The sequence below is a fragment of the Zalophus californianus genome, chromosome 13 (assembly GCF_009762305.2).
Source record: "Zalophus californianus isolate mZalCal1 chromosome 13, mZalCal1.pri.v2, whole genome shotgun sequence".
NCBI lineage: Eukaryota > Metazoa > Chordata > Mammalia > Carnivora > Otariidae > Zalophus > Zalophus californianus.
Genome location: NC_045607.1, coordinates 8037280 through 8159175, shown reverse-complemented (window position 1 = coordinate 8159175; position 121896 = coordinate 8037280). Strand labels below are relative to the sequence as shown.

At 53.7% G+C, this 121896-nt stretch overlaps 4 protein-coding genes and 1 non-coding gene across 13 annotated transcripts; 2 read left to right on the top strand and 3 right to left on the bottom strand.

Moving 5' to 3' along the window:
• The first annotated feature begins 1379 nt into the window (after positions 1-1379).
• ZNF79 (zinc finger protein 79) lies at positions 1380-16189 on the top strand. 3 transcript variants are annotated; one of them, XM_027614318.2, is made up of 6 exons: positions 1380-1776; positions 5723-5811; positions 8113-8245; positions 8766-8864; positions 13410-14339; positions 14727-16189. In XM_027614318.2, the coding sequence occupies exons 1-6, from the start codon at positions 1761-1763 to the stop codon at positions 14861-14863; spliced, it is 1404 nt and encodes a 467-aa protein (XP_027470119.1). In that variant the 5' UTR covers positions 1380-1760; the 3' UTR covers positions 14864-16189. The 3 variants fall into 3 exon arrangements, with proteins under 3 accessions (XP_027470119.1, XP_027470118.1, XP_027470120.1); XM_027614317.2 differs by having other exon boundaries at positions 1383-1776; positions 13410-14854; XM_027614319.2 differs by lacking the exon at positions 8113-8245 and having other exon boundaries at positions 1384-1776; positions 13410-14854.
• Positions 16190-16338: 149 nt separating this feature from the next.
• On the bottom strand, positions 16339-20132 carry RPL12 (ribosomal protein L12; the record flags this gene model as incomplete). The annotated part of the gene is made up of 7 exons (XM_027614325.2): positions 16339-16391; positions 16554-16666; positions 17031-17117; positions 17697-17778; positions 18140-18238; positions 19279-19352; positions 19907-20132. Coding segments are annotated over 7 exons (687 nt in total), but the record flags the coding sequence as incomplete, so codon positions are not given.
• LOC113935199 lies at positions 17205-17333 on the bottom strand. Its single transcript, XR_003523951.1, has one exon. It is a non-coding gene; the product is annotated as a small nucleolar RNA SNORA65 (small nucleolar RNA).
• LRSAM1 (leucine rich repeat and sterile alpha motif containing 1) lies at positions 20025-59153 on the top strand. 7 transcript variants are annotated; one of them, XM_027614306.1, is made up of 27 exons: positions 20026-20173; positions 20553-20709; positions 20996-21107; positions 22723-22828; positions 23248-23304; positions 23864-23908; positions 24953-25030; positions 26162-26230; positions 28081-28165; positions 29205-29326; positions 32745-32835; positions 35849-35979; positions 39123-39152; positions 39582-39704; positions 39971-40110; positions 41028-41072; positions 42967-43037; positions 45447-45546; positions 47022-47109; positions 47770-47844; positions 49215-49295; positions 50776-50871; positions 52700-52798; positions 53511-53642; positions 54728-54809; positions 57021-57169; positions 58381-59153. In XM_027614306.1, exons 4-27 carry the CDS (start codon positions 22757-22759, stop codon positions 58504-58506), a joined length of 2187 nt encoding a protein of 728 aa, XP_027470107.1. In that variant the 5' UTR covers positions 20026-20173; positions 20553-20709; positions 20996-21107; positions 22723-22756; the 3' UTR covers positions 58507-59153. The 7 variants fall into 7 exon arrangements, with proteins under 7 accessions (XP_027470109.1, XP_027470107.1, XP_027470105.1 ...); XM_027614304.1 differs by lacking the exon at positions 20996-21107; XM_027614305.1 differs by lacking the exon at positions 20996-21107 and having other exon boundaries at positions 20066-20173; positions 20477-20709.
• Positions 59154-60818: 1665 nt separating this feature from the next.
• NIBAN2 (niban apoptosis regulator 2) lies at positions 60819-112187 on the bottom strand. The gene is made up of 14 exons (XM_035723775.1): positions 111946-112187; positions 80691-80821; positions 75201-75329; positions 73506-73611; positions 72048-72215; positions 67349-67464; positions 66716-66820; positions 66468-66630; positions 65356-65543; positions 64345-64500; positions 63769-63885; positions 63507-63614; positions 63278-63389; positions 60819-62861 (listed from the first exon to the last, which is right to left on the bottom strand). Exons 1-14 carry the CDS (start codon positions 111998-112000, stop codon positions 62278-62280), a joined length of 2238 nt encoding a protein of 745 aa, XP_035579668.1. The 5' UTR covers positions 112001-112187; the 3' UTR covers positions 60819-62277.
• Between the last annotated feature and the right edge of the window lie 9709 nt (positions 112188-121896).

The window sequence follows — 121896 nt, the reverse complement described above, 5'->3', positions numbered from 1 at the left end:
CGCCCCCCAGTGGCCATAGGCGGAATTGCACCTGTTGAGGAGTGAAGCACTCTGCTACCTCCCAGTGGCCCTGGTTGGGATCCCAAGAGGAAGGAATACCGCTACTGCCGACTGGCCGTTATGGGGTTAGCGTCTGCTGCGCCTTGTGGCCATGGGCAGAACAGCACCAACCGTAGGGGGTTAGGAGCCAAGGAAGGCAGGCAGCCTGTGCAAGCTGGAAAAGGCAAGGAAAGCGATCCTCCCCTAGAGCCTCCAAAAGAAACATAGCCCTCCCCACACCTTGATTTTAGCCCAAGGAGATCCATCTCAGACGTCTGGCCTCCAAAGTTGTAAGCCCAAAATTGCAGCAGCCCAAGGTAGAGAAGATCTTATCTCAAAGAGATCTGTGGGTTGGCTTGTCTAATGGAGTGAATCCCAACAAGATTCACAGAAGACCCACGAACTTAAGATAATTCTACTGGCAACGCTACCAGCTGCGGCTGAAAGGGACAGACAGTACAAAATGAAATGAGGCCTTAGGACCCCCAAACTCTTTTCTGCTTCCCAGGTAACGCATTCCCATCTTCTTAACGTCAAAATGCCTCAAAACTGAGTTAGTGATCAGAAAATTGCCGGAGTAGTGAATAATTTTCAACAGGGAAGAGGGGAAAATGTCATCAGTGCTCTAAGGAAGCCCATTGTAATACCCTCTGGCACAGCACGGAAGCCTCCAAGGGGTAGAATACTTACGAATCTCCTCCCGCAATAGTGCTTATGGAACACTATTAACACAATTCAGGGCTTCTACCCCTGAAATTACTGAAGAAGTTCCCTCCCGCTGACAGGTTTTTATATTCTGAGAGTTCCAGGGCACCAACCCGTGGCTGCCTTGCTCACACTGAGGGGCCCTCCCTCCTTTCCTTTCCTCTTCCCAAACTTTTGAAAGGCTGGAGGACCCTGAAGGTGGTTAGAGTTAGGCCCTGAGCTGAAGGTCGCGTTACGAGAGGACCCCCGCGACCCAGTATCCCGGAACGCCGAAGCACGGACGAGAATTAAGCAGAATGGAAGCCCCCAACGCCAGCGTAGGTCTGCGCCTGCGCTAGAACCGCAGCTCCCAGGATCCTTCGCGACCAAGTTGCTTTCCGCCTCAGAGGCCCCCGCGGTGGGATTCCGGTGGACCTGAATGGCATGTGGACAAAGCATGATAAATAAGAGATTCCGGGAGCAAGAACAGGCGGAGCCTCTCTGTGAAGTACGGTCCACAAGCGTGTATAGGCCACAAACCTGGCACAGAGAAACAGGTTTTGGCCAGGAGCTGAGCTCGGAGACTTCTGGGAAATGGAGTCCGGTGGGGCGGGGAGATCTGTACGCATGACCGGAAGTGGTGCTATTGGAGCGCGTCCTCTTTGGCTGGCGCGGGAGCTGGGCCTGGTGTTTGGTAGTGTCCGCGGCGGCGGTTTCTCAACTCGAGCTGGCAGCCTGTAGCGTTCTGGAGTAGCCGGCAGGGGGTTTTTCCATGCGGCGTTCTGCTTGAGACCGGGCTGCTGGTTGCTCCACGGACTCCTGAGCCGCGAGGCCTGGCTGCCTCTGGGCAGACTGCAGAGACCTGGCTGGACGGGCCCGACCCGAGCTCCCAGGGCCCAGCATCGCAGGCTCAGACCCGGCCTCTAGGGGAGAGGCCGGAGAGAAGAGTCCAAGCCGGGAGCAGTCAGAGCAGGCCTGCAGAGCGCGGCTGGGGCTCAGAGAACTGCTGGGAGGTGGTGGCACGAGGTGGGACCCAAATGCCGGAGGAAGGAGGTGAGAAGGAGTGGTAGAGGGAGGGGTTTGCAGGAGATCCGGCGTCTTGTTCCAGCCTGCCCACGGATAGAGCTGTGTGACGGGGACCAGAACTCTGCGGTTATCCTTTCCACAAGTGGTTGGGGATAATCCTTTTTTGAGTGAAGAATTCTAGGGTCCAGAAAGTTCGAGAAGCTCAGGCCTGAATAATCTCTTGAGTTTCCTACTTCTTACCCCGATCTGCTTGATGCACCGATGGCATTTGTGAGTCGAGAGAAATGGGCCCTGGGAAGGAAAAATGGGACGATCCAGGGTCTCCTGTTGTTTCTGATGTGCCAGCCGTTCTTGAAGCAGCCAGGGCTTCTCGGAACAGGAGCCTTTGGCTCCACGTGAGATTGAGGGCCGGTTCAACGCAGTTGGACTGTGAAGTCGAAGAGGATACTGGGGCATTGGAATCAGGCTAGGATTCCTGTTTAAGCTGTGGGGTACCGGTTTAGGTCTTTTAACCCGTGTTTCTTCGTGGAGGAAAGGGTAAAATAACGTTAACTACCTCGCTTACCTCTACGAACTGTAAGCATCAAATAAAATAACGTTTTTGAAAGCATCTTGAACAGAACAAACGTGTATGTAATCTTAACCACCGAGATCTGTGCCATCCTCCCCTAGATCAAGGGGTCCCTTTATTGGTCTGTAACTCTTCAAGTCCCAATTTCACATCCAGCATTTTATGTTGTCTTCCCCCAGAGACCTGGGAACAGCAAGCGGGATGGTTATCATCCTCCTGGTACTACCAAAGAGGACATGAAGGGACAGTGGAGTTAGAGACAACTTAGTAACATGAGGTCTGTGCTAAGACCAATATTCAGACCTAGTAGTACTTTTTCTGAGGGCTGTACCACCTCTTCTGTTATTTTTTATTGAGATATAACTCACATGCTATAACATTCATTTTTAAAGTCTACAATAAAGTGGCTTTGAGTATAGTCACAAAGTTGTGCAACCATCAACCACTATTTAATTCCAGAACGTTTCCATCACCCCCAAATGAAGCCCATACCCATTTCATCAGATCAAACTGGGAGTGAGGCCTGGAGCCGGCTGTCGGCTTGGGATTCTCTCCTTCCCCCTCCCTCTGCCCCTCCTCCCACCCCCACCCCCACCCCCACCCGCACACATATGTGCTCTCTCTTTAAAAAAAAAAAAGCCCATACCCATTAACCATCATCACTCCTCATTTCCTCTTCCCCTCGTCTATGGATTTTTACTTTCTGTTCTTACGGATTTGCCTATTCTGGACATTTCATAAAAACAGAATCACAGAATATATGTGTCTGGCTTATTTCACTTAGAATAATGTTTCAAATTTCATCTGTGTTGTAACATGAATGAATGTACTTCATTCCTTTTTGTGGCTGAATAATATTTCGTTGTATGAATATACCACATTTTGTTCCTTAGTTGTGGACATTTGGGTGGCCTCCAGTATTGGCTATTGTGAATAATGCTGCTGTGAACGTGTGTGCACAAGTTTTTGTGTGGATGTGTTTTCATTTCTCTTATTTGTGTGCCTAGGAGAAGAACTGCTGGGTCATATGGTACCTCTGTTTAACTTTCTGAGGGTCTGTCACACTGTTTTCCTCAGTGACCACACCACTTCACAATCCCAGTAGCAATGTAGGAGGGTTCTAGTTTTTCCACATCCTCATCAACATTTGTTGTTTTCCTTTTTTTTTTTTAAGATTTTATTTATTTGCAAGAGAGAGTGTGCACAAGCAGGGAGAGGGGCAGAGGGAGAGGGAGAAGCAGGCTGCCCACTGAGCAGGGAGCCTGATGCGGGGCTCAGTCCCAGGACCCTGGGATCACGACCTGAGCCAAAGGCAGACACCTAACCGACTGAGCCACCCAGGCACCCCATGTACAAGGTTTTGATAGTGTGAATGTGAGTTCTTCCACTTCCTTTTCCAGTTTGTTTGGCTCTTCTGGGTCACTTGCATTTCTAGATGAATTTTAGTATCAGCTTAATCAGTTTCCATTAAAAAGTCTGCTGGGATTTTGTTCGGGATTACATTGATTCTGTAGATAATTTGGTGAGCATTGCCATCCCAACTTTATCTTCCAGTCCATGAATCCATGAGATGTCTTTCCATTTATTTATATCTTCTGTAATTTCAACAGTGTTTGGTAGCTTTCAGTGTACATGTCTTGCATTTCCTTTGTTAAATTTATTTCTAAGTGTTTTATTCTTCTAATGCTCTTGCAAATGGAATTTTTTTTTTTTATTTCACTTTTGGATTGCTCATTGCTACTGTATAGAAATATGGTTGGAGAAATGTCTATTCAAATCCTTTGCCCAATTTTAATTGGGTTGTCTTTTTATTATATATCCGTCTTGTATCTTGCAACTTTGCTGGACTTAGCTGTGATAGGGCTTTTTTTTTGTGGATTCCTTAGGATTTTCTTTTCTTCTTCTTTTTATTTATTTATTTTTTTATAGCAGGGTTATTTTATTTTATTGTATTTTTTAAGATTTTATTTCTTTGAGGGCGCCTGGGTGGCTCAGTTGGTTAAGCGACTGCCTTCGGCTCAGGTCATGATCCTGGAGTCCCGGGATCGAGTCCCGTATCGGGCTCCCTGCTCAGCGGGGAGTCTGCTTCTCCCTCTGACCCTCTTCCCTCTCGTACTCTCTGTCTCTCATTCTCTCTCTCTCAAAGAAATAAAATCTTTTTTAAAGATTTTATTTATTTATATCTCAAAGAAATAAAATCTTTTTTTTTAAAGATTTTATTTCTTTGAGAGAGAGAGAATGAGAGACAGAGAGTACGAGAGGGAAGAGGGTCAGAGGGAGAAGCAGACTCCCCGCTGAGCAGGGAGCCCGATACGGGACTCGATCCCGGGACTCCAGGATCATGACCTGAGCCGAAGGCAGTCGCTTAACCAACTGAGCCACCCAGGTGCCCCTATTTTATTGTATTTTTTAAGTAGACTCCACACCCAATGTGAGGCTGGAACTCATGACCCTGAGATCAAGAATCACATGCTCTACCAACTGAGCCAGCCAGGTGCCCCTCCTTAGGATTTTCCGTATACAAAATCATATCTACAAATATTGATAATTGTACTTCTTCCTTTCCAATCTGAATGACTTCCCCGCCCCCAGCTTCCTAATTTCCCTGGCTAGAACCTCCAGTATAATACTTAACAGAAGTGAGAGCAGATAGCCTTGTCTTGTTCCTGATCTTTGGGGAAAGTATCGGTCTTCCACTATTAAGTATGATGTAAACCTGGGTTTTCCATAGTTGTTTTTTATCAGGTTGAGGATATTCTCTTCTCGTCCCAGTTTATTGAATGTATCAGGAAAGGGTGACAGATTTTACAGAATGGTCTTTTTGGTGTTTATTGAAATGATCCACGTGGAGTCTTCTCCTTTTTATTACATTGGTATATTATGCAGATTGATTTTCATATGATGAACTAATCTTGCCTTCCTTCGATGAATCCTCCTTGGTCATTATCTTTCTTGAGTTGGCACATATCTTAAATCTGCAGAGCTACTTGCTCCCAACAAACTCAGCAGTAGATAATGTTTGTAAGCTGTGTGCTTACATGCAAGGCGTTGTGCCAGCTACTTTGCGTTTTTCTTTCATCTTCCCAGCAACTTTACAAGAGATTATCATCCCCATTTACAGATGAGAGAAATGTGACCTAGAAAGGTTGTATGATTTGCACACTGCTGGTAGGTGGGGGACCTATGCTCCTTGAGAGTCTGTTACTCTAATGACTCCCTGCGTCTGAGTGAACTGATGGTATTTCTGAGGTAGGAAGGGGAATGGAGAAATCGGTCTGCAGATGCAGCCCGAGTCCCCTGCAACCTGCCATGTCCCGGGAACCCCCTTCTTCACAGTGAGAATGTGACACTCTAGGTTGGTGAGCTGTAACTTCTAAGCCTCATTGGTTTCTCTCCTTCCAGAGCTGCCTTCTGCAGACACTGCCCTTCCCCGAGACGAAAGCACAGGAGATGAAAGAATGGCAGCTGGTCTCCTCACAGTTGGGGCCCACGTAAGTTGGAAATGTACTCTGAGAGGCAGCCTCTTTTTTTTTTTTTTAATATTAAAGGGTTTTTTTGTTCCTGTTTTTTAATTATAAGAGGACTTCGTGTTTACTGTAGAAAACCTGAAAAACACAGAAAACATACCCAAAAACTCACCCTTATTAACCACAGAGATGAAACACTTTTATCATTTTCATTTGTGTCTTTTCAGTCCTCTTCCTTTTCTTTTCTTTTTCTTTTTCGTTTTTGTTTTTTTTTTAAGATTTTATTTTTAAGTCATCTCTACACCCAGTGTGGGGCTTGAACTCACAACCCTGAGATCAAGAATCACACGCTTCCCTGGCTGAGCCAGCCAGGTGCCCCCATAGTCTTCCTTTTCTACTTTCCCAAAATGGGTTTGTCCTGCTTTTAATCTTCTTTTTATTTCCACTTTACAGAATGTGATTAATGTTTCTCCCTCCCATTAAGAGTATGCTACAGAATCATTTCTAGCGTATTCTTTTGCATAGTCCTTCTACTAGGATAGGAACTGTCTTCTCCCCTTTTTTCCTGACTAGACTAGGTATTGACCTGTTTCTTTTTCTTCTTAGAAAGTCTGCTCTTGGATTGTTCTCATTGGTTCTCTTAGTAATAGATTTTTTTCTTAGTTTTTTGCTTTCACTTTTGTCAGATTTATTTTAAAATTTGATCTTTTAACCTCTTGAGTTGAATTTCTCATTTATATTCTTCCTTTCTTGTTTTTTTTTTTTTTAAAGATTTATTTATTTATTTGAGAGAGCGAGAAGGAGAGAGAGAGAGGGTACATGAGACGGGGGAGGGTCAGAGGGAGAAGCAGGCTCCTCGCTGAGCAAGGAGCCCGATGTGGGACTCGATCCCGGGACTCCGGGACCATGACCTGAGCCGAAGGCAGTCGCTTAATCAACTGAGCCACCCAGGCGCCCCCTTTCTTGTTTATGTTGAAAATGTTTGGCTGTGGGTCTTATTTTCTTAGATATTCCCAAATTGTCACTTTGGTTTCTCTGTCTGCCCATTCAGCTGGTCTGTGCTCCACGGGGACAGAGTGTCTTTTGTCAACCCAGAACAGCCAGATGTAGTGTAATTGCAGAACACAGGGTTCGATGGCTCTCTTAGCTCAACCTTAGTAATTAAATTGCTCAGTTCTTCCATACCTTTATTTTGTTGTTTATTTTGTATTAACCCTGCTAATGACTGAGTTATTTTAACACCTCACAGCTGTAATATTTTAAATTTCTTCTTGTACTTCCTACAGTGTTTTCTTTATTAGTTACGTAGTTCGTTACATAGTTCGTGACGCTTAAATCTTTATGGTGGATTTTACTCTCTTGACTGTTATAAAATGACCCAAATGTTTTAAATATTTCATGGTTTAAAAAAAAAAAAAAGACCCTCTTTGTCCCGTTGTACAGCATTTCTTAGTATGAGGGATGGGTCGGAAGACCAAGTAAATTAGAGGTCATAATTTGGAAAATTATGCTGGCTTCAAATAAGGCAGTGACAGGGCCATGGAAAGAAATGTGTGAAATCTAGTGATACTGTGAAGGAAGGTGAAGATGCAGTAATTTGTGATGAGCTGCAGGAAAGGGGAAGATAACACCCAGGTTTCTGGTGTCGCCCACGAGATAGGTGGAGGTACCATCACTTGCACTGAAAACAGACATGAGGCCTTTCTCACCTCCATGCCTTTGCTCGTGGAGTATCCTCTGCCTTGGATAACCTTCCCTTTCTCCATTGACAGCCTTTCTCCTTCAAGGCCAGCTCAGCAGTCACCTCCTCTCTGTGGTCTTCCTCTGTCCTCCATGCAGGATTCCTTCTCTGTTATCCTGGCAGCTGGTCAGCCCGTCTCTCTGACATGTTACTACAGGCAGTCACATACACGTCTGGCTCTCCTTTTGTACTGTGTGATATCCAAGTTCATGGGAACATTTAATAAACACTCTGAAAAATTGAGCATTCACATTTCTTTCTGATTTTTCATTGCATAAATTTATACATCCTAATTTTGTTTTGTCTACACTGGCTATTTTAGTTCTGGAGCACCTGTTCGTTTCTGCCCATTTCCTTCTTTTATATATGAATATAGCTGTTTATGTATTCTCTCCATTTATATATAAAGTCTGTCAGAGTTGTAAACACGCAAAGAGACTGTATTTGATTTATTTTTGTGCGTCAGTATCCAGTATAGTGTTAGGCACATAGAAAGTGATCAATAAATGCTTTTCTTGAGCTGCCTAGAGCTGCCTCATAATCCTGAGACCAGTAGGCAAGAAGGAATGTGCTTGTCATTTCAGGGGTCCATGCCCTTCAGCAATGTGACTGTAGCTTTTACCCAGGATGGGTGGAGGCACTTGATCCCTGCTCCGAGGGGGACTCCAAGGTTCAAGGAGGGGATACCAGAAAATGCCAGGAATCTGGTCCTGCTGGGTAAGGAAGCCATTTGAAATGTAGACTCTACTCAGTTCTGAATATCTGTGGCACTTTCCAGTGTTGAGGGATCCCGAGTTGCTCTGACACATCGGATAGTGTTTATTCCTCCTGGTTCCCTAGTGAAAGGTCTCTGCATTCCGGCTTGAGAAATAGGCAGTTTCATTTGCTCCCCCTGAGACTGCAGCTCCCTGTTTTCTTATTTCCCAGGAGGGGTAGGGTGACCTTCAGGCCAGTTCCTCCATATTCAGTAAGTTCCTGTTGTTCTAAATAACTTGCTTTGGGGGCTTAATTCCCTGACTTGACTTGACCCCTCCTTGGTACCTTATCTGTCTTATTTACTGCTGCATCCCCCAGTGCCTGGGACTCAGTTATGTGCTCAATAAATATTTGTTGAATGAATGAAATAAATGACCTAACTGTTTCCTAACTGAAACCTAAGTGTTTCCACTTCCCTGAGTTCTGGGTGGCTGTTTATACTTAATCTAAATCTCTAAAGCCCGTTTTTCCCCTTGAACAGGACTTCCAGTTTCCCAGCCCAGCATGAACTCCCAGTTGGAACAAAGGGAAGAAGGCCCATGGATGCTGGAGGGAGGAGGCCTAAGGAGTACCTGTCCTGGTAAGTGAGCAGGCACTGAAGCCAGTGAGTCTTGAGAGCAAAAGCCCTTTTGAAATACACATTAGTGCATTTGATAACCCCGTGAGGTAGATATTATAACCCCCATTGTACAGATGAGGAAATTAAAGCTGAAAGAGGCCGACTTGCTGGTTCAGAGCCTCACGGCTAGAAAGTGGTGTGGCAGGCCTTCGAAGCAAGGTCTGTCTGATTCCAAAGCCCACTATTCCACACGTCTTCCTGGCAGAGTTCCCCTGGGCTGGGAGATATTTGGGACCAGAGGTGGTATTGCTGGCCTCGGGGGGAATGAATAGTCATCTTTGCTGGCCTAGCACGTTCTCTGCTTGGGGTTCACCTCACTTAGGCTCTCAGGTGCCCACCTTTACCCATACCTCCAGCTGTGATACCTACTGCTACTCCCCTCTCTGGCCCTTAATTGGATGTGTTCTCTCCCTCTGTGTGACCCTGCTAGAATTGCCTAAAGGGCTTATACCGAGGACCTCAGGAAGAAAACAAAAGGGAAGCCGTAGTTGCTGTGTTTATCTCTTGCTCCTCATCCAAGGCTGCCCACCCCACCCCCACCTTCATGCTTCAGCCCTGTGGATGTGTGACCTCTGGACGGGCCTCACGAGCTTCTCCCTGAGGTTCCAGCCACTTCTGATATTTTAAAAGTTAAAGCCTCAGAAGTACAAATGAATTTTAAGGTGACAAAGCTTACAATTTGTTTGAAAGTGTAGCCTAATGCTTTATATCTTCCTTTCTGATTATTGTTGTTGCAAGGCAGTAAAAACAAAGTCTCTGGCAGATTTTCTGCACAATCAGAACTCTCCTGCTTCCCATCTTACTGTCTACTTTCTAAACACCCTGTCACACATTACCTCAGCCCTGTTGTTACCCAGGAACCACTCAAGCTTGCTGAAATCCTTCCTTTACAAGAGCCTCGGTGGTCCCTCTGCTGCCCGGCACCATGCCCGCCATGCGGGGCCTTGTATCCCAGGCGGTGCACCCTGTGTAGAATTTCAGAAACTGAATGTGGGGTTATGTGGCTAGGGCAATGGCTGAGTTTTTCTGGAAAAAGGTTTCATCACAGCCTCAGAGAGTTTCAAGATCCTAAGAAGGTCAGATCAGCACGTTATTAGAAACAACTTGGGAAGGGGTGTTATCATCAAATCTGATTTTACAAACTAATATACATGAAAAAAAGTTATCAACTATGGAGTGCTGTATTAGCTGTATGATCGTGAAGTAGTTTGAGAAAAGTTTCAAGTCTGGCTATTGGAGTAACTAATACCCTGCTTCCGTGGTGTTGCACCTCTGCTCTGAGATTCACAGCAACCTGGGCATTGCTCGGCCGTTCTGGGCTGCTTTCAGAGCCCTCCGGTACCCCATCCTACCCCCGCCACGATGGCAGACCCAGGTCTTTAAATACCTTCACCTCACTGCTTGCTTTAGGAACTTATGTTGTGGATGTTAGCATTTTCCCAGGCCCAGCTGGTCAGTTTGCCTTTTTCACATTGAATTTGTTACTCAGTCAGCAAATACTCATTAAGCACATTTGGTAAATGCCTGGAATGCTTTAGCTACTGAAGGTAAAACAGAGAACGAGACATAGCCCCTGCTTATATCCTGTGATGTGAGGAACATAAATAAAATGAATAAACAAAATTACTGATATAATGTCAGATAGTGAGGCATACTCTGAAGGAAAGCAGGATAAGGGAATAGTGATGGGGAGTAATGAAGGTGAGAATGGGAATACAGATGGAAGTTGGGAGCTGTTGTAAGTCAGGTGACTAGGAAAGACCGCTTGGAGGAGGTGACGTCAGGGCTGAGGTCTGAAGGAAGAGAATAAGCCAGCCATGTGAGTGTCCAGGAGAGGAACACTCTGGGATATGGCATGTGTTGAAGCTCTGAGGTGGGGATGAGCTTGACTTGTATTAGGATCAGAAGACCCAAGGACTCAGTAAGCCGGGGGAGAGTAGTAGTCAGGGAACAGATCATTCAGGGCTTTGGAGGCCATGGTAAGGCATTCAGGTTTTATTCACATAGTAAGATAAGCCCTGGAGGGTTTTGAGCAGGAAGGGGACCATACTTGATTTGTGTTTAAAAATTGCATATGGAGAATAAGACTTCCAGGGTTCAGGAGTAGGAACAGGGAGATCAGTTAGGAGTCTGTTGCAGACATTCCAGGGAGAGAGGATGGTGGCTGGTAGGAAGGATTCAGGACATTTTAGGTGTGAAAGCCAATAGGACTTGCCAGTGAATTGGTTGTGAGGGGGTTGTAGGGGCATTAAGGACGACCCTGGCCTGAGCAGAACCATGAACAAGAAGACAGACGAAGACACAGGCTGGAAAGGGAAAACCAGTTGTTCGGTTTGGGGCACATTTGGTGTGGACGTCCTTAGTCTCCTACAGGAACCAGGTGGAGAGGTAAGGTGGGCGGAGATAGGATGATGCATGAGCATCATGCAGTTTCCTGAATTGTTCCTTTCCCCTCCTGCGGCTTTTCTTGGCACTTTTCCTCTTCTTTCCATCTTTTCTGATAGATGGTCAAGTTTTCAGAGCTGTCAAAGTCACATATGATCAACTACTGAATTACATGGAGAAGATGCCCCGGGACTGCTGTGCTCATGGTAGACTGGGCATTAGTACGCACATGCTCTCTGGAGGGAAACCATTTCAGAAGGTTTATAAGGAAAAAGCCTAAGATGATAACAAGCACTCATATGACATTTAACTGTCCCTCAGGGTTCCTTATGTGTTTTAACTCATTTAATCCTCACAGTAATTCTGTGAGAGAGCTACATTTATAGATAATGCATCCAAGAAGTAGATTTGCCCACAATCACATAGCTACTAAGAGGTGGAGCCAAGATTTAAACCCAAGCTATCTGTGTCAAGATTCCACATAGAAATACAAATAAAGGTCACCCAGAACTAACCTTGCTATTCTCTCCTCTGAGAAATAAGTAGAAACCGAACGAATCTTCAGGAAAATTGACGCTCATGAAAAGAAACTCCATAGCCTCCCTGAAACTCCACCTCCTTACTCTCAAGCCCCAGTGTCGGAGACAGAGGTGCATGGGGCCTTACGCTTCACAGTTTCCCAGTAGTATACAGTACTCACGTTATAAAGTTTTCTCTTAAAATGAGGGAGATCCCAGAAAGGGTTAAGAATCATTAACTCTTCTTTTAAAAAGTACCTATTTTCCGATTATAAAAGCAATGTTATTCTATTTAAAATGACTTTTTATCTAGTAAAATAGGTTAATTTTAGATTTGGAACAGGATAAAAAAAATCAAGTTCCCCTATCATCCCACCACACAGAGGTCCCTTCCATCTTCTTCATATAACAAATGCAGTGATATATTTTTGTTTTCTAAGGTTGTTTTTTTTTTTTTAAGTAATCTCTACCAACCCCCACTTGAGGCTCAAACTCATGACCCCAAGATCAAGAGTCACAATCTCTAGCGATTGAGCCAGCCAGGTGCCCCCTAATGGGGAGGCTCAGACCAGAGCTTGTACATTTTTCTAAAGTAGAAATAACAGTGTAAGTTTACATGCTCCTTTTTTCATGTAACGGTAGGTTTCTTTTTATCACTGCATGTTCTCTGAAAGGTTTTTATCTTTTTTATAATACTGACATTGGAGAACATTAAAAAATACAGATAAGCATTGAAGAAAATAAAAATTACCCGATGCCACAACCCAAAGACAACACTGCTTACACTCACACTGTGTATCTTGGCAGTGTTTCCTCAGCAAATACTTTTCTGCAGAAGGAACAATAGTGTACCCATTTCAGACATGGCCTCTATAGGGGTTCCTCTGTTGGCTATACTATGGACATTCCTTTATTAAACATTTATTTAGGTGTTTGCCTTTCTTTGGCAAGTAATGCTGTGAGCGCTTTTGTCAACACAGCTTTGTGTAATTTCTCATTCGTTCCTTAGGACAGATTCTTACAGCTGCAGTTCTCATGCCAGCATTTTAGACTCTTGACACATGCAACCAGATTGCTCTCCAGAAAGGTGGTCACACCAGTGTGTAAGATCGCATGATGCTGCACCCCTAGCGACATTGTAGAATTTTGAAACCTAGCTGATTTGATAGGTGAAAGAATTCATCTTGCTGGCACTGATCATCAGCTTTGTAAAGTGAATTATTTAAACCTGGTAAACAGATTGCCCAAAACCACACCAAGAATTGTGAGACTAAGAAGACAAGTGGAGACTGTCCAGTAGTTGCCAAAGCAGAGGAAAGGGTCAGAAATACGGGAGCATTGCATCTGAGGGAGATTAGGGTAAACTTCTGTATCCCTTGGCAGTTTAGGAAAGGGAGTAAGGTGTGCTGATGTCTCTGAAGAGCCATCTTGGTCAATATTTACAGTTGAGAACAGAAATGTGAGGCAGCTGTTCTGGTGAAAGGGGTGGAGCATCAGACCTGCCTGCATGGGAGCTCGGCCAAACTCCATCAGCGTTTTGTATTTCAGTAGTACCTTTTCTTCCACCGAAGGGGGGAAAAATGCTTTTCTAAATGTTTTTCAGACTGGAAGATTATGTCTGAATCACCACCCGAGCATGACATTTCTGAAGATCCATTCCAAGACACAAGTATAGAGCTGCCCCCTGGGGAGTCTGCTCACGGGAACACTGAACTGGGGAAGAGCTTCAACCTGAGACCAGTCCTTTCTCCACAGCAGGGAGTTCCTACAGAAGTGAGACCCCGGAAATGGGAAACACACACACAGAGCTTCAGGAAGGATTCCCCTATTATGAAGCCCCACAGAGCAAGACCCTATACATGTGGCGAGTGTGGCAAGGGCTTCAGTTACTGTTCTTCCCTTTCTCAGCACCAGAAGACTCACACCGGGGAGAAGCCCTACGAGTGCAGTGAGTGTGCGAAGGCTTTCAGCCAGAGCTCGTCTCTTATTCAGCACCAGAGGATTCACACCGGAGAGAAACCCTACAAATGCAGCGAATGTGGAAGAGCCTTCAGCCAGAACGCAAACCTCACAAAGCACCAGCGAACTCACACCGGAGAAAAGCCCTACAAATGTAGCGAGTGTGAGAAAGCCTTCAGTGACTGTTCAGCTCTTGTTCAGCATCAGAGGATTCACACCGGGGAGAAGCCCTATGAATGCAGCGACTGTGGGAAGGCCTTCCGTCACAGTGCGAATCTCACAAACCACCAGAGGACCCACACAGGGGAGAAGCCGTACAAGTGCAGCGAGTGTGGGAAGGCCTTCAGTTACTGTGCCGCCTTTATTCAGCATCAGAGAATCCACACCGGGGAGAAACCCTATAAGTGTGCTGCATGTGGAAAGGCCTTCAGCCAGAGCGCAAACCTCACAAACCATCAGAGGACTCACACGGGAGAGAAACCCTACAAGTGCAGCGAGTGTGGAAAGGCCTTCAGCCAAAGTACAAATCTCATAATCCACCAGAAGACCCACACTGGGGAGAAGCCATATAAATGTAATGAATGTGGGAAATTTTTCAGTGAGAGCTCAGCCCTTATTCGACATCATATAATTCACACAGGAGAAAAACCCTATGAGTGCAATGAGTGTGGGAAGGCGTTTAACCAGAGCTCATCCCTTAGTCAGCATCAGAGGATTCACAGTGGTGTGAAGCCCTATGAATGTAGGGAGTGTGGGAAGGCCTTCCGGTGTAGCTCCGCTTTCATCAGACACCAGAGACTCCATGCTGGAGAGTAACCAGAGATAGGACCAAAGTGGGTGGGGACCTGGCAGGAAATGCAGGTAGTTTGAAAACATCTGGAGACGTCGGGAGTTTTAGTCTGTAGCTCAGAGCCACACCAAAAGCACCTTTAATAAATAGCCCCGATTTTACATGTTGCAGGTGGAAAAGTCTCAGGAGCGCTCTTCTTACTCAACTCTTCAAGCATCAAGAACCCAACTCAAATCATACTGGAGATTTACCTCCATTTAGTGAGCCAAACTGCATTTTGGAAACCATTAGGAATAAGTGATCAATGAGTGAAGAACTTCATTCTTTCTTAAAGGCCAGGTATTTCAGGGATGGTTCTTGAATGAGGGCTATTAAAAGAACCAACACTGGACAGGAATGAACAGTTTCTCCATAATAGGGAGTAATTCAAGTTGAGGAAAGGTTCTTCATGTTGTAATCTCATCAGGGGTGGGGGAGGGATATCCACTCTTTAAAGCTCTATATAGGAAAATCTAGACATTGCCAGGCCCAATCTCTACTTGAGATCTTCAAGTGTTTGCTGCTGCTGTAAAGAAAACACCCAGAAGGTAAGAACAGGCTGAGGGTTATCTAGAGGAAGCCAGTGAAATGCCTCAGCGTGGTATACCCCTCTGTGGAGCCACTAGGACAAAAACCTGAGACCTACCATCTTTCCCTGGCTCATGGGCCAGTGGGGCCTTCATTTCCCTTCCTGGAGAAGTTTCCTTTACAGCAAGATTTTCATTATTGGCCCCCTTTCTCCCTTGCCGCGTCCTGGGTCTTGCCTTTTGATATGCCATCCTCATACCCAGCCTGCATGACTTCATCTCCGGAATAACCCCATGTGGTTTGGGTTTAGGGTTTGGGTAGCCATTTGACTTGAGTCATATTCCGCTATCATCACCCAAGGCGTCTAGCTCTGGTTTCCTGGTCACTTGGCACAGGTCCTGGAAGGCTTATCCTTCCTTTATTGATCTGAATTCTCAGGTAATCCTTCCCACTACAGTTCTCCAACCCTGCTTATGGGGGAGGGGAGAAAATTAAAACCCACCTACTTTAAAGGCCTATTGACAAGTTTAAGACAAGAATACAATTAATGCTAAGAACATTAAGTTCTTGGTTAAATTACTCCTAAGCCCTTCCTTTTAGGCTGGTACCCAGAAGCCCCTCTAAGCTACTCAGGTATAGCTCACCCCAGTACCCAGGTATTTTGGTTCATCCTTCTATTTACCACACACTTAAAAGTAGGAGTCATGAGCTCGAGTCAAAAGGAACATAACTAATGAAAAAGAGCAAGACTCGGAAAGACAAAAACATGCCATTAGAAAATGGCCCTCAGGGACTCAAGACAAAGGTCAGGTTCCCTTTTTTCACATCAGTGCCCCCTGAAGCCTGGCTGTACACTGGAACTGATAGTGAGGGCTTGCTTGCATTAAGGGCTATGGGCCCTTAACCCAACTCAAGATTGAAACTGATATGGGATAGATTCCTTGCCATGATGAATCATGCTGAGGTACGAGTTTTCTTTTTGGCAAAGAATTTTATTCTTACAAAGAGTTCCACATATATGCAGCCTACAGAAGGCCAAGAACTTCCTTTCTAGGTGTCTTCTCTGAGCTAGTCCCATACAGGGCATCAATCTGTCACCCAGAAGGAAGTTGCTACCCAAATAGCTACTTCACAGCTTCTGCCACCCTGGCCCCACTGGCCCACCATCTGACCACAAAGGAGCTAGCTCCCCCAAGGAAGAGGCCACATCAAAAGGTCCACTGGTTGTCAAATGATCCTTTATTGAAACATTTTCGTTTGTAGTTAACTCTGTGGGAAAGAAAAAAGCAGTATGTCAGTAGGACAAAAAAATCTTATAGTCCAAACCCACTACTGACCATTTCTAGAACTGTTCCAGCCTATCTCCATGAATACATTAGCCTTCCTCCAGCTATCACCCTGCTTCAGGCAAGTGAAACAGAAGTCACTTACAGCCGGGCATTCCAGCGCACCACTGTTGATGTCATCTATGATGTCATGAGGGTGGCGGCCATCTACATTGCAGCCCACAGACTGGGCAGTCCCCAGGATCTCTTTAATGGTTCCTAGAATTAAGAAAAGTAGCATCAGAGGAGCTTCAGTCCCTCACGATCCTCAGATACCCATGGGGAAATACTTGAGAGTTTCACAGCAGGCAAGGAGGAATCAATCCTGTTTTATGGAATGACATTCCCACTCCTCTAATCCAAGATTCAGACTCCATTTAGTTACGTAAGCTCTTAATACAAAATCTCCACCGGTCCCTTGATATGCAGACTTAAAACACATCCAGCCCCCGATATTCACCGATACCAAGCCATTCTACCACCCAAATTGTGGATCTTACAGTAACGTCCCTTCAAATTGGGAAATGCTACCACACGGCGAATACACCCCATGTAACAAGGCAGTTCCATGTTGTCCACTTACCAGAGAGTTCTCTCGCTAAAGATCGGTGTCTCATCTGTCGGGCAATATTGACAATCTCATCAAAAGTGATATTTCCACTGTGCTTAACTGCAGAAAAGAAAAACAGCGTTTAAGCCTGGTCACAACCCAAGGCCAGAGCAGACCACATCATGCACTTCCTCGTCTTCATTTCCAGGCTGTTCCCATGCTTTCGGCACAGAGTCATCCACATGAAGAACAACCCTGTTTCCTAAGCTGGGGTTTGCTATCAGCTCACCACTGGATTGCACCAGCCAACAGAAACTGATCGGGTGCAGTGGCGGGTGGCTGGGGCAAAAAACAAGTCTTTGCTAATCTTATACAAATGAGACTATTTTAAACATGAAAAAAGACAAGTTTTGGTTACTGGGGTTAAGCTGTTCAGAGCATCATCCAGCTCAGAAGTGGTCTGCTAACTGGTTATCATTATCACTTCACCCTACTGCTGTTCCCCTCAGCAAGCACTGATTAGGGCCAGCCTCACGTTAGGGACTGGGGAGCCACATGACACTTCCTGGTGGTGCCTGGCTAACAGCTTATCAAATCCCTCTACACCTCCCCCTAGGTTTCATTAAAGGGAAAACATGCTAAGTTATCACAATGGGGAGATGACACCACTCTCAAATTACCAGGGAAAAGGCCACTCACTGTTTTTCTGCTTCTTTCTGTCTCTTGGTGGTTCCTTGAGGGCTTTGATAATCAGGGCAGAGGCAGAAGGTACCACTTCAATCTGCAGAAGAGATTCTCCATGTGAATAAGCCCCATTCCACCCTCTAAAGAAGACCATCAATACTGCAACCTGGCTCTCAAAACACATGGGCCAGACTGGGTTTGCTGTACATTCTCGAGTTATTTTCACAATCGAAACAGGTCCTAGCCTAAGAAACACAGTGAGTTGCCCAATGTCACACAGGTGACAAGAGTCAGTATTAGGCCCACATCTTTGCTTTCTTGATCCATGCTCTCAAAAAAAGCCTTCCCCACATTTAAACTTGTCCTCAGCAGCTCACCACTGGTGGCAGGTGGCAAAAACCTTACCCCCAAGAATCCCAGAGGGTTGCTACTTCTGCCCTCCCCCTCAAACCAAGTACCTGGGCCTGTCTGTTCTGAATGGTCAGTTTCACCGTAATCCTTAGACCCTTCCAATCACCGGTTGCCTTGGCGATGTCATCACCAACCTTTTTTGGAGACTAGAGAAAGAAAGGTGTATCATCACACTGTGCTCTAAGTTGACGTACAGTCTGCAAACCCATCCCTCTCACTTGGCTAACACCCTGGCCAGCACACAGAGCACTGTTTGAAGCACATAACTGCACCTACCAAATCAAGGCATGGCTATCACAGTTGCAGACATCGGGGAGATGGGGCTAGAGGTGAAGTTTGTTTGGGGATGTAGGCCCAGGGTCATAAGATGGCAAAGTCCCTTACCTACCTACCCTCCCATAAGGACCCATGTGGTAACGTAGGAATTTCCAACACTGGTTACATTCAAATCACCTGGAGAGTTCTAAAGACACCAGGTTTCCGCAAGGATGGGATCTGGGCATTTACTAAAGACTTCCTAACGACCACTAGCCTAAACAGGAAAGATGTTCAGCGGGTGCCAACTAAATGGAGAGCGAAGGAAAAGTGTTAACACATTGGTTAAGCAAGACCACGTGGGAACAATGTTTGGTTCAGGAGACCAATGTCCAAGAAATAAAGGCCTAATACTATTCAGAGAAATGCAAGCTCAGTAAAAGCACAAAATGGAGAAGTGGGTAAATAGGGAGGGGGTCATCAGTGAAGCTGGTCATATTAATGAGTAAGTTATACAAGCTTCTATGTTAAGTTCACCAGGATTTTAAACCCACATCCCATTTAATCCTCTCTACCGATATTTAACCCCATCAGTGATACGCCCATTACCCTGACTAGAAAACAGGCTAAGCAGGCTGCCCAGTGTCACTAAGCTACTCTTCTAAACCTTCACGCAAGACCTCTGGCCCACACCTCAGGTACGCTGAAGGCCGCAGTTAAGATCTTGACTCTGGAGAGTGAAAGTCACAGCTTCAAAGTGGCACCTTCCAATCTCGTATAAGACCTTGTTATGAGAGCACTTCCAGTTCAGAGGCTCGGAGGTGCAGCAGGGGTTGCCAATCCGTCAACGTGGAAGGCACCTCGGATCCAGTCTCGTTTGCACAAGCCAATGCAAGCTAAGAAACCACCCTCCTCCACGAGGATGACTTACCAGACCCAGCGGGCCTATCTTCGGGGCCAGGGCAGATGTGGCACCGACTTCGCCACCGGTGCACCTCAGGTACACTGGGAGAAAGAAAAGATCAGTGTCCCTGTAGAGGGAGCCCGGCGGCACAGCCCTCTCTCCGAATCCTTCTGGGGCTGACCACACCACTTGTCAATTCTCGGAACAGCACCAAGAGCCTCAGCTGCGAGCGAAGAAAGCCACCCAACCGCAGCGGGCGAGCCACCTCCCCCATGACGTGGACCGCTCAAAGCGCCACGTGGGACAGCGGCCTTCGGCTCAGCTACGGCTACCGAGGCCTGCACCGGGCCGGCGTAGAGACAGCCCAGCCGCCGGCCAACCCAGTGGAGGGGGGACGCGCCCGGCCACAAACCTTACCCTAAGGCGTGCGGTCCTCCCTCCCCATTTACACGTGGGGAAGCTGAGGCCCAGAATGAGTCAGACTCGGCCAGGACCTCACAGCGCCCTGACTGCTGCACTGCAAAGGCCTCTAGCAGGCAGCAACTTAAAAAAGCCCGGCCTGGGAAAGGCAACGGCGGCTGGGCCGGAGGCCCGACGGGCTGCGGGGAAGAGGGATGCTCCATCTCGCAGCCCCAGCCATATCTAAAGCACGCACCGACTTTGATCTCGTTGGGGTCGAACTTAGGCGGCATGGCGGAGGCGGCTGGTGTCGGATGAACCCGGATTCGGGACGACCGAAGAAAGTTGCACCTTTGCCTCCTCGAGCCGAAAGCCAAAAGACCGGAAAGCCTTCTGACTCCGCCGGATATAGGCAGGAAAGGGCGATTCTCGCGAGAACCGTCGGCTCCGCCCAGCCTCCCAGCGACGCCCTTGCCGCCATGTTACTTGTGGGCAGGTGCCTGAGGCTGACGCCTGCTCCGCGGTGAGTTGTAACTGGGGCTTCGGAAGGGGGGGTTCGGGGAGGTTCGCCTGAGGTGGGGCAAACAAGAGAGGCTGCCCCAGGGCCCCGCTGTTCTCTATTCTTCGTTATCGTGAGGGTCACCTTTTGGTCCCTGTAGCCTAATCGCAAAGCCCCGCCCCTCCCCTAAGGGGTCTGCACCCCCATTCCGAGACCCTAGGGCCATGGCGACCCCCGGTCCCCTTTTAGCTCCTTCGTGATGTGTGCATTTTGGTTATCGAAACAATTTCATTCGGGTCTAAATTTGGTCCAACTCTTAATTCCAAGATTCTACGGTTCTGAGTCTTAGACTTCGTCATCCTGGTCTGCATGACTTTCTGAGATTCTGAGTTTCGGTCCCCAGCCTCTGCGTTTGGAGGAGACCAGACTCCGGCTCCGCCCGGGCTCGTGCCCGGTGGTCTGCAACCCTGTGTCCATGACCAAGCCCTACGAGTGATCTGCCTGCCTTCAGGTCCACCCGTGGGAAGGAGCATCGGTGACCTGTCCACCAACAAAGCCAGGTGGGGCTCTCCCCACTCCAGCCTGGGGAGAATGGGTGTGGTTCTTCCCAATGGGCTAGACGTTGGGGGAAGGAATGGATGAGGAGTGGACATCGGGGAGCAGGTTGGGAAGAGCTGATCTATGGGAGGGATGGAGAAGGGATGAGCACTGTGGGGGAGGTGGTGGGAGGGCTGGACTTTGGGGAGGGGATGAGAGAGGGTTAGTCCTTGGGGAGCAGAAGAGCTTGTCATCTGGGAGGGATGGGGGAGGGCTGTTTTTAGACTATTCCCCATTCCCTGCTGGCAGGTGGGGTGACAAGAGGAGCCTGAGCCAGCTCTGCAGGTTGGCAGGCTCCCCAGACTGCCCAGGCCCCTATGGAAGGAAACCTGTGATCTCTGCCCCTCCCCTTGAGGACTGGGTGTGTATCTTTTTCAACTGCATCTTCCCCCTAGCTGTAGTGGGCCCTGAATAAATATTTGTCAGCTGTATAGTGCTATGTGGCTGACATTGATTGAGCAGTGATTATGTGCCAGGTAATGTGCTATGAGTTTTACATATATGAAATCACTGGATCCTCCCAGAACCAGGTATTGGTAAGATTATTATACAGATGAGGAAACTGAGACTCAGAGAGATTGAACAAAGGTGACATGGTTGGTGGATGGCAGATCTGGGATTTAAACCCACTTAGTTACATTCTTTTTTATTTCAATTTTTTATTTCAATTCTAGTTAGTTAACATATAATGTAATACTGGCTTCAGGAATAGAATTTAGCGATTCATTAATTACATATAACACCCAGTGCTCATCATAACAAGGGCTGTCCTTAATACCCATCACCCATTCAGCCCATCCCCCACCCACCTCCCTCTATCAATCCTCAGTTTGTTTTTTATCGTTAAGAGCCTCTTATGGTTTGCCTACCTCTTTCTTTTTTTATGCCTTCCCATATGTTCATCTGTTTTTTTCTTAATTTCCACATATGAGTGAGATCATATAGTATTAGTCTTTTTCTGCCTAACTTATTTCATTTAGCATAGTAACACTCTAGCTATATCATTGCAAATGGCAAGATTTCATTTTTGATGTCTGAGTGATATTCCATTGTGTGTGTGTGTGTATATCTGTATACACACATACACACACACACAACATTTTCTTTATTCATTCATCAATCAATGGACATTTGGGCTTTTTCCATAGTTTGGCTGTTATTGATAATGCTGCTATAAACATTGGGCCGCAGGTGCCCCTTCTGATCACTACCTTTGTGTCTTTGGGGTAAATACCTCGTAGTACAATTGCTGGGTCATAGGGTATTTCTGTTTTTAATTTTTTGAGGAACCGCCATAAACTCAGTTACATTTCATCCCAAAGCCTGTGCTGTTAACCATAAGCTTTCCTGGATGATTGCTTCCTGGGCCCATTGTTATCCCTTATCAAGTGCTGATACTTGCAGGTACTGGGCAGGCAGTAAGCAACTGGCTTCTGAGTTCAGGACACTGTAATTAGTGTGTGCTAAGTTATTCAAGCATGAAGGAGTTGGGCAAACCCCACAGTATCAGGACTCGAGAGAACAGAGCTCCAGACTGGTTTTGCTACAATCCAGGCCATATAACCAGATCACTGAGCTCATGTGCCCCTTTCATCACTTTAAACAGGGCTGTGGTGAGAATCAGATGGAACAGTAGCTGTGAGGGTGGTAAGGTGTCTGAGGATTGCCTTGGAATTTTTATTCAATTAAGAGATCTCTTTGCTTATGATGTAGCTGGTGCAGTGTTTGGTTTGCCGATGCCACTCTGACAGCGTTTCAGGAACTAGAAGTGATTCATCGGTCCCATCTGTTACACATTTTCAAAGAGCATCCTTAGAAAGACCTGCTGTGCTGGGCTCATGGCACAGATGGATGGCTGAGATGGATGCAGACACTGCCATCAAGGGTCATACAGTCCGGCAGATCAGCTATGTGTTCTGTGGTAGTGTGCTGCCTGTCCTGGGTCCCCAGGCCCTGATTTCTCTCCTGTGCCCTAGAGTCCTGAAGATTACTCCAGGGAGAGAAAAAAGAATGCCGCTCTTCTTCCGGAAGCGTAAACCCAGTGAAGAGGCTCGGAAACGCCTGGAGTATCAGATGTGTCTGGTGAGGGAAAATGGGTTTCCTGAGTCCATCTCCGCCTCTGCCCTCATGGAATGGGGCTCCACGCTGCCCCCAAACAAGCCGTGTGCTCCCTCCCTCCCATCTGCCTCCCTGACCCCCAGAGGAGATCTCTGACTCAAAGCAGACCAGTGAGGCCTCCTGTCTGGTACTCGGGAGTGCCTCCCACTTCCCTCCCGAGGGTACTGATGACAGTTGTCATTACTTGTTCGTTTGCTCTTCCGTGCTGGACCTCAAGCCCCACTGAAGCAGGGATCATTGGTGCACCTGCAAAATGGATTAGTTGAACCAGATGGTGTCTGTGGTCTCTTACAGTTCCTTGATCCTGTGTTTCTTTGGCTGGTTTGTCCGCTCTGCAAGGTGTTTTGTTTGAACGCATTTTTTATTATTCTTTTTACTCTCAGGCAAAAGAAGCTGGGGCCGACGACATTCTTGACATCTCTAAATGTGAGCTCTCAGAGGTAAATCGGGGCTGGTGTTCTGGCTGTGAAGTTGATCTGTCCTTTTTTCTTGGATCACATGTTCCTGAGAAAGACAGATGTGGACTAGGGCTTTTAGAACACCAGAAGCATCAGTCAAGTGAAGTGTTCTTGGATTTTGTTCTTATTCAAAAGAATTAAGATGATCGGTGGCCTCAACACAGTCTACGAGAATCAAGGAGTCTAGAAAATGTACCCACAGATTTCTAGGGAACTGGAAGAGTCTGGGTTTCTCCAGCCTCTGCATAGCACCAGAGATCTTTCTTTTGCCCCGATAGAGCTATTGTTGGGGATGGTGTGCGGGCTGGGGATGGTGTGCGGGCTGGGGCCGGGCAGGGCGGTCTACCGCCAGCTGGTTGCAGGGGAGGGCTGACCACATCCCAGCAGCATTCCTCACCAGCCTCCCCCATCACACTCCCGGCTGCTCTGCACATGAGGATTTTGCACTTGATCACCTCCTGCCCCATCTCTCCCTCACATGTGTGCCGCTCAGAAAACAAAAACCGGCAGGAGGGGAGGCGCTGACTGTTTTTTCTCTTAGGTTCCATTTGGAGCTTTTGCAACATGCAAAGTTCTACAGAAGAAGGTGAGGTGGATCTTCATTTTCATAAACTTGTTTATTGCATGTTTGCTTGTTTGAAATCAGGTGGGACTTTTCGGCACTGTCTTCTTGGCGTAGACATCTCCCTTCTCCCTGATTTTCACCCTTTCAGCTTGAAGTAGGTGTTTGCACAGTTGGAAGAGTTGAGTTTGGTGTCAGCTGGGCCTGGGTCACATCCTGGCCTTGGCCCTCGTGAGTTGGGCAACTTCCACCAACTCTCACATCCTTTTTTTTCATCTGTGCAATGAAGACATTCTTCTTTCTAGTTCTACTCTCACAGAGGTAGCATGAGAATTCAAAGAGTGACGCGTAGGGAGGTAGGTAGATGGAGACTGGAATGCACCGGGTATGACGCCTGTCGCAGTAAACACAGGGTGACCTTGTTCATAATAATGAAAGCTGTACTTAGTTCTGGTCACCCAGCAGAGAGGGTAAGAATGGAGTGAAGGGGTTTTCAGAAAGGCGTCGCGGCTTTGCATGTGGGCAGCTAGGAGCATTCTAAACAAATTGTCTAATGAAGGGAGGTGAGAAGTGTTCCATAGAAACAGCCTGGTGAGCTCCTTGACACTAGAAGTTTCTGTGTGGGGGTCGATGCTATAAAAACAGCAACAGATGACACGGATTGAGCACTGGACCCCAAGCCAGCCCTGGGCTCAGTCCTTTTTGTCTGTTATTTTGTTAATCATACAGGCAGCCCTCGGAGGCAAGTACTTTGTTATTCTCTGTTCCCCACGTGACGATGCTGACACTGGGAGAGGTTAAGATCAGGGCAGCTGCACAGGGACCCTTCTCAGGATGGAAGGGAGCATTAGGCCTCAAAGGTCCCTTCCACCCTTGAAATTACAGACTTTCAGGTCATCTGATTCCCCATTTGGAGGTTCCACAATTCTGAGCCACGTCCCCCATTGCAGTGTCCGGGAGAGCAGGGAAGAGCGGGCATGCGGGGTCTGCAGTGCATCCTACACCAGGCTGGCTGCCGTGCTTGCCGCTCTCCCTCCGGCTGACACGCCACACATCTTTCCCACACAGGTGTTGGTTGTCCACACGAATCACCTCACTTCCCTGCTCCCTAAATCCTGCAGCCTCCTGAGTCTCATAACCATCAAGGTACTGGGGTCCTTCTCCCAGGGCTCAGGGACTCTGCCTGGTGTACCACGTGACGGCCAAGCTCCCTTTGTTAAAGTTTATGCCACACAGGCCTAACTTAATAGTCAGGCTGGGGTTGGATTGGCACAGTTTATGGGGCACCTGAGTGCTGTGCATGGGGTGGGGTTGCAGAGATAACCAGCCACAGGCCCTGCCTTCAGGGGAACTTGCCCAACAGGTAGAAAGGCGAAGCATAAAACTCAGAGCACGTGAACTCACAGAGAGTGTGAAGACTGACCAGCCCAAACAAGAAGGCCCTGGAGGGACGCGGGGCCTCATGCAGTCGGTGTGAAAGCCCCGTGATGGGAGCTGACTTCCTCCTGACTGTCAGCCTCTCCGGGACAGGGACTGGGACATATTCACAGTACATGTGGCCTGTGGCCTCGGGATTATTCCACGTGAACATGAGCTGACCGTGGGCTCACTCCATAGAAAAGGATGGCAGCATCAGGCGTCAGAGTGGTTTTTGTGGTTAACTCTGGTTTGTAGGAGTTGGGGTGGTTTTTACTTCTCTTTATTATTCTAGCCCAACACTCGTTTTTTTGTAGTAAAACAAATAACATTTTATACATTTTTTAAATATTTATTTTGTACTTGTGTATATTTCTACTTCATATATATGTAAATGAAACATACTTATGTACTCATATATATGACCTATGCCTTTTTTGCTCATTTGTATTGCTAAAAGAACTAGCAAATACAATTAAGCAAAGGAGGAAAAATGTCATCTCACACTCGAGAACCACCGTCAGTATGTTATTGCATACTTGATAGTCTTTTTCTACATAAATACGTACTTATACTCTGAGGGTTTTCCTTTTTAACATAAATACTTAGGCATACCGTTTCATAGCATACTGTTTTCACTCAACAGCTAAAAATAAGTATTTGATAAAGAAAAAGGAAGAAATGGTTTTGAAAAAGGAGCTGAGATGGAATGATCACGTAGTTGGGAGAGGGAGGGGCTGGTGTTGTTTCAACACCAGAGGCAGGAAGGGGCCCCAGTATCTTCTCGCCTCCCCGGAGCCAGAGGTCTACGGGCTTTCTCCGTTGGTGACTATGACCCCTTAGCTTGTCTTCCTCCTGCAGGTTCTGGATCTTCACGATAATCAGCTGTCAGCTCTTCCTGACGACATAGGGCAGCTGACTGCCCTCCAGGTATGGCTGCAGGACACACAACACCTGCCTCTGACGGCAAGTGAGAAGCTGCACGAGGCTGGAGAGTTCTGGTGGGGCTCTGGCCACGGCCGCCCTGGGTGCCGGCGCCCTCTGCCCCTTTCCCGCCAGGAAGCTCGGTGACACCCTGGACATGGCAGTCTGAGCTGTGGGAATCTCAATGCCATATTTTTGGCTTGTGCTTTTGGGATTTCATTGTGAGCTTCCACAAGGAGGAAGCAGGAAATGATGAATTTAGCACTCTGACTCATCCTCCCAGTTTGGATCAGTCATGGGCCCCCCGCATGCCCACGAGGAGCTGAGCGTTTCCCTCCTATTATCTACCGATTCCCTGCAGCCTCCTTGTCAGGCAGGTGCTAGCATTATCCCCCCTTTACAGAGGAAGAAGCGGCTTTCCTTCACACTTAGAGTAAAACCCACTCTCTTCACTGTGCCCCTTCAGACCCTGTACGATGGGCCCACCTGCTGCCCCGCCTCCTCTCCCGTCCCCTTCAGCTCCCTCTGGCCTTCCTGCCCTACTGCGGCAGGGCCTCCCTGTTTGGACCTCAGCTCTCCCTTCTGCCTGAGCAGCTCATCCTCTGTCAGCCCAAATGTCCCTGAGAACCCTCCCAACCTCCCTGTCAAAGTAGATCCACCTTCTGGGTCTCTGTCTCAGCCCCACCTTGTTTCCTTGGGAGCATTAATGGCCGTGCATAGTTCCTAATGAAGGGTTTACTGATTTGACGGAGACGTAGTCCTCGGAGGGCTGCACCCCAACCCTGCACGCTGCCTCCAACGTGGAGGAGACCAAGAAATGATGGGAATGAACAACCCTACAATGTGGCTGATGTTGCATTTTACAGGTGAGAAAGTTGAGGTCCAGAGGGATGCCTGTCACGTGCCCAAAGGCACACACAACATATGTCACCCCTTAGGAAGCCACAGTGAATACTTGGGTGTAGGATCTTTGGGGACTTTTTTTTTTAAAGATTTTATTTTTTATTTGAGAGGGAGAGAATGAGAGATAGAGAGCACGAGAGGGAAGAGGGTCAGAGGGAGAAGCAGACTCCCCGCCGAGCAGGGAGCCCGATGCGGGACTCGATCCCGGGACTCCAGGATCATGACCTGAGCTGAAGGCAGTCGCCTAACCAACTGAGCCACCCAGGCGCCCCTCTTTGGGGACTTTTTTTAACGCATGTATTTTTATAGAATTGTTGTATTCATTGATTTGTAACTTTTGGATACCTGACAGTAACTCCTAACCATCTTTTGCTTCATCAAATATTTATCTGCCACATTATTTTTAATGACTCCTTAGCTTTCCGTCACATCAATGTTTAATGAGTACTTAGTGTGCCATCGCATTGGCCTTGCTCCCCTCACAGTGCCGCATCCAGGAGAGAGCGCGGTCTGCGGGATCCAGCAGACCTGCGATCCTGTCTGGGCACCACCAGCTGCCAGCTTTGAGATCTTGGGCATATCCTGCTGCTTTTATGCAGCTCGGCTTCCTTCCCCCCAGCACTGGGATTCCTAGAGCCCTGTCATAGGCTGACTCCCCCAGGTCCCTGAACCTACTCGTCCCCTTCTTCCTCCTTACTTGATTGTGGGACCATCATGGGGCATTCTGTGGTCTCCATAAATGGTGGAATCTCAGCAAGAACCGGCTCCAGGTCTGGCTTTGCTCTCTCGGGCACGTGACTTCACCATTCTGAGCCTGTGGGATCATAACCATCGGTGCCTTCCTCGCAGGGCTGTCAAGGGGAGTTAAAGTGTGTGCGGCACCCTGGCTTGAAGCAGGGCTAGACCCTGTTCTCTGTGTCTGGGTTCTCGTGTCATTTTCCCCTCTCTCTTAGGTATTGAATGTGGAAAGGAATCAACTGACGTATCTCCCACGTTCCATTGGGAACCTGATCCAGCTCCAGACCCTCAATGTGAAAGGTAGGGGCCAGAACGCCTTGTCCATGTGACTTTCAGTCAGCTCTGGGCTGTCTTGGCCAGCATCCACAGAGTGCTCCTCCTGGGGAACCACTGAGCAGGAGGGCCGCCAGTCCTGGAGCATCCCTATAAACTGGACTGACCCCCTTCTGGGGAGGGGAGGGTGTCTGTCTCCCTGGTAACGAGAGACAGGGTGTCTGGAGAGTTCCTGTGACTCTTCAGGGCCTTACAGAGAGGAGGCCAGCCAGTTCTGACAGTCAGGCTCCCGGACTCGGGCCCCCATATCTGTAGTAACAAGGCGCGGTCGGAGTGGCGGCCTGGCTGGGAGAGAGCCATCCAGGAGCCACAGTACAGGTTCTGACAGCGAGCGCTTCACCCTCAGGGAGGAGCGCTTCCACAGTTGGTGATGCAGCGAGTCCGTGGGGTAGGGACAGGGAGGGGTGCCCCCCACTTGACAGGGGAAGAAAAGAGGCTGGGAGCAGTGACTTGCTCAAAACCACCCAGTATGATAGTTACAGAGCCCAGAGTCACATGCACGGTGCTTGCCTTCTACATACCCCCAGCTCCCTCGTGTCCTCTGGTTGTCCTTAAGCACTTTCTGCACAAAATGCCTCAGTTTACTCATTGGTAACATCTAAATGATAAAAATAATGATACCGTGTTTATCGATCACTTACGGTGTGACAGGCACTGTGCTGAAGGCTAAGGGCTTCATATGCATAGTTTCATTGAATTCTTTGATGTTCCTATGTGCCCAAATAGTATCATTATCCCCATTTTACATGAGAAAACTGGCCCAAAGAGGTAAAGTCCATTTTCCAAAGTCACCCAGCTAGTAGTAAGTGGTAGAGTAAGAACTTGAACCCAGACCACTAAAACTGGACCCCTCTGCTCTTCCTCACGGAGCCTCAGGTCTCAGGACCTGATGCACACCCCGGGATCAAAGTGAGGCACCCACGTGCCCCCAGGTCCTGGCGGCGTCAGGCAGGAAGCTGGTGGAGGGGCTTTGGGAAGGTGAGCTGTGCCATTGGGATCTCTCCAGATAACAAGCTGAAGGAGCTTCCAGACACCTTGGGAGAACTTCGAAGCTTACGTACTCTCGACATCAGCGACAACGAGATTCAGAGGTTGCCACAGCTACTGGCGCATGTTCGAACCCTGGAAGTAAGTGCGGCCCACCCACCCCCCCCTTCCCATGTTCCTGAATGCCTGCCCTTGTCATGGGGTGCTGGGCTCGGTCGTTAGGGGCTCACAGAGAGAGTGATGTCAAGCAGTTGTCATTATGTGACTTTTGCTGCCATGACGGTGGCAGAAATACACACTCCTAGAGTGAAGACAGAACACTGAATCCTGGTGGGGTCGACACTCTGTGAAAGATGTGTTTGAGCTGGACCTTGAGAGAGGACCTCGTTTTGGAGAAGTAGACATGGGTAACGGAGCATTCAGGTGCAGGGGACAGTACGGAGAATGCAGGAGGTGCACAGCACAGGAGGTGTTAAGGGAGGAATGGGGGATCTGGTGTGGTTGGCAGTTGCTGTGTCTGGAGGATCCACATCGTGAAGAGCCCAGAGCTCCGTGACAGGGAGAGCAGCCTTACTTGGAGGCGTAGAAACTGAGCATCAGAGCAGGGAGGGAGGACAAGCCCTTCCTGGGTCACTGTATTGGTTTGCCAGGGTGGCCGTAACAGAGTACCACAGGACAGGTGGCTTAAACAAGAGATTTATTTTCTCACGGCTCTGGAGGCTAGAAGTCCAAGATAAGGGTTGGTTGCTTCTGAGGCCTCTCTCCTGGGCTTGTAGATGGCTCTCTTCTCCCTGTGTCCTCACATCTTCCTCCTCTATGGGCCTGTATCCAAAACTCCTCTTCTGCTAAGAACACCAGACATAATGGATTAGGGACCAGCCTGGTGACTTCATTTTGAACTTGTTTACTTCTTTAAAGACCTTATATCCAAATGCAGTGGCATCTGAGGTACAGGGGATTAGGACTTCATATATGTGTTTTTGGGGGACACACAGTTCAGGCCTTAACAGACACACTGACACAAGGCCGCTTGCTCAGGGAAGGTGGGGGCCCTTACAGTTGTGATGACAAGACAGCCCACATTTATCTGGTATTTACAAGGTTAGGTGCTTAATCTGCATCAGTTCCCTGAATCCTCAGGAATATCCTGCAAGCCAGATACCGCTGTGCCCCTTTGCAGGTGAAGCGGCTAGGCCATGGACAGTTTAAGGAGCTTGCCCAGGGGCCGCACAGCTAGTGATAGCAGAGATGGCGTTGAAAACCAGGCAGTGTGAATTGAGGGCCTGTGCTCTTCACCTCTGTGCAACTCAGCCAACATCCCAGAACACTCTGATGAGCCATCAGTGAATTACCTGTCAGTCCAGACTGCTGAACATCAGCATCTTTATCAGAAGTAGGTGGGTGAGCATGTAGACAGCAAAGGAAGGGGGCTGACCCTAGGGGCTGGTCCCTCCCACTGTGGCAGCCAGCCTGAGAATGGACAGGATGGTCAGCCCCTCTCCCTAGGCAGGCTGGAGAGACAGTGCTGTCCAACAGAACTTTCTGCAGTGATGGAAATGTCCAGTGATTGTGCTGTCCCAAGTCGATAGCCACTAGCCACGTGTGGCCCTCGAGCACTGGAAGTGTGACTAGTATGACCAAGGAAGTACATGTTTACTTATACATTTTTTTTTTAAGATTTATTTATTTACTGGGGAGAGAGAGAGCACACGCACACAAGCAAGAGGAGGGACAGAAGGAGACTCCCCGCCAAGCGCAGAGCCCCACGTAGGGCTCGATCTCACGACCCTGAGATCATGACCGGAGCTGAAATCGAGAGACACTTAACCGACTGAGCCACCCAGGCCCCATGTGCTTAGTGGCCACCGTACCTGAGCGCACAGCTCACAGCAACACTGATTCTGAAGCCCTCATACGTCAGCTAGTGGGAGCTCTGAGAGTGATGTACTTTACATCCATTCTTTAAAAAAAAACCTTTTGAGCTTCTTGGTGGCACCTTGGACAAACCCTTTTTCAGGATGAGACCATAAGTGACCATTCTCGGTTAAGGCCAAGGTCTTTCTCACGTTTTATCTATTACCCATCAAACAGCCCTGCCGCTGGGTGATATCGTGCCCGTTGAACAGAGGGAGCCAAGCCTCAGGGAAGTCAGCTGCCCTGTTCAAGGGCACACAGCTGGGACAGGATGAGCTGGGGTCTGACACCAGGGCCAAGTGGCTGCATGCATCGCTGTCCAGTTGCTGCTCCCGCCGATAACGGGGACACCCGCATCTGTGTGTCCCATGCAGTAGCCGCGGCCACCTGTGGCTGTTGCACACTTGAAACGTGGCTGGTGCCACTGAGGGACTGAGCTTTAAATTCGCTTTCATTTTAGTCAGTTGAAATGTAAACTGACATGGCCAGGCGTGGCTCATGGCCACCAAACTAGGTGGTGCAGCCCCAGCACCCACCACACTGTTGGTGACCAGTATTACCCATGTGGGTGAATTTTCTTTAGGTTCGGCCTCCCGGGATGGGGTTTTCTGCTCTCGGGCCCCCCAACCTCAGGCAGTTGGTTCCTGTGCTCTAGGGCAGGCTCCTTCTGCAGTGCGTGTCCCCGGGTGGAAGGGCTGTGCTCACCAGGCTTGGGGGGCCTCTGAGCTGCTTTCCCCACTTAGCCACTTCCAGCCTGGTCCCTCAGGCCTTCTGGGGCGGGCCTGTCTGTCCCAGGCAGAGAGGATATGGGCTCCTGAAAGGGGCTTTAGATAACTTGTGCCAAGTCCAGGAGGCCTCTGGGAAAAAGTAAGAGGATAGCAGGAGGGCTTGATTCAACAAACAAAAACAACGGAAAACCTCACGGCAGGGCTGTGGACAGCTTTGTGGGCATTTGTGTGAACCAGGCCCCTGCTTCCTGGGCCTCATAAACCCATAAGCAGGTGCCTGCGTGCCCGTATAAACATCGGGTTTTTTCTTACTTAAAAAATCACATTGTTAAAAAATTCCAATTTCATGTAGAAAGTACCCCAGAATCTCCCCTTTAGAGGAAACCATTTTGATTTTGATATATATTCCTCCACGCTTTTTTTTAATAAATACACTAATGTGAGAGAATAGGAGTATTTCTGGGCGCCTGGGTGGCTCAGTTGTTAAGCGTCTGCCTTCGGCTCAGGTCGTGATCCCAGGGTCCTGGGATCGAGCCCCACATCGGGCTCCCTGCTCAGCAGGAAGCCTGCTTCTCCCTCTCCCACTCCCCCTGCTTGTGTTCCTGCTCTCGCTATTTCTCTCTCTGTCAAATAAATAAAATCTTTAAAAAAAAAAAAAGTATTTCTTTTAACAAACATGGAATCTTATTCTGTATGTTGTCCTACAATTTCCTTTTTTCCCCACTTATTTAAGTTTTTATCCAAAACCATGAATCACGTGCTGGCTGCACACCAGACACTATTTTAGGTGCTGGGAGCAAGACAGGTAAGCTGCCCCTGCTCAGCGGAGGAGACAGTAAACACAGCTTCGTAACTAAACCAGGTGCTTGGGAATTGTATTGATAACATGTATAAAGAGGTTCCCCTTGTGTCTGCAGACTCTGAGCCTCGACGCCTCGTCCATGGTTTACCCCCCCAAGGAGGTGTGCAGTGCCGGCACCCAGGCCATTCAGCAGTTACTCTGCAAAGGTAAAGCCAGGCAGCCTGCCTCCTTCGCTCAGTGAGCAAGCATGGTCCCAGCAACTGCCCTGTGTCAGCCCAGACTTGGGGGACAGCAGAGACCAAGGAGACCACAGTTCCCGCCTGCTTGGAGCTCTCCAGATCTGGCAGGAGACACAAGCAAAGCAGATGGTCACAGGAAATCGAGTTACTGCTTAGGTTGGGGCATCAGGGAAGGTCTGAGAAAGTGGCTTGGCTGAAACCTGAGGGCGTTTAGGACTTAGGAAGGAGAGGAGGCCATTGCTGGTGGGAGGAGAAGCATGTTGAAGGGCCTAGAAGTGTAGGGCAGTGGGAAGCGTGCGGCAGAGGGGGCTGGGGAGGCCACTGGGGCCTAGTGTCCCACAGGAGAGGGCTCACTCCACCTGCAGGGAGAAGGTCCTGGAGAAAGCTAGTGTGGAGGCCAGGGACCAGTTAGGAGGTCATTGGGGTCATCCAGGACCGAGGCCACGGTGGACTGGACTTGGAGGAGTGACAGTGAAGCTAAGGTGACAGGAGGGCCACCATTGGTCCAGGTGCCCAGAGGGGAGGGCAGAGTACCTAGCCACCTCCCGTCTGGCAGATGGTCTTAATTAGGGGCTCCTGTCACCTGGGGAACTTGTAGAACACGGCCAAGACTCATACAGCTGTGGGTGACAGATGTCATGGCAAAGCAACAAGAAAGGAAAGCAAAGTCTTTCGTACATGATTCCGGATCAATTGGATATTCATGTAGGGAAAAAGAACCTTAATTTCTTCCTTCAACAGCACCAACCATAGAATGTTGATAAATTACATTTCACTAACATCAGAAAGACACCATTTAGGGAAAGAGGGCAAGCCATGAAGTTGGAAAAGATCTGTCCATATGAATATATGTCGAAAGCCAAGTACAGAAATACTCATGGCAGCACTGTTCATAATAGCCCAAACCGGACACAACCCAAATGCCCATCGGTGGTGGAACGGGTCAGGACGCTGTTTCAGACTCACGCGTGAATACGATACAGCAATCAAAAGGAACAAAAAAAGCAGTCTTACTGCTATGGCCATGGTGAACCTCGCAACACAATGGGCCATGAGAGAAGCCAGACACGTTTATCAGCACACAAGCACTGACCCCAAACCGAGCCCTGTTCATAAGGGTGATTTCACTCTTAAACATTCACCAAGCTATACGTGAAGAGTTTTTGTTCTTTTCTGTATGTATGTGATACTTCAGTTAAAAAAAATAGTTACACATCCCACAACGGCTACTCAGGCCACACACCTACCCGATGAGTCTTCGAGCAACAGGTGACTCCAATGTGTACCCTGGCCAATAGCTGAGCTAGACAAATTCTTCAAGTGTAATTACCATAGGGTTATATTAGCTTCAGGTGTACCACATGAGGACTTAATTCTGTACGGGACTCTGCTCATCACTGTAAGTGTGCGTCTAAATCCCCTTCACCTGTGCCACCCATCCCCCCACCCAAACCCTTTATCTTCCTTAAAAAGATTTTTCAATTATGCAATTTCTAGGTATACAGAAGACAAAGAATAAGGCAGTGAACATGTGTAGGCTTGCTCTGCAGCTTAAGAAATAATTCTTCAATTTGTTTACACGGTGTAGTAGGTATAAATATGCACATAAGGTTTTGGGGTTTGCTCTCTTAAAAACATCTTTTAAAATCCACAAAAGATAGTGCACTATTGTGATTCCTGTTTTTCTCACTCAAAAATAGGTCTTGGGCCTTTTCCTATCTCATGACGGATGCATCTGTCTTGTTTTAAAGTTCTATGTAGTTTGTCACGTGTTGGAGCCCCGCAACTTACATAGCCTTCCTTTTACAGTGAACGTGAGCTCATTTCCACTCTTCCACTGTTGCGAGCACGTTAACCCACCCCTCTCTGGCGCCGTGGGCGTGTTCCTCCAGGGCGGGCCACAGTGGGGCTGGCAGACGAAAGGGGCCAAGCGCTGTGCGCTGTACCAGTTTAGGTTCCTGTGAGTAGCTTCTGAGAGGACCCTTTCTCCCTCCCACAAATAACACTTGGTGTGTCATCTCTAAAGTTCTTCTAAGCTTATTTATTCCGACGGATAAGCAAAGCAGCCTACTATTATTGTAATGTCATGTCCTTGGTTTTTTTTAATGTTTTTTCATATGCCTACTGGCCCTTTTTAGTATTTCTTTTCCCGTTTATATTTTTATTTTTTTATTTTTTTATTTTTATTTTTTTTTTTAAGATTTTATTTATTTATTTGAGAGAAAGAGAATGAGAGGTAGAGAGCACGAGAGGGAAGAGGGTCAGAGGGAGAAGCAGACTCCCCGCCAAGCAGGGAGCCCGATGCGGGACTCGATCCCGGGACTCCAGGATCATGACCTGGGCCGAAAGCAGTCGCTTAACCAACTGAGCCACCCAGGCTCCCTCCCGTTTATATTTTTAAAAGACAACTTTGACCATATTAAAATCCAAAAGTTCTTTACCTCAAAAGGATCCCATCATTAAAGTTAAAAAGGTTACCGTCTGGAAGAAGATAGTTATAATCTATATTATAGGCCCAAGGTTATTAGTTACGGTATATAAAGAGCACTTATAAATCAACAAGAATAAGGCAAGTAACCCACTCAAAAATGGGTAAAGAGTACGAACCCTGTCAAGTTATATAGGAGAAAATTATGCAGGGCCTGAGAAGGCAAGCGTCTTGCCCAAGGTCTCATACACATAGGAGATTATGGACCCAGGCTTCTCCACTAATCTCCAGGCTTTTCTCATCTCATTCTCACGTGGATGGTGAGGCAGCTGGCCAGCCTATCTATTCACTCAGCTGACACTTACTGAGTGCTTGCCATAGTCCAGGCCCTGGCTTTAGGACTTGTGAGCAGGATGGAGGGCCCGGTTCATTCCAGGGCAGGGGAGCAGTGGACCAGGCAGGTGGGACAGGGTGCTGGGGAGGAAGTCGGAGGCTGCAGGAGCTGACGTTTCTGCCCCCTCCCTCCTGGTCAGCTTGTGTCCTCTCTTGCAGAGTCAGGACTGGAATACTACCCTCCTTCTCAGTACTTGCTGCCAGTCCTGGAGCAGGACGGAGCTGACACCTCCCGGAATAGCCCTGATGGACCCACGGACAGATTCTCCAGGGAGGAGGTAGAGTGGCAGGTAAGGCGTACCTGCCTGCTGACAGGAGTGGTGGTGGGGGGGGTGCACCGAGGGGGCCCTGGGCACTGGGGGGATGGTCAGAGCTGGAGGCCCTGGATTCCCCCACCAAACTAGAATTCACCTCCATCCAGACCAGTGTGCTGAGATGCTCTCACAAAGCCTGTGCCACCTCACCCCACCACCTCACCAAACATGCACCAAGCTCCTCTCTGCTCCCTGAATCCCTCGGGACCTTTGAACTTGCAGTTGCCCCCACCCACCCACCCACCCAATCTGAAATTCTCCTTGCTCATCTCTCACTAACTCCACCTCATCCTTCTGTTGTGTCTGAATCCCACGTCCTCTGAGAAGTCTCCGCGCCACATCAGCCCGGGTCAGGTCTCCTGCTGTATGTTCTCCGGGTGCCCCATGTTTCCTTGGGAGCACTTATCATGGCTCTAAATGAATAATTACATGGGAGATGATTTGTTTAATGTCTGTCTCCCCTGCTGGATGGAGCTTGGGGATTGTGTGTGTATTGTTCCTTGTTGTCTCTCAGCAAGTACTTCCTGCCTCGGTGCCCCTTGCTGTACGGGACTCCGGTCATGCTCTCCTGTCTGTGAGAAGTCAGGGAGGCACACGTGTCAGCACAGCAAGGGGCTGGCCCTCCCTGGTCCCAGGGGGTGAGCTAGCCTAGGAGGGGCATAGAGGAGGAAGCTTGGTTAGAGTTGGCCACATCAGCCAGGGGCACCTGACACTGGAGGCAATCAGAAGCCACCTCTGTCCCCACCTGCACTCCCACAGAGGGCTCACAGCCCGAGGCCTCTGGTGGCAGGCAGCGGGGGCACCAGCTGCCAGGGGTTTGACTTCTTACCTTCCAAGGACTTTTTATTCATCTCTGGTTCCCTGGTGCCCCCCTTCGCTGTTTGACAGGGCCACCATGTATGCCTTTGTAGTTTTGTTTTTCTCTTGGCAGCTCAGTGAAAACTAGAGAAGGGGAAGATCTCGATCCAGGAAAATCGTGTCCATTTATACTCTCAGGAAGTATTTGCAACAAACATTTCTGATGCAGGATTAGCAGACTGAACATATAAAGAGCTCTTTCAAAGCAGTAAGAAGCAGAAAACCATCCCGAGAGGGGGGGAAAAAAAAAAAGGCCAAAGATCTATCAACAGATACTTTACAGAATAAACCGGTACAGATGAGGGGCACCTGGCCGGCTCAGTCGGTTAGAGCACCTAGCTCTTGATTTCAGGGTCATGAGCTCAAGCCCTACGTTGGGCATAGAGCCTACTTAAAAACTAAACAAAAAAAACAATACAGATGATCAGTAAACATGAAAAAAACCCAATTCCCCTAGTAATCAGAGACTGGTAAACTAAAACAACAAAATACTGTTTCTTCCCTCAGATTGTTACAAATGTCACTTTGATAATTTCTTGGCCAGAGTGTGGGGAAACAGTGGCCTCATAAGTTGCTCTTGGGAATGGAAACCGGTGTTCCCACTGTGGAAGATAACCTGATAATATGGGTCAAAACTTTAAGTGGCCGTGGCCATTGCCCATGATCCGGGAGTCCCACTTCTTGGTACGTAGAGAGAGACACTTGTGCAAGGAGACATTTACGAGAATGTTCCTTGCAGCCTTATTTGCAGTAGGGAAATATTGGAAGCCCCCTGAATGTCTGCCAGTGGGCAAAGGCTGAGCCATCTGTGTCCTCTCCCTATCATGCCCTAGATCCATCCAGGCGTGGATCACAGGACAGATGGCTAGGTGAAAAGGGCAGGCTGCGGAACACAGTGGGTATAGTTTAGTGCCCTTTTTATGTTCAGAAAGGTTCAAATATATAGGAAAGCAGATCGGCAATAGCCATTAACATGGGGGATGGGTAGGAGGACAGTTTGACAAAAGGGCACGAGGCAATTTTGGGTAATGGGGTGGCTCTTTCTTGACTGTAGTGACCGTTACCTGACTAGAACTGCATACCAAAAAGAATTTTACAGAATGTGAATTTTGCCTTCATTAAAACATATATGAGCACACAGACAAATCTGTATTTTCCAAAGGCACAAATTATGGGTAAATAAATGTGTGCACTCGGGTCTGGTAATGGTAGTTACATGGCAGGGGGGCGGGAGGGAACCAGGATCAGGCTGGGGAATGGTCCATGGATACCTTACATGCTGTATTTTAATTTTTTATGAAGATAATATATTCCAATATTCTGTATAATTAAAAGTTAATTTTAAAATTTTACTCCTATCTCAGCATGGGACAAACCCGATTTCCTCATAATATGCTGCTTTTACAGCTCAGACAGATTGATCTGGCCTCCGAGCTGGATAACTAAGTACAAGGGCCACTTAAAGATACCTGTGTGTGTTTGTTGATGTTTAACTATAAGAGTAATTCATGCTCCTTGTCACAAGTCTGAACAATACAGAAATATGTAAACTAAGTGAATGTCACCCCCCCCCGCCCCCACCGCAGTCCCCACCCCCTGGAGGTAATCATCACAAACTGTTAATGCATCTCCTTCCTGAGTCCGATCTGAACAGATACAAAACTCCGAGCTGAGTTTTGTTGCGTTGTTCTTACAAGAACAGCGTCCTGCTGCACGCAGAGTGAAGGGTGGCAGACCTCTTTCCCCGCAGCCCCCCACCTTTGCCCCGTTACTGGATAGCTGTGCGACCCACTGCGTGGAATCACCATGACGTACTGAAGTAACCGTCTGAGTTATTGCCAGGGTTTCACTCTGTAGAACAATTCTGCAGGAACTTGTACGTGTCCCTTTGTGTTTGTGTTTTGGTGGGCTAGAATTTTGGGGCACTGCAGGTATGCTGTACGGACAGGGAATCCCGCATTCCACTTCTTGGTCCCCTTATGGGGCACCACACCTCCTCGGGGCTGCGCCCCCGGAACTGTCATGGAGAGCTTCCTACCGTGTGCCAAGCCTGGTGGTTCTCTGCCCTGCTGTCCGCTAGAACCCTCTGGGAGCCCTTATCAGACTGCCCTTCCCTCTCATCCCCCCATCATCCCCCCCCCGATTCTGACACAGTGCTCTGGGGGTGGAGCTGGTGTCTGGCTGCCCCACGATTCTGGCCACGGGCCAGGAATCCCACTGCTGCCACCTTCCCTTGACCACTGTCTTTTCTTTCCCCCCAGAATAGGTTCTCAGACTATGAGAAGAGGAAGGTAAGAAAATGGTTTTTTCCCTTAGTCACTTTTCTTATCAGAGATCTATTATAAAAGATGTGAGGGAACAAGTTCTTCCTGTCTCTAAATTAGAGGGTAAACTAAAGGTTTCCTCTTACTACCTTGCCTCACCACATCCTTGCGCAGCCTCGGTGGTGAAAGGGTATCTTCACCTCACAGATGAGCAGTCTGAGGCTCAGGGACCCCAGACTCTAAACCTCTAGCCTCTGCCAGTGAACAGAATGTTTTATTACAGTTGGGCCCCGGCGGGGGGTGGGGGGGTTAATGAGAGGCACTGGGTTTGGAGGTTGTTGCTCAGTGTGAAGACCTTCAGCCCGCACTACTGGGAGTTGAGGCGTGGATTCACCCTGCTCCTGTGTCCTGATGCCCACAGAGCCTTGCCAGTCATCACCAGGATCTGTATTGCAGGAACAGAAGATGCTGGAGAAACTGGAGTTTGAACGGCGGCTGGAACTCGGGCAGCGAGAGCATGCCCAGCTCCTTCAGCAGAGCAACAATCAGAAGGACGAGATCCTTCAGACGGTCAAGGAGGTCCGTGAACAGCCAAGTGGGGTCAGGCTTGTCTGCACGCTCCCTGCCAGGGAGGCCCTCTGCTGTGGGGAGGTGGTGGGAGTAAGCACTCTCCCTTGATCTTCCAGAGCCTGGGGGGCCCTTACAGATCACCTAGCCAGCCTCCTCATGTGTGATGGACACCCCAAGCCTAGCAAGGGGAAGCCCTGGGCCAAGATCACACGGAAAAGCCTGGCAGGACAGGGCCCCTTGCTGCCAGCTCAGGCCAGCTGCCTGTCCTGCTGCAGGAGCAGTCCCGGCTGGAGCAGGGCCTGAGTGAGCGGCAGCGCTACCTGGACGCCGAGCGGCAGCGGCTGCAGGAGCAGCTGAAGCAGACGGAGCAGATCATCTCCAGCCGGATCCAGAAACTCCTGCAGGATAACCAGAGGTCAGGCCCCCACTCCCCAGACGCAGAGACCTTCCCTGACATCGGTACCCTTTGAAGAGCCCAGGATAGGGATCCATTTCTCACTTATAGTCTCAACTCCTGCCTGAGGTTTTTGTTGTTAGGGTCCAGTCTTGGTGCTGCAGTTTGCAGCAGCCTAAAGAGAAAAGAATCTGCTCTGAGCCTGACCTGGTTTGTGGCTTGTCCTCAGACCCGTGCCTCCCGAGTGTCCCGTCTGTGAAATGAGTGGGTATAACAGGAGAGTTGAGATCACATCCTGCTCCAGTATTTTAGGTTCCAAGTGACCCGTTGCGCTGAGGTCAGCCATAGTGAGATTTTGCCTTAACAAATCCTGTCCAGGGTAGGCGCCGCCAGGAGCCAGTCTCGGTGGGCTTGGGGGAAAGGAAGCCAGATAGAGGTCTCCAGAACCTCTAGTTGGGGTCCCTTGGGGAAAGCCTCCAGAAACAGGTTTTTGCTGTGTCCCCTGTTGCTTCTAGGCCTCCTTTTGCTTTTCACTCACCCCTCCATCATGCAGCAGTTACATGGTGCCCGAGTGAGGCAGCAGGCCTGCCGTGTGCCCCGCAGCGTGCTCGCCCCACCGAGGCAAGCTACCGGAAAGCTACTGTTTTTTGGGTGCTGCTTCCATGCCGAGCACTTTGTGTATAGTCTCTCATTCGCTCTTTACAAATACTCCGTGAAGCTTTTTTTGTGATGAGCCCATTTTGCAGATGAGCTGGGGCTTGGTGTGGCTGAGTACCTGGCCCAAGGACACAGAGCCCCGAGATTCTAAGCTGAGAACCCCGGCCGGTTCCTAAGCCCCCTCTTCGCAGTCAGTGTAGCGAGGGGAGGGCAGTTCTGTTGGAAACAGGCCTGCTCGTGACAACTGCAGTGACCTTTTATGCTTTTGGTTTTCTCCACAGGCAAAAGAAAAGTTCTGAGATCTTGAAGTCGCTGGAAAATGAAAGGTTAGTGTTTCGCTCAAGCATTTTCTCAGTGTTGCCTTGGGGTCAGGGGAGAGGTTTTGGGGAGAGAAGCCCTTGTGAGTCTCAAGGATTATGCCAGAAAGTTTTCCTAAAGCTGTAAGGAGATTCACCTCCTTAGGAAATATTGAATTAAAAAGAATCACCACCTGCAAGTTTAACACACATGTACATTCCTGAGAAAAACTGAGATGTAAATAAAAAAATATGTAATGTCCAACTATATGGCTAATATAAAAAAAATCAGAAAAATCAGTTTCTTATTGAGGGAACACAATCTATTGTGAAGTAGAAAAGGGGGGGCTGCAGTTAAAACAGAGCAGTGTATGATTTCTTCAAGACACAGCGTGTATCTGTGCTCAGAGGACCCAAGGAGCCACCGTGAGTGGCTTGCCAAACATTTCTGAGAGGTAGAAATCAGACGTGGTGATCTTTTGGGTGTTTTCCTTTGCGTTTTCCAGGTTTACTGAGACGCACCCCTTTAGTAATTAGGAAAGAGGGTAGCTGAGAGGGGAGAGCCCCTTTTCTTCTTTCCCCTCTCTTCTCCCCCCCCTGCTCCCCTCCCCTGCAGGATTATCCGGAATCCCTCCTGGTTCCCTGGAATTCCAGAATAGCAGCGTGGGCTTTGCTGTGGTCCTTATGCCGGCCTTCCAGGCCCCTGGCTGCTTGGGAAGAACTCCTGCAGGGTAGCCCCTTCAGCTGTGGTGCTGCGGGAGCTGGGAGCCACCAGGGCCCAGCCCGGTTGTGGCCAGTTCATCTGGCACGCGCTGACCAAGTGCCCTCTCCCTCTTTGGGTGCCCTGGGCCGGGCCGCGGGTCCAGTCATACGGCCTTCCTTCGAGTAGCCTGTGGGCCTGGGCAGGAGGCAGAGGTGCTCAGATGCTGCTTCCAACGAAGCGAGATCCTGCAGAGAGATGAGAAGATGTTCCGTCCCAACCACTAGGACTCGTTTACAGTGGGGGAACGGCACACACGCAGCGTGCACATCCAGACGTGCACTTACCTTTTAATTTTCATTTACTGTGTCACAGATGTGTGTCCACGCCAGAAACCTCGTTGGTAATAGCTGTAGAGTATTTACTATGTGATTATATCCGAATTCATCCTCTGTGGACCCAGAAGTTCCCGGTGTTTCATAATGACAAGCACTATTGTAGCACTATTCGAGTCTACGTTCTATTGAACGTAGGCACTGACGTGAATTTTTTTTTTTAAAGATTTTATTTATTCATGAGAGACCGAGAGAGAGAGAGAGAGAGGGGCAGAGGGAGAAGTAGGCCCCCAAGGAGCAGGGAGCCCAATGCAGGACTCGATCCCAGGACCCCGGGATCATGACCCAAGCCAAAGGCAGACGCCTAACCATCTGAGCCACCCGGGCGCCCTGACGTGAATATTTTTGAAGGATGTGTTCAGAGGACCTTTTGATGGGTCTTGCCACATTGCCTTCCGGAAGATGCTTTGCCAGCGGCTGCCCTTCTCAATGGGCCACAAAAGTGCCCACTTCACCTTCAGCGCCGCCACGGTGCTTGGCGCTTCCCCTCCTCTCCCAGCCTGGTAGGGGAGGGGGTTGTACTCCTAGTTAGCGGTGATGTGAGCCTCTTTCCGGGCGGTTATTGGTCACTTGTATTTAAGCATCCGTGAAGCGGCCGTTTTTGTTCTTTGCCCATTTTCCGAAGGGCATGTTCATCTTGTTATGCAAGAAACTCTGCCTACGAGGCTGCAGGTTAGGCCCAGGTGGAAGTGCGTGATGCAGCAGGAGCTGGTCTAAGTGGGCACATCAAGGAGGACTTCCTGAAGAAGGCAGCATTCCTCTGATGCGATTCCCTGTTGGAAGTGTTAGATCTGCTCAGTAAATGGATGGATTTTTTTTTTTTTTCTAGAATAAGGATGGAGCAGTTGATGTCCATAACCCAGGAGGAGACAGAGAACCTGCGGAGACGTGAGATTGCCTGTGAGTGGGGAGGGTCTTGGGGAGGGGTGTGGGGTCCTGGGAACAGAGCTTGTCTGACTAGGGTGTGGGGGATGCCGCCTTCTTCCCGTAGGTCAGGTACAGCGGGCTTGAAAGGGGCAGTAAAGTCCAGGAGGGAAGCGTGGGCCCTGAGGTCAGGCTGACTCGGGAACAAGCTGTATGACCTCAGGGCCATTACTGTTCCCTAACTGTTTGGAGCCTCCATGTTTTTATCTGTGAAATGGGGAGAACAATAATTCTCCAGCTCATGGGGTCATTTGAAGGTCAGATGAGATGATACCTGGCACTGAGTGAGCACCTCACAAAGGCTGTAGGGTTTCTGTTACCAAGAGCTGTGGTTGGCCCCTCTTGTGTTGCCAGGAGCTCCCCATCCTGCCATTCCCAAGAAGTGGCCCCAGGGCACCACACTGTGTCCATACTTGCTGTGGGGCGGTGGCGGGGGGATACTTCCTGTCTGATCCTGAGCACTGAGAGCATCCAGCCACGTGCCAAGGAAGACCAGGAGTCCGTTCCTCCTTTTTTAAAATAAGGAATGATTCTTCTTGGCTGGCCCCATCCTCCCAAGGCTGGATACTGGAGTGGGGTACTGTGGAATACTGTGTACCAGGCCCCTTGCCAAGCACTTTGCATACACCACTTCATCTCACTCCCTCCTGATGAGGTGTTATTAATGTCCCTATTTAAAGGTCACTATTACCCACCATTTATACGAAAGAAAAACCTGTTTTTGCATTTCCAGAAGGATGTTTAATAATAAATTGATTAGGAATAGTATCAGTACGGGGGACTTTTGTTTTCACCTTTTTAAACTTCCTTATTGCTTAGTTTTTTAAAAATAAGCATGTACTATTTTTATAACTAAAAAGATTTCCATAAGAACAGTGAAGTCAAGAGTAGGTAATAACCCTTGTTGAGGACATAGGGTATCAGGCTGTCCTGTCCCCTGCCAAAGGGAATGTGAATCAGCGGGATCTTTCTGGAGGGCAGAAAGGGTAACTCCTATTATTCATAGCCTTAAAACTGTACTCTTAAAAATTAATCTTAGGAAATAAATTGCATAAGGATGTTTGAGCAAGGACATTTATCATTTAATAATTGCAAAAGAGACCAAATGTCCCCAAATAGGGGATTATCTAACTAAACCATGGTGATCTGTGCCCTGCAGTACCCTATGGCCAGTTCCTCACACTGCCACGTGGACATGGGGAATTAGTCACAAAAAGAAGTGATGTGTTTAGTGTGGTCACATTGTAACTTTTTGTTGTAGTAAAATATATAACCTGAACTTTGCCATTTTAGCCACTTGTAATTGTACGATTCTGTGGCGCAAGGCACATCCACATTGCTCGGCAGCCACCACCGCCATCCAGCTCCAGAACTTCATCTTCCCAACTAAAATTCTGATAAACACAAATTCTCCATCCCCCTCCCCTAGCCCATGAAGAACCCCCATTCCACTTTCTGTCTTGCTGAATCTGATGACATTAGTCCTAACCCACGTAAGTGGGATCCTGTAGTATTTGTCTTTTCATGACAGGCTTCTTTCACTCAGCAGAACCTCCTCAGGGTTCATCCCTATTGGAGCAGGTGTCAGAACTTTCCTTTTTGAAGGCTGAGTAATATTCTATTTGTGTATTCACATTTTGTTCACCATCTGTCAGTGAACACTTGGGTTATTTCCACCTTTTGGTTTTTGTGAATAACACTGCTGTGAATTTGGGTGTATGAATATCTGTTCAGTTCTATAAATATGCATTAAAAATTGACTAGAAGAATATATGTTAAAATATCTCTGGGTGATAAGATTATAAAAGATTTTGTGTGCATGCTCTTTGGTGTTTTACAAATAGCCTTTTCAAGCTTAAGTTACTTCCATAGTTTAAAAATTTTGGAGGGGGTGGGCGCCTGGGTGGCTCAGTTGGTTAAGTGACTACCTTCAGCTCAGGTCATGATCCTGGAGTCCCTGGATCGAGTCCCGCATTGGGCTCTCTGCTCAGCAGGGAATCTGCTTCTCCCTCTGACCCTCCCCCCTCTCATATGCTGTCTCTCTCTCATTCTCTCTCTCTCAAATAAAATCTGTTAAAAATTTTGGAGGGGGGCGCCTGGATGGCACAGTCAGTTGAGCATCTGACTCTTGGTTTCAGCTCAGGTCATGATCTCCAGGTCGTGAGATCAAGTCCCAAACTGGGCTCTGTGCTCAGCAGGAAGCGTGCTTGAGATGCTCTCTCCCTCTCCCTCTGCCCCTCCTCCTGCTTGTGTGCGTGCTACCGCTCCCTCTCAAATCTTTTTTTAAAAAAGTTAAGGGTGACTGTGAGGCGGGTGATGAGGTGAACCCCACGAGGCCCGCAGGAGCGGTGCCCCTTTCTCAGCCCCACCCCCATGTTTCCTCAGCCGCCATGCAGCAGATGCTGACCGAGAGCTATAAGAACCGGCTCATCCAGATGGCCTACGAGTCTCAGAGGCAGAGCTTGGTCCAGCAGGCCTGTTCCAGGTAAGGTAAGAAGAGGCTTCCTGAGTTGGGGGCGCTGGCTCAGGGCCCAGGACTGTGGGGTGAGCACTGGGCACTGCAGTCCCTGCCCCAGCCTCAGCCGTGCATCATGGGCAAGTGGTGATGGCTCTCCATGACTTATCTAGCTGGACCTCATGATTGGGTCAGGCTCTGGTAAAGTGACAGCAATCACTCCCACTTCTCATGCACTTCCTGTGAGTCAGGCACTCGGCCAAGGGATGTGTGTTGGCTTACTGACTCTCTGAGGCACTGTGTCATTAGCCCCGTTTTGCCACCACAGCTCAGGCTCAGAGAGCCTATGTGACACGTCCAAGGAAACCCAACCAGCAGGTGGCAGAGCCAGGGTTCAGGCCCAGGCAGAGTGGGGGTGTGCTCCTGACCGCGGTGCCCTCCTTGACCTCCGAGGGTCTGCAGAGGCCAGGAGCGGCGTGCCCTGGAGGGGATGGTGATAGGTTGCTTTCACACTGGCGGCAGCTGTGGGTCTGGCTGGCCAAGTTCACTGCCTGACTGGGGGTTAGTCTGCTGAAGGAACCACACGTGTTGGCACAGCCATGGAGAAGAGCTCTTGGTGCTCGGGAGACGGGCCAGGAGCACTGGCTGCCCTCCCTCTCCCTCTCCTTCTGCCCAGGTGGTTCTGGCCCTATCCAGGTGGTCTGGCACAGCCAGCAGCCTCCCCGTGTCCTCACAGGTGTTGGGGTTTCCTCTTCCTTTCCTGGCGGTAGAACATCGAGCTTAGGAATGTGGGCACTGGCGGCGAACAGACCTGGACTCAGGTCCCCCTTCTGTTAGTAACTGTGAAGTGTTGGGTCAGTCCATTTCCCTTCTGAGCCTCAATTTTCTTATCAGAAAAATGGGGATAAGTCACAGTACCTACCCCTGGAGTTGTTGGATTTAACGAGGATGGTCTTTGCCACAAAAGGGCCAATGAATAACAGCTATCATTATGAAACAAACTCAAAACCAAGATTATGCCAAAGTATGGACATATGTGGGGCTTCAGGGTTTGGATTTTTGTGTCAAAATCACTAGACTTGTTCTGGGTGCTAAGAGCAGATCCGAGGCCAGGGTGGGAAATGCTGGGGGTGTCGGGTGGGGCATGAATGTTACTGCCCCAGAAGGAGAGCTTTCTCACGGCCCAGGTGGCCCACCTGGGAGGTCATGAGCTTGTTGGTGGAGGTGGGAGGGCAGAAGCCAGGCCACCACTTCAGGGGCATTGTAGAGGAGATTCTGATGGAGGGGTGGATGAGAGGCCCCAGACACACCGACTCTGTCACCTTCCTTCTAAGACAAACTCCATGTCTGTGCCCAGCCCAGGAGGTACCCCCCCCCCAAGCAGGTGGTTCTTGAGTATTATTATTGAATGGGTAAATGGTTATTTTGATCTCCGAGGTTCCTTTCACTTGGTAGATGCTCAGAAAACATTCAGAGAGTGAATTAATTTGCTGTTTTTCTGGCAGCATGGCTGAAATGGATGAGCGTTTCCAGCAAATTCTGTCATGGCAGCAGATGGATCAGAACAAAGCCATCAGCCAGATCCTGCAGGAGGTGAGCCTTTGTCCAGGGTGTGAGGGCAGGGGCTCAAGATGGGCACAGGGAGCCTGAGGCAGAGCATCACAAGTCTGCATGGAGCCCTGTCCTTAGCGTAGAAGACCCAAGATGCTTAGTATGTTTAGAACTGTATAGACCCTCAGGAGAGGGGGGCAGGGAGGGGGAGAGCGTGGTGATTTTCTGGTCACTGAGATCTAGAGAAGGATTCCCTGCTTCCGTGGCAGGCACCCACTCTCCGTGCTATGTGGCTCTGTCATAAGGACTTAGGGGCAGGACGTGGTAATCACTCCATGGAGGTGGAGCACACAGGAGAGTGCCAAGGGCCTTTCGACTTCTTGCTTCCAGACAGCGCACTGCTGTTGGCCCCCTCATCTTCTTCATGAAACTAGGCAGTGAAAGCATCCACACCCCCGGTTGTGGAAATTCAGTGCACGTAGTGTCCAGGGCTAGTGAGTGTAGTGTCCAGCACTAGTGAGCCTTTCACAGGTATTATTTCTAAAATGTGAACAAGTGAGCTGAAGAGTTACGTTCCCTCTAAGAGAGAGAGAAGTCTTCCATGAAGGTGTTTTTGAGCAGATTCTGTGTTCCCCCTGGCCCGGGCCCCGGGGAACGCGAGGCCCCAGGCACCTGCCGAGCAGCTGATGATCTCTGTTGCAGAGCGCCATGCAGAAGGCCGCATTTGAGGCTCTCCAGGTGAAGAAAGACCTGATGCACCGGCAGATCAGGAACCAGGTGAGGGCTGGGGGTGCGGCCCCACCAACCCCTTCCTGCATGCCTTCCCGGATGGCAGAGGTGGCTCTTTCACGCGCCAGCTCAGCCATCCATTCCCCCCCACTCCACGCCACCCCTGCCACATAAACAGTTCCGCGGTCTCTCATGATGCCCATGGGCAGCCTTGACTGCTTAGGCAGCCTCTGCATCCACCGTGCCCCAGGCGGGAACCCCTCGCTGGGGAAATGTGGTCAGTTCCACCCCAGTGGCCACCTCCATGAGCTCAAACTGAGGAGCTGGGGCAGATGGGGTGTCCCACCAGGGCAGGCAGGGGAGGCTGCCTCGCCTGGAGGGAGCTGTGCTCTGGTCTGGGCTCGGCTGCCGACCTGCAGGCTGGCCTCTGCCCAGTGGGCTATGTTGGGCCCCCTGGGCTTTCCAGAGGGCTGGAGACAGAGGGAACTTTCAGGCTGCGGGAATGCTCATCGCATCCTATTTACAACACTTTGAATTTTACATTTTGCATGTTTATTTTTTTCTTTGTATTCTTTCTCTTTTTTTGGCCAAAACCAACTTACCTTTTTATTTTCCTCTTTAATTTCAATCCCACCTTGCCGGACATGAAGCTCATTCCTCTGACCAGGGGTTGGTGGGGCCATAGGAACTTAGGGGCGAGGGCCATAGGGTCACAGGCTCAGGGTGGAGAAGTCACTAGCTGTGGGGTCTGACCCCCAGGCATCCTCCCTGTGGGTGGTTCTGACCCAGCTGGCCAGCTGTTCCCCTTCAGACCCAAGCAGGGAGAGCCCCGGGAAAGGGCTCCCTCACCAACCTCTCTGTGTCCTTGAACAAGTTACTTAAACTCTGAGTCCCCATTTCCTCATCTGTAAAATGGAGGCAGTAATATCGCCTAATAACCAGGGGAGATTTGACGACAAGATTGTAGTTAGTTAGAGTACACAGCACAAGACTTGCACACAAAATGTCCTGGAAGCATCAGCTGCTACCATCGTTGTTCTTAGGCACTCCATTACCCTCTGCTCTCTGTGACAGCAGTTAGAGGAAGTAAGACACTCGGTGAGTGCGAGGCTCAGTGAGGACCCGTGTCTGTTCTGCACTCTGGCCTGAATCTTAAAGGCAGGCCTGTCTCCATTCCATAAACCGTTAGCCTCTCTGGGATGGGCCCTCCAGAACAGGTCTGTTTGTGCCCCCCAAGCACTTGGGGCCCTGAAACAATTCTTTTAAAGCCCCGCTGAGGGGGTTCCCAAGGCACCCAGGTCCCTTTCATTCCCGACCCCCCCCAAAAGGTTTCTTAGACCCCACTTGGCCTTCAGAGAGCAGCAGACTTGAACCTTGGTTAACGTGAATAAAAAAACCCTGTTTCGTCTTCTGTTTAGATTAAGTTAATAGAAACTGAGTTATTGCAGCTGACTCAGCTGGAGGTAAAGAGGAAGTCCCTGGACACAGAGGCACTGCAGGTATGTAGGGCTCCTGGCCTGCCCGTCCTCCCTGCCTCCCTCCCCACAGCTGCTCCCCAGCAGGCAGGCAGGCTCCTCTGTGGCTGTGATGGGAGCACAGCCTGGGGGGCAAGCCCAGCACAGGCCAAGGTTAGGATCAGGGCAGCCTATTGCTCGGCAGGAGGGTCAGAGGAAGGAGGGTTTCATTGCCAAGGCTCACCCAGGCCCATCTCCATCTCTGCATTTTCTTTGTTTTGAAGCAGGGTCACTGCTGAGCTCCCTGTCTCTTTAAACCATGCTTTTGGGGTGCCTGTTCAACTCACAGGCAGATCTCCTCTGGGGAAGGAGCTTTCTTGGTGTCCCAAGGATCTCTGGAGGAGAGGGCCCAGCTCTAACTGTGTCACTCCCTGCAGGTGGCTTTTCTGGGAGCTCCAGTCTGGGTGTCCTGCTTGTAGAGCGTGGGGGCAGTAGGGACCAGCAGGTGTCGTTCTGGACTGCCTGTCCGAGACCTGGGCTTTGTCCTCTACAGTGGTACTGTGTGACCTGGGCAGGCACAGAAGAGGGCTGGACCTTGCCCTGCCCCGACCTCTGCCCAAATGTCCAAAAGCAGATGGATCAATGGTGTGTGAGGACCTGTGCCCCACATCGGCTTCTGAGTAGAGCCTTCTGTCTGTCCCTGTGTTTGTGTCTGTTCTCAGCCGAGGAGGCTTGAATTGTCTCATGGCTTCTCAACTCAGTGAAAGTGTACCGAGGTCTACAGTCCTGGTCTCAGGTCTGCTACAGATGTGCTGTGTGACCTAAGGCAGGTCACTTCCCCTCCTAGGCCTCCCATTTCTCCCCTTCATAAAAGGAAATCATCTTTCAGGTCCAGCTTGTGTCCGAGGGCCATCACACTGGGGCAAGCTAGCCAACGCAAAGCCCTTGGTGGGCCTTGCCACCTGTCTTCAGAGATGAGCTCTTAGAAAAGATGCAGCCACTGTGCTTGGCAGGTGCCCATGTCTCTTGCCCATCAGAGCTTGTGGGGCTCCTGTTTTGAGGGCCTCCATGGTTTCCAAGAGTAAGAAATGAGTGGAACACAGACACAAACGAGGACTTCGCCCAGTTTGCATGTGCCTCCATCTGGGTAGAACCTTCCAGACCCATGGAGGTTACACGCCAACCCTCCCTGCCTGTGCTTCCACCCACGTGCTCTGTAGTTCCTGAGATTGCAGTCATGTACCTGTGGCTTGTCATTTCCTTTGTTTGCTGTTTCTTACCATTCCATTGTCATGAGGCACTAGATCCCACGCCTGGCCTGACCCCCACAGGGAGACTAGTGGATGCCCAGGCAGAGGGGCCCCTCGGCTCCATCCCCCAATCCTCTGTCTAGTTGAGTTGGGCCCACTGTGGGGTCCCGGCTGCCAGCTTGAAAATGAAGGGGGGATCCTGTCACCCCATGGGGGGACTCCTGGCTCCAGAGCTCTGAGCTTCCAGCGGCACTGGGCATGGTCTTGTGTTGCAGGAGATGATCTCAGAGCAGCGCTGGGCCCTGAGCTCCCTGCTCCAGCAGCTGCTCAAGGAAAAGACGCGACGAGAGGAAGAGCTCCGGGAAATTCTGGTGCGCTTGGCTTCTGCCTTCCACATCGCACATGGGTTCGCTTTCCCTAAACACGCTCGCCATTCTTAGAAGCGTTATTGTCATTCAAGTAATAGTTGCTCATCAAAGGAAAAGAGAACGTACAAAGGAAAAGACTCACTTCTGAGTTACCTAATGCTAACGCTTTGATGTGTTTTCTGAACACTATAATGCATATTTATAGCTGTGTATATGTGTGCCTTATAAACATAAGATGGTACACACTCCTTTAGAACCAGCTCGTTTGCCTCTGTTCTTTTCATGTCCTAAAATGTCCTCCATATGCTTCCTGGCTGCATTTGGATGGTCCATCCTAGCCCATTGCTGAGCATTCAGACTACTTCCAATTCTTTACTTTTCTAAGGAATGCTCTTGTAGCTGAATATCGAGAATGGCCATGAGTATTTATTCAAGACCGATGCCCAGGAGAGGACTTTGTGTCCAGGGCAAGCTGTTTAATAAGCTTTTGGCAGGAGTTGCCCAGCTGTCCCTGTACCCAAATGTGTTTGACTCTGGCACATTGTCAGGGTGGCAGGTGGGGGTCGTTTCCTCTAGACCCTGTGTGCATTGGAGCATTGGGGACGGAGGCCTAAGTCGCTCCTATGGTGTCGTTAATGCTCCACACCATCTCTGAGCTCTGTTCTGGACAGAGCCCTGTGCAGGGAAGAGTGAGACTAGCTTCCACAGCCCCACACGAGCCCCTGCGCAGGCCAATCAGAAGCTGCCTGTTCCTCGTGGTACCTCACTGCCATCATCTGCAAACTGTTCACACGAGGACGGCACGTTAGCATCTTGCAGCAGCGGCTGTGGCCTCTGGCCCTATGCTCCTACCCTCGAGGGCCTCAGAGCACTCACCATCCAGGGGAGGAAGCCCCACCTCGGCAGATCGGGACTGCTGGGGTCATGGGTGCCAGACGAGATATGTGTCCACAGCCTGGGGAAGGCCGTGGGCAGCAGAGGGGAGCAGCTTGGCAAGGTCTGGGAGGGATGGCCAGACAGGCCCCAAGGCCTGGGTTGAAGCCTTGCTGCCCGCCTCTTCTTTGGCCCCCAGCGTGTGGCTGCAGTCCTGGCTGGGCCGCCTGGCTTGCTCAGAACACAGGTCCCCAGGCAACACAGGCCTGGGTCCAAGTCCTGGCCCTCACCCCGGACAGCTCTTGTAACTGGGCAGGTTCCTAATCACTCTGAACCTCCCTTTGCTCACCCTGGAAGTCGGACCCCCTCACGGAACTGTATGAATTAAGGAAAATGTCACCTGGGTGCATAGCAGGCTCTGGCACATAGCACTCTGAAAACATTAGCTATTGCTGTTCGTACCATTTTTTTCGTGGCACTGGCCCCAGCACCTAGAATCATGCGTGGTCCAGAGCAACACTCGGTGCCTACTTGGTCATGGCAGCAAGAAGGGATCTGTTTCAGTAGCACGTCTGTCGTTCTCCAGCTTTGTCAGAGGGTGAAGCCCGCTCCAGAGGCTCATATTGGCCTTAGAATCCTATTCCTCTCCCTGCCTGTCACCAGGGCTGAGCCCGAGGAGGGGCCCGCGGAGCCTGGTGGCAGGCGTCCAAAGCCCTGAGTCTGGCCTCAACCCCAGGTGTGCCCTGGCTGGGACTGTTCGCAGCAGGTAACTGGGGGTCGAGGCACTTCCTGCTTTTCCCGGCTCAGTAGTTTATGTGGTGACCGTGGTGGCTGCGAAAGTTCTTTGTAGAATACTAAGCGTCCTCCACCAGCCAAAAGCCTCGTTCGCAATGGTCACTGTCGTTACAGTTTTTATTTACTGACTTAGAACTAACGATGCCTGCTTCGTCCTTGGCAGACAGAGTTAGAAGCCAGAAGCGAAACCAAGCAGGAAAATTACTGGCTGATTCAGTATCAACGGCTTTTGGACCAGAAACCCTTGTCCTTGAAGTTGCAGGTAAGGACTGCTGGTCTCTACCCTTTCGGAGAGCCTCCTGTGCCTCGGGGATGCCCGGCTGCCTGATCTTTCCAGTTCTGTTCTGTTCATATTTCCGGTGACTAGTGTGCCAGGTCCTGTGCTCGGCCCCGGCAGGGACAGAAAAGAGAGAGCAGGTGCCTTCCTTCTGGTACGGGGAAGGCAGCCTCACTGCTGTGTGGGGCAGAGCCACTGTGCACACGGGGGGCGGGGGCCACAGGAGCCCCCTGCAAACCCCCGCTATGGGCAGGACAGATGTGGTGCCCCCCCCACACACAGACACACATATACTGGTTTTTTTGTTTTGTTTTTTAATAAAAATGGAGTCCTATATATACTATTTTGGCAAACTGTTTTTTACTCTTAATAATGACGGGCAGTTCTCTAGCTGTATACATAATAGATCTCCTCATTGTTTCCAGACATAGTATTTAGTATCTGGATGAGCCCTCATTGATTTAAACAGCCCCTCTTGATGGGTACCTGATCGCTTAACCATTTTCAAGTTTACAGGTAGACTACCAGTGAACTTCCTTGCATATCTGTCTCTGTGCTCACGTAGGCATGTTTGTAGGAAGCATTCCGAGGAGACGTTTTATATATAAAGAAACATGCTCAGAACCGTTGTTCACCGTGGTAAATAACGGGGTCATGTGGCGGTGCAGTCAGCTTCTCCCGTGGGTCTGTCTCGCAGGAGGAAGGCCTGGAGCGCCAGCTGGCGGCCCTCCTGGTGGATCTGTCGGCGGAACACTACCTGCCTCTCTTTGCCCACCACCGCATCTCCCTGGACACACTGAGCCACATGAGCCCTGCCGACCTGGCCAAGGTGGGAGGCGACAGCCCCTCGGGGGAGGTGGAGCGCTGCATGAGGCCGCCGTCTGAGCCGCCAAGTGTCGGCTTGCTCTCCTGCCACTCTGGGTGTGGTCTGCCATGAGCCCATGTCCCGGGCCCCCGTACTTCTGGACAGAACCCCCACCTCGTCAGCCCCTCAGCCCCTGGGCGTAGCCTGCACGCCGTCTGCCTGACCCTAGACTACTCCCCTCACTCAGCTTGGACCTTCACATTGTAGGCCCAGGACAAGTCCTCGGAGGCTGTCTGGCCTGGCCCTGGCCCGCCCCTGGCTTCACGGACCTCGTAATGACAGCACTGCCTGAGCCTGCTGACATTCTGGGTCGGAGCTGAGCTCCGCATTGCGTTAGTTCATTTACGCTTCGAAAGAGCCCAATGAGGACAGCTAACATCGTAGCCATTGCCAGGGCCAGGCGCTGTTCTAAGGGCTTTTCCCATGCTAACCCCCGCAACGGCCCGGGCGGGCAGGGAGCATCCTTGTCATTTCTCAGATGAGGAAGTGGAGACGCGGCAGGGTGGTAGCTTGCCCGGGGTCACACGGCACAGTCAGGCCTCGAGCATGGGTGGTCTGGTCCCAGAGGCCATGCTGTCTACCCCTCTGCTGTGTGGCCTGTCCTTGACCCAAAAACTGACGGGTCACGCACAGGGGCTGTGTCACCCGCGGGTCTGTGGGACTCCAGCGCTGCCACTCGTCAGCAGCTCAGCCTCAGTGGGCACTCCCTGCCCCTTCCTGTGAACTCTGACAGTGGGTCCTGACTCCCCTGTTGTCATGGGGGGGACGTGCGGGCTCGCAGGTGACACTGTCAGCACAGTCCCTGCCCCAACGCAGGGCAGGCCCGTGCTAAACTATGGCTCTTACTGGTGTTAGTTCCCTTTGGGGCCTCGGTTTCCCTCCCTGCCACCTGGTCACCTCCACAGCTGTGGTGCTGCATTGCCTCCTGTTGAGCTGGGGGCCCAGGCCTCCGCATTTCCAGGTGAAGGTGCCAGAAGCCAAGAAGGCGGCGGTCCTTGTAGCTCCCACCCAGCCCAGGCTGTAACTTGCTTTGCCTTGAACTGCCATAGGTGGGCGTCTCGGAAGCTGGCCTGCAGCACGAGATCCTGCGGAGGGTCCAGGAGCTGTTGGATGCAGCCAGGATCCAGCCAGGTACCAATACAGGTCATCTCCTAAGCAGAGGCCCCAACCTCGCTTGTGGACTGTGCTCTGAGGGGTGGGGGGAGGGGGGGTCACCTGTCTACATTTCAGGGCGAGAACTAAGGACCGGTCCTAGCCCCTGCTGGTCCTTAAGGTTCCCTCCTAAAGGAACAGGATTTCCAAATGGAAAAACTAGGCCACAAAAATGGGGGGGGGAGGGGGAAAGAGAGAGGGAGAAGTTTCCTTATAGAAGTAGAGGGGCCCTCCTGGTACCCTGTCCTATAACCTTCCCTAAACCTACCATACACTGGGAACCACACACCGTGGACCCTTGGAATAGAGGGGGAAACCAGCCATACCCAGTGCCTGACACTGTGCCTGGGGCAGGCCGGTGGTGTGGCTGTGGAAAGATGTTTGTGACGACGTGCGAAGGGGTAAAGGCAGCTCACAAAGGCAGTCCACCTGTGTGGGGGCTCGGGGAAGCCTAGGTGCTGTGGCTGACGCAGGAGCAGACGCGGGAGGCGGGGGCACCCGTGTGCCGATCACGACCCAGGCACCAGGCATTCGCCAGCCACTGCACGTGCACCGTGTCATGTCGCCCCTGTGTCAGCCCCGTGAGGTGGGTGCTATTAGAGAGCAGAAGGAACAGATACGTTAATGTTCTCCCGTAACGTCACACAGCTGGCAGATGGCTGAACCACTGAGCTCAAGGCCTCCCTCGAGAAGAGACCAAGGGGTCTTGAGAAGGGAAGGGAGCCTGGAACAAGGGTGGAAGGAGAGGGCCTGCCTGGGCTGCCATGCTGGGCGAGCCCACAGCACTGCCAGTCTGAGGCAGGGGCCGTTCAAGGCAGAGACCAAAGGTGGGGTTGCCGGACCAGATTGCAGGGATGAGGCAAGAGCTCTCTGGCCGGCGTGGGGAAGATCCTGGGTCCCTAGGTGTCTGGGCAGTGTCATGATGTCCACAGGCTCCAGCTTTCCAGCCAATTTTATTCCAGGGCCATTGATCCAACCTAAAAAATGCATTAAACTAATAGTCCTTTAATATCAAGTAATGTATGAAATAGACCTCTTTCTCCCCTTCTGGATGTTTTCCAGCACTGACACCTTCCTGCTGTCAGACTGGAGGTCCGGATAAGTTTGGCATCAGGGCTTGGGGTCCCCCCCCCAGCAGACAAAAGTGTCCTTCACTCTGAGCCCCTCAGATGATGTCTACCTCCCACCATCTCCAAAAAATCCCTAGGGCTAGCAGGAGCCAGAAGGGACCAGCAGGTCCTTCCCCATCGAGGCTACTTACAGCTTCTTCCTAATGCTGCCCAGCTGCAGGGAGGGCTGGGTGGGACCTCTCCTTCTCAGCTGCAGAAGGGGCAGGAGACCTTCAGTCCCTTTCCTAACATTCTCTTCCTGCTTCCAGAACTCACTTGGTGTCACATTAAATACAGAAGAGCCCCTTTACAGTGATGGTTTGGTGGCACCGTGGTACCTTCAGCGAGCCTAGTGTTGTAACAGCCTTTAAAAAAAAAAAAAAAAAAAAAACTTCAGGTTTTTCCAATTAGAAAAACTCATAATTCAAACCACAGGATAGATGGGAAAATCTGAACCAAGATCAGGATGTGCATCTGGGATGGAGAGACTCAGGGATGTTGGTGAATGTTGCATAATGAAAGAGACTGCTTCTTAAGGGCCGATTCTGCTGTGCTGCTGTTGGGCCCCGGGCAGGGGGGTGCCTGCTGCCCTGGGAGCAGAGCGGTGAGGGGACAGCCTTGGGGCCTTCTCATTCCTCTTTCTGCTCCCCGGCGGTCTCCTGGGACCTAGTGGAGAAGCTGTGAGCACAGCCCACGCCCGGCCCCCCCCAGCCCCTAACTAAGGGCTCCTGCCCCACGGCTCCACCACCAGGTGGCCCTGTGGTCTTGGGCAAGTGGCTGCTCTTCTTTGCAAGTGACAAGCCCTCCTTGCAGGGTCCCTGTGAAGGATCCGGGGAAGGGTCAGGGGTTAGAGGCCCCAATTAACCAGCACTGTGGCCTTCCCTGCCAGTGAGTCAGCACTCCTGTCTTACAGATGGGGGAATAAGGCTCAAAGAGAAATAAGGGGGCCCTTACCCCTCCTGTGGGATCCGAGTGCCCCACCTTAGCTCACTGTGCCCTCGTGGCAGGCAGAGCCAGGGGACCCCCTGGGGGTTGGGATCATGGGGGCATGACCCTGGCTCAGCCTGTCTGGTCCCCGCAGAGCTGCTGAAGCCACCCAAGGGTGAGGTCCTTGGGGTCCTGGAGGTGCCCACTGCCCCCGAGGAGCTACCTGAGTCTGTGAGCCCATCTGCTCCCCCGGCAGAGCTGGAGGTGCCAGCCTCAGAATGTGTCGTGTGCCTGGAACGGGAGGTAAGTCTGGGGCAGCGGCCCCACCCGTGGGCCGTCACCCCCCACTCGCAGGCCCGGCCTGTGCCCATGCTGAGCCTTTCCAGGCATGTGTGTTATTTCTAAACACTTGTTTCTAGTGGTAGAAGTAGATTGTATTCATTAGAAATTTGGGGAAATACAGGAAAACAAAAAATACAGGAAATTATGATCCCATGACCCAAACATGAGCAATGCTAACATTTTCTGGGACTTTCTTTTTTTCAAAAAAGGTTTTTTTCCCCCTACTTAATTAAGGAAAATTTCCCAAGTCATTAAATATCAGCAACACAATTGTCTCTGAAGAGACTTTTAAAAAACCATCTTTTAAAATCTATAACAGGGCGCCTGGGTGGCTCAGTTGGTTAAGCGACTGCCTTCGGCTCAGGTCATGATCCTGGAGTCCCGGGATCGAGTCCCACATCGGGCTCCCTGCTCAGCAGGGAGTCTGCTTCTCCCTCTGACCCTCCTCCCCACACTCTCGCTCTCTCAAATAATCTTAAATATATATATGTATATATTTAAAATCTATAACAAAATTAATGTTTATTGTAAAACTTAATATAGTGTAGAAAATAAAACCCCTCCCCTCCCTCCACCATGTGATCCTACTTAAAAGAAGCTACCATGTTAGTTTAATTATTCCAGGGTCTTTACTAAGCCCAGGGAATGCCATGATGCGAAGGGACGTGTTGGTTATAAATTTAACCAAACCCCCTGCTTTGGGGCCCCAGAAGTGGCTTCTAGTTTGTTATTACAAGCAGTGCTGTACCAAACAGCCTTGGGTGGAGTTGGGAGCGCATCCTTGATTACTTCCTTAGCATAAGTCCTAAAAAGAGGAAATGCTGAAGCAAAACACAGGCATGCTTGTGCGGCTTTTGCTCCGTAACGTTGGAATCTTTTGTAGACCAAGGGGGCTGGACAGTGCACAAAAAGGCAAAAATTAGGACAACCTACAGGTCCAACAGCAGGGCTGGTCAGACACACCATGGCCTCCTGGGCAGCTGTTAGGGGACGGGGGGGGCAGGGCCGAGATAGGGGGTCGGGAGCGACTTCTGTGCTGTTCGGATGGCGTGGGACAACCACGGTCTCAGATCCTTGAGGTAAAGGACAATGAGGGGTCCGGGGGGCTCCGTTGCCCCGTCGCTGAGAACAGGCCGGGGCAGGACCCAGCCACTCCCACGGTCTCTCCTCAGGCCCAGATGATCTTCCTCAACTGTGGCCATGTCTGCTGCTGTCAACAGTGCTGCCAGCCGCTGCGCACGTGCCCGCTGTGCCGTCAGGAGGTCACACAGCGCCTCCGGCTTTACCACAGCAGCTGAGCCCCGGCCGTGCCGCAGGCCCAGGGCTCGAGACAGACCAGCACAGCCCCCTCTCCGGGTCCCTTTCTCATGGCCTGGGAGCTGCCCCCCCACCATTCCTCTCCGAGCACACCTGGGTGGGGGCGGGAGGGGGACAGAGTGTTCCTGGCCATGATGCAGCTCATCCGAATGCTGTGGAGGAACAGAGGACTCCAAGTCTGAGGACGGCCTCGGGGGTTTGGAGAAGCAACTGTGCCACTGTCTGAGCACAGGACTGAGTGTCCTGGCCGCTACCACTTCTCAGCAGTCTGACTGCGGCAGGTCACTGCCCTGCAGGAGCCTCGGTGTCCTCATCAGGGTAACACGGACAGTGCTGTCCCCCTCGGTGGGGCGGTGGGAGTGCGGGAGGGCCCTGGCCCCGAGCGCGGAGCTGCTGTATGGAGTCCACCACCGAGCGCCATGGGCTGGCCTCACATGGACTAGCCAGTGTGTGCTGAGTGCACGCCTTGTGCCGCAAGCCATGCTTGCCCCTCCTGACCGCTCCCTCTGGGCCCCTCTGCTCTCCAGATCTGTACCTCCTAATAGTCCACCCCCCATCCCCCCGCAGCTCACAGGCAGGCGACGGGCTTTGCCCACCCGAAGCAGGAATGTCAATAAATCCACCTCCATCCTGATCCTGAGTCCTCACTGGGGCCTGGTGGAGCCCAGGGATGGGGTTGGAGCGGGGGGGAGGCTGGGGGAGGGCTTCAGCTCAATCAAAGGGAGGGAGAGGTAGGAGAGGCATTATCCAAATCTGCCCTCATGACAGGTGGACAGACACCCGGAGCTCAGAGAAGGGCATGGAGAGTCAGCTGGAGCAGGTCGTGTGTGGGGGCGGGGCTGTGCGCTCCCTTACTGCTATCCTGGAGAACTCAGGGCCCAGGGCCTGGGGGCTGGGACATGGCAGCACTGGGGCTGGAGCCTGGAAGCCTCTTGACTCCTAAACCCATGCAGTTGTGCAGGTGGTTCATTGCACAACTCTAACAGGAGCCGTGCCCCCTTGCACTTGCTTAGAGCTGCACACTTATTGTGTATGTTCGGGCAGATGGTTTTGAACCAAGGGGAGCTTGCTTTGGACTAGAGGTGGGTGTCTTTGGGGCCCCTGGGCTCTGCCTCCAGCTAACTCTGACCCTGGCCAGCCTTCCAGACTCCTTTCCCCATCCATGCATTCAGTAAGGGACAGGACGGGGCCCTGATGCAGGCCAGTAGCCACCAGGGGGCACTGAGTGCTCACACCAGGTGCAAGGCTGGATGTGGGGGCCTGGCCTTAGAGTGGCAGAGAGCCCTATTTCCCCTGCACCTCAGTGTCCCTATCGGATTGGGACCGTCAACGCTATAGGCTGAAATGGGATGGGATGAAGGCCCCTTGTAAGTCCTACTTTCCAAGCAAGAGCTGGGGCCTCTTCCCACAGTCTCACCTCCTACCCCTGACTCCCCAGGAGCTCTGATGGCTCCCTCCCTCAGCCCCAAACCTGGGCTCAGCTGAGGGAGATGGAGACCTGGGCGGGCAGGGCCACATAGGGCACAGCATTTTCCGAATCACCTCGGGCTCCACTAGGCCCAGGGAGAAAGACTTTTATGAGCACCCACCCCTGCTTTTATAGATGGAGCCAGAGGCTGAGTGTAGTGATTTGCCAAGAACTACAGCAAAACTGCAGTTGAATGTCTGGTCTCCGGCCCCAAGGCCCCCACCGTTCCTCACCTCAGCCCTTGTTGACCAGCCCTCAGCCACTGGCCACCATGGAAGCCAACGTCCCTCAAGGTGACTGGCTGCCATCCCACCCAGTACGCCTGACTCTTGGATGGATGGATTGGGGGGGGGGGGGGTGTGGGTGTGTGTGTGGGGGGGGGTGTGTGTGTGGGGGGGTGTGTGTGTGTGTGGGTGGGTGTGTGTGTGTGTGTGTCCTGTAACCTCAGCCAAGGATCCGTACCTTCTTGGGCCTCAGTTTACACGGTGGTAAAATGGCGGTAATGGGGTGCCCTCCTCCTTGAGTGCTCAGCCCACAGCAAGTGCTCAGTGACTGCTGAGTGACCAGGAGTCCCAAAAATGCCCACACCGCTGTGGACACCAGGGCTATTTGGCCTTAAAGCTGCTGTTCACCCCTCCTGGCCGCAAAAGCTGAGCTGCCATCAGGCTAATCACCTATACGCCCTGCACCCCATCTCCGGGGTGGTGTCCTCCAACCAGGCACAGAGAGGGGGTCAAACAATGAGCCCAGAAAGGGTGCACTGCTGGTCCTAGACCGGCTCCAGCCCAGGTCTCCCACGGCCGGCACCACACACAGGCCACTGGCTTTAAATCATTTATTGATTAGTAAAGCTTAAACAGTTTGCATAATATTTTCAGTACAATATCTGGGAAGGATGATTGGAGAAAACCCCAAGAGAAGGCACTAGAGAAGTGATGTGAACACGGAACCTGGTGGTAGAAGGTTAGTGAGGCATTTGAGATTAGGGCTGGGGGGACCCGGCGGGGGGGGCGGTCCCTGAGCACCAGCCACCACCACACTTCCTGGGGGTCTGAGGCCCCTGCCCTGGGAAGCGGATCAAGGGGATGGAGGAGGCGGGGCTGGGGAGGGGGCTGGGGAAGCCAGGGGATCCCAGGCCCTGGGGAAGCGGCTCAACCTTCATCCCCAGAAACAAGCAGCTTTGGGAGGAGGACATCTAAGGGAATTTTTCAGGAGCCGAGCCACAGCCTGACCCTACATCCTCAGAGGGGCCACCAGTGGTGCTTTGGGGAGCCATACCCAGCTTCCCTGATGGACAGTGCGTACCTTGGGGGTGGCCCTCAGAAGACAGAATCTATACCCCCAAACCCCACCTCTTGAGCGGCCTGCCACCCCTCCGTCCCAGCCCAGAGTGTGTCGCCACAGGACAGGCAGGGGGAACAGAGGGACTCCCAGAGGCTGGGTGCTAACAGGCAGGAGCTAGACTGGTGGTGGGGGACGGGGATGTAAAGCTTGCTCTAGCTTCCAGAGCCTTCCCTCGGCCACCTCACCCTGCTCTGAAGACACTCCCAGCGATACCTCCCTGCAGCTCACCCCCTCCCTCCCTCCCTTGGAACACTTCCTCTCCACAGACTAGCACATTCTGGGCCTTTCTCATTCCAATCCCGGCCCCTCACCCCTCCTCCAGGAGGCATCCCCTCAACCCAGCATCCCCAGCCTGGCTACAGCCTGAAGACCCCTCTGTGCACCTCCCCTCACCCACAGCAGGCGAAGTGAGGCCAGTGTCCACTCCAAACCTGGCCTCTGGAGGCCCAGCCAGGATTGAGGAGGACAGTGGTCTGGACCCAGAGCTGGGCTTCAACGTTCCATGTTTCTGGTTCCAATGGGCCCCCTCCACCAGTGAGAAGGGAGAGAATTCAGTGGCTGAATAACACAGCGAACGACAACTCTGCATGGGTCTTACTGAGGAGGGTGAGACCTGTGAGGGAAACCGACCCCAGAAAGCAGGAAGGGAGGACCCAGGGAACCGGCAGCCACCACGGTACTCCTCAGCCCCCTCGGCTGGCCCAGCTCCCAGCACAAGCAGGAAGCCCGAGATCATCCCACAGAAGAGAAAACGGAGCAAATTATGACCAAACCCAATAAAGTGACTCGGGTGGGCCAGCCCCAGAGGTGCCACAACAGCCCTCCCTTCCCTCCACCCCGAGGCCTAGATCTGGGGCTCCCCGCCTGGAGCCAAGCCTGCCAGTGTCTTGGAGGGGGTGGCCCGTGTGCCATGTCCAGCAGAAGCTCAGGGGTGACCGGCCTAGAACTCCGTCTGCACCCCCGCGCTGTCCTCGGTGGTGGTGTGGATGGGGGGGCGGCCACCAGGGCTGGACACCTGCTCCCCGGTCTCCTGGTCACTAGGTTTGGGAAGCTCAAGGTCCGCAGCCTTTCCAGGAGGGAGTTGCCGGAGGGGTGAGGCAGGCGGCAAGGAGACCTCGGGGGCTGCCGCGGGCTGGGGGCTCTCCCGGGAGGGGGCCCCGTTGAGCAGAGGGCCAGCCGGAGGGGGGCTCTCAGCCCGCAGATCCCGGGCCAGCAGGCCTCGGAGCTCAGTGACACTGTCTGGGGACGCAGGTGATAGTGGCTCAGAGCCGGCCTCAAACGGCAGCCCTGCCTCCTCATCCTGGACCACGGACACCACCTGCTTGGCACGCCGTCGCTTTTCTGAATGGGTGGCTGCTTCTGGGACGCTGGGGCTGCCACCATCCCCCCCGCTGCCACCATACTCCTCACCCCAGTCGATGGGCGCACCTTCGGCCAGCAGGTGCAAGTTGGGGTCGCTATTGTGCATGACCATGCTGTCCCGGTAGAGGTTGTGCTTCCTCTGCACCGCGGCCTCCTTCACGGCTGCGGAGCCAAAGAGCAGGGTCAGGACAGTCGGCGCAGGGGCCGCGGCCGCTTCCCCACCCTCCACGGCGCCCGACTAGGGCCCCCGTCATCGCCCCCGGCCTCATGACTGGTGATTAGCCCAGGCCTCACTGCTGGGAACCAGCAGCCCAAGCCGGCCACCACTGTGTCCGGTCCCTCATCTGCCCCGTCTGCAACGCCAAAGCCCTGAGCTGACAGGACAGCACCGAGGAGCGATGCTACCCACCCAGGGCCACACAGTGTGCCTCAACCAACCGCCAGGCCTAAGCCCCGCGGTTTGGTTTTCTTTGCAGCTTAGCGCGTGGGACCAGGAGGACCTCTCAGCCGCCACCCCTATCACCTCCTCCCCTCCCCTGGCGCTGAGCCCCCCCCCCGCCCAGCTGGCCCTCCCATACCCTGCAGGATGTCCTTCATGACCGTCTGCAGCACCACCTCCTCGTACGTGTTCTCCACCAGGATGAACCTGGCGAAGTCCTCGAAGATCAGCTCCTGGAACCGGGGCAGCTCCTGCAGGGGTGGGGTGGGCAAGGGCAGAGGCGGGGGTCAGGTCAGCAGGTGGAGTGAGGGGGCTGGGGGCAAGGGGCTGCCGCAGGCTCAGGGGCAGTGGGGGAGGGGCACGCTCACCGACTTGCACGTGGGCGCCAGCTTCTTGAGCAGGAAGGGGATGGTGATCTGCAGCAGCGCCTCGCGGAAGAATCGCTTGCGCACCGAGCTGCTGTCGTAGTCGTATTTCTGCCAGGAAAAGAGGGGTCAGGGGGATGGAAGCCTGGGGGTCTGACCCGAGCCTCGGAATCCTTGCCCACACCAGGGGGTCCGTGGTGCCTCCCGTAGGGGCAGCAAGCCTGGTACCAGCCCGGGGACTGGGCTCGGGGGCCAGGCCGCTCACCTTCAGCACCCGCTCCAGGATCCGCTGGATGGACTTGCACAGCTCCTCCTTGGTGGGCCCCTTCCCCAGCTCCTGGTGCAGGAGGGTCTCAAAGGTGTACACGGCGTTGTCCATTTGCTGCAGGGCACACCGCGGGGCATGTGAAGGCCCCTTCCTGCACACCTCGGAGGGGCTCCTGAGCCTGTCTGTGCCCCAGGGCCGCGAGGGAGGTGTGGGGGCGGCCTGTGTGTGCACCTACGTGTTCACCCCCATCTTTACTGTGTGCTGGCACAGTGCTGGGCACACGGCCAATCCCTGCCTCAAGGAAACAGAGGTCCTGGGCCTTGCAGGGAGGGGCTTGGGGAGCAAGGAGGGCTTCCTGGAGGAAGGGGTCTCTGGGGCGAGACCTGAACGAGGAGTCCAGATTAGCCAGGTGAACAGAGGGACCAGGTGTTCCAGCAGGTAGGAGCACTCCAGGGATTGAGCACGGCTGCCGTGAGGCCCAGGAGGAGGTAGGGCCAGGGCGTGAGGCCATGGAGGGAAGGGTCTCTCCCCAGAAGCCAGGGCCCATGGGACATGGGGGTTGCTGGGGCCCACCTCTCGCATGTGGATCTGGGCTCGCTGCTTGAACACGGAGGTGCTGGACACGTCGAAACGCTGCTGCAGACCATCGAGCCGCAGCGGCTCCATCTTCTCGTAGCAGCTCTGCATCTTGAGGGGGTGGTAAGCCAGCTGGGACAGCTTCTCCATGTACTGTAGGGAAGTGGGTACCTGAGCCGGGGCTCCCAAAGTGGAGGCAGGCCCTGCGGACCCACAGCTTGCCCGGGCCCTGGGAGCCCGGGCCTGGCCCCCTCCAGGGACTGCCTACGGGGTAAGCTGAGGGGACCCAGGCCCCGAGGGAGGGGGATGTGAAGGCTGGAGCATGGCCCAGCAGCACGGTGCCTGGGGAGAGGTTCTCATCCCTTCTGGGGCACTGTGTGACCCTGGGCAAGGCGCTCACACACTCTGAGCCTCCGATTCCTCGGCCTCAAAATCAGGCGCTAGAGATCATGAGAAACTAAGTCTTTTCTGATTCTCAAATTCTATGATAATTACTGTCTGTGGACTCCTTGGTTCGCAGTGTGGAAGAGGAGGGCAAAGATTATGGGATCCATTCTATCTGCACCTGACACCCACGTGGGTACCCAAGTACCCCAAAATGGGGTCTGTGGAAGGCTGTGCACCCTGAGAACCGGATAACTGAGAAGTGAGAGAGAGGTGCCATCTCCACGGGCAGAGTACCTAAAATGGCACCCTGAGTAATTCTATTTCCTATCAGAGGCTTGCCTCTCCTTCCCTCCCTTCCCCTCTCCCTACCTCTACCCCCCTCCCCCCCTCCCTTCTCTGTTAAGTCCTTTGAGACTCTAGTAACCCGCCTGGTGGAGGGTGTCGGCGATCCCCCTTTCCTCTTCCTGCCACCCCCCAGTGCTTCACGCCCCCCAGCCCCTTGGTCTCCAGCAGACCCTCTGGTGACAGGTTATGCCCTGAGTCACAGCGAGGGCCTGGCAGGGGCAGAGCTGACCCAGGCCCCGTGTGCTCCCGTCCCTGGGGCAGGGGGCCTGGCCTCACCTCACCCAGCTTGTCCGCACCGCCCTCGTTGATCACGTTCAGGTTCATGTCGGTCACCTCTTTGAAGAAGACATCCCGCACCTCGGTGAAGCCCTGGCTGGTGGGCACCATCAGGGCCTCCAGGATGGACGGGATGTAGGGCTGGACGTGGTTCCGGACACACACCTCTGCCTTGGGGAGGATGAAGGCTACGCCCAGAGGGAGCCGGGTGAGCGGATGGCACCCGGAGCCCACAGACTCGCTATCGTGTTAGCTTTTGAAGAAAACCACCCATGATACCAGCAAACTGAATGATTCATAGATCCATGCGTCAAAGAGAACATTTCAGAACAATTCTGAGATTGGCCCCTGATATTTCTAAAAGTCTGATGGCAAGGAACTAAGAGAGTGGCTCATCCAAAGGTGTCAGCGTTGTTCTGCTTCCCTCGAGGTGGAAAGAAACATCTCTAGGGGTCTTGTTGCTTTGTTTAACAAAACACACTCTGGTAGACTCCGTGAGCCTCTGGCTTTTGCACACGCCGAGCCGGCCCCCGCTCTGTGCGGCCACATACAAGGCTGCGAGCCCCTGGGCACGACCAGCTCCAGGACACTTGGATGAAGGCCTTTTCCCCCCTCAGGGTGTCATGAGGTCCCTCTCCTCTGCCCAGCTAATGTTTGTTGCACCAGATAAAAGCCAGCTCTCCATGTTCTATCCAGCTCACGAGGAGCACAGCGAGGAGAGGAGCCTCAGGCAACTGACACGCTCGGAAACTGCACGCAGCCCGTGTGCAGGGCAGGGGACGGGGCCGGGAACAGAAGGAACATAGGCTGACCCCAAATACTGAGCCGTGATTCAAGTGAATCATCACAGCTAAACTGATGCCTACGAACCCACAGTCAAGTCCGTGACCCTCCAAAGCTGAGCAAAACGCTTGAACTTCCTTGACAAAACAAACGGACATCTTCAAGGTCTGGGTTTGCAGAAATAGCCACAAAACAACTCCCAGAGGTTGGAAGAGCAATGGCTCAGGTTTGCTTTCATTTTTTAAAATGACCAAAAGAAGTCACTAGCGTGAAAAGTACAGACGGGAGGTCCGCCCTGGCCCCTGAAGCGCAGCAGGTGGCCGGCCTACCTCGGATCTTGCTGGCCAGGTGCTCCTTGGAGGTGATGATCTGGTCCATGTCCGTGCGGATGGTCGCCTCCATGGCTGGCCGGGCCAGCTGCAGCTTGGACAGCACCGCCTCAAAGTGCGCCTTGGCCTGCTCGTACACCATGCGGTACACGGCGTCGGAGATCTGTGGGCAGCGCGGTGGTGTCAGAGCCGGACTGAGGGTGCCAGGCAGGCACAGCACCCCCGCCTCCGTGCCTGCACGCACCCACCTGGATCCACTGCCGCTGTCGCTCCTGCGGTTTCCCCTTCAGCCGTGGGGCGAGCTCCGCCTTCAGCTCGGGGCCCAGCTCCTCCATCACCAGGTTGCTCAGGATCTAGGACCAGGAGGCACAAGCCAGGGGCAGGAGTTAGAGCATGTCCAGCTGGCAGGTTCGTCTCCGCATTCTACCCAAGCCCCACCTCCCCTGGACTTGGCCTTGGCTCCATGTCTCCACTGCTCCCTCTCCTGAGCATCATTCCCCCGGTCCCAGCTTACCTGCTCAACGGACCTGCGGGATCCTCAGAATCAGGGGTCCCACCTCAGGGCCTCTGCACCTGCTGCCTCCCTGTCTGGAATACGACACCCCCTTCCCCCGCTCACCTGCACAAAGTACGTGTGTTTATTTGTCAAATGTCTGTTTCTCCTGCTAGATAGAGCGTCAGGGCCAAGGCCATATCCCTCTTATTCACAGAAGCACCCCAGCCCCTGGGTCAGGAGAGGTGATCAGTAAATGATGGAATAAAGGTCTCCACCTGCCCAAAATGATCTTACTGTCCTTACAAGCTGGGAGCACCCCGAGCCCAGAGTCTCTGTGCCTGGCCCCACTCTCTGGACCTTGGGGTGACTTCCACAGTCTCCTCACCTGCACCTCGTTCCCACACAGCATCTCCCAGGTGCCATACAGCTCCTTTGACTGGCGGTACATGCGGATGGCGTCCGTGAAGGCAGGGCCCTCTACCTTGGAGTCCTCGGGGATCCCTGCTCCGGAGAGAGAGGGAGAGAGGAGGTCGGTGGGATGGCCCAGTGGCCTTCACCAAGACCAGTGACTGCCCGAACGCCCCTCCCCAAGTGCAGACACATGCACACCCCCACCTGCAGTCGCACTGCCTTGAGAGAGGGTGGCGGTCGTGTTTACAATGACAGTGAGGGTGGTAACAACCTTCCCCGACAGCAGCGAAGCAATCTCTTTTCGTATGCTGCTCCTTATCTTCTTAAATCTTCCCAACCACCCCAAATTGCCCTCAGCCCTACTCCACAGATCAACAGGCAGGCGGCAAGGTCAGGCCACTGGCTGGGGGTCCCAGGGCAGTGAGTGGTAGAGCCTGGACCCGAGGTCACCGCACCCTGCCGGCACAGCAGAGAGGGTGCTCGAGGAACCCCGAGGTCCTCATTCCAGTCCTGCTCCCTCCCCTTACTGTCGACAGCGGGGCCCACAAACTTTCCCCGCAAAGGGCCAGCCAGTAAATATTTTCAGCTTTGCAGACCAGATGATCTCCGTTGCAACTACCGCACTCTGCCCCCGAGGCACCAAAGCAGACAATCTGGAAACCAACGAGCCGGTAAAACTTGATTTGCAAAAATAGGTAATGGGCCCAATTCTGGGCTGTGCACTGTAGCTTGCCAAGCCTTGCTCCAGATCCCTGAACCCTAAGGGCCTCAGTTTCCTCTTCTGAACAGTGGGAACAATGACCCGGTGAGGCTGCAGCCATGGGGACGGGCTGGGAACTGGTCAGGCAGGGGCCCCTGAGCAGAACCCAGCACCCAGCAGCCACGGGGTGCTCTCCCTGCCCGCGGGCAGGCCCTGCGTCGGCCTTGTTCGCCACGGTGGCCCGGTCCGACTACGAAACACCAGTCCTAGACTCGTGTTATTGCCCCTGTGGGAGCCTGCCCTCCTTCCCCCTGCCAGGGAGGTGGGTCAGGGAACAGGGCCCGGCCCCCCCGGAGCGGCTGCCAGGGCAGGCAAGCGGCAGAAGTTGCAAAATCGGACTTGGGGAAGAAAAGGGTTAAGCACTCGGAGCCAGGCAGCGAGCGGGGCGGCCACCCTGGCCACGTGCCCCCAACCGCTGTGTCCCCACAGCCGAGGAAGGGGAAACGGCAGTCTGTGCCTCTAAAACCCCAGCTCCCACGGCAGTGACTACAGGCTGAGTCATCCCCGCAGAGAAAAAGCCCCTCTGGGCGTGGGGAGGACCCCCTCACATCCGGCTGACAGCAGGAGTCGGCGCCCCGTCTGCGCGGGGGGACGGGCCCAGCGCCATCCCTGCAGTGGCAGCTCCCTGGACGGGGTGGGGGCAGGAGGGGTCTCCCCGCTGCATTTCAGGGACCGAGGTCGGGCAGGGGTGACTGGAGCAGAGCAGGGGTGCTCCGTGCAGAGCCCCTGAGGTGGGTGCTGCCCATCCGGGCCAGGGGAGGAAGGAGGAGCACGGTCTCTCAGAGATCAGGTTTTGCCTAGAAAATGTGGGCTGTGCGGTACCTGCAACCGCTCTCACCTGAGGGCATTTACATTCCACAGACAACAAGCCGGGGGTGCTGGCAAGGCAGGGCTGCTTCCCAGGGGCAGGGAGGCGAGATGTGGGGCGGGGGCAGCAGGCAGGAGGCCGTGATGTCCTGGGCCCTGGGCTCACACCCTCAGGACAGCTCAACGCCGCATGCTGGGCCGCTGAGTCTCATACAAGAGAGGGTCCCCCTCCCGAGCTTCCCCTGGGCCTGGCTGTTAGGGGCTGCATGGTGCCCGCCCAAATTCCTTTGTTAAAGACCTAACCCCTAGTACTTTGGAAGGGGACTGCATTTGGAGATAAGGGCCTTTAAAGAAGTAATATAGGTAAAATGAGGTCATTAGGGTGGTTCCCCATCCAGTACGACTGGTGTCCTTATAAGAAGAGGGAATTTGGATGCAAAACGTGCACACACAGAGGAAGGACTGTGTGAAGACACAGGACAGGGAGAAGGCAGCCATCTGCAAGTCAAGGAGACAGGTCTCAGAAGAAAACTAACCTGCTGACCTTGATCTTGGACTTCCAGCCTCCACAACTGGGTAAGCCACCCCGTCTGTGGCGCTTTGTCATGGCGGCCCAAGCAGACCAAGACACCAGGCCGGGGCTGAGACCTCGCACACATTCCCTCATCTCATCCTCAAACAGCCCCGTGAGGGATGGTTGTTCTCAGTCCCACTTGTCCTGACGGAGGAGACAGGCTCAGAGACGCCACGTTACTGGTCCGAGGACATACAGCTAGGGAATGGCAGCAGGAGGGCTCCAACAGAGGACCGGGGGCAGACTCCAGCCAGACCTGGAGACTTCCTGCCTGTGGGGTCGTCAGGGTCAGACTGAGAAAGGAAACTGCATTCCTCAGTCCCAAGCAGCAGGCTAAGGGGGATGGCAGTCAGACAGGAAGAGGCCTTGACCTCCGGAGCCCAGGCCCACCCTGCGGGCTCAGCTCAGTGCCCCAGCAGCCTCTTGCCACCCCCAGCTGCTCCAGGAATGCAGGATGTAAGGGGGGCCTTGGGACTGAGCTGGCTTCCCCCCAGCTTGGCCTCCTCCCCCCCACCCCACTTCCTGGCAGCCCCCGGAGTGAGCAATTCCAGGCTCCACAAATTCCAGTCCCAGCCTCCAAGCTAGAGGAAGCAGAGAACTTTTCCCACAGTCCTCAGGGTAGAAGGAAGGCTCCTCTAAAACCAGCCGCAGGCTGCCCCTTCTTTCCCCGCCCCCTCCTGCCCACAGCACCCACACCCACCCACGGGGCTCCCCTCAGCCTCCCAGCTGAGCTCCCAGCTGTGCTAGGCACAGGGCCAAGAGCTCCCCCCGAACCAGCTCAGTTAGCCCTCCCGGGAATCCCACCGAGCTCAAGCTTGGCACCCTCGCATTGTGCACGTGGGGAACCCACGCCCAACCTGGGGTGGCCCTGCCAGGTCAGCCATTAGCCCTGGAAACCTGGAGAGGACAGAGCTGGGCCAGAGCTGGGCCAGGGAGGGAGGAAGAAGGGATGAGCGGGGCAGGTGCCCAGGCCGGGCAGCCAGAGCCCAGATGGCCTCCGCCCACAGCCCTGGCCCCACAGCCCCAGGGGATCTGGGAATAGGAGGCCTTTTGTGGGTGGCAAGGCCTGGCCCAGGTGACAGGGGTTGGCCCAACTGAAGACCTGGTTCCTCCCACCTGACAGATTCCAGACCAGAGGTGGCTCTGCAGAACAGAGGATGGGAGGGGCGAGCCGAGTCAGCCCGGCAGCTGGGCCTCCAGGTGCCCACGCTGTTCACCCCCCACCACGGGAGGCATGCCAGGCAGGGAGGGTGGGGGCGGTGACCAGGTCACCAGGAAGGAGGTTCAGGTTTCAGCACAGGTTGTTCCTTCCGCGAGGGCACCAAGACCCTCAGGGCCCCACTGTCCCCGTTTTTGATCAAATTCCTTAGGGCCCTGCAGGGCCCTCTGAACCAGACCCCAGTGCCCCCCAGCGCATTGGGTCACCCTCCCCCACCGCAAGGCTTCATGCAACTCCTCTCAACTGTCCCCACCTCCAGGCTGCCCACCACGCTCAAGGCTAGAATGCTCCTCCCCCCACTCGAGGGAGGACCATTCATCCTTCAGGTCTCAGCGGAACCATCAGCTCCTCAGTTGTCCACCCTCTGCACACACAGGGTCAGCAGCCCCCAGCACATACACACCCTCCAGGCTCCTGGGGTGGCTCCCACCCAGCACCCGGCACAGCTGCTCCTCCTGCTTAACATCTGCCCCCCGCCCCCGCAACGGGGCTGCCGGCAGCACAGGGGCAGGACCCAGGTCTGGCTCCCTTGCTGCAGCCTCCACGCCCAGACACTAAAAATGTCCGTTGAACGAATGAGTGAGCGGAAAGAGACTTCCTAACTTGACAGAAGGGAACACTGAGGCCCTGAGAAAGGACATGAACTCCCAGGCTACCCTAAAGGTCAGGGGTAAGGCAACAAATGATGCAAGAGAAGTCCTGGGGCGCCTGCCTGGCTCAGTCAGTGGGGTGTGCAACTCTTGATCTGGGGGTTGTGGGTTTGAGACCCACGTTGCAGGTTGATATTGCTTAAAAATAAAATCTTTTAAAAGAAATTAAATAAATGAATAAATAACAGAAGTCTTTACACCAAGCATCGAGCAGGCTCTCACTGTGAATCCTTACAAGCACCCTAAGACTCGGGAGGGGTTACTACCCCATTTTATACAGGCTCCGGGAGGTAAGCCGGTCTCCTCAAGTCATGTTGCTAGGAAGGGGCAGAATCGGGACTGTGATTCTGTGCCCCAGGGTCCAAGGACTCAACAACCATACTCCCTCTGAGAACAAGCTCCCAAATTTTCTCCGAGCAGGACAGAACTGTTTTCTTCAAGGAAGAAGGTTAAAAGGCAACAACGCAGTGGCTTTCCTACAACCCCGGCCCGAAACGGAGAACAGCTCGCAGAGCAGGGTTGCCGCACCGCACTCAGCCACTAGGTGTCGCCACTCGGCGCATGCCCCAGGCCACGCCACGCCCCAACCCCCCCCACCCAACCCCCCCCCCCCCCCCGCCGCCGCCACCGCCGCCGCAGCCGCCGAGCCCAAGGGCCCCTCACCATTGTTGCAGTGCCGGATGCAGTCCTGCAGGACCGCCTGCCACTTGTCCTGCTCGGCTTCCGTCATCATGCAGAAGTAGTAGTGCCGGGCAGAAGGGTGCCAGAGGATGAGCGGGAACTGCGTGGGGCATTTGAGGATGGGGGCGGTGCCCGATTTTGACGTGGTCCCTGCGGAGACAGCGCCCACTGAGCCGCTGCCCTCTGCAGTTTCTGTCTGCCGGGGGACGGCAGGCGGCGGATCCCGGGGCCCAGCTCCCACAGGCCGGCTGAAGCCCAGACAGGGCTGGCCTGCTCTGGGCTGACCAGCAAGTCGGTGGGGAGGCAGCATGCTTCTTTGTCACTGCATCCCCCACAGCCCAGCTAAAGGGATCTCAGAATCCCCCGACATCTGTTTAGACCCATTTCTCAGAGCTGGCATTGCATCTGGGGAAAGGCTCCAAACTCCGTGCCTACAGCACAAGGAACACGGACGGGGTCAGAGCCCTTAGGCTCAGAGGCTGAGCATTACCTTCTTGGGTTTCCCTTCATATTTCAGCTGTGAAGGCCAAAGTGTGGCTTAAATGTCCCAAGGAGGAGGGAGGGCTGGGGTGGTGGGGGACAGAAAATAAATAAAAGGAGATTTTTCTCTATTTTGTCCCCACGGATATTCAAGATCCAGTGAGATAAGTGGTCCCGGGCTGGGACCTCGCCACTGTTAATAACACAATGACAGTTCTTCTTCAAGCCCTGGCTCTGCATCCCTTGTGTGGGGCTTGGGTGCACACAGCACCTCACAGGGTCTACACAACACCCCACGGTCAGTCCTCCCCGTGCCAAGTTGCCGGAGAAGACACAACAAAAACAAAGCCAGAGAGTCAGGGCTGGAATCCAGGAATGCTGGGCTCTCATTGAGCCCTCAACCACACGGGGCGCTCTACTCCCAAGCCCTGTCTGGGGGCACAGGCTGCCCCCCAGATCGGCTACTTCCCCACCCTCTGGTTTCCCTGGGATCATCCAGGAGGCCGATGTGCTCCTGGGAGGCTTCTGGGAGCCTCCGACAGGGTGGGGTAGAAACGGGACACCTAGAATAACTCCTCACAAATGCAGTGCTGACCCCACGGTGTGCAAAGCAGGGCCACCTTGGTCATCTCCTCCAGGGAGCTCGCAAGGCCTCAGGGAGGTGGGAAGGGCAGAGAGAGGGGCCCCCACGGCACAGGTGTGACTATAAGGCTCAGGAAGCAGGCACACAGGTGGGAGCCAACACCAGTCCAATCCCAGTTCACTGGATGGCCTCAGGCAAAGCCCCTCCCAGCCTCCCCTCTGAGGACAAGAGCTGTTCCTCAAGGCCTGGTCGCTCTCTGCAAACATGGAGCCTGGAGCTCTGGGATCAGAACTGCCCTCTCCCCCGGCCACCTCCTGGGCCTAAGCAGGGCATCTCGGCCTGGGACTTGGGGCGGGGGGCGGGGGGGGCTCTTTTACCTGGTAAGGAGTTGCCAACGAGCTCCAGGTACTGATCCACGGAGGTGAGGATTTTGTAGCCTGCACTGTTGATGACAGCCCGGGGTGGGACCTGCCGCTCGTAGGCCTGAGGAAGGGACAAGAGAGATGGTCCAAGCCTAAGCCCCATCTCCAACCCTGGCTCCAGGGCCCTCTCAGTGTGACCTGCCTGAGGCAGGGAGGAGGAGGGGAAGGGAGGGGGAGGAGGAAGAGAGGGAGGCAGAGGAGCAGCCCACCCACCGCAGTGATTAGAGACCACCTGGTGTAGTGACCGGAGTCCGGGCTCTGGGCTCAAATGCCGGCTCCACTGAACACCATCTGTGTGATGCAGACATTAAGCTCCTTCACCTCCTATGCTTTAGTTTTCTCATCTGTTAAACCAGGGCAACAACAGCTTCTACCCCACGGGGCTGTGTGGGACTGCGTGAGACGATGCACATAATGTGATTAGCTGGGGGCCTCACAGCCAGACGCAGGAAGCATTACCTATTAGCAGCAGCTACCACTAGCTTAGTGTGAGCATTTATTACACACCAGGCACTGTGCTAAGGGCACTGCATTGCTTCCTTTCACAAAATCCTCACAATCCACGAGGTGAGTACCATCGTTAGCCACGAGCTCACACAGGCCGTACACAGCCAACCTAGGACATGAACCTGGTCTGTGTGCCTCCTGGGTCCAGAGTCTTTGACGATGACCCTGCGCTGTCCAGCAAATCCCTAGGTTCTGAGCTCCACACGAGTCCCCTTTGGAGGAGAATTAGGTCTGGACACTGCTTTCTTACACCCAAGTGGGTAAAAAGTGGCTCTAAGTAGTAGCTCATACAGCAGGGCTGCCATGCTGCCACCGGCCACTAGGTGACACCACCCAACACACTGCTCCAGAATGGCTCAGGCCCTCCAGGACCCTGATTCGCAAAGCGTGGTCCTAGGTCATCAGTACCAACAGCATCACCTGAGAATTTGTTAGAAATGCAAATTATCGGCTCTGCTCAGATCCAGATCAAACTGGGTAGGCCCAGTAACCTGTGTCATATGCCCACCAGGTGGTTCTGATGCCGGTTACCAGTTTGAGAAGCCCCGCCAGGGGCCATCAGGCTGCTCCCGCCCTGTTGACATGTCTTTAACCCTGATTTTCCTTGAACAGAGGGCACTCAGGCCTGTCCTTTGCTACTTTGGAGAAATGTATGGTAGAAGAAATTGGGTCTGTGGCTCAAGCACGGGGGGGGCTTCCCCAAGGGCCCAGGGCAAAGATAAGGAACAATGGGCAGGACACTTGCCCACTAGGCAGCAGGGGGTTGCCAGGGGGGGGCAGAGGAATCAGGAAGGAAAAAGATGGGACCACCACCCTGGGGGAAGTGGAGGAAGGGAATGGCCAGACTCCTGTGTCAGCAGTTGGTCGTGACCGTTGAAGAGCACGGACGGGAGCGGTTGGAGAGCTTCAGGAAGCCCAGGCAGCAGGGAGGCTGGCGGGTGAGGGAGGGGGGCTCTGGCCCTGGAACTGGGGGGCCCGGACGATCTGAGGTGGGTAGGGGCTGGCGGCGAGGGGCTTACAGGGGGGAGGCAAAGTGAAAGGCGACCCCCAGAGCACGGCTGTTTAGAGCAAGGCAGCAGAACAAGCAGGTTGGGGTGGGGGCTGCGGAGGAGCAGAGCAGAGGTGAGGTGGGGGGGGCCTCACCACTTTGTTCTCGTAGAGCACCAGCCCATAGTTGTGAGGCACGAGACTGAAGCGGTTCCTCCATTTCTTGTTGTCCTCCTGGTACTGGAAGAGGTTCCCGGAGAAGATGATGCGCTCATCCAACGGCACCTGCGGGTGGGGTGGAGTGGGGAGTGAGGCCGGGGTCCCGCACAGCCCAGCCGGGCAATGGGGTCCCCCAAGAAGGGGGGGCTGAGCACATCCCCCATCCCGATCTCCCCGAGTCCTCCTCTGAGGCAGGGCTGCATCTTAGCCATGTGACATACGAGGAGAGTGAAGCTCGGGGCAAAGGAGCTTCCCCAAGGTCCAGCCAGAGCCACAGCAATGCCAGGACTTGAACCCAGGCCAGGCACCAGCATTCGGGCCCCAGCCTGGACCAAGGTCTCCCACTCTGTCCTGGCCCTAGACAGGCACGGCTACCTTGGGACACATCTCCGCAGCCCACGGCAGGCTGCTTTCCCACCCACCCACCACTGCAGTGCGGCTACACCAGCAGGACGGGAAATGCCCATAGGCCAGTACAGGGAAGGCCCCAGCACCTGGGAAAGTCTCTTTTCTGCTCTCAGCCTCAGTTTCCCCTCAGGGGAACAAAAACTTGGCCAAGGTGGCTGCAGAGAGCCTCCCTGGCTCTGACAGCTAATAAGATGAACTCCATGAATTTGGGTGGGGTTGGAAGGGACCTCAGTTTGGAGGGTTCAGTGTTGGACCCGCATCCTGGCAGACGGGATGACCAATGTGGGCAGCAGAAACACCCAGACCTTCCTTGCAAAGCCTTAGCTTTGACTCCACCTGACTCAGTGTGACTTCGGGCCTGTCACATCACCTGTCTGTGCCTCAGTGTCCTCATCTGTAACATGAGGATGGGGACAGCAATGACTTCAGCCAGGTATCTTGCGGATTCCACAAGACGCCACACGCCAGGATCACGCGCACCTGACAGGCAGTCTGCTCAGCTCAGAATATGCAGGAGCCTCCGTGACCGCTGCTGGGATTCCTCGGGCTGTGTCAGTCTCCCAGCTCCCCAGGCTGACTTATTTGGGGAGAAGGAATGGCCATGCCTGAGAGCATGTTTCCTGAGCAAACCCACACAGGAAGTTTCAGGAAAGGGAGATCAGAGGCGACAGGGGGCAGGCTCACTCCTGGATGAGTGGAGTTTCAATAGCTTCTATCTGTTCTGCAATAAATATGGAGGCTTTTGCAAAAATAAACACATATCCTATGTAATAACAGGAGAAAGTATTATCATTAGCAGTGCCTAACCCTTCCCAGCTTCCCTGCTTAGCTTCTGGGTCTGCCCCTGCAGCCGGAGTCAGGTAGGAGCCTTGGTCCCAAGCTACCCACCCCCAAGGCCCTGTGTCTTCACAGGGGCCCCCTCTCCCCAGCAACCTCCCTGCTACTTTTCAAGGGGAAATGCCAAAACACTCTTGGAAAATGAGGGCCCATTGTACTCAAACAATAGGACCCCACGACTGCTTCCTACCCCGGGATAAAAATATTTACAGGAAAAGAAAATGGTCCCCCTGCCACCCCCCACACCCCCACCCCACCGCACACAAGCTTTGCCCGAGTCACAGAGCTATGCTCAGTGGGCTATATTTAGACAGGGGCCTCCTCTCAAATGCAGCTCTCAAATCCCCACCTTTTCTAGAAAGAAAGAGCAGATAGCTCTCCTGACACCCTGGTAAGACCCTCGCTCTCCCCAGGCCCCCTGGTTTGGTCCTCCTCCTAGCTCAGGACAGGAGCCCTGCATCAGGGGCAGTAGGAGCCCCGGGCAGGCCTTCCCAGAACCCACCCCCACCCCCCCGCTCCACCCCCTCAGGAGTCCACCCCCAGATCCTGGGGCAGCCTGTAATGGGCGGTTGCAAGCGGGTTTGGATTTTATTTTTAAGACTTCCAAATGGCAGAGTCATGTTTCCACTGAAAGGCCTACAGGAAATGAAACGGAACCTGCCAGCCCAGGCAAAATATTTTGGACTCTGCAAAGCTCTCCAACGCTGCGCTGGGAAACATCGGTGGGTGGCGAGTGGTTAGAGCAGACCCCAGTTCCGACGGCCCCGATCCCGCCCCAGCCCCACCGCCCACGCGGCGGGAGCCTGGACAAGCAGCTCCACCTCTCTGAGCCTCTGTGTCCACAGCGCAGGTGTGGACATAAGTGTAACCCCTGCGAGCGATGTCGAGCCAGCTGGATGAGCAGCGCCCACATAGCATAACTGCTATTTTTAACACAATTTCTGTTTTTTTACTCTTACTCTTGCTACTGTATTATTTCTAATAAAAACAATTGATATTATGACAATTAACATTGTTATTTCTATTATAATATCATCCTGATTTATCACAATGGCCAGTTTCCTGAGTGGCAAAATGGGACCAAAAATCCCTGCTTTTCAGGGATTGGGGGTGATTTCCTTTTACTCCTCTTACTGACGTGTCACTGCGGTGTTCCTACAACGGGTATTAAAGCATTACTACAGATGTCCCTCCCACGGTGACTCTCGAGCCTTGTGCCGTCAGACACCACGACTCTGTCTTGGGTCACTGGGACCCGGGCCGCCTGTGGCACCACACGCGTGGGCACGTGCCAGAGCCCCAGTCCAGGCCACACGTCCGGGCACTACCTCGGCCCTCTGTTGTCACAGGGTGGGGAGGGGGCCACGACACCAAGGGACCAGACACAAAGGGTCACGGGATGCTCCGAGGCTCTGGCACACAGCCCTGGCCTGCCCTCCACCCCAGCCAGGAATCTGGAACCTGGCTCGCATCCTGCCTCCACCATCCTGGGCGAGCCACTGAAAGGCCCAGCTGTACACACTGCTCCCTCACTCGGATGTTCTCCCCTCCCGGCAGGTCCTCAGCGGAGATGGCCCCTCTTCCAAGAAGCCCTAGTGGGCCACCCAGACGAGTCCGGACACCCCACCCAGGCTGAGTTCACTCTGTCATCTCCTTCGTGGCACCGAGATTGTCGTGTATTACAGTCTGTCTCCCGAGTGTCTGTGGGACCAGCGTGGCCCCGCACATGCCCTGGCTCAGGGTGTGGCCCTGATCGTGGGTCCACCTGTCTCTTTTCAGGTGATGCCTCCAGCTGTCCTTCCCGCTGAGAATGACACAAAGGGTAACACGTCCCAAAAGCCAGCTCCAGCCCCTTTGGTCTCATGGTAAGTGGACACATCTTCCGCCACTTGGGTTTGGGAGAGGGTGGGGACAAGAAGGAAACCACCCTAACCTTCTCAAGTCTGGAGCCTTCTGAGGCTCTTCTTTCTGCTCTGCTACCTCAATGAGCCCTGTACTGGTCCCCTCCCGCATGATCCGAATCCCATCTGGCTTCGGAGGCCCCAGGACATCCCCACTCCCTCCCCAGGCTACTCTCATGCCTTTGGCCCATGATGCGGGTTCTGGGTATCAGTTCACAGGCGGAGAAACTGAGGCTCGGGAAGGTGAGGCCATGGGCTGGAGGTTACCCAGCAAGTCAGGACTTGCATCCCTTAGTAACCACCCCACCTGCTCCCCTCATTCTCCACAGCCCTCCACAGGAGGTACCCACCTGTCAGGTCAGGAGACCGACCCCTGAGGGTTGACTCAACTGCCCAAGCCAGCAGCTACCAAGAAGCTCTGGGCCCGGTCCCCCGAGTTCCCTCCCCCTAGACCACAGCGTTGCAGCCTCCATCCTTCCCCTGCGGTCCTGACCCCGGCCCCCCGAAGCCCGCGAACAGGCTGACCCCGGCAGCTGGGAGGAAGCCGACAGGACTGGGTGGGGAGGTGCGGCCAGGTGACCAAGGGCAGCTTTGGAGCCCACCAAGCACGGAATTCAGCCACGAAGGACCCGAGCGGCGGCACTGGGGTGGCCTGGCTGACCTGGTTTGGAACCCACTCCCAGAGGGATCAGCTCGGCCAGTCCAATTCCCCAGAGGGAAGCTGGCGGGCACTCTGCCCCGGGGCCACCAGCCAGGACCAAGTAGTCTTCTGGCTGCTGCTGGGCCACTCCAGGGCAGGCCACCTGAAGAAGAGGTGGGGCCGACACCCTTCCTCCTTGTCACCCTTCCCTCTGCCACCCCTGGGCTGTTCAGGGGGTAGAACGTGAAGGTCACTGAACAGGAATGCCCTGGATTTTCCCTGGGCTGACTCAGGGCCCTCTGTACCTCCCCCGAAGAAGCAAGAGCTAGCTCCTCACCCCACAGGCTCAGGCCTGGGGCTGCCGGCTTCCAGCTGGGCACTCACGGCCCAGCCCATATTCCAACTGTCCCTCACCTCCTCTCTGCCAGTCCCGCCCCCGGCCCCACTCGGGGGCCAGTCACCCCGGGGCCCCTTCCCAAGAGGCCTTGTGTGCCTCCTTCAGTCCATGCTGACCTGTAGGCTGGAGTCACACAGCTTCCAGTCCCTCCACAAATATTTCCTGGGCAAACACAATCCTGCTAATAACAGGCTAATGACAAGGCTGGTGATGCTGAAACTATCAGCCAGAGCTCACCGAGCACCTTCCCTGCTCCAGGCGCCCAGCTGACTCTTACCACCCACCCTGAGCAGATGTTCTTACCCCATTTCACAGATGAGTAAACTAAGATCCACAAGGTGAGATGATTTGCTCACGGGCATGAGGCCTTTAAGAGGAGCGGCGCCTGGGTGACTCAGTTGGTTAAGCGTCCGACTCTAGATTTTGGCTCAGGTCATGATCTTAGGGTCCTGAGATCGAGCCCCACATCGGGCTCCGCAGTCTGCTCGAGGATTCTCCGTCTCCCTCTGCCCCTCTTCCCACTTTCACGGGCACACATGCGTGCACTCTCTCTCTCAAATAAATATTCTTTTTTAAAGATTTTATTTATTTATTTGACAGAGACACAGCGAGAGAGGGAACACAAGCAGGGGGAGTGGGAGAGGGAGAAGCAAGCCTCCGGCCGAACAGGAAGCCCAATGCAGGGCTCGATCCCAGGACCCTGGGATCATGACCTGAGCCAAAGACAGACACTCAACGAGCCACCCAGGCGCCCCTGAAATAAATAAATCTTAAAAAAAAAAAAAGGAGCAGCTGGGCTTGAACCCAGGCATGTCAAGATGATTCCAGAGCCCCAGCTCTCCCAATGGAGGGCTTGAGCTGGCAGGGAGTACCCCGTACCCCATGGTGAATGGAGGGGTCTTGGCAAGGCCACTGGGTTATCTGCCAACTCAGAAGCTGGGTGGGGGGCGCCTGGGTGGTTCAGGCGGTTAAGCGTCTGCCTTCGCCTCAGGTCCTGATTCTGGGGTCCTGGGACTGAGCCCCGCATCGGGCTCCCTGCTCAGCGGGGAGTCTGCCTCTCCCTCCTGCTCGGCCCTCCTCCTGCCCGCACCCCTGCTCGTTCGCTCGCTCTTGTGCTAATAAATAAATAAAATCTTAAAAAAAAACAAAACACGCTGGGTGGGGCCCCTACAGACCATCCAGGCAACAATGGTAAACTGAGGTCGTGCGGGAGCCCGCCCTGCACCCGGCCCAGCCCCTCTTACCTTGCGCCAGAGCAGCTGGGCCTGCGGCAGCCCCGTGCCCTCAATCTCGTGGCGCATGCTGTTGAAGAGAACCACGCCATACTGGTCCTCATAAAAACGGCCGAACTCCGTCAGGATCTTCCCGGTTTTCTCTGAAAGGGAAGAAGAAACAGGGCTGTAAGGTCGCCACGGTACCCTGCGAGGAGCCGCCCTGCCCCCAGGGGCATCAGCCAAGCTCCGTAATTCCTGCTTGCGAAGCTGTGGGCTCCAGCGCTCTGCCTTCACCGGCCTCGCGTTCCTGGCCAGAGTGGTGCATTCCCTGCACACAGTGGGTGGACTTTCGCACAGGAAAACGGGCAACAATGCAGACAGAGGAAATCACCAGAGAGAAAACACGAGACACCAACAGACAAGTGAAAAGACGCCGAGCCTCCCAGCCACCCAGCAGCTGCTGGCAGACCAGTCAGGGTGTGAAGGAAAAGACCCCTCAACTCGGAGCCCTGGGTGCTGGAAATCGGGAAGGCCTTGAGGGGGTACAATTTTAAGGGTTCACATGGGGCCCGGGATGCCGCGCTCACTCCTCTAGGAATTCGCCGCCGCACGCCCCCGGAGGAGCAGGTGTATACATTCGCCCAGCCAATGAGCAGACACGAGCCAGATGCGCGTCCGGGGACGCTGATTCAGACCATTCCCAGGACACCTGGGCCGGGGCGGGGGGAACCTACAGGTACCACCAGGGGGAAGGCGCCCACACTCGGCCACGTAAAGCAGAGCGAGTTACAGAACCGCGTGTTGAATATTACTTCATTTAAAATCACTCCTATTTGTGCCTATAAATTATTTACGCTTGGAGACGGAGGAAAAGGTCCCGGAAGGCAGCACTCCCCAACTGTTCTGGGTGTGGGAATGGCAGGGCCGAGTGAATTGCACTTTCTGCTTTATTCACTTTTACAGCATTTGAATTATTTTACAACCGTGATTCCTTCCACAATAAAAAAAATAAAATAAACATTCTAAAATTAACTCCTCTACCAAGTTAACCACCTTTTTGCCTCCACTGGCCATTTGCTTCTCTGTTGCCGAAGCAGTTTCTGAACAGAGAAGGTGACTCTTGTGGCCTCCAGGGCTCGCCCAGCACACATCAGACGCTCAGGACCAGCACTGCCGGCGCTTCCCTAATAACAGATGAAGAAACTGAGGCCTATGACAAGGAGGCCCTGTCCTTGGGAGAGATTTCCTGGTCCCAAGAAGCTGCTGCTCGAGTCCCGACTTTGGGGTTGTGCCGGCTCACTCCGAGGCTCCCCCTCTCTGGGCCTCAGTTCCCTGCACACTAAGACTAGACTCCATGGTGGACAGGCCCTGCCACCTCTGCCAGTCTTGGACTCCAGGTTTGAAGACCTGGCCCTTTCTCAAAGAAGGGGCTGATGAGACACCGTCCCTCCTACGGCTGGTCTCTGCTTCTCAAGAGCACCCAGCTAGGACGGCATTTCATTTAATCCTCTCACGAGCCCTGTGAGGTAGCGCTGGTGTTATTCCCATTTTAGAGAAGACCCAGAAGCGCTGAGACCCACAGAGGTTAAGTCACTGGCTCAAGGTCACACAGCCAGTGGGTGGTGGAGCTGGGATGCAGTCCAGGCGCCCCGCTCGGAGGTGGTGGCCAGGGAGGAGGGCTGAAAGTATGTGGCCACATCCCCACCCAGGGTCTCAAGCAGGCTCACTCCCTCTACTCCTCCCTCTGGAAGAGCTCAGCCCAAGGACCCCTCTCCACAGACCCTGCCTGTGGTCCCCTTTCCTGGAATGAGGTCATGGCTGTCCAGATTCCAATCTGGGGAGAGGAGGGGAGAACAAATGAGGAATTTGCTTTGAATGCCTATTTTTTAAAAACCATAAACAACCAGAACTCTCTCAAAGACCACGGGAATTGTTTTGAAAAATGACGAGGCAGGACTGGGAGGAGTGGGGGGAGCAGGCAAGAAGGGGTAATGAACCGGAGCCGAAGAGAGAAAATGGGATCATAGGTGACAATGATACTGATAAATCACATCACCACCACCATCATCGTAGCTCCTGACACTTAGCGTTAGCCTGAGCCAGTGGGCGGGCAAGTTCTGCATGCAGGATCCTGAAGAATCTTAAATCCTTAGGGAGTCAGTGCTATTGTTTTCCCATTTTAGGGACGAGGTGGCTTGCAGACCCAGGACTGGAGAGCCAGGGTCTCAGCCACCAGGCCAGGCGGCCTCAGCCCAGGGCTTTGTCCCGACTCTGCCCCCAGCAGCCAGACACCCAACAGATACTCTCCCCGCCATGCAGGATCTCGAGGGTCCTTCAGCCGCAGCTCTGAGAGGCCTGACCAGCCCCTGGTACGCCCAGCCTCAGAGCATGCTTTCCAGAAGGGCCAGAATCTGCCCTGACCCCTGGGAAGTCAGGCCCAGAAGGAAGCTGCTGTCCTGGGCCAGAACTCGAAGCCAGTTCTGTCTAAGCCATAGCATGCTCTCAGCAAAACCCAGATATCGCATCCAAGCAAGGGGTGGCTGGGTTTAGAAGGCCCCGGGGCTGGACTGGAGAGAAGGACGGGAAGGGCAAGGCAAGATGCTATCATCCCATCAGGTGCACCAAGACCTGGGGCAGGGGCTGGTGGGTGGGCTGTAGGTTGGAGAGGAAGCTGGGGAGGCTGAGGAAGTGAAAACCCGAACAAGGTGATCCATTAGGAGCCAGAAGGCAAAGATGAAGCTGATGGGCTTAGAGTATCTGGACGAAGAAGGACCAGGTGGGGTAGGGGGCAACCAGAAAATCCACTGTAGCCCTCCCAATGGGATGCGGACAAGTTACTGGAGTGAGACTGTGGGACCAGGGTCTAGGAGTGGAGGGCACAAGGCACAAGCACTGGGGCGGGGCGGGGGGGGGGTCCCCAGGCAGAGGGTGGAGAGGGGAGAGGGTATGGGCTGAAACAGAAAATGGAATAGGAAAAGAGGTGGTGGCCCCAGGCACCCTGTACCCCCAAACAGACAGCAGCAGCCCTGGCCCCCACTTCACCCAACTGCAATTACAGGCATGCCTCGCTATCCAAACTCGAGAACTATATAGATAAGGATCTGTTTTCTGATAAACCCTTTGCGACCTGAAATTCCAGAACCAAAGAGATCATAGCATGGGGTCTCTCACTACCCAAACTTGCTCTCCCAATTCGGGAGCCTAAGGGATCGGGGAGCTAGCATCTGTCTAAGGATCAACTGCACACCATGGAGGGTGGCCCTGGCACCCCTTCTGCTCACCGCTGGATCCCCTCTGCTCCCCCCGTGTGGCCTGGTACAGGCAGGTGCTGGGCAAGGTGGGTGTCCACTTGCCAGTTACTAAGTGTCCCCTCTGCCCCGGGCCCCACAGGACTGGGGAAGCCACCAGGCCAGGGGTCGGGGTGACATCATTCATCAAGGGATTAAGGACTGAAGGAGGGTGCCAGGCAGTGCCAGGAAACTGGGTGCGCTCAGCCCAAGTTTGGCCGAGAAAGGGCTAGAAAGGGAAGACTGGGGGGCGGAGGGGGGGTAGAAGGAAGCAGGGCCGCAGGATGGCTTCTTGGCAAGGGCAGCACTGAGCACATTCTTGACAGATGTCCTAAGACAGCTTGGAAGGAACTGCCCTGTGCTTGGTACAAAGGAAGTGCCACAGGAAGACAGAGGATGTGGACTCGGGGCCCCAGGATTGGGGGCTGGAAAGACCTCAGAGAGGCAGGCTGGGGAAGGGGGTGCAGTCCCCTCCTGGGATTTATGAAGGGCTCACAGGGGAGAAGCCCTGAACAGGGTCCCCAGCAGCCTGTCTGGCCGACGCTGCCAGAGAACCCAGAGGGACACCACAGTCGCGTGCCCGCCTTGGATGCTCCTCTGGCCTGCTGAGTTCTGGGGTCAGGGCCCAGGCAGCCCCTTTCCTGTAAGCATTGCTCGGGACCCCATTTTTTTCTTCTTGCCACCCTACAGTGGCTGTCTCCCTGGAGCTGCCCAGGGATTTGGGCAGTTCAAATCCCCACTGCTGCATCACTGCCTAGGTGTCTGTGACTGGTCCCCCAGGCCCCAGAGGCCCCTCTCCCTTCCACACCTGCCCATACCAGCTCTTCCGCCTCATTTCATGGCTTCTGAAGACACCACGTGCCATGGATTTAGGGCCACTGAGATCAAGGCTCACCACCCCAAAAGGCACTCTGAGTCGCAGAGTATGAGAGGCTCACCAGAGATGACACATCCAGACTGAGGCAGTCGGGGTTCGACCCACAGACTGAGGACTCCCTCCCGCTCCTGGCTCTGACCACGGTCCACAGGGCCCCACAGGACATCCCTCCCACCGAGGACAGACAGGAAGCAGGCTGTGGCTCCATCCCCAGAGGCAGGGCCAACCCCTATGGGGTCCCAGGCCCAGGAACAGCTGGGAGGTACAGAGATGCCGGCGCGGAGCAATCCGAGGCCATGTGCCGCCTCACCCACCTTCCGCACCTTCTCATCCATCCTTCCTCCTGCACTGACTCAGCCTCGGGTGCTGCTTTAGGAGCTGACACGGGCCGGAGACAGAGGAAGCCTGCCCTCCAGCCCCAGGCTCCCAGCCTCTGGGTGCGGAGCGCAGGCCGGGGGCAGGAGTTCCCGCTCTGCCAGCCCCCAAGCCCAGCCCCACAGGCCACCCGGCCCGCTCAGAGCCTCAGGTGGGGAAGGGAAGGGATGCTCCGATCCGTCTGAGATCTAACTGCAAACCCCAGGAGGGTGAGCCTGGCACAAGCAGGTGCTGTAAAATGGGCAATGTGATGGCGGGATAGCTCAGAAGCGCTGGGCTCAGGCCCTCCCTAAGTGTTACTGTGATGTTACTAGTAATCACAATAGTGCTCAGTTTATCACAGCCATAAGAGACTGAAATTTTTATTAGCAGATATAATTTTTACAGCTTGAAAAAAATCCAGAAAAGACTTTTTTTTTAAAACAACCAGGACAAGAATCACAAAATAATGATAGGTATGTCTTCAGCTGACAGGCCAGACAGATGGAGAGCCCACTAGGAGGAAGGAGGGGCTCAGACAAAGGTAAGGGGGTGGGAAAGCCGGGCCAGGTGTGTGCAGGAAGGAACCCCGCTTCCCACCTCAGGGCAGCACTGAGCACCTTGGAGAGGCTCTCCTGGTGTAATCCTCAGCCTCTGCTAGTGCCCAGGGTGCATCGCTGCCCACCCGGTGCCCCTTTGCCAGCATATCCTGCAGAATTAGGTGGTAAGCTCACCCCACTCAGACTCAGGCCCCATGCACACACTCGGATTCTTCAAATGGCCCCGGAGCTGAATAAAACCCTCCCCTTTACAGGTGTATAAGCCAATGCTTGGAAAGATTAATGTCTCAAGAAAAGTCATTTCACCTGTAGGTCAACAAAAACCTACTGAGCATCTCCATGGGGTTGTCATTGGAAGCACCTACCTGTGGGGTTCTGATTCCCTCTTTAGCCCAAGAAGGCAGCCCGTGAATTCTGGGAGTGGACCTGAGTGTCCCAATCTGCACCCAGACACCACTGTGCTCTGGGACATCAGGGGGCCACTGCACCATCCCCAGGGCCTGCATCTCCACATCAAGTCTGCAGTATGAGGGTAGTGGGCTCCATCTGGCTCAGGACTTGGGGGCCAGTGTGACGCACGCACGCACGCCCACACACACACACACACACACACTCTCTCTCCCTCTCCCTCTCTCATGGACCTTGTTTTGGAGTGAAGCCTTGCAGCCAGCTAATGGAATATAGGATCTTGCAACTGTATCTCTGTGGATCTTAGCATGACTCTGCCCCCAGATAACTGGAACCCTATCTCCAAGGGCTGCATCCTTTGGGACTATCAAGAGTGATGACCCACAGGCACCCCTTACCATCCAGGTCTCCTAACTCTGCCCCCCGAGTTTACCAGGTATGCCTAACACTAAAACCTTATGCATGTTCAACAGCCCACTGAACCCTAACAGATACTGTTACCCCACTTTACAGATAAGGAAACTGAGGCTCAGAGAGACCTGGTAACCTACTCAGAGACGCACAGCCCAGAAGGGGAAAGAGGTAGGTTTCAAAGCCTGTACAAAGCCCCCACCCCATAAAGCCTCCTCATCCAACAACCTCCCATGTGGCACCACAATACAGTTTCCAAAGCCCTGCCTTAAACTTTCTTTTGGGGTCTTTGCCTGGTCCCAAGAGGCAGGCAAAGCACACTTTACTATCCTCATTTTACAGATGAAGAAACTGAGGTTCAGAGAGGCAAAGTGACTTTCCCAAGCTCACACAATGATTCTCAGAGCCAGGACCGAAGCCTGGAGTCTCCAGCCCCCATCTGGTGAGAGCTGGGAGGGAACCTTCACACCTACTGGATCCTTACCTGTCCCATCTTCTCTGGGCCTTAATTGTACTACCTGTAAAATGGGTGGGTGGGTCCCTGTTGGCTCAGCTGATTTAAAATCTCAATGATGATCTAATCAGTGTTGCCCTGGCCCCAGGAGGGGACCAAGATGCTGGTCTCAGCATCTCCTCTGAGCTGCTGGTGAGTCAGCTCTGAGTCAGAGCTGACCACAGGCCCCTCAGGCTGGACAGAAGGACTGGGAGGGAAGTCGGGGCAGGGCGGGAGCAGGACTCAGCATCAACACTACCTGGGTACAAGGCATCATCTCTACTGGGCACACGGGCTCTGGGTCCAAGTCCTGGCTCTGCCACCTACTAGTTGTGTGGCCTTGGCCAAAGCACTTCCTCTCTCTGAGCCTCTGTTTCCCCCTCTGCAAAACAGCACGACAGTATCTGCCTGACCAGGTTATAAGAAGATCAAGATCAATGAGCAAACGGGCATAAAGCACTTCACTCTGGCAAAGAGAGGCATGTTGCTAACGGGGGCTCCTATAAAGCGCCTATTGTCCGAGGTTCCTGTAATTCAAGGAGAGGCCCTTGAAAGCCCCCTGGCCCAGCTGAGCAACCCCTGGCCCAGCCCAGCCCCAGGACCAGCACCAACAGTAGCCAAGGCAACCAGAAGAACGTTAATCGCTGATTTTCCAAGCTGACAACGTTAAGGGTCACGTTGCTTCCTGCACTCAGAAAGCGGGGGCTGGGCAAGACTGTGGAAGGCCCCAGGGTAGCCTGCAGTCCCCTGCAGACTCTCGGGGGCTGGGGGACTTGGCCCACTGTGCAGATGGCAAAAGTGAGGCTCACACAGGAGTAGGGGCTCGTGGAGCTGAGGATGAAAGAAAGGAGCACAGCAGTGCCCCCAGAGAGCCTCAAATGCCTTCTCGCGGCCCTACTAAAGCCCAGCACCTATCACGCCGAGATCATGCCCCCCATCCGTGACTCGGCCCTGGGGCAGGTGGTGTCCGGACTGGTGGAACATTTCAGACAGGGAGAGCCGGAATCCCTGCCAAGTCCAGCTGGGGAGCAGCAGAGGTGGGACCTGAGCCCAGGCCCAGGACCCCCTCCACACTGACCGGGGGGCCCCGGGACGAAGAGGGCAATCTCCAGCGGAGATCGTATCAGCCTCGTGCCAACCACGTGGGGGGCTTCACACTGGGCCCGGCCCTGGTTTGGCCCCAGCTGAGGGCAACGTGCCAGACCTGTTCCGGGCTCATCCGGTCCCTCCAGCAGGGCCCCAGGGCCACACCTCCCCCACGAGGCCCGGCCCGGTTTCAGAGCTGAAAGAGATTTGCCGACTGAAACCAGGCAGGCAGCACCCTGCAGGGCAGGGCCGGCCCGGAACCTGCCTACCTGGTTCCCAGAGCACTGGGGAGAAGGCCCGGGGTGGGGAGGGAGACGAGGCAGCCAGGGACTTGAGTTTTCCCCGTGTCACACAGTCATCCAAAGTACCACCATCTCCATCATCCACCTAGGAGAGCAGAGGGAGTCTGCAGTCGAGAGAGGTGGCGACACCCTCCTAAGGTCATACAGCATGTCTCAACAGAGCTGGGTTGGTGTGCCAGGCCCCCAGGGCCCGGCCCGGGGCTCTTCTACTTGGCCACCCTGCTATCACTATGAGCACATCCCGGCAGAACCTCCTCTATACCCAACGGGGTGCTCCATGTTCACACGTGTCATTTCATGTGTTGTCCCCGCTTTATAGAGGACGGCGCGGAGACTCAGAGAGGTTACGTCACTTGTCTGGAGACACACAGCTTGTCAATGACAGGAACCCAGAACAGCCCGAGTTTACCACAGAACCAGAGTTTGGACAAACCCACCTTACCCCCACCTGCCAGCCTCTGGGAGCAGAGGTTCCAGGCCACACGGGCCCTGTGGGTGGCCACTGTCAGAAAGGCTGACATGGCTCCCGCTCAGGACCTGTAATAGGGGGAAGTTGGGGGGGCGGGTAATGACAGGCTCTGTGAGCCAGCAGAGGCGGGGGACTGGCAGACCGCCCGTGAGAAGAGCCTGAACAAACAGCTGGAACCCTGCAGAGCCAGAGTCAAGAGGGGGTTAAGTCAGCTAAGTGCCCCCTCCTCCACCAGCCAGTCCTTGTTCAGAAGGGAGACTGCAGCCAGAGGGGGAAAGGGACCGATCCAAGGTCACCCCACAAATAACCCTCAGAGTTTGCTCAGAGTACCTGCACGGCATCAGCAGGTCCCTGGGACCCCACTCTAGGCCCAAGCAGATTCCCACCGCAGCCATGCCCTATTCCCCAGGGCAAGGCCATCAGAGTGAGGTGGACTTCCTAGCTGACCAGGGGCCGGTCAAGAGGCCAGTACAGCTGAGCCCCGACTCTGCCGCTAATCACTGCCCCCCAGCCAAACCATTCCCATCCTAGGCCTGCCCCCGCCTCCAAATTTCTACTCACTTTCCACTCCTGGCTCCTTTGGATCCTTCGCATATAGGAGACACAGGTATCTTTTTTTTTTTTTTTTTAAGATTTTATTTATTTGACAGAGAGAGAGCGAGAGAGGGAACACAAGCAGGGGGAGTGGGAGAGGGAGAAGCAGGCTTCCCGCCGATCAGGGAGCCCGATGCGGGGCTCGATCCCAGGACCCCGGGAACATGACCTGAGCTGAAGGCAGGCACTTAACGACTGAGCCACCCAGGCGCCCTGAGACACAAGGATCTTTTCGTTACAACTCTCTCCCTGAACCTTCTTTGCGCAACAACCTTCCATGGCTCCCACTGCCTTTGGGACAAAGACTGAACTCCTTAGGATCCCCCCAGGCTCCTACATGCTCTTCCTCACAGTGGGGTCCTGCGCAGGCTGCTCTCCAGGTCAGGAACACTCCTTCCTCCTCCTCTAAGCCCATTTCTCAGCCACCCACTGCACCGCACCTTCCCCTAGGATGCCCCCCGCTCAGTGAGTGCCCCGCCACTTACTTCCACAGCCCCCCACTGATCCCACAGTGGGTAAGGGCCCGTGCCCCGTCGGACTCCCCCAGGCAGTACCCACCACATCTGGGACAGGGCCTGGCACGCAGTAGGAACCTCAGAGCGAGAAGCCAGAGGCAGCGATCTAGAGCCAGGGCCGCCCCACCCACACACACCCCAAAGATCCCTCACCACAGAAAGGGAGGCTTATGCCCAGCCCAGGGGCTGTGGCCCGGTCCCAGGAACGAGAGGATATGCACAACGCTGTCCTTCTTGCTCAGGAAGGTGACTGCCACCCACGAGGTTCCCTCCCCGCCCGCCTTGGGTGCCCTGAAGGGACCCTCTGCTGGTCACCCCTTCCCTGGGGCCAGTTATTAAGAAGGAAAAACCTGTCCCCATAAATACAGCAGCCCTCAGCCTGCCAAGGCCCGATCGTGACAATCACTGATAGCGTACCAGCTCGTGCAAGGGACTCCACGGGGGAGATCAAAACAGCCCGGGGTCGGTGGGGGGCGGGGGGGGGGCGGGAGTCTGCTATCATTACCCCAGTGCACAGCAAGGGCAGAATGCGCGGGGCGGTGAAACAGCCTACCCAGCGTCACACAGCTGATCGGGCATGACGCTGGCTGCTCCCTCCCAGGCTTTACTGCATTTGACCGTGAGCCCTGGCAGCAGCCCCAGGAGGTGGGTATGGCTATCACCCCCACTGAGGAACCAGAAGCTGTAAGGCCCAGTGACTTGTCCAGGGTCAGCCAGCTGTCAGGCGGAGGAGCCTGAATCCAAGCTGGGGCTTGGACCCAAGCTCCCCGCGCCATGGGAACATACAGGACGGTCATGCAAAGTGCTTCGGGGAGGCTGTCACTGGCCTCCAACACCCCAGGAGACCGGGGACCTCACCCATCACCACCTTCTTGGCACCTGCCGCAGGGCCTGGCACACCGTAGCCCGCAGACGCCACCCTGAATCAGATCCAGGACCCGCCAGGTTCTGAGCCCCAATTCCTTCCCCAGGGCCCATCCTGGCCATTTCCTACTTACCGCAGGCCCCCACCTCCATGCTTTCACCCGTGCTGTGCCCCCCAGCAGGAAGCCCCTTCCCCCTCGTTGTCACAGTTGAAAGTCTTAGCCAGCCTTCAAGGCCCCACTCAAACATTTGCCCATTTGCGCGTAATTATAATAATAATTGGGGCCTGAGCGAATGCCTATAGCACTTAACCAGCCAACAGGCACAGAGGCATATGTTAACAGTTATCATCAACATTACTGCATTTAACCCTCACCCAGATTTTTTTTTATTTTTTAAAGATTTATTTATTTTTGAGAGACAGAGCGTGCACGTGAACGCACACATGAGTGGGGGAGAGGTGGAGGGGCAGAGGGAGAAGCAGACTCCCCAGTGAGCAGGGAGCCCGATGCCGGGACTCATCCTAGGACCCTGGGATCATGACCTGAGCCGAAGGCAGATGCTTGACGACTGAACCACCCAGGCGCCCACCCAGATTTATTCTCAAACCCACTTTATAGATGAGCCTCAAGGGAAGGTGAAGTGACTTGTCCAACGTCACACAGGTAAGAGTGTGTCCACTGCTCTATCCCGACACCTAGAAGTGTGCAGAGACAAAGCTCGGAAACATGTGTAGTCTCTCTGCCAGGACATTCCCCACCCACCTGGCAGCTGCCCTGCCCAGACGTGGCACCTGGCTCCCTTCTATATCCCCAGCGGCCAGTGCAGCACTGGCTTTGGGAAAGAAGAGTGGGTTTGTCACCGAGGCAGGTGTGTTCCAGGGCCAAGCTTGAAGCAAGAAGCAAACCCTGAGCTTAGAACAGCCTCTCTGGGCCTCAGTTTCTTCATCTGTAAAATGGGCATAATATGTTCCCCCCCCCCACACACACACACACACCTCACTGGTGACAAGGGGCCTCAGGAGATGCCGGCTTTGGTTGCTAATAGTCAAAGGGCTGGGTGAGCAGTATAAAGGTATATTGCTGTTATCTTAATCTTTGGCACCAGTAGAACCTCTGCCCTGGAGTGTCCTCTTATTAATGGCCAGTGACGTATGCTTACAACAGCATATGCTCCTGGGGAGGGCCCTCTGAGATGAAGTCCAAGCTCTCCACTGAACAGATGGGGAAACTGAGGCTGGGAGAATGGGGAAGGAGCAACACGAGGTCCCACAGTCCTGGCTGTGGCCCAGCTCCTCGTGAGAGCAGAGGGAAGAGAAAGAAGTCGGGGGAGTTTAGTGCCCAGAAAACTGGCTCCTGGGGTCTCCGGCCTGGAATGCTCTCTCAGAGCTCCCCCTCTGCCTGGCCATCTCCTCTTCCTCCTCCCCAGGCTCGAACATCACCTCCTCGGAAGCCCCGGCAGGTCCAGTGCCCGCAGCCTCCACCACCCACAGCCCCACTTCTCACGATTGCTCCTTCCACCAGGCTCCCCAGACAGAGACCTTGTTCCCGCTGTCTCCCCGGCCCCCCAGCTCGTGCCTGGCCCAGGCGGGTGCCCGATAAACACGTGCTGAGTGGGGAAGGCCACCCGCCCCCGGAGGGAAGGCCATCCATTTCAGGTGCCCAAACGGCCGCCGGGGGCCCAGGAAAGAGGCTGAAGGGGGCAGAGTTCGGCTGGGGAGCCCCCCATCGCCAAGGCAGCTTTGAGGCCAAGCTGCCTTTAAAGCTCTTCTCAGTTGGCAAATATTTAACCAAGGCTCAGCGACCCAGGTCTGCTGGGGAAGAGCGTGCTTTGAGGCAGGAGGGCCTAAGGAGGCAGGTGGCTGAAGTGGAGCCCCAGGGAAATGCCAGAAAGAAAAAAAAAGGCCGACTGAAGACCCGCCCACTGGGGACTGCCCTTTCCTTTATACCTCCCGCAGCTCGGTGGGAGGAAGTCGATTCCCATCTAGACACAAACAGGGAAACAAAAGCCCTCTCATCCCCTCCAGGCCCTCCCTCCCGGCCCACAGCCTACAGTTGGCGGCTTGTTCTGGGAGCCCAGAACCCAAGAACACAGAGCCAAGCTGCGGAGGGTGGAGAAGGGGTGCCAAGGTCCCCCCCCACCCCACCCCAGTCAGGGCAGGACCGGGCCTACCCACACCTACCCCGGGCTCACCGCAGGGGCCCGGCGCTGTGCCTGCCACGGAGGGCACCGCCGCCACTCAGGGGGGCAGGCGGCAGGCTGTGCTCCCGCACCATGCCCTGCCTTGGCCGGGGCCACACCCCAGGCCAACGGAACAAGGACAAAAGGATCAAAGGGAGGGTCAAAGGCAGCCTGGAGGACCCCCAAAGCTATAAGATGCTGCAGGAGACCAGCCACCTCCCACCGCGCAGGGCCCTGTCCGACCTCCCCCATCCTCCTGCCCGGGAACCAGACAGAGGCTGAACACCCAGCTCCGTGCTCCAGTGGCCTGGCCTCTGAGCCCTGGTAGCCTCTGCGCTGGGGACACTTCACCCCTCTCTCTGACGGTTGCTGTCGTCGGGATGGGCAAAGAGGCAGCTGATCTAGCACAGCGATTTTGTAAGCACTAACCTCCAGCCCCCTCACACGAACTCACCCACTCCTGCGCACTTCTCAGCAACATCCTTCGCCTCCCTTCCCTTCTATTCATCCCCACCCCACCCACTGGAGCTGGGGCCCCGGGCCACCTGTCCGAACTGCCCCCAGGCTGCAGGGCAGCACCCCATTCCGGGTGTTCCCCAACACACGCCTGCTCTCAGCCCAACGCACAGAGCACCGAGGCTGGACTGAGGACACGGGGCGCTCTGCCATGGCACGTGCACCTTGGGAGGTGCCCACCACCACAGCCCTGGAGCCCTGTCCTCGGCCTGTCTGAGAACCCACCACCGACTTCCCCCTCTGTGGCCGGACTGGAGTTGGACCTCGAGATGCCCAAGCAGATCTTCCTGACAGAGCCTCTTCCTCCGTGACCACCCAGAAGCCAGCATCACCACCCAGGCCGACCCCAGCAGCCACCAAGAGACAGGAGCTGAGGACAGGACCCAGTGTGAAATTCATGTCCTCCCATCAGCCAGCTCAGGACCATCCGAAATGACTGCTGGGGGCAGAGCCAAAGTCAAGTGAGGGTGTCAGGGGCTCTACCATGCTAGCCAAGAAATGTTTCATCTTGCCCGCATTTATCAACCATGGGGCAGAGGGCATTCAAGAGGGAATTAGACAAACTCCTTGCTATCTAATGAGGGAGACAGATTGTCAACCAAGCCTACAATGAGCATGGTAAGCCTCCAACTGGGAACAGCATGGGAAGTTACAGGAACCCAGAGGAAGAGCAGCTAACCCGGCTGGTGGGATCAGGGAGGACTTCCAGAAGGAAGTGGTGCACCGAAGCCATGAAAAGAGGCTAACTAGGTGAAGGAGGAGGGCCAGGTGGGGAGAGTGTGCCAAGCAGAAGACACAGGAGATGCATAAATTCAGATATTCGAGAAAGCACTAATCCATTCCACAAATATTTAGGAATACCTTCTATGTCAAGAAGAGCACTTTCACAGAACACTGTGGTGTCAAGGTTCCAGAATCAGATCTCAATTCAAATACTAACTCCACCGCTCACCAGCTGTAGGACTTTAGGCATGTGACTAATACTCTCTGAGTATTAATATTAGTTCTTTCCTCAGCTGTAAAATGGGAGGACCAGCAGTACCCACCTGGCCAGGTTGTCCTATGGATTCAAAGAAATGAGGAAATCTACAGAGCCTGACCAAACGGGGTCCTGTATTATCAGTAACGATGACTGCAAATGGAAAGAAGTTCCATCCACCCGAGTGTTGACGGCCAGGAAATGAGTGTTCAGGTGGGTAGTGGGGTCTTTCTCAAGCTCAGAGGTCCCATGGTGTGTCCACCTGTGCAAATGGCAGTGTTCTATAATGTATCCCATGCCATGAAATGGGGGCCAGCAGAGGGAAAACAGAACAGCAGTTACTCGGTCCCTCAGGGGGCCACTCAGGGGATGGGAAGGTGACATGCTTGGGGTCCAATCTTTCTGGGCCCTCATCCCTCAGAGGTTAGCTTATCAGAAAGGGGAAGTGGAGACAGAAACATCAATGAAGATTCTGAAGGCAAATACCCAACAAACCACACATCACTAAACCTCAGCCAACCACAGCCCCTCCACTCCGTGGCACTGCAGGTGGGTGAATTCCTTGTCTGAGCCTCCACTTCCCACAGGTAGCCTCACAGGGTGGACAAAGCTGAGAGAAGCTGGTGCCCAGCTGGCTCAGTCGGAAGAGCATGCGACTCTTGGTCTCAGGGTCGTGAGTTTGAGGCCCAAACTGAGTGTAGAGAGGACTTAAAATTAAAAAAAAAAAAAAATTTTTTTTAAGCTAAGGGAGAAGCTAGATGGAAAAGTGCTTTGACCTCCACAAAGGCAGGACCATGTGTGTCTTCTTCCCTTGGTATCTTGTGGTTATACCTCTCTCTCTCTCTCTCTCTCTCTCTCTCTCTCTCTTCTTTTTTTCTTGTCTTATTGCATTGACTAAGACATCCAGCTCCATGCTAATGAAGATACCACTAGGGTTTCAACATCAAGTTTGCTCAGACTTACTCAGTACGTGACAAAGGGCATGTAAAGGGCCGAATACCGGGTAGGGGCTGCTGAGAGAACGGAAGGAGGACGTAGCTCTTCTCCCCAAACAAAACAGCTGGATAATTCCCTGGGAAAAGAGATGCTGGAGAAACCCAGCCATAACCACGTCCCAGCCCAACTGGAACCTGTTCTCAAGTAACCAACCGAAGACAGAACTCCAGAGAGGGCTTTCTATCTCGGATGCCCCGCATGGGAGAAGTAACTCCAAGAGATAGAGAGCTCCCTGTCACTGGAGGTATGCAAGCAGAGGCTGAACGGCCACAAGGAGACTAGAGAAGATTCTGTCAACAGGAGGAAGGTGAGCCATAAAAACAAACTTTGGGACCAGACAGACCGGCTCTGCTACTGACTGTCACTTCCCAAGCCTCAGTCTCTTTATCAATAAAACAGGGAGAAAAATAATACACACCTCAAAGAGGAACTGTGAGAACGAAATAAGACAATGCGTGAGAAGTGTCTGGCACCATGCCTGACTGTTGGTAAGAACCCGATAAATCCCAGGGGCTGTTCCAATAAGAACCAATCACTCATAAGTGCCAGCTACTGTGGCCCAACCCTACCGGAAAAGGGCTAAAAAAAACTCAGAGACACAAATCCCACCCACTTCATTAGCCCAGTGCCCATCGGATGCCAACATGCTTTTCACCAAGTTCAAGTCAGGCTCTTCCCAAGCTGCCTCGGGACCCAGAACAGCTTCTGCCCATCCATCTCTCCCACGCATGCGTGCGTGCGCACACACTGCGGGCTGCCTCCCCGGGTACCGACAGCAAGTGAGGTGGAGGCAGGGAGAGAGCTGCCTTCTCAAAGCCAGGGAGGGAGAGACAAAGGAAGACAAGGCTGGGGGAAGGGAAGGAGGAAGAGGAGCCAATATGAAAATTCACTCATGTGCTTGCTGCTGGGCCAGAAGGAAACCCAATCCTGGGCTGGAATGCCAGGGACCCTCAGCATGGAGAGGCTTTATGCAGATAGGAGATGGAAAGCTTATTCAAATAACAAGACTCCTGTGGCCTGCTCCTCAGCCAGCAGAGGAAGGACCTGCCCCACCCTTGGGTCACCAGCTGCAGGTCTCCTCGGGCTCCAGAGGGGAAGGTATGAGGACAAATCTGCTCGGAGGCCCTGCCAGCCTCACATTCCTCGTTCCAGGTGCCTGTGTGACCTCCGTCTGTGCTTCATGGGAAACTCTGCTCTCAGCCAACAGGTCCAAGTTCTATGTCTGCTATCCCTGGGGATCCCTTAAGGGAGGTGGGGACAGACTCACTGTCTTTCCTGGCGGTGACGAGCAGGCTCCAGGCAGTGATTCAGGGTTAAGAGTGGTGGGCTCCAAGGCGGGGCACCTGACTGCCACCTGGCCTTAGGCAACTCCTTCACCCCTTCCTGGCTGTCTGTCTTGTCTGTCCAGTGAAAAGGCTGAACTCCTTTGCACTGGACCCTCAAGACCCTAACCCCCTCCAACTGTGACTTAAAGTGTTCCCTCCAAACACAGGACCACACCGGCGGGCCCAGAGGAGCCTGTCATTCGGGCTTGATCAAAATGATCCAAGTTCCACCCGTCAGGCCGGGATACCGAAAGCACTGTCCCTCACAGTCACTCCCCAATTCGGGTCAGAACCCCTGTTAACCATCAGCACAAATTCCATTTAATAACTAACTACTGAGTGTCCATTTCCCCCACAGGGTCAGGGACCCTGTCTGTCCCATTTGTGATGTACCCCCAGCACCAAACAGAGCACTTGGGGCACATAAATATTTGTCCGTGACTGTGAGATTACATCAGAGGGCCTCAACTTGGGTCCCCCAGGCGTCTTAAGACACAGGAAGAGAACAGGGTTTTCCGGAAAGGCCAGGTCAGGTCTGGGGACAGACCCTTCCCCAACCCCAGAGGCAGTGTTAGCCAGGGGCCCTCCAATCACAGTAGGATGCTTCCAGCAGAGGTGGGGCTGGGTCAGGAGGTGACCCAGCTGACCCAGCTCAAGGTCACATATCAGCAGCAGCAAAGGTCACCACCCCGTCACACAAACCGAGCCCCGTCACCTAAGCTCGGATCCTCAGTTTCCTCTTCCAGATGATTCTGTCAAATGATACAGCACCCGCAAAGGGTCTGGGAAACAGGAGCTGAGGAGGCCCTGCACTTGAGCCTCCTCTGCCTGCTCCGGGCTGGCGGGGACACCATGCAGAGAGGTAGAAGGCCTGGGGCAGGCATATGACCCTGCTTCTGTGTCCCCCGTTAGAAGAAGATCCCATCCCCAGGGAGGGACGGATGTGCCAGCACTTTGCACAACAATTACTGAGGTGTTGTGCACGAGGGAGTGGCTCCTACAGGCAGCAAGAACCAGAGCAAAACCACCAATTCCTGGGAAATTCTGGTTCCCCCAAATACCAACGCTCTCTCAGCTTTGGACCTTTGCAGTCCTGCCCCTTTGCCTACGACCCTCTCCTCCTTCTGCACCCTTCCAGCCCCACCTAGACATCCCTTCTCCAACAAGCCTGCCCTGCCACTCAGAGTCTGGGTTACTACTGCTTCCCCAGCTCCCAAAAAGGGTCTGTCCTCCCAGGAAGGGATCGGTGAGGGGGCAAGGGCCATGGCTGCCTCCCCATCTAGCACCCACAGTCCCACAAGCGGCCTTGCTCTGAGCAGGCTCTCAAACAATGGTGGAATCGACAGATTAATCTGACAGAAATGATTAAGGCTATACAACACAGACCTGTTTACAACGATGAAAAATAGAAACAACCTGAATGCCCAGCAAAAGGAGTTTGGCTGAGCAAGTGAAAATGCAGACTACTGTCGCGGGGTACCTGGGTGGCTGTCGGTTGAGCGTCCAACTCTTGGTTTTGGCTCAGGTCATGAACTCGGGGTCCTGAGATGGAGCCCCGTGTTGGGCTCCACGCTCAGCGCAGTCGGCTTGTTCCTCTCCCTCTGCTCCTCCCCCCACTTGCTCACTCTCTCTCTCATAAAAAAATAAATAAAAAAAATTTTTAAATGCAGACTATTGGGCCATAATGGAATATTCTGCAAGCATTTGACTCGCTGCAGGGGGACAGCACGTATGCAAATGCCCACAACCCACTGCAGATTATGCATCAGTAAACACCTGAAAATCATTATTTCTGGGTGGTTAGGATTTAGGATTATTGGCGATTTTCATTTTCTTATTTATTTTCTAATTTTTCTTTGATCGTCAGATATAGCTTATATAACACCATCAACAATAAGAAGGGGAAACTGAGAAAGCTCTGAGTTGAAAGGCCAAGCCTCCCTTGGTTGGGGCACTAGACCCCAAGGGCAGAAATCTCTTCTGAGTGTACTATGTGCCAGGCACCAGGCATTGACATCATAAAGCTCACAGTACAGTAGTCACGGCCATCCCTACTTTACAGTTGGGGAAACTGAGGCACGGAGCTCTGAGGTCCTGAGAAAGAAGCCCCAAGCACTGCCAAAAGGGGTCCTCAAGCCCGGTGCGCCTCACACACCTCCAGCAGCCCACATCCAGTGCTAAGCAGCCAGCATGCCAAACACATCACCCGAGGGGCCGGGAGCAGCATTCTGGCAAAACGCTGAGTGAGTACACCTGCGGGCTGGAGGACAGGTGGGTGGCCAACTCTCCCAGTTGGACGAGAACCCCGTGACCCCTCCCCACTTCACTGGCCCTATGCACACCTACCTTCACTGGCTGGCACAGAGAGGGACTCCATTTGTGGACTCAATCCACCATCTCTGGCTTGAACCCCCACCTGCTCATCCATCCACGGTCACAGGTGCCTCCCAGGCTGGGCACAGAGAAGTGCCCAGCAAATGTCTGCTGCCATTGCTGCCCCTACTAGCAGAGGGAAAATCCTCTTTCTGAAGTCCAGCCAATGAGTGGCTTCATACTGTGCCACTGAACATCACCTACCGATAGACACGTTTCCCTCCCTCCTTTTTTTTTTTTGTTTTTGTTTTTGTTTTTGTTTCCCCTGTTGTCACTGATGTTGTAATGTAATCTAACCTTTTGGCTACATTCAGGTAAATTCCTGGTGTGGAATGTGCCTCACGCACCTGGTGTGGAATGGTCGGGCCAGGGTTCACCAGGGACTTGGGGCCACCTTTCTGCCGTTGCTCCTACTGGTGGTGGGACCTGAGGAGGACCGCCCTCCTTGCGCAGCCCTTTCCCACAATGTCTCAGTCACAGTGGCCTCCAATACCCCCTATTTCTGCCTAGGGATGCACAGAGGAAGGATTTCAGGGGCTACGAAGCCAGGTCAGCACTGCAGCTATGCAGTCCCTGAGGCTGGTGTTGCTCATCCTAAAACCCAGGGGACAGCGCAGGCCCTGTGTGCAGCCAGCAGCAGCACCCCTCCCAGATGGGTCCATTTTCCTGACAAGGAACTGAGGCACCAAGACGGGAAGGGACCTGGGCGGGTCCCTTCGTCACCAGGAGCCCGCTTCCTCATCTGTGGCCAGAGGGCAAATGGGAGGCACCACAGAGCCCATAGGACGGCACTCCTTACGGGCGGCATGAGGAGGGTGGGCATTTGGTCACAACTCGCCCTCTGCTAATTATTTAATTAATGAGTGACTGGCAACCGTTGGTTGGATGTGTCTCTCCTGCCTAGCCTTGAGCTCTACGCGGGCAGGGCCTGGGTAAACCTGGTTCGGGTGCCAAGCACAGACGGAGCCATCGGTCGCCGCACGCTCTCCGTGCCTGACACCCCGTGAGTCGGCAAGGGCACCAGGACCAGGACCCAGGCGTCCCCTCCCCTGCGCGGGGCGGGGGTCCACCTGTCCACCAGCGAATCCCTGGGGCCCTGCTTCTCCTGGCCTCACCCCCAGGGCTCAAGGACAAGAACAAAAGGCAGGCACAAAGGCATGAGTCAGCGAGGAATACTCGCCTGGAGGAAGGAAGCCGTGTGCGGCCGCACGCGCTCCAGGCCTGCGGTCTCAGGCATGGTGGGACCCAAACCACTCCTTCCAGATGGGCAGAGAGGAAGTCACAACCAGCCGGGGCTCTGAACCCAACCGCATCTGCTCCACCCCCTCTACCCCCCAAGGCACCCTCTCCACCTACCTGACGGCCCCTTCACCCAAACAGCTTCGGGGCCCCTCCTCTGCAAGACCGGAAACCTTGTAATGACATTTATCATTCAGTCACCGTTCAGGAATTAAAACGACTTAAATTAACAAATGTCCCTTATACCTATTGGTTATGGAGCATTTACTGTGCCCGGCACTGTGTTAAAGGGTGCATAAACTTATAAACTTATAAACACGCATAATGTAATTTAACCAGAGAAGTATTATTTATCACTCCCAATTTACAGCTGATGATTCTAAGGCATAAAGAACCCAGACAACTGTCCTAAGGGCATTTGGCTAGCCCCTGGCAGGGCAAGCTCTGACCTGCAAGGCTATACTGTCTACTTCAAGGGAGCCCATGGCGACCGAGCCCTCCCAGTACTGGCACCATAGATGAGAATCTACCCCAAGCCCGTGAGGAGGAGCCTGGAGGAGGGACCCCAACCCAGCCTGCCACGGGCGGGGCCCAGGGAAGGGTGTTCCTGGCTGCAGGGGGTGGTCTGTGGGTCCTGCGAGGCCTTTCAGAGTCTGGAACTTGACCCAGAGAGCCTTCCAGAGGTTCTCATCCAACCCCTTCCTTGCACCATGGGGAAAACAGAGGCTCAGAATGGAGGCTAGACTGAGCCCCCATGCACAGGGCTGGAGTCTCAGAGGCCACACAGGGGACTTAGGAAAAGGGAAGGAGAGCAAAGAGGCTCTGCCCCTAATCTCACAGGAAGTATGCTGAGCCCCACCCTGGGGGGCTGCAGGCCAGACAGGCAGTCCAGCCCCCAGACTGCAGGGCAAGGCCCAGAAGCAGCTCCTCTCGGATTCTGCCCCTATCTCAACAGGAAAACAGGAAAGCTGAGCTGAGCGGCCTGCTCTGGCTCGGATTGTAAGTTTGTCTCCCAGGTGCAGGCTGACTCTCGGGTCACTGAGAAAGTAACCCTTCTGCTACGAGAGGGGGCCCCGCCTCCAGCCACAAAGAAATGAAGAGTTTCTGCCGGGCTCCCTGTGTTCAAACACCCAGCTCAAATCCTCTCCCACCCCTGCCAGCCTCCTTAAGAGAGGGGATCGCTGCACTTTAGAGACGGAGGAAATGAGGCCCAGAAGGAAGCCCCTTGCCCAAAGGAGCCGTGAGTGACTGCTGAGCTGAGCCGGGAGGGCTGTCCTGTGGCCAGGCTGGGCAGTGGCCCCCCTCCTCGCTTCCCGGCAGCCTTAAATATGGGAGTGGGGGCGTAAGGGGAGGGTAGCTTTGCCTTTTTTAATCCACCACAACACCTCACTGTCTGCATGGGGACAGGCCTGGGCTGTCTCCTCAGACACAGGCCTATCTGTAAGGCCAGCACAGGGCTGCCTCTCTCTCACGGAGGGCTTGTTTACTCGGTTTTCAAAATTATAACCTTTCCGGCCCCACCCAGGCCAACGGCTCCTTCCCTGACCAGTCTGGGGCCGTCCATGGGGACAGGGATGGAGAAGACCCTGTGCAGGGGTCAGGGGCCTGCGTTCCCATCCCAGCTCCGCAGCCTCTGACACGCTAGGTATGTCCTCTGCCTTGGTTTTACTCAGTCATGAAACGGAGGAGGGTTGGGGTAGATGATCACAAAGGGTCCTTCCCGGCTAGAAGGAAGAAGGGTCTAGGCCAGAAAAAGAAAAGCAGACCCTGCCCATTAGCAAGCTCGAAATTCAGGGCGAGCGGGGAGCTGTGGCCCGAGGAGACCGCGAGCAAACCTCGGGCAAACCTTCCCCGCCGTCCCAGCGAGGCCCAGCCTCCCAAAGCTGAAGCCTTATTCTCTCTTCTCCCTGCCTCACCTCCCACCAGGGAACCCTTCCAAAAAACAAAAACGCAAAAACAAAAAGTGGAACAGAAGTACAATTGTCAGCTCCCTCCCCCTCTGGATGTCCGGATCACCCCTGAGATCCCTGGCAGGCCACGGCAAATGACAGCGCCCCCCCCACCCCAGACTCAGCTAAAACGGAACTGCCATTCGCCTAGCACCTTCCATGTGCGGAGAACAACTGCCTCCCAAGAAGCTTCACACGCCAGAAGCAGGGCTCACCTTCCCATTTTACTGACAGCTCAGGCTCCAAGGGGGAGAGCAACTTGCCCAAGGCCACATAGGGCTCTTGGTGGCAGAAGCCGGCTGCCTCTCAGGCAAGGCCAGACATGCTGCCTCTTGAGCTGGGCTGACCAAGTGGTTTAAACCAACATGCACTTTGGAAAACATAAAGATCCTCTGTCTTTGTAACAGAAACCACATCACATCCAGCTTAATGGAAACTTTGTGGCTGGCATGAGTCCCATGAGATCGGGGCTCATGTCAACGCTTCATCCCCACCACCAGGCTCGGGCCCGGCATAAGACAGCTTTCATAGAGGGAGTGCTTCCTTCCACAGCAAGAAGGCATCATGGAATAAATATCACACCTTCTGCTTCAATGCAGCCCACGGCCCACAGGCTCCAAGAGGCTGGAGCTAGAAGGGCACTACAGATTGTCCCAGTGACCCATTACACTGACAGGCAAAGCAAGGCCAGAGAGGGAGAAGGACCTGCCAAAGGTCACCTGGCACCAGCCCTGAGGCTCTCACTTCCCAGTCTGTACGCAGAAAAGGCTGCCAGCAGGTACGGTGATTAAAGGTGGGTGGAGCACAAAAGTGTGAGCGGTCTCCTGCCCAAAGGACTCTTCTTCTAGAAGATTCTGGCTTAACAAACTTGGCTGGACACAAAGAGCTCTGTTCAGCATGAGGCGTGAGGAGGCTGGACAGCTGCTACAGTTGGCTTGGCCACAGATATGTGGGTGGGAGAGCGGGCTTCACACTTTGCCGACCACAATTCATTCTTCTGCTGCCCCTGCTGGGCGCCCAGTTGCCCACTGGAGCCCACGGCCTGCACTTTGGATTGCACCAAGAGGAGGGACACCCCTGGCCAATGTCCCATCGTGGACCATACACACAGGAAGGACGGATGGCAACAGGAGTCAGTGTTTTGTTTTTTTTTAAGATTTTATTTATTTATTTGAGAGAGCGAGAATGAGAGAGAGCATGAGAGGGAAGAGGGTCAGAGGGAGAAGCAGACTCCCTGCTGAGCAGGGAGCCCGATGTGGGACTCGATCCCGGGACTCCAGGATCATGACCTGAGCCGAAGGCAGTCACTTAACCAACTGAGCCACCCAGGCTCCCCAGGAGTCAGTGTTTTCTTAAACGCAAAGAGCTCTGTGCGCATCACCTCCTCGATGCCTCACAACCTAGCAGGTCTGGGCTACCATTATGCCCACTTCACAGATAAGAAACCTGCAGCCCAGAGAAGGCAAGACACCTGCCAAATGCCAGGGTAGTTAAGACAGGATCTCAAAACCAGGAGCTTAGAATCCAGAGCCAGCCCTCTTCCCACTCTGCCCTTGGAAAGGAAGAAGGTTCTCATACCCAGAGCTGCCTAGGAAGGACGTGAGTCTGCCATCATTGGGGGAATGAGAGCAGAGGCCGCAGGGCCACTGGCTGCTTTGATGAGACCACCTACGGGATCCATCAACGGCACAGGGCTGACAAGAAGAGACACCAGATCTCCCCGGCCTCGCACATCACCATCACAGAGGCCTGGTTGCTCCGTCTCCCCCCGAGGGGCCCCACTCCCATCACACTGGTCCAGACCATCCCTCACCACTGGGCTCTCCTCCACTAACCCTCCCTCCTAAGCTTCCCCAGGACGCTGGGGACAAAGTCCCCTCCCCCCCAAGGCCAGCCCCTCTCACACCTTCCCACAGAAGACCTGCCCTTCTGAGAACACTCCTCGCTCACCCAGCCAGAGAGTGCCACGTGGGCAAGAGCCACGGAGCAGCGCGCCCCAGCGTGTCCCTGGTGCCTGGTACAGTGCCTGGCACACTGGTGCTCAGTGACTACTGACTGAAAGGATGAAAGAAAGAAGGCCCGAGCACGTCTGGGAGCAGAGCTCATCACACCTCTGTGGGGTCCCCCAGGCACCCAATGGGGATGTTCCACTTCAACTTCTAACATCAAAACCCTCCCAGCCCTGCCTCTGGAAGTCACCTTGAGACCCCTAGGAAACGATTTTCAGTGGCAAAGAATTCCCAGGAGTCGATACTGGGGTCACAGATGGGGAGAAGAGGCACAGAGAGGCCCAGCCATTGGTCCAGAGTCACACAGCAAATGGTTAGCAGGACCAGGCTTGAGACCCACAGGCCTAGCTCCAGACACACGTGGCCGGCCAAGGGGTGGGTGTCCCCATCTGTCTTCCTCTTTTTCCTTTTCAACCTGGGGGCACATGGCACAGGGTGAAGGTGCCCGCGGCCACAGGACCAACCTGACACACGTCCCTCAGTGAAGTGCCACGCTCCTAACAGCATCGTGTCCTCGCCGCCCCCCAGCCCCGTGTGCCGTACCATCCAGAGAGCGACTCCTGACCTCGCGCCCTAAGAAGCCGGTGCTCTCGTTCTCTTTTACAAAGGACACCGAAGCTCAGAGAGGGTAACTGACTCACCCCAAACGACCAGCCCCTCCAGGGGCAAAGCTGGGACTCAAGCCCAAGCAGCCTGACTTGCCCCGAACCTCTCGACTCCCCGCTTTTTCTAACTCACCATCCACTCTGTCACCAGGCAGGTCCCTTCACTTCTGTAGGCCACAGGTAGCACATCCCTAAACCTGGACGGTTCCTAGGGGGTGGCACCCGGTGCCCTGCTGAGGTGGGCACTTCCTGTTCTTCCAGTTTTGAATCTGTGAGATCAGAAGATTGCAGCTCTTCTGTGACTCAGGCCCTAAGATTCTACCAGGAGCGGGGCGTGGCTCTCTCCCACCCTGCAGGGTTTTTAAAAGCTAGGTATGCGCCTTCCTCTTTCCTGAAAACTCTGCCCAGCACTATCCAGAGAAAAACCCTCCATCCACAGGCAGGGAGGTGGAAGGGGGCAGGGCAGAGGGAAAGGAAGAAGTGGCTCAGGAATTTCTGCAACCGCAGGACGATGCCTGATGCCTGCCGCAAGGAGACCCACGGTGAGTGAGTCATGAGCTGAGCCCGCGGAGGAGGACGGGGCCCCGCAGAGGAGCATGGGACTGGTCAGAGAGTGACTTGAGTCTCAGACTGAGTAATGTCGGGAGGGATATATTTGTGCAACCCACGGGGAGCCTCTGACACACGCCGTTCCGTTCCCCTCCCAGGCCCTCTGCCCCCACCGGGCCTCTCTTGGGGGCTTCTTCCCCCGTTGTCCTCCGGCCCAAACTGGGCACCAGGAACCATCCCATCACAGGAGAGCATGGTTTTAACAGCTAAGGCCTTGGACTCCCAAGTCTGGGCCTGCCACTACCCTGCCCTGCCCTACCTTTAAATGTTGGGATAGGGCACGGAGGGTAAGGATTCAGTGTGATAATGCGGGCACAGGCAGGCCTGGCACATAGTAAGTGTTCAGTTAAAGGATGGCTAATCTCACGGGTATCGTTCAGAGCCTGATACGGCCCCTCCCTACTCTATCAGCCACCTCCCTCAGGCAGAAGACCCATGAGTGGAGTCCCTGCGGGCCACAGGCTGGCAAAGCAGCCAGACTTACCCGGTCACACACAACCAAAGGCCAATGTCATCAGTCCCTGTCCCCAGCTCACAGACATCCCCTTGGAGCCTACTGCCCCTGGAAAGACCCTCAGAGGTGCTGCAGCCTCCCAGAAAGGAGCCTCCCTCGAAATGCCCAGATTGGTGGAAGCAGGCTGGAGGAGAGTAGGTCAAGGGCATGAGTCTGTCTTCAGCAGGGAAGCTGACCAGAGCAGGAAAGGAAAAAAACACAGTGACTCAGTTTGCCCCTGAAAACCAAATGTCTAGTCACAGTGGGACACGGCAATATCCAGCATTAGGGGTAAGGCTAAGAAAATGTCGTACGGATGGCCTCGGGTGGGACACGGGACAGCCTTTGGCAATGCTTGCAGGGGGGCTGTAGAGGCCAGGGAGAGACGTTTATTATAAACCGTTTGGGGAAAGGAGCAAGACAAAAATTGAGTCATGGTCTCAGCAATGTAGAACAATAAACACAGAGGAGAAATACTGCTAAAAAAATGGAGTGGTGCTCGCAGGATGGTGCTGAGTGATTCCCAGCCCCGTCTCTGAATGTCATTCCTCAAGCGGTGGGAACCATGGCCCAGTTTGGGCTTAGAAAGGTCTCTTTGGCCGTGTGGCCGTGTGTGGGGGAAGGATGCAGGGGTGAGGCCAGAGCTCAGGCCTGGGCGACGGGAAAGGAACAGAGTGGAGGCTGGATGGAGAGGCAGAGCAGGGTCAGTGCCAACAAAAGGCGCGTTCTATGAGACTGACACAAGAGCAGAGCAGAATCCCCAGACGCTTCACCCCCAGGGGCTGACCCAGACCTTGGCTAAGGGGCAGAGGCCCAGGCGGGGCTGGGCACTGTTTCCGGCCAGCCTGGTCCCTCTGCAAAGCCCCAGGGCAGCGACTAGGAAGGCACGCACCTGGGGGGGGCGGGGAGTGCGAAAAGGGACACCCTCCTCCCTTCACACTGGGGACCTGCAGCCCTTTCCCAAATGTGGAGAGGTAGGTGCGCAAAATCAATTTGGAAAAAAGGGCATTATTCATTTTGCTCAATAAATAAGTGAGATACCCTTTTTCTCATATCCAACTGCCAAAAAGGGTGATAACACTTGTACTGAGGTACTCTGTACCAACGAGAGGGAGTTTCAAACATTTACAGCCTTTTCAGAGGCCTGACACCAGAACCTGGCCCGGGACGAGTGCAAGGTTTGGTCAGTGTCCCGAATTCCTGCCCAACACTGGAAACCACCCAAATGTCCGTTGATGGGGGGGGGGGGGATGAGGAAATAAATGGCACCATGCACAGAAGGAAACCCACCCACAGAAGTTCAAATGGGACCAACTCATGTGCTCCGTCACAGAAAGATGTTCACAACAGACAGAGTGAAAAAAAAGTCCAACCACAAAGACATATCACTGGGGCTCTTCTTATAGCCAGAGCTAAATGTGTGTGTCCGCAGAGACGTGTGTTTGGACACAGGGACACACCAAACTCCAGCAGTTTCTCCTGAGGGGGGGAGCGAAGAGAGAGGACACTTTCTCCCCTTACACTCCTACGTGGCTCGTGCATGCATTCCTTGTGCACCCAGCCGACATGAGCAGTGGATGCCCAGGGTGGGGAACAACCAGGGGAAAGGGGAGTGCCCACTAATGGGCACAGTGTTTCTCTCTGGAGTGATGAAAGCATTCTAAAATTGACCGTGGGGGCGCCTGGGTGGCTCAGTCATTAAGCGTCTGCCTTCGGCTCAGGTCATGATCCCGGGGTCCTGGGATCGAGCCCCGCATCGGGCTCCCTGCTCCGTGGGAAGCCTGCTTCTCCCTCTCCCGCTCCCCCTGCTTGTGTTCCCTCTTTCGCTGTGTCTCTCTCTGTCAAATAAATAAATAAAATCTTTTAAAAAAATTAAAAAAATAAAAAATAAAATTGACTGTGGCCATGGTTGCACAATTCTGTGAATACACACACACACACACACACACACACACACACACACACACACAAAACCCAATGAACTATACACTTCAGTGGGTGAATTGTCTGGCAGGTGAATTAGGTTTCAATAAAGCTGCTATTTAAAAAAGAATTAGCAAAGGGAAAGGTGAGCCCAGCAGAAGGGAGGAACACAGGTACTGGCAAACTACCTTACCAGCCCTTTCAGGTAATAAATCTTAAGGGCAGTTTATGTATTGGGGGGCGGGCGCAGTTCACTCGGCTCCCACCGTTTCATCCCGGCCAACAGAATTTCCAGAGGGGCTGAGTCCTTCAAAGCTGTCCCGGAGGCAGAAGGGCCCCCCTAGGCAATGCCAGGATTCCTGCCAAGGGCACAGCACCCAGCCCCTATTGAGCAACAGTAAGCTCCCTCCCTCACCTCTTCTGTCTTAGCTTTGGTGGCAAAGAACCCCTCCTATAGCACCAACATGGGCCACCCAGACCCTTACATTCTCATCCCAGCCCTGTCCTCTGGGCCAGATGGAAGGTGTGGGTTGCCTAATCCCCCACCTCTCCATGTCCTAGCTCCTTCCTAGTCATAGGGGGGCCCCATCACTGCCCTCCACACCCACTCAAGATAGCCTACATCCATCTCACACATCTGCCAATGCACAAAAAACGTGGAATTCAAGGTTTCTAAGAACCCTGGTGGATTCTTGCATCCAAGGAACCAGTATCCACCCTGAGGCCGGAGACCGGACAAATCTCAGAGAAACAGGACCTAAACCACAGCGACAATTGTCACCCTTCGCACTCCAAACACCTGGCCACTCTCCTCACCTACTAGAGAATCGACAACAGAGTAAATGACAATTGTCAGGGGCCTGGGTGGCTCAGTCGGTTAAGCGTCTGCCTTTGGCTCGGGTCACGATCTCAGGATCCTGGGATCAAGTCCCACATCGGGCTCCCTGCTCAGCAGGGAGTCTGCTTCTCTCTCTGCCTGCCGCTCCCCCTGCTTGTTCTCATTCTCTCTCTCTCTCTCCCTCTCTCTGTCAAATAAATAAATAAAAACTTTAAAAATAATAAAATAAAATAAAATAAAGGACAATTCTCAATAATAATGGCAACTGTTTGCTGAGCACTTGCTATGCCCCAAAGCACTGGGCTGAGTGTCTTACCAGCATTATCTCATTAAATCCTTGCAACGGAGTCCAGCAGGAAACTACTATTATTCCCATTCTACAGATTAAAAAATTGAGATTAAGATGCTGGCCCAAGTTCACATCAGCTAACAGAATGTGAAGTCAGTATTGGAAGCCTGAGCCGGCCCGAATCTGGAGGAGATTCGGGGGGAACATTTGGGACCCTTAGACTCTCAGAGCCAGAAGGGACTTCAGCCATCAGGCAGCCTACAGCCTTCAGTTCACAGCTCGGGAAACTGAGACCCAGAGAGAGTAAGTGACTGCCTGAGGTTACCCAGGCCTCCTGGCTCCCAGGTCAGGGCTCTTTCCTCCACTCAAGCTCCCTCCTGAAAAGTAGGAGGGAATCATCCTGCCACCAGCCCCACGGGGCTGCTACTGTGAGAACAAGCCCCTGCTTGCCAGGGGCTTTGAAATCCCAGGATGAAAGGCACCGTGGCAGCAAAATGGCACCTGGGCAGGAGTGTGCCTGACCTCTGCCAGGACTTGTAGGCTGGCATTCACCTGCTCACCTGCACAGGGTGGGCACAAAGCTGCAGGGGCCACCCGCCCCGCCAAGCCACAGAACCCCAACAAGCCTGGAGCCCAGAGCACTGCGGGGAAGGGATGTTCCAAATGTTGACGTTTCCAAAGGGGTGGCCCCAGGTAGGGAGGGCTCTGGAATTTTAATTGTCTGGCATGAAAGTGCTCACTGCTTCTTGGGTGGGGTGGGGAGGGTGCATGGATCACTGGAGGTGGCAAAGGCTAGCTTTCATTCCCTCCAAAAGAAATTTCTAAGGTGGCTTGCTTCCCTGGAGGGGGCTAGAGGCTTTCCCCTGCTTCCAACCTCCCAACCCTGACTTAAGATGCTCCCCCAGGTGAGCCTGGACCAGGAATTTGAGGCATTTGAAGAGGGTTATTAATAGCCGTGAAGTGTTAAGAAGAGGGGCCAGCAGGCTGAGTGGGCACAAGCCTGGTATCCACAAAACAAACCCAACCCTGTCCAGGAGAGGACACTTCACCTTTTGTGGTTTCAGTCTCCACCCGTGTAAAATGGGGGTGGGTGGGGGGCTGCTGGCAGTTCTCAGCCCAGGAGGTAGAAAGAGGGGGGAGAGCGAGAGTTGGGTGTGGGGAAAGGAAAAACCCCACCAAAGAAGGAGCGGCACACCCCACCCAGGCCGGGTGAGGGGCCCCAACAGGAGGTCGTGAATGGATGGACTGTTACAGAGCCCCAGGAGGCTGCCACCGACAGGGAGGGGACAGGAAGGCTCCGCCCCGGCTTTCCTCCTCCCAGAGTCCAGGCCTCCTCCCAGCCCTATAAGGAGGCTTTTCCAGGACTTAACCCCCTGCTGCTCTGAGGCTGGAGAGAGTCTGACTCATTTCTACCTCACCCTCACCCGGGCACCCAGGGCCCTGGCCCAAAGGGGGAACTCGGGCGGCAGGCCCAGTATCACAGTCACTGGACAACCCTTCCTCGGCACCTTCTTTGTGCTCAACTGCGGGGCCCTGGAGACACAGAGTTAAGGGACTGGTCACCTGGTCACTCTTCTCAAGGGGTACAAGCAGACAAAACACAGCTGCTGAAATTTACAGGACTGCAGGACCCATCAAGATAAATGTAGGCGGACACAGTGCTCTGGGTTCACTGGACAGAGAGTAGCAAATTCAAGAAGAGGAACAGATAACTCCTTCCATCGGCTGCACCCACCCCCACACCCCACATGGAGCAGCACCCCATGCATGGATGCCTCCTCTACCAGGCCCTGTGCTAAGCAAGCTACAGGAAATAATGTCTTTCAACAACTCATTAATAAGAAATTATTCACCCCGTTTCAGAGAGGACAAAACTGAGGTGCCAGGCCATGAAGAGACTTCTCTAAGACCTAACGGCTGGGAAACAGATGCTGGGATTCCACCCAGGCAGCCTCACCCAGGGCGGGAGAGGTGAACCACAAAAGTGAAGTTTCCCAGGCAGTCTGAGATTCTCACCCGACCTCTCCATTCTCCAGGGTAGGGGGAGGAGGGGTCCCGGACCCTGCTGCGACCCTGGGGGTCAGTCACCCTTCTGAGAAGTGGCCACTGTGCAGTGACAGGCTGGGAGCAGGGATGGCTGAAGGAGGGGGCTGAGGAGGCTGGGCTCCAGCCCTGACCAGCCCGCCCCCCCCCCCCGCCCCCGGACATGCCTGCCAGCAGGAGCACCCTGCTTGAGCCTGAGTCAAAGGGCAGGGGTTCTGACCAACTCTCTTGTGCACCCCATCTATCCCTAGCCCTACTCCCCAGGCTCAGTCCAGGCATGGATGGGCCTGTCCCTAGAAGCCTCAGCCACGTGTACTAGGGCTGGGGCCAGGATGAGGTGGGGGCCGGGACAGTGCGGGAGGAAGATCAGGACACGCTGGCCGAGTGGGCCACAACTTCATCAGGGTAGTGTGTTGGGGGGCATTCGAAGGGGCCGGCTCGGAGGGGGTTCCAGTAGGGGAGGGGGAGGTTCGACTTCCCTCGGGAGGGGGAAGGGCGAGCTCATAAGGGGGCAGGAAGGAGCGCCCAGACGTGGAGGGAACAAGCTAGACGCAGGACTTGGTCCCCGGCCACTCCCGCCTTGCCCCCGGCCTGATTTCCCCGAGACCCCGGCCCGGCGCCGCGGGCGGACCGGGTTGGGGGCGTGGCCCGGGGGCTCCCCGCTGGACCTCCGGAGCGCTGCACCGCGCTGGACTCACCTGCGATGTGCTGGCGCCGGGCGTCGTCCAGGTGCGTGGACAGCACGTCCCCCATGGCGAGGAAGAGCCGCGGCCCGATCCGCCCGCCGCCCGTCGCTACACGCGCCGCTCAGGAGGACGCCGCTGGAGCCATGCAGCCGGGCCCGGCCCGCTCCCGCCGCCCCTCGCTGCGGCCTCCGCTCTGCCCGCGCTCCAAGCCCCGGCCGCGTCTGTCCCGTGAGCTGCCTCCGCCCCGCGCCCCAGCCCGCGGCTCAGCAGCCCCGCCGCGCCCCGCCCCGCCCCGCCCCCCGAGCCGAGCCCCGCCCCCGCCGCGGCCGCGGCCGCTGGCGGGAGGGCGGGGGGGGCCGGGGACGCCGGGACTGCGGGCGAGACCCGGACAAAGACCAGTCGGAGAGAGGGAGAGCGGGGTGTGACGCACTGAGGGGCGCACCGGACCCAGGCCGAACCGAAGAAAGAGATGGGGCTGGTGGGGGCATCTGAAAGAACGGGGAGTGCCCTGGGGGGCTCCAGCCTGGGGTCACCTCCTCCCCTCTCCGCGCGGGAAGAGAATCACGCCGAGCAAGTCGTGGGGAACTGGTAGGGGACGCCGAGGCCGAAGTGCGGGAACTCGGCGTTTGCACCCCACCCCTCCCGCCCTGCCCGCCGCCTCCCGCTCTCAGCAAGTTCCTGGCCTTGATCCGACCTGCCCCAGAAGGTGTGCCCGCCTGTCTTGCACAATCTTTGCAGGGAAAGGGGAGGTGGCAGGGAGGGCTCGGGGCCCAGAAGGCACCCCCGGTGCCAGGGCCAGGCGGACATTCCTCAGGCTCAGCATATGGGTAGTTCACTCGGGAGGTGGCTTGTGGGACAGGGCAGGTCAGGAATGGAATAAACAATAGAACTTTCCAAAGATTCAAAACCCACGGGCCTGCATGGTCTGTGGGTATCAACTGGGCCTGCGGGGCTGAGCATGGGTGGGTCCTGGTACCACAGGAATGTGTTCCAGTCCTACCCTCGCCACCTCCCAAGCCAGGAGGGGAAACAGGTTACCAACTGGGATTCCTAAAATCATGGATGGGGGTGGCGGAGGCCTTCCTTGGCTGCTGATGCTCAGACTTCCCCTTACTGTGTCCCAAAGGTCATCCAGTTTCTGCTTGCTTACCCTGGTGACCGAGTACTCACCACCCATGTATCCCACCCTGTAATTGGGCAGATCTTACTGTAGGTGTGACAAAGGCAAAGAATGGTGGTAATAAAAGTTAGCATTACTGAGCACGGGTACTTCAGTCCTGTCTACACTACCAGTGGTAGGTTTGAAGTTGATTAATGTGATACTGGCACTGATTCAGGCAGTCAGTGGCTTACTGGTCATTCAGCATACAGGTGATAAATACCTGCTTGCTAGGCCCTCTGCAAGATGCGGGGGTAGGGGCAGGGTGGGTGGGTGGCTGGCTCGGTCCCACCAGCGGAGGATTCTTAATCCCGGGTCCTGAGTTTGAGCCCCACCTGGGGGGTAGAGTACTTAAAGAAAACTTAAAAAAAAAAAAAAAAAAAAAAAAAAAACATGCTGGGGTTGGGGAAAGAGAAGTTGCCCAAGCTGTCCTACTGGCTCTGTGACCCAGGACAAGTGGCATTATTCTGAACCTCAGTTTCCTTATCTGTCAAGTGAGAATAATGACACTTTGTTGTGAGGATTAAAGCACATAACAAAGTGACCGGCACAGGGCCTGGCACAGGATTGGTCATCTCAATAAATAGAACCCACCCTTCTCTCATTGTTAATCGTAGTCCCTGGGCGCCTGGGTGACTCAGTTGGTTGGGCGACTGCCTTCGGCTCAGGCCATGATCCTGGAGTCCCGGGATCGAGTCCCGCATCGGGCTCCCTGCTCGGCGGGGAGTCTGCTTCTCCCTCTGACCCTCTTCCCTCTCATGTTCTCTCTCTCTCTCATTCTCTCTCTCAAATAAATAAATAAAATCTTTAAAAAAAAAAATCATAGTCCCTGCCCTCAAGAGCATATAGAAATTAGAGAAAGGAGCAGAACATTCCATTTTGAGGAAAATCACAGAGGGATGAGCACCGGAACTACAAGTAGAAAAACCAGAATTTTGACAGCAGACATTGGAGAACAGCATTCTAGGGAGTGGAGAGAGCACAAGCAGAGGCCAGTCTTTGAAGAGCAGGACAGATTCACGCAACAGAGAGTCATCAGGTGGAGTTGAAGTCAAGCTGGCAGGGATGACTTGTTTCCTCTACAGAGATGGAGACTGAGGCCCAGAGAAGGAAAGTGACTTGCCAAAGTAACACAGCAAGGCAGATGCAGAACCCAGCCAGAAGTCAAGTCTCCTGACACCCAGCATCTATCTGTTCTCTTTGAGCAACCAGACAGAAGTAATCAGAAACAAGAGAGGCTGCTAGCCTTGTTTCATTTTTTCCCCACAGCCCAAACTATAGGGACTGGAAAGGCTTGCTTGCCCTGGGTGTACAGCTGGGCACCCCAGGGCATCTCAGTCAGACTGGACGCCTGGGCCAGTTGGGATAGAGGTGGGGACCACAAGCAGCCTTTTGCCAGCCTTTATGGTACACCCGGGCCTGTCAGCCTGGAGTATCCACAAACTGCCCAGGATGCCAGGCCCCTAGTCCAGCCCTGCCCCCCACTTCTTGGCTTTGGAGACCCTCTGTCACATGTCACCTAGTCTATCTGAGCATCCATGGTCTCATATGTGAAAAGCAAATGAGATCATAAAAGTAGAACGGCATTGTAAACTATAGAATGCTGTGTGCACATGTGAATAGCTCCCCAAGACCTTGGGGCCAGTCCCAATTCAAAATTCATTGAGTTCACACACACACACACACACACATACACACACACACACACACAAACACATTTTACCTAGAGGTGGAGTGGAGGGGAATTGACTGCAAAAAAAAGAGGGGAACTTTGAGGGAGGTTGGAAATGGTCTATGCCTTGACTGGGGTGCTGGTAATGTAGGAGTACATGTTTGTCAGAACTCACCAAACTAGGGGCGCCTGGCTGGCTCAGTTGGTAGAGTGTGTGACTCTTAATCTTGGGGTCCTGAGTTCAAGCCCCATGATGGGCGTAGAGCTTACTTAAAAAAAAAAAATCAACTGGATTCAATAAAACTTAAAAAGAGAACAAAACAAAAACAAAAAAACTCACCAAACTATAAAACTTCAAATGGATGCATTTTGTTGCATGTAAATTATACTTCAATAAAGTTGATTTTCTTTAAAGGTTTTATTTACTTATTTGAGAGAGAGCACAAGCATGGAGGAGGGGCAGAGGGAGAGGGAGAAGCAGACTCCCTGCTGAGCAGGGAGTCCGACTTAGGATCATGAACGGAGCCGAGGTCGGACGTTGAACCGACTGAGCCACCCAGGCACCCCAATAAAATTGATTTTGAAATGACAAGTGAATATATGGAGCTCCAGCTGTGTGTCAGGCGCCGTTGCAGGTGTTGGGGTTATATCAGTATACCAAGTAGTCAAGATTCCTGCCCTTGCAGAAGCTATGTTCTCCTGCTGGAGGGAGAAAGGCAGTACATAAACAAGATGATTCAGAAAGGATAAGCATTAATAAAATAGGATGAGGGATTAAAGTGACAGGAGTGGGGGTGCCACCTAGGAAGGCAGTCTGGGAGATGACACTTGGAGATCTGATTGGCGAGAAGAAGCCTATTCGATGAAGATCCAGGGATAGCCACCATTCATGGACCTCATGCCACCTGCCAGGTATCATGCCAAAGGCATTCCCTACCTCATCCGACAGCCCTCACAACTACTTAGTGGAAGAATTACCAATTGTAAGGATTTTCAAAAGATAACATTCCATTGGATGCACATAGCAACCCTTACTTCAATGCTGGGTAGGTAGGCCTGGAGAGGGCATGCCAGGTAAAGGTGCCAGTATGAACAAAGGCAAGGGAGATGAGTTCTGACTGGCCCAGGGGCTAGTCCAAGGGAAGAGGAGAGGGGGCCCCTGCCATGGACAGGTGGGACCAGATGGGAGGCTCCTTGAGTGTCCAGAACATAGGGTTTTTTACTTTATTCTGAGACTATTGTAAACTTCTTTAAAAGTTCTCAGCTCCCTGGGCGCCTGGGTGGCTCAGTCAGTTAAGCATCCAACTCTTGGTTTCAGCTCAGGTCATGATCTCAGGGTCCTGAGGTGGAGCCCCAAGTCAGGCTCCCCGTTCAGCGGGGAGTTGGCCTCCCCGATCTCTCTCCCTCTGTCCCTCCCCTTGCTCGTTGCACGCGCTCTCTCTCTCTCTCTCTCTAATAAATAAATAAATCTTAAAAAAAAAAGTTATTGGGGGCGCCTGGGTGGCTCAGTCGTTAAGCGTCTGCCTTCGGCTCAGGTCATGATCCCAGGGTCCTGGGATTGAGCCCCGCGTGGGTCTCCCTGCTCAGCGGGACTCCCTCTCCCACTCCCTCTGCTTGTGTTCCCTCTCTCGCTGTGTCTCTCTCTGTCAAATAAATAAATAAAATCTTTAAAAAAAAAAGATTTAAAAAAAAGTTCTTATCTCTCAGGGCGCCTGAGTGACTCAGTTGGTTAGACGTCCGACTCTTGCTTTCAGCTCAGGTCATGATCTCAGGGTTGAGATTCTCTCTCTCCCTCTCCTTCTGCCCCTCCCTCTGCTCTCTCTCTCAAATAAATAAGTAAATCTTAAAAAAAAGAAAAGTTCTCAGCTCTCCTACTACTTTATGTTAATAAATCAGGCCAGCTGTGATCTTTGGGTGGAGGAAGAAGGACTTATTTTTTTAAAGGAAAGCAAAATAAATATAGTCATCAGTACTATATGAGGAAGAGGAAAAGATTTCGGGAAATTAGACATCAGGAGAATTTCTCAACTCTGAAAAACTAGGAACCCTTACCCCTACACTTGAAGCTGTTTTACTATTCAGTTTTTAGTTTTGAATAAATTAAAGCATGTTTTCATACATTTCTTGGCTCTTTGTGGTTTTTACTATTCATATCTTCTGCCTGCTTTTGTGTAAGAATGTATATCTTTTTTCTTGTTGGTTTTTAAGAGCTCTTTCTATAAGGAAGAATTTCTCGGGGCACCTGGGTGGCTCAGTTGGTTAAACATCTGCCTTCTGCTCAGGTCATGATCCCAGGGATCAAGACCTGCTCGGGCTCCCTGCTCAGGGGGGAGCCTGCTTCTCCCTTTCCCTCTGCCCCCCTCCCACCCGCCCTGGTGGTGATTTCTCTCTCCCTCTCTCTCAAATAAATAAATAAATAAATAAAATCTTAAAAAAAAAAAAGGGGGAACTTCTCAACACAGCAAGGTGTGGGGGGTGGGGGTGCGGGGGTGTCTCTGCTTTTTTTTTCCTAGGGCTCTGGATATCGCATCTCTCCACCAGCTCTCCCACACACTTCCCTTGGCCCAGGCCCTGGAGCCCGGTGGAAGATACCAGGCATGTGGACAAAGAAGAGGAATGAATGTTCTACATCTGGAGCAGAGAGGGAAGGCTCCCCATGCCCACTCGCTGGGCCTGCCCCCTCCCAGGCAGAGAATGCCACCTACAGCCCCTGATTCATCCGTCCTTTGTCAGGAAGTGGCTTCTGCCAAACTGCCTCCCTTCAGGGCTGCCCCACCCCACCCCACCCTAAAGCACATTTAGAGACTAGGACCCAAAGGTAAAGACTAATAATACTTTACTTTGAAAGGGAGGGTCCAGGAGGGTCCAAAGCTTGAACAGCAGTCTGGAGAAGGGAAGGGATTTGCCCCAGAACATACAGTAGGGACCCAGGCCAGAACCCTTCCTGGTTTTGTAAGGAGCATGGGCCATTCCTTGCCCCATTGGTCCCTCTCCCTCCCAGTTGGCTCTGAGTCCCAGCTCTGCTCTCCCCACAAACCTGTCAGACCTGAAATAGCCCAGGAGAAAAAAAAAACAAACACCTTGGGTAAACAACAGGGAATGTGAATGAATCAAGATTTTGTTTTTAAGGAATATCGTGTGTCCACTGCTGTTTACCCAGTTGGCATGGCCCCTGGTGCGGAAGGACCCTGGCAGCCTGCCTGAACCTCCCCTCTTTATTAACCGTAGGGTAGTGGAAGGAGACCCAGCTCACAGCTATTCCAGCTGTCACCTGGACTCTGGCTGCCCAGCCCCCTTCTTGCTCCTCCTATGGCCAGCTCCACCACCACACCCGAGTCCAGGCCCCAGGACTGCCCCCCAACTGACAGCCCCACCCTTTAGTGGCCTCCCCACCCCCTGCATCCCATTTATTCTGCAGTGGACAGCCAGCTGGATTGTTCTGAAATACAAAAGGGACCGTGTCGTTCCCCAGCTTCAGACCTTCTGTGGCTCCCACTGTCCTCAGGACAAAGTCAGACCCATGGCCTTGAAGGCTCCTGCCGGGCTCCCCTTTGCCACTCTTCCCCTGCCCCTTCTCTTGCCACACTGACCGTTCATACCCTCGACGAGCCTTGCTCCAGCTACATGAGGGCTTACACACGTGCTGATTTTCTTTCCCAATTTGGCACCACCGAGCACCATCCATCCTCCAGACCTCAGCTAAAATGACCTTTTGTCAGAGAAGCCTTTCCTGTCTGCCCCTTCTCCTAGTGCCTTATACCCCTCCTTCACTGCAATCAGTACGTGCATAATTACTGTATTTTGTGTGCAGTTATTTGTTGAAATAGATCTTCCTCTCTGATGTCAGGACTGTCTTCAGTCAACATGACATCCCTAGCGTCGACATGATGGAGCTTGGGTGATGCGCAGAATGCTGCCCAGGGCACTGGAGAGGAACGTGACAGGGACACCCACCTGATCCCTGGGACTCAGCCACCTTGTTCCTAGACCTGCCTAGGCTCATGCCTGCAGTGGCCACACCCACCTCAGTCCCCATCTGATAGCAAAGTCTGTTCTACAGGGTCCCTGCCATTCGGAGCCTCTGCTTGCATACCTACAGGAAGGGGGTGCTCACCACCTGCCCAGGTCATGATTCCACATTGGGCCCAGCAGTACCAAAGTCAGAAAAGGTGGTATCATGGTGTCAGCAAACAGGCAGGGAGTGAGAAATAGAAACAACATTGCTGTTCTCAGCTGTGGGCTTTACATCCTCTGCCTTAATCAATCTTCATCACAGCTCATGTGACATTTATATTATAGGAGAGGTTCAGTGAGGTTAAGTGACCCATCCAAGGTCACAGGGCAAGGAAGAGGTGAAGGTAAGCCACACGCTGAGCCGCAACATCCCGCAGCACACCACCATCCTTCCAGACCCAAACTCATGTGTTCATCTAGTTTTCAAACAAGAAAGGGGATTCTCTGCTATGCTCACTGTCTGCTCACCCATTTTGGGTTTTTACTTGGCAATATGCTATGAACGTCTTTCCATGCTAAGGAATTTTTAATTCTACTGATTTTTCAGGGCTGTGTGACAGTCCGTTGTGTGGCTGCATCAAACTATTTGCCTATGACCGGACGCTTATTTTCTCAATTGTTTTACAAGGATCAATTTCTAGAAGAAGAATGGCTGGTAGAAACCATCTTTTGAGGTTTTTGATACATAGAGACAAATTGCCCCAATGAAAGGATAATGAAAGGATTGTAGCAGGTACTCATTCCCCTGGCCCTGGCCTTATGCCTGTCCTAGGTCCTTGTCAAGAACCCTGTGCATCGTGGTGATTTATGCACAAGTCTTACCTCTCACCTCACCCCACCCTCCAGAGTGAGAGACAACCCCCCCCCCCCCCCCGCCCCGCTGCCCCGGCAAGAGCAGAGACCTCAAGCCTCACTGGGTTCCTGACTTCCTTGCAAGTCCCAGAGAGATGTTTTTGCTCAGCCAGTGTTGCTAGTCACTCCCAGTTCCTCCAGGGCCAGCCAGGAGGGGCTTCAGGCCTCACCAACCCAAGTGTGCCACTTCCATGTCAGGCGTGGTTTCCCGCCGGGCTGCAGCTGGTGACTCAGAGCCTGGCCAGGATGGCAGTGCTGGCCAGGTCTACCCAGCCCTCCGTGTGACTAAACTTGCGGTAAGGCTGGGCTAGGCCTCTCAAGGTGGGGCCACCTCCACCCCAGCCTGGTCCTTCTTCCTCTCTCCCTTAAGTCCTCCTATTCTCTGTCCTCCGGTCCTTCTGAATAGAATGAGAATAATCCTGGGTTCTGAGTGGGCCAGGGTGACTGAGACCTGATTCCCACACCTCTGGGGGGCCCAGCCTGGAGGACAGAAGCCATGGCATGGGGAGGAACAGAGAAGAGGCCCAAGAGGAAGGGGGGAGTTATGGAGAGGGAGAGAGAAGCGGTGGGGAGAGTCCAGAGCTAGGCATCAGGATGGGCACGGGCCACCGTGTGAGGACCACGAAGACCAGGTAGGGACCCAGGAGCAGGGAGCTTGCAAGGACCATGCTGTCCTACCCCATATAGGTGCATCCATGAGAAGTAGCAAAGTCACTGACAACAGGCTGGGGCAGTCTCGCACCAGGACCCCAGCTGGCTTGGCAAGTGCAGCATGGTCTAGATTCAACCCCTGTCACCCAGCCCACCGGATGCCCTCAGAGAGGGTTTGAACTGTGCACATGTGCAGGGAGCCCTGAATGAGGAGGCAGCCGCAGGCCTGGTACCTCCTCCCGGGGTGGGGGGGCATTTGGAAATGTGTATATGGGGGTGTTCTTAATTATCACTATGTCTGCTGTCTGTGGGGTGGGGGAGGAGGTGCTATTGACATCTAGTGCCTGAAGGTCAGCGATGCTAAGCATTCTGCTGAGCTGGCCAGTCCTGCCCAGGCACAAAATCCTTCCCCCACCCCGAAACCCAGGGCTGAGACCCCTCTGCTGCCCTGTTCCCTTGTGGAGAGGATCGTGCCTACTATAGAAGTTCGTCCAGTGTTCGAAGTGGTTTTGAGATGCCCTGTGTCCCTGGGCTTGCACCTTGCCCGGGCAGGGACTACAGCTGATGTTCTTATCCGTCATCTAGGAATAATGACGGTAAGGACATGGGTATGGCACGTGCTGGGCACAGGGCTAGGCCCTTGGACATGTTATCTTCCTGATGGTCCCACAAGGGCTGCACTATTATTATCCCCATTTCGCAGATGAAGAAACGCAAGCTCAGAGAGGCAAGGTCAGTCACAGGGTGGCAAGTCAGGAAGCCGGTTTTTCAACCCAGATTTACCTCACTGCAAAGCCCTACCCTTGCCAGTAGGACAGATGGGGAGATGGACACACAGACGTTTTCACGGCTCCCCAGTTAGCTACTGGCAAACCCAGAACCAAGGTCTCTGAACCTGCTAATCATGAGTCTTCCCTCTCCAGCCCTGTGCCAAGGTCCCCATCTGCAAATGTGGAGCCATTTAATAAGAATAAAGAACACTGAGGAGAGACCTTCCTCGAGCCTGTCCTCTACGCATGCTGCCCACTTTCTCCACGTTCTTCCTGCTCTGGAAACTTGAAGGCAATTCCTTTTACCTAAAGTGACTCACCTTTCCACCTGTAAGGTATCTTTCTACAACTCTGAAGGACTCCAGAGATGCTAAATCCTTCCTTTCTGCCCACCGATAAAGGCCCTGGCTGCTCTCAAGGTGAGCCAGAGTGGCGTCTGAATGTTCTTTAACCTTCCTATGGCCGCGGGGACTAGGTCCCACTGGCTGTCCCCATCCTGGGCCTCGGCTTCCACAAAAGGGAACTAATAATCCCTGTCCTCCTGGTTGATGTAGAGAGGCAAAGAAATCAACCATGTATAGCTCTTGGCCCAGGGCCATTAATTAGTAGCTGTTCTCACGATGACTGTCAGCAGCGAGTGTGGAAGACAGGTGGGTCTACACAGATAATACAAGGTGAATAGTGGAAGATGCCAGGATAGAGGTTTAAGCCAAGGATCCTGGGAGCCCTGAGCTGGGAGGGTGTGGCACGAGGCAAAGTGGCTTCTTAGAAGGAGGTGGTGCTTGAGCTGGACCGTGAGAGCTGGAATACGGTTGTTGTAAAGAAGCCATGGGGGCGCCTGGGTG

Bases quoted from the DNA above. Each gene is read 5' to 3' on its own strand.
- ZNF79 (XM_027614317.2), top strand. The intron at 5,812-8,112 runs GTAAGTTGGAAA...TTGTCATTTCAG, and splicing joins TCCTCACAGTTGGGGCCCAC to GGGTCCATGCCCTTCAGCAA. The intron at 8,246-8,765 runs GTAAGGAAGCCA...CCCCTTGAACAG, and splicing joins CAGGAATCTGGTCCTGCTGG to GACTTCCAGTTTCCCAGCCC.
- LRSAM1 (XM_027614304.1), top strand. From the start codon at position 22,757: ATGCCGCTCTTCTTCCGGAAGCGTAAACCCAGTGAAGAGGCTCGGAAA. The intron at 29,327-32,744 runs GTAAGTGCGGCC...TTGTGTCTGCAG, and splicing joins CGCATGTTCGAACCCTGGAA to ACTCTGAGCCTCGACGCCTC. The intron at 39,705-39,970 runs GTCCGTGAACAG...GTCCTGCTGCAG, and splicing joins TCCTTCAGACGGTCAAGGAG to GAGCAGTCCCGGCTGGAGCA.
- NIBAN2 (XM_035723775.1), bottom strand. From the start codon at position 112,000: ATGGGGGACGTGCTGTCCACGCACCTGGACGACGCCCGGCGCCAGCAC. The intron at 73,612-75,200 runs GTGAGGCCCCCC...TCCCTTCCTCAG, and splicing joins TGCTCTACGAGAACAAAGTG to GCCTACGAGCGGCAGGTCCC. The intron at 63,390-63,506 runs GTGAGCGTGCCC...CCACCCCTGCAG, and splicing joins TGGCGCCCACGTGCAAGTCG to GAGCTGCCCCGGTTCCAGGA.